Source organism: Aquarana catesbeiana, linkage group LG10, assembly GCF_042186555.1.
Source record: "Aquarana catesbeiana isolate 2022-GZ linkage group LG10, ASM4218655v1, whole genome shotgun sequence".
NCBI lineage: Eukaryota > Metazoa > Chordata > Amphibia > Anura > Ranidae > Aquarana > Aquarana catesbeiana.
In genome coordinates this window covers 4821554-4965732 of record NC_133333.1, presented here as the reverse complement: position 1 = coordinate 4965732, position 144179 = coordinate 4821554, and the positions used below count along the sequence as shown (strand labels likewise).

At 44.1% G+C, this 144179-nt stretch overlaps 1 protein-coding gene across 1 annotated transcript; it reads left to right on the top strand.

Annotated features, from left to right (window-relative positions):
* The first annotated feature begins 38050 nt into the window (after window positions 1-38050).
* On the top strand, window positions 38051-141095 carry PAX7 (paired box 7). Its single transcript, XM_073603758.1, has 6 exons — window positions 38051-38417; window positions 71225-71424; window positions 76666-76831; window positions 79460-79656; window positions 131424-131670; window positions 137002-141095. Exons 1-6 carry the CDS (start codon window positions 38051-38053, stop codon window positions 137115-137117), a joined length of 1293 nt encoding a protein of 430 aa, XP_073459859.1. The 3' UTR covers window positions 137118-141095.
* The last annotated feature ends 3084 nt before the right edge of the window (window positions 141096-144179 follow it).

The following is a 144179-nucleotide window of genomic DNA, read 5'->3' as shown; positions in this document are numbered from 1 at the left end:
TCCAACAGATTAGGAGGAAGATTGTATTTGTTAAGGTCCTCTGAAAGTGACCAGAAAATTTAAGTGAGCACAAGCTATGGTGAAAATTACTTATTTAATAATTCACCCCATAGCGTACATCATGGGCACTCAGGACACATGGTCCAGCCGGGTCTTCTTGTGAGTAATTGGACATTACTATTAGTCTTATATTTGAACCAAAGTAATCTTTAAGGTACCCTCCCATCTCCTGGTCTATTAGGATCCTAGAAAATGTACACATGGTGTACATGTAAAATATTAGTCTTATATTTGAACCAAAGTAGTCTAGTAGTAGTCAACATTTTAATCTGTGTGGCCAGAGGTGTCCCTGGTCTACTAGGATCCTAAAAATGCCCCTGGTGTACATGATGGTCATAGGTGGTTGCCCAGATGCCTCCATCTCCAAGTCCTGATATATTTTGTTGGCCGTGGCATGGAACATCACGGTGCAATCTTTTATTCCTTCAACAGTATGCTTGCTCATATTGAATATTAAAATATTAATCTTAGATTTGAACCAAAGTAGTCTTCATGGTATCCTCCCAGCCACTTAAACATTTTAATCTGTGTGCCCAGAGGTGTCCCTGGTCTACTAAGATCCTAGAAATGCCCTTGGAGTACACAATGGTAATCAGTGGTTGCCCAGGTGCCTCCATCTCCAAGTGCAGGTATCTCCTTGTTGGCTGTGGTATGGAACATCATGGTGGAATCTTTATTCCTTCGACAGCATGATTACTCATATAAAATCTTAAAATATTAGTCTTATATTTGAACCAAAGTAGTCTTTATGGTATCTGCCCAGCCCCGCAACATTTTAATCTGTGTGCCCAAAGGTGTCCCTGGTCTACTAGGTTCCTAGAAACACCCTTGGTGTACACAATGGTAATCGGTGGTTGCCCAGGCGCCTCCATCTCCAAGTCCAGCTATATCCTGTTGGCCGTGGTATGGAACATCATGGTGGAATCTTTTATTCCTTCAACAGTATGCTTACTCATATAAAATATTAAAAAAATAGTCTTAGATTTGAACCAAAGTAGTCTTAATGGTATCCTCCCAGCTCCACATCATTTTAATCTGTGTGCCTAGAGATACCCCTGATCTATTAGGATCCTAGAAACACCTCTGGTGTATGCAATGGTCATCGGTGGTTGCCCAGGTGCCTCCATCTCCAAGCCCAGGTATCTCCTTGTTGGCTGTGGTATGGAACATCATGGTGGAATCTTTATTCCTTCGACAGCACGATTACTCATATAAAATCTTAAAATATTAGTCTTATATTTGAACCAAAGTAGTCTTTACGGTATCTGCCCAGCCTCTCAAAATTTTAATCTGTGTGCCCAAAGGTGTCCCTGGTCTACTAGGATCCTAGAAACGCGGTTGATTTACAGAATGGTAATTGGTGGTTGCCCAGGTGCCTCCATCTCCAAGTCCAGTTATATCCTGTTGGCCGTGGTATGGAACACCCCTGGTGTACGTAATGGTCATCGGTGGTTGCCCAGGTGCCTCCATCTCCAAGTCCAGCTATATCCTGTTGGCCATGGTATGGAACATCATGGTGGAATCTTTTATTCCTTCAACAGTATGCTTACTCATATAAAATATTAAAAAATGAGTCTTAGATTTGGACCAAAGTAGTCTTAATGGTATCCTCACAGCTCCACAACATTTTAATCTGTGTGACCTGGTCTATTAGGATCCTAGAAACACCCCTGGTGTACGCAATGGTCATTGGTGGTTGCCCAGGTGCCTCCATCTCCAAGTCCAGGTATCTCCTTGTTGGCTGTGGTATGGAACATCTTGGTGGAATTTTTTACTCCTTCAACGGTATGCTTGCTCATGTTATATATAAAAATATTAATCTTAGGTTTGAACCAAAGTAGTCTTCATGGTATCCTCCCAGCCCCTCAACATTTTAATCTGTGTACCTAGAGGTGCCCCTGGTCAATTAAGATCCTATAAACACCCCTGTTGTACACAGTAGTCATCGGTGGTTGCCCAGATGCCTCTCCAAGTCCTAGTATCTACTGTTGGCCGTGGTGTGGAACATCATGATGGAATCCTTATTCCTTCAACAGGATGAATACTCATACCCTCATCCTCCGGTGACCTTCCCGTTATGGACAACCTTTTTTTTTTGCAGTGAATTGTCTTTACGTATCTTTTAGTTGGATGGGTTCAGCTTTATAATTGTGAGTAAAAGAAGACGTCCTCAGTTGGGGAAAAAAATAAAGTTTAGTTTTGTGTCTGCTGGCTCTCACTTGGGAAGGAGGGCGATCGTAGGAGTGAGAGAGAGAGAGAGAGAGAGAGAGAGAGGGGCTTTGGTTTAAAGAATTAAATGTTTACCAGCCTGAAATAAGCCCAGTTAAAAAAGAGACATTGAAGAGATGAGACAGGGTACAACTTCAAAGAATTCATCCGGGGCTGGTGGAGGGGAGATTTAGCGACAGTATTGGGAAGTTATTTAGATATTAATAACACATTTTCCTGAGGCGCTAGGATTGCACTTTTTCTTCAAGCTATTTGGCTGGGTGGAATATGGCGCAGTGAAATGTTGGGGAGAGATAACAGAATCAGCTGCCCGGGTCCTGCGACTGCATCATTGCATTAAACTGGGATTAACCTTCTACTTCCCCCCCCCCCCCACACCCCCACCCTCACAGCTATCCAAATTTTTATAGAAAATGTACATGGCAGGATTTGAAATCACATCTTGCGGAGTCCTTACGGCTGGGGGGATACCTGCCTATAGCGCTCATCCTTTCATGTGTGTGTTGTCAGACACAATTGGTGTTTAATGGTAAGACGGTGACCTGTATTAATTTCTACCTTCTATCTCCTTCATTCTGCAATCAGCCTCTGATAGGATTCCCTGCCTGCCTCCCGTCTGATCCCCATTATCACTTAGTAGACTCTTACCAAAATTCTCCCAGCACAGAGGGAGAGAGAGGAGACTTTCCTGACAGATAAAGGGACTCATCCCTCAGTAAAATGACGGGATTGTGGAAGGCACATAAGACGCCGCGGAGGTATTACCGAGGGGGCCGCGTGCCGCAGAGCGCCGTCCGCACATGGGCCTCTCCACACCGCTCCCCGTATTATCGGGTCAGCGCCATTCTTTATCGAATTATTATTTATCATTGTACGGGATTTATATAGCGCCAACCGTTTACGTAGCGCTTTACAACTTGAGGGTAGACAGTACAAATACAATACGCTTTAACCGCTTCAGCCCCCGACCATTTGGCTGGCAAAAGACCAGAGCGTTTTTTTTTTTTTTTTTTTTGCGATTCGGCACTGGGTCGCTTTAACTGACAATTGCGCGGTCGTGCGACGTCGCACCCAAACAAAATCGATGTCCTTTCCCCCCCCCCACAAATAGAACTTTCTTTTGGTGGTATTTGATCACCTCTGCGGTTTTTATTTATAAACAAAATAATAGCGACAATTTTGGGGGAAAAAAACGCATTTTTTTTTTAACTTTTTGCTATAATAAATATCCCCCCAAAAAATATATAAAAAAACATTTTTTTCCCTCAGTTTAGGCCGATACGTATTCTTCTACATATTTTTGGTGAAAGAAAATCGCAATAAGCAATTATTGATGGGCTTGCGCAAAAGTTATAGCGTCTACAAAATAGGGGATAGTTTTATGGCATTTTTATTAGTAATTTCTTTTTTACTAGTAATGGCGGCGATCGGCGATTTTTTTCATGACTGCGACATTATGGCGGACAGATCGGACACTTTTGGCGCTATTTTGGGACCATTCACATTTATACAGCGATCGGTGCGATTAAAAATGCATTGATCACTGTGTAAATGTGACTGGCAGTGAAGGGGTTAACCACTAGGTGGCGCTGTAGGGTTTAAGCGTGTCCTAGGTAGTGATTCTAATAGTGGGGGGGGAGGGGCTAGGTGTGACACGACACTGATCACCGCTCTCGATTACAGGGGGCTGTGATCAGTGTCACTAGGCAGAACAGGGAAATGCTTGTTTACATTAGTTCTTCCTCTCCGTGAGACGATCGCAGGTATCCCCGCGTATATCGAGTCCGCGGGACCCACACTCACGGAGCTAGCAGCAGCGCGCACGCGATGGCACGGCGGCAAATTAAAAGGGACGTACAGGTGCGCCCATGCCATGCCATTCTGTTGACGTATATCTACATGCGGCAGTCGGCAAGCGGTTAATACAGGAGGAATCAGAGGGCCCCACTCCTTGGAGCTTACAATCTAAGAGGGAAGGTCAAGAGATACAAGAGGTAATAACTGTGGGCGATGTGCTGATTATCTAATTATGGAGAATATTCCTACACATTCCATCATTTCCCAGTAAAGAAAAAAAAATAAATAGAACTATAATTAGATAAAACCTTTCTTTAAAAAAAAAAAAAAAGCAGTTGTATACAGTGCCTTGAAAAAGTATTCATACCCCTTGAAATTTCCCACATTGTGTCATGTTACAACCAAAATACGTAAATGTATTTTATTGGTATTTTATCTGATAGACCAACACAAAGTGTCACATAATTGTGAAGTGGAAGGAAAATGATAAATGATACAAATAAATATGTGAAAAGTGTGGGGGAGGGGCATTTGTATGGCGCCCCCTTTACTCTGATACCCCTAACTAAAATCTAGAGGAACCAATTGCCTTCAGAAGTCACCTAATTAGTAAATAGAGTCCATCTGTGTATCATTTAATCTCAGTATAAATACAGCTGTTCTGTGAAGCCCTCAGAGGTTTGTTAGAGAACCTTAGTGAACAAACAGCATCATGAAGGCCAAGGAACACACCGGACAGGTCAGGGATAAAGTTGTGGAGAAGTATAAAGCAGGGTTAGGTTATAAAAAAAATCTCCCAAGCTTTGAACATCTCACGGAGCTCTGTTCAATCCATCACCGGAAAATGGAAAGAATATGGCACAACTGCAAACCTACCAAGACATGGCCGTCCACCTAAACTGACCGGCCGGGCAAGGAGAGCATTCATCAGAGAAGAGCCAAGAGGTCCATGGTAACTCTGGAGGAGCTGCAGAGATCCACAGCTCAGGTGGGAGAATCTGTCCACAGGACAACTATTAGTCGTGTTCTCCACAAATCTGCCCTTTATGGAAGAGTGACAAGAAGAAAGACATTGGTGAAAGAAAGTCATAAGAAGTCCTGTTTGTAGTTTGTGAGAAGCCATGTGGAGGACACAGCAAACATGTGGAAGAAGGTGATCTGGTCAGATGAGACCAAAATTATACTTTATGGCCTAAAAGTAAAACGCTATGTGTGGGGAAAACTAACACTGCACATCACCCTGAACACACCATCCCCACCGTGAAACATGGTGGTGGCAGCATCATGTGGTGGGGATGGTTTTCTTCAGCAGGGACAGGGAAGCTGGTCAGAGTTGATGGGAAGATGGATGGAGACAAATACAGGACAATCTTAGAAGAAAACCTGTTAGAGTCTACAAAAGACTTGAGACCGGGGCGGAGGTTCACCTTCCAGCAGGACAACAACCCGAAACATCCAGCCAGAGCTACAATGGAATGGTTTAGATCAAAGCATATTCATGTGTTAGAATGGCCCAGTCACAGTCCAGACCTAAATCACATCGAGAATCTGTGGCAAGACTTGAAAATTGCTGTTCACAGACGCTCTCCATCCAATCTGACAGAGCTTGAGATATTTTACAAAGAAGAATGGGCAGAAATGTCCTCTCTAGATGTGCAAAGCTGGTAGAGACATCCCCAAAAAGACTTGTAGAGAAAGGGGGTTCTACAAAGTATTGACTCCGGGGGCGCCATACAAATGCCCCTCCCCCCCACACTTTTCACATATTTATTTGTATCATTTATCATTTTCCTTCCACTTCACAATTATGTGACACTTTGTGTTGGTCTATCACATAAAATCCCAATAAAATACATTTATGTTTTTTGGTTGGAACATGAGAAAATGTGGAGAATTTCAAGGGGTATGAATACTTTTCTTTTCTTTTTCACTAAGTTTTATGAATACTTTTTCAAGGCACTGTATATAATGGGAACCTATATATAAGGGATGAGTGAATTGATGTCAAACAATACATATATATGATTTGATTCTGTAACAACAATAAGGCTCCATTCACTCAGGACTTTCAAAAAAGTCTTCCTGGACGTCGGATTGCTGGCAGGAAAACGCTGCTTTAAAAACGCGCTTTTAACAGCGTTTTTTTTAAATGCGTTTACATCCCTACTCTACTCTCCCAACTACTACTCCCTATTCTACACTCTCCCAACTACTACTCCCTACTCTACTCTACCAGCTACTACTCCCTACTCTACTCTACCAACTACTACTCCCTACTCTACCAACTACTACTTCCTACTCTGCTCTACCATCTACTACTCCCTACTCTACTCTACCAACTACTACCTCCTACTCTACTCTCCCAACTACTACTCCCTACGCTACTCTACCAACTACTACTCCCTACTCTACCAACTTCTACTCCCTACTCTACCAACTTCTACTCCCTACTCTATTCTACCAACTACTACTCCCTACTCTACTCTCCCAACTACTACTACCTCCTCTGCTCTACTAACTACTACTCCCTACTCTACTCTACCAACTACTACTCCCTACTCTACTCTCCCAACTACTACTCCCTACTCTACTCTACCAACTACTACTCCCTACTCTACTCTACCAACTGCTGCTACCTACTTTGTTCTACTCTTCCAACTATTACTACCTACTCTGCTCTACCAACTACTACTCATTACTCTTTTCTCCCAACTACTACTACCTACTCTACTCTCTCAACTGCAGATTAATGCTTACATTTTTTGGAGGGGAGGAAGGGTTTTTTTGCGGACACATAATAATCATACATTTTGGGGAGAGGGGGGCACCGTTTGCCCTGGATGCCCGTGTCCCGGCGCTGGTTAGGGCACATTGTTATATTTAGTATTTAGCTTGTCTGGATGGGATTCCTGACTCCTCATAGATGTACAGATCTTAGTAGGAAGAAGAAATCAGGAAATAGCCAGTAAATGATGTCCTGTGACATCCTGCATGCTGCCAGATGATGATTCCAATTAGTGGGCGGTCCGTGCCTCTCTCTATGGTGGGTGTAAATATCAGGCGGGATGTAATGCTGTAATCAGGGAATAATAATAGATATCATTTATTTCAGCTGCCAGCCTTCATCTGTCCTAAATATTCAATGTTTCTTGTAATGCAAACAGAATCCCCCTTGGTGAGCCTCAGTGTGATCCTTATTATATGCAGTGCAGCCGTTCATCTATGGAGCTGGTTGCGGTGTCTCCTGCTTTAAAGTGACACTAAAAATCACATTTTTATCAAATAAAATAAATCTAATTAGAAGTAGAATGTTCCTTCTATCTCTTCTTTTCTTTGTTTTGTCTCTGAAATGCAAGTTTTTTTCTGCTGCTCTCAGACTTTCTGTTCTGGGGTGTCTACGTTCGTTCTCCATGCCCCCCCACCTTATATACCTAGCCCCCCACCTTATATACCTAGCCCCCCCACCTTTATATACCTAGCCCCCCCACCTTATATACCTAGCCCCCCCACCTTTATATACCTAGCCCCCCCACCTTATATACCTAGCCCCCCCACCTTATATACCTAGCCCCCCCACCTTTATATACCTAGCCCCCCCACCTTATATACCTAGCCCCCCCACCTTTATATACCTACCCCCCTTTCCTGCCCACCCCTGAGATGGGCATCTGGAGCACATCATGTGAGCAGAAATACCGCAAACTGCGCCCCCCCCAGATGTATGAGCATTATGTGTCAGCAAAAATCCCCCCCCCCAAAAAAAATTGAACACTAATCTGCATGCTTACCCCAAGCATAAATTCCCCCTCCTCCCAGTACAAATCCACCCCCTGCTGAAATCCCCCCCTCCCAGCACAAATCTTTGACCCCCCGTCCCCTAAACCCCTCAACACAAATGTGCCCCCCCCCAAAAAAAATCACCCCTCCTAGCACAAATCCTCTACCGCTCAAATTTCCCCTTCTAGTACACATCCTCTCCCCCCTCCAAATTCCCCCTCCCAGCACAAATTTCCCCCACCCTTCCTCCTAGCATGAATACCCCCCAATCATCCCTACTGGCGCAACCCCCCCCCCCGAAAAATAAATTGAGGACTAATCTGCATCCTTACCCCTCCCACAGCTCTGCACTCTCTCCTTGTGCATAGTGACTGATCTTGTCTCCACCCCCTCCTGTAGTTTTCTGCAAGTAGCCTGTAGCGGGTGGAGCCTGCTTGGCCCCTCCCACAGCTCTGCTCTCTGCACAGGCCATGTACAGTACATTGATGATGTCACAGCTACTTTTATAAAGTAATATCTGGGTGGATTTATATCCTTTGTGGCTATTGAGGAATATACTGTATTTATATGAATGTTTTTTTGCTGGGAGTTCAGCTTTACATTTGACTTTGGGTGTTTTCATCTGGGGAGGGAAACAGTGATAATCTGTCCTATAAGGGGGATAATCTGTCCTATAGGGTGATAATCTGTCCTATAGAGGGATAATCTGTCCTATAGGGTGATAACCTGTCATATAGGGTGATAATCTGTCCTATAGAGGGATAATCTGTCCATTAGGGTGATAATCTGTCCTATAGGGTGATATTCTGCCCTATAGGGTGATATTCTGTCCTATAGAGTGATAATCTGTCCTATAGGGTGATATTATTTCCTATAGGGTGATATTCTGTCCTATGGAGAGTGATAATCTGTCCTATAGGGTGATAATCTGTCCTGTAGGGTGATAATCTGTCCTATAGATTGATAATCTGTCCTATAGAGGGATAATCTGTCCTATAGGGTGATAACCTGTCCTATAGGATGATAATGTGTCCTATAGGATGATAATCTGTCCTATACAGTGATAATCTGTCCTATAGGGTGATAATCTGTTCTATAGGGTAATAATCTGTCCTATAGAGGGATAATCTGTCCATTAGGGTGATAATCTGTCCTATAGGGTGATAATTTGTTCTATAGGGTGATATTCTGTCCTATAGAGTGATAATCTGTCCTATAGGGTGATATTCTGTCCTATAGGGTGATATTCTGTCCTATAGAGTGATAATCTGTCCTATAGGGTGATAATCTGTCCTATAGATTGATAATCTGTCCTATAGAGGGATAATCTGTCCTATAGGGTGATAACCTGTCCTATAGGGTAATGTGTCATATAGGGTTATAATCTGTCCTATAGAGTGATAATCTGTCCTATAGGGTGATAATCTGTTCTATAGGGTAATATTCTGTCCTATAGAGGGATAATCTGTCCATTAGGGTGATAATCTGTCCTATAGGGTGATAATTTGTTCTATAGGGTGATAATCTGTCTTATAGCGGAATAATCTGTCCTATAGGGTGATAATCTGTCCTATAGGGTGATATTCTGCCCTATAGAGTGATAATCTGTCCTATAGGGTGATATTCTGTCCTATAGGGTGATATTCTGTCCTATAGAGTGATAATCTGTCCTATAGGGGGATAATCTTTTCTAAGGGGGATATTCTGTCCTATAGCGGAATAATCTGTCCTATAGGGTGATAATTTGTTCTATAGGGTGATAATCTGTCCTATAGCGGAATAATCTGTCCTATAGGGTGATATTCTGTCCTATAAAGTGATAATCTGTCCTATAAAGTGATAATCTGTCCTATAGGGTGATATTCTTTCCTATAGGGTGATATTCTGTCCTATAGGGTGATAATCTGTCCTATAGGGTGATATTCTGTCCTATAGGGTGATAATCTGTCCTATAGAGTGATAATCTGTCCTATAGGGGGATAATCTTTCCTAAGGGGGATATTCTGTCCTATAGGGTGATAATCTGTCCTACAGGGGGGTAATATGTCCTATAGGGGGGATAATCTGTCCTATAGGGTTATATTCTGTCCTATAGGGTGATAATCTGTCCTATAGAGTGATAATATGTCCTATAGGGTGATAATCTGTCCTATAGAGTGATAATCTGTCCTACAGGGTGATAATCTGTCCTATAGGGGGGATAATCTGTCCTATAGGGGGATATTCTGACCTATAGGGTGACAATCTGTCATATAGGGGGATAATCTGTCCTATACGGTGATAATCTGTCCTATAGGGTGATATTCTGTCCTATAGGGTGAGAATCTGTCCTATAGAGTGATAATCTGTCCTATAGGGTGATAATCTGTCCTATAGGGGGGAATAATCTGTCCTATAGGGGGATATTCTGTCCTATAGGGGGATAATCTGTCCTATAGGGTGATAATCTGTTCTATAGGGGGATATTCTGTCTTATAGGGGGATAATCTGCCCTATAGGGGGATAATCTGTCCTATAGGGTGATATGAATACACAGATTGGGGGGAAGAACTCTGATCAAAGTGCAGAGTCAGATATAGGTGGTCAGTCTGGGGGGAACAATCTATGACTCGGATCAATCCCAGAACTTCATAGGAAGTCATATCACTGCCAACAATGAGATATTACATCCATGTGATCAATCTATCTATCTAGTAATCATCTATCAATCTCTCTATTATCTTTCTATTGATCTATCTATTGCATATCTATCTATTAATCATCTACCAATCTCTCTACTATCTATCTATTATATATCTATTCTATATCTTCTCTATCTATCTATTAATTATCTATCTATCTATCTATCTATCTATCTATCTATCTATCTATCTATCTATCTATCTATCTATTAATCATCTATCTATCTATCTATCTATTAATTATCTATCTATCTATCTATTATCTATCTATCTATCTATCTATTATCTATCTATCTATCTATCTATCTATCTATCTATCTATCTATCTATCTATCTATCTATCTATCTATCTCTTATCTATCTATTAATCATCGATCTATCTCTCATCTATCTATTATCTATCTATCTATCTATCTATCTATCTATCTATCTATCTATCTATCTATCAATCATCGATCTATCTATCTATCTATCTATCTATCTATCTATCTATCTATCTATCTATCTATCTATCTATCTATCTATTTATCTATTCTTATCTATCTATTAATCATTGATCTATCTATCTATCTATCTATCTATCTATCTATCTATCTATCTATCTATCTATCGATCTATCTATCGATCTATCTATCTATCAATCATCGATCTATCTATCTATCTATCTATCTATCTATCTATCTATCTATCTATCTATCTATCTCTTATCTATCTATTAATCATCAATCTATCTATTATCTATCTATCTATTAATTATCTCTCTATCTATCTATCTATCTATCTATCTATCTATCTATCTATCTATCTATCTATCTATCTCTTATCTATCTATTAATCATCGATCTATCTCTCATCTATCTATTAATTATCTATCTATCTATCTATCTATTAATCATCGATCTATCTATCTATTAATTATCTATCTATCTATCTATCTATCTATCTATCTATCTATCTATCTATCTATCTATCTATCTATCTATCTGTCTATCTCTTATCTATCTATTAATCATCGATCTATCTCTCATCTATCTATTAATTATCTATCTATCTATCTATCTATCTATCTATCTATCTATCTATCTATCTATCTATTAATCATCGATCTATCTATCTATTATCTATCTATCTATCTATCTATCTATCTATCTATCTATCTATCTATCTATCTATTCTTATCTATCTATTAATCATTGATCTATCTATCTATCTATCTATCTATCTATCTATCTATCTATCTATCTATCTATCTATCTATCTATCTATCTATCTATCTATCTATCTCTTATCTATCTATTAATCATCAATCTATCTATTATCTATCTATCTATTAATTATCTATCTATCTATCTATCTATCTATCTATCTATCTATCTATCTATCTATCTATCTGTCTATCTCTCGCTCTCTCTATATATCTCTTATCTATCTATCTCGCTATATATTTTAAACATGTATAGCATTCCTCTGCTTCCCTAGAAATATCTAAGACCGTAAAGTGGTTTTGATATTTTATTTTTTACTTCTTCTGTTGTTCTATTTTCCTTGTATGTGATTGGATATTCTTTATAAAGTGAAGCTTCACCTCAATGACTAATCTCTGAAAAAAATCTCCTATCTATCTATCTATCTATCTATCTATCTATCTATCTATCTATCTATCTATCTATCTATCTATCTATCTATCTATCTATCTATCTATCTATCTATCTATCTCTTATCTATCTATTAATCATCGATCTATCTCTCATCTATCTATTATCTATCTATCTATCTATCTATCTATCTATCTATCTATCTATCTATCTATCTATCTATCTATCTATCTCTCTATCTATCTCAGTGTTGGGGACGGTGTCATTATTTAATGTTCTGAGTGTCCCTTTTGTCTCGTAATAAACTTCCCTTCTCTGGGTTCCCCTTTGAAGTCAGCCTGTCCAGCTTGCAGCACGTTTTCAGGCCATCAATGGACACTTTAGCAATACAAACATCTTAAAGATAAAGTAACCAAACTAGAATGGGACTTTGAATGGGGGGAATAGCTGTCTTACTTTTTGCCATGGAGTGTGCAGCGGGGTCTGCCTAATCCGGCTTTCATTTCCCCGACAAATGCCAAGAATCTGTATCTGTCTCTGAGCCCATCAGGGGCCTGATTACACAACAAAAGCCCCCCATTATCCCCAGAAGCCGAATGGGCGGGGGGCAGGGGGGGCCGCAGTCTATGTGCACAGAGCATCTTCTAACTACTGACTTGTGGAGTCAAGAGCAAACAGTGAAGAAAAGAGCAGCGTTAACCCCTTCACGCCCCTCACACCCCCTTATTACAGGGGGGCGGACATTCCTTTATCTATGTAGACTTATAGACTTCTGATATTAAGTTGAGAAAAATCTCAGAGTGTAAAAACTAAAGCCAGACAAAATTAGGATTTTTTTTCACGAATTCACCTAAATTGTGATTTTTTTTGTTTGTTTTATACTTTATTCTTACTTTCCTGAGGAATTCGGATTTTGGTGTTTTTTTTTTTATAACTTTTGCCATCAGACCACTTGTTTCTAAAAGTTAGATTTTACAGGAAACAATGGAGTTATAAGAGGAAAATAAAATATCAGATTGTGAACTCAACTTGTTTTTTGATTTATGTGACTTCAATGTGTAAAGGCATAATAAATAACAATTATTATTATATTAATAAGGATAAAACATTGGGAAGTTGGAGGAGTTTGAATGTTTTTTACTATAAATTATAATTATTCAATTACAAAATATCAGATTGTGAACTCAACTTGTTTTTTGATTTATGTGACTTCAATGTGTAAAGGCATAAATAATAATCATAATTATTATTATTATATTAATAAGAATAAAACATTGGGAAGTGTGAGGGGTTTGAATTTATTTTACAGAAAATGTATAACCCTCAAAAACTGGTTCTGGCCTGCTCAGTAGATTGTTTAAATACAAATAAAAATAAATAAAAAGATTGTATAGAAAATGAATAAAGAGATTAAAAAAAAAAAATAAATCTGCATTTCTAAATGCACAAAATATCAAAATATAACCAGATACTAATATTTGGAGGTAATAACAGCAGGCATAGGTGTGTGCAGCCTATTGCATTAGGCTGTGCACCCCAAAGCTCAAACACACATGTGTGTATATATTTATGTATATATCTATATCTTTATCTATCTATCTATCTATCTATCTATCTATCTATCTATCTATCTATCTATCTATCTATCTATCTATCTATCTATCTATATGTCTATCTATCTATCTATGGCAATGGATGGTGTCATTAGTTTTTTTATTTTTTTATTATTTTATTTTTGGATTATTTTCTACAATTGTATCTATTATTTTTTACACCCGGCACACCCCCTGCACACCCCCTGCACACGCCTATGACAGCAGGGGTAGCTGATCCAGGGAATATCCGATTGCCTCCTGGGGGATCAGGAAGGAATTTTTTTTACCCCCACTGGAGCAAATTGGATCATGTTTTATTGGGTGTTTTTTTTTTTTATTGTCTTCCTCTGGATCAACTGTGGGTATAGCATTTTGTATAAGGAGGTTTTTTTTTTTGTTTTTTTTTTAACTGGTCAAACTAGAAACTTTTTTTAACCCTAACTGTGTAACAATGTTTAATGCTACTATCGCAAAATATTCTTAAAGGCCGCTGTGAATGTAGATATGGATTTCCAGAATGTAAAGTGTTGTAGCAAATGTCACAACATAAAAACCAGAGAAAATGTTTAGCAGATAGCTATCATATTGTGTTATCTGGAAGATACATTTACATTTTCTACATTTATCTATTCTGATCATCTCTAATTAAATTAATCACAGAATTATATGTAAAGCAAATCTATGACCTGTAGAGTGCAAAAGTCAAAAATACAAAGAAAAAAAACTTTTTCTTATTAATACTTTCCACCAGAACATGCTGTAGAAATCAATGGTTTTGTCATCTGCCTCATGCACACTGGACGCTATAATTACGTTATAAAAACGCCAGTAGCTTTGCAGTGATCTTTTTCAAAGTTTTTCAGCGCTTTTGCAATGGTGTTTTTTTTGCGTTTTTCAGCTTTCTTTTTTTTTAATGGGATCAAACGTAAAGAAAAAGTGTGACGTAGAGCGTTTTTACAGCTGGAAAAACTCCTCTCAGAACCTATTAATTTTAGGGGTTTTTTTACAGCCAAAACCAGTTGAGAACAGCCTCTGTGAGTATGGACACATAGGATAACATGCTGGAGAGTTTATTGACTGTAGAAAAAAAAAACGTCTGAAGCCCAAAACAGCAGCTGTATAAAAAAAGTCCGGTGTGCATTATAGTTAAATAGCTGACACTTTTGCAAAGAGTAGCCAATCGGTTTGCTGGGAACTGCCCTACTGGACCTGTGAATGGATATGGCGGGGGCCCAGAGTGAATTTACTATTATTATAGTGTAACAATAATCTGGACGCTGTACGACTACGGTTCATTCAGTAAAGGAGTGGAGGCTGTTTTGTTGAATAAGTAAAATAAGGTGAAGTTGTGTTCCCATTTAATGCCCAATATTTGCCAAGGAAAATAAAAAAAATGTTAAAAATAAAAAATAAAAAAATAAAAGGACATTGGTTTGCACGAGATTGGATAATTGAAATCAACTCCAATTCTACAAATTGCTTTACGCTAATTACAAAATTGGTGTACATTTTGTAGGTTATACGACAATGCTTGGATGTATAGTAGCTGTGTGCAGGAAATAAATTAATGATTGATCTTTTGATCTTTTGTCATGATTGGACGTTCAGGTTTTTTTTTATTTTTGGAAGGCCAGTTTTGTCGCATAATTGAGGCTAACAGGCTTCATGCTGCTTCACGTGGAACTTGTGACTCATTGTTATTTTACTTTAAACATGCTTTGACTAATATTGTAATAAAGGAGCCATGCAGTGAGTCAGGGGCTGAGCAGTTGGCAGTTAGCGTGTCCAATAATACAATTAAGAACTTGAAATCTTTCACTTTTAATACAAATCTGTATATAGGTGTATATATTTATTTATTTTTAATATACAAAAAAAAAATATATATATATATATACACATGTTTATTTATGTATTTATATTTTGTAATATGTATATAAATTTTAATATATATACTGTATATATAAATTTAAATATTAAAAAAATTATATATAGATATAGATAGATAGATAGGTAGATAGATAGAGAGATATAATGTGTTTATTTATTTTTGTAATATGTATATAAATTTAAAAAAATAATTAAAAAAAAAAAAAATATATATATATATATATATATATATATATATATACCAAACATGAACCAAAAAAAAAAAGAGCGGCACTCACAGGTCTTGAAAGGTGAACGCACGAGGGTGGTTTAATTCAACGTTTCAACGAGGCACAAGCTTGTCTTCCTCAGGATCTTGTGTCTTGTTGAAACGTTGAATCAAACCGCCATCATGCGTTCACCTTTTAAGACCCGTGAGTGCCGCTCTCTTTTTGGTTTATATGCGCTACAGCAGGGGTAGGCAACCTGTGGGGCCCTCCAGCTGTTGCAGAACTACAAGTCCCATCATGCCTCAGACCGGGAGTAACTGCCAGTCTTGCAATGCCTCATGGGAAATGTAGTTCCACAACAGCTGGAGGGCCCCCAGGTTGCCTACCCCTGCGGTACAGTCTTTGCTGTGCACACGGGCCCATTTTTTTATCCTTGATTTGTTTGCGGTGACAACCATTGGATATATACAGTATATACAATATATATATTTATATCACCTCTCAGCACTGTAGCACAAAGAAAAGCCTTGCACTATCTGTCATTATTGAGTGATTTTGATGAGTTGGCTGTGTCTATACAGTGACTTTATAATATCAATAACATAAACATAGAGGGAAAATCAATACATTTCTTTTGCTTCGCCTCTCCCTAATTTATCAATATTTTCCCTCAGATTTATACATCTGAAATGGGTAAATTACAAAGTGGAAAAAAAAAATTGGTAAAAGGCCGACAAGAGTGATAAAAAATATTAGACAAAATTATAAAACATTAAATAGACAGTTTCTTGTCCACAGCAGAAAAATCCTGGTGTTGGTGGACAATGTCATTGGCTTTATAAATTGACAACGTCCACAAAACAGAATTATTTTCCGATGTTTGAAGTATAGTAAAAAAAAAAAAGTGGAGGAATAGCCCAGAGCAGCTCTGTGAATAGGTAAAGCTGTCACAATAGAAAAAAAAAATGGAATGATCTGTTTTATAAATAGGTATTTATTTATTGGTGTATCCACTGGAGACGTGACATTGCCCTGCGCCGACATAGCAGCGTGTTGCATTCATGTCCCAGAAGGTCCATTATTCTGTATTTACATGTTGATGTGACATTGCAGCAGAGATGTAGTCCTGGTCTCTCTGGTGTGGTGGCAGACGAGGAAGCCTGCGGCACAGTCTAAGTGGGTGACGAGAGAATTACAGACTCAATTAAGGAGAGAATCAGTGCTGAGTTAATAGGGGTGGAAGGATGTCAGATGACTAAACCAGTAATATGGGAACGGCGAGAGCGCTATGATAGGGGGGTGACCCGCCGACACATCTCTGCACCATTGTCCCCTTTTCATGATTATATTAGGATATACACTGATATACACTGATATACACTGATATACATTGATATACATTGATATACACTGATATAGATTGATATACATTAATATACATTGATATACATTAATATACATTGATATACACTGATATACATTGATATACACTGATATAGATTGATATACATTGATATACATTGATATACACTGATATAGATTGATATACATTAATATACATTGATATACACTAATATACACTGATATACATTAATATACATTGATATACACTAATATACACTGATATACATTAATATACACTGATATACACTGATATACAATGATATACACTGATATACATTGATATACACTGATATAGATTGATATACATTAATATACATTGATATACACTGATATACATTGATATACATTGATATACACTGATTTACACTGATATACATTGATTTACACTGATATACATTGATATACACTGATATACACTGATATACATTGATTTACACTGATATACATTGATATACACTGATATACACTGATATACACGGATATACACTGATATACATTGATATCGGGTGCAAGTCATAAGAAGACTGGAAATAGCCGGAATCTGTCCCCTAATTTTCCTATACAGGCCGGGCTACACCGTCCCCCAAAATCACAAATGTGGAAGAAGCTGAACTCGCTAAAGAATTACCATTCATGGGGCAGATATACAATATGTGACCATAAATAACATTTTCTTTTATACATACAAATGCCCAATACAATTCATACTTATAGCTGGGGGGGGGGGGGGCATAGAATCATTAAATAATATCAAACATTTAATTTTAAATTGTATTTTTTTTCTTAATTCCTCAACACGTGATTGGATGTTCAAAAGGAAACATAGTAACAAATGGGCTCCTTTAGTTACTTATTCCCAATGAGTGTACAATTTTTATGTGGGTTTGGACGGGGATTTATAGAACCCCAACCTGGGCTTATATGAATCCCCCGTCCAACCCCACTTCTATACCCATCCTGGGCTAACATTAATCCCCAACCTCACCCCCCGGCTTCTATGAACCGCCCTCCAAACCCCACTTCTATACCCATCCTGGACTTATATTTACCTCCCCCCATCTCCATCTCAGGCTTATATTAACCCCTTCCAACTCCCCCAACCCCATCCCAGGCTTATATTAACTCCTCCAACCCCCTCTCTAACCCCAACCCAGGGTTATATGAACCTCCCTCCAACCCCACTACTATACCCATCCTGAGCTTATATTAACCCCCCCCCCCCCATCATCCCAGGCTTTAATTAGCCCCCCATCCCATCTCAGACTTATATTAACCCCCTCCAACCCCCCCAACCCCATTGTGTGCTTATAGTAACCCCCTCTCTGACCCCAACCCAGGGTTATATTAACACCCCTCCAACGCCACCCCAACCCCATCCCGGGTTTATATTAACCCCCAACCCCTTCCCAGGCTTAGATTAACCCCTACAACTCCCTCTCTGACCCCATCCCACACTTATAATAACCGCCCACTTCTAACCCCATCCCGGGCTCATATTAAACCCCCAACCCCTCTAACCCTATTCCAGGCTTATATTAACCCCTCCCAGTCGTATATTAGCCCTTTCCAACCCCATCCCAGGCTTACATTACCCCCCTCTCTAACCCCATTCAGTGAAGCAAGATATGCTCACCTAAGTCCGGGGCAGACACCTTGCAATGACGTCACTGCTGCAGACTCCTCTTCCGAATCCTGAGAGGACCCCGCCACTGGACAGCCAATAGGAAGTGTTCATGGCCCACCGGCAGTGACTTGGACACCCAAAAGAGAGCCATACCTTCTGTAAAGAGAAGAGAAGTCTCAGTAATGGGGTGTTATGTAGGTGAATAAAATGGCATTTTTTGGGGGGGAATGCTGGTGATCAGGTGAGGGGGGATGTCTGGGGCTGGAGATCAGCTTTGAAATGTAAAGTTTACCTGAAAGTTATGTGACATTTGCATTATTTGCCTGTCCAGTGCTTTATTATATACATTATTGAAGATGTCTTATGGACAGCACAGTAGTGTGAACCCAGGATTACTATACAACTGCTGAAATTTCAGGATAAACCCCCCAGACTTTGTATCCTTTTCAAGGATTGAAAGAGCGGGCCAGGAAAGCACAACCACTGTGCTCCAGCACGGGAAGCACAGCATGCATATGCAGGGCTGGTGCAAGGATTTTTGATACCCTAGGCGAAACCTCATATTGCCGCCCCACCCCTTTGCCTCCACCCATGACTCCACCCCCTCTGCCCTGCCCATGTACAACCCACCAATTTAATAAAGTGCCCATCAAATGCAGCCTCACCAGTGCCCATCAAATGCCGCCTCACCAGCTTTCATCAATGCAGCCTCACCAGCGCCCATCAAATGCAGCCTCACCAGCGCCCATCAAATGCAGCCTCACCAGCGCCCATCAAATGCAGCCTCATCAGCGCCCATCAATGCAGCCTTACCAGTGCCCAACAGATGCAGCCTCACCAGCGCCCACCAAATGCAGCCTCACCAGCGCCCATCAAATGCAGCCTCACCAGCGCCCATCAAATGCAGCCTCACCAGCGCCCATCAAATGCAGCCTCACCAACACCATTCAAATGCAGCCTCACCACCGCCCATCAAATGCAGCCTCACCAGCGCCCATCAAATGCAGCCTCACCAGCGCCCATCAAATGCAGCCTCACCAGCGCCCATCAATACAGCCTCACCAACACCCATCAAATGCAGCCTCACCAACACCATTCAAATGCAGCCTCACCAGCGCCCATCAAATGCAGCCTCACCAGCGCCCATCAAATGCAACCTTACCAGCACCCATAAATGCAGCCTCACCAGCACCCATAAATGCAGCCCCACCAGCGCCCACCAAGTGCAGCCTCACCAGTGCCTCACCAACACCCATCAAATGCAGCCTCACCAGCGCCCATCAAATGCAGCCTCACCAACACCCATCAAATGCAGCCTCACCAGCGACCATCAAATGCAGCCTCACCAGCACGCACCCTTCAAATGCAGCCTCACCAGCACCCATAAATGCAGCCTCACCAGCACCCACCAAAATCCAGCCTCACCAGCGCCCATCAAATGCAGCCTTACCAGCGGCGCCCATCAAATGCAGCCTCACCAGCACCCACCAAATGCAGCCTCACCAGCGCCCATCAAATGCAGCCTCACCAACACCTATCAATGCAGCCTCACCAGCACCCACCAAATGCAGCCTCACCAGCACCCACTAAATGCAGCCTCACCAGCACCCACTAAATGCAGCCTCACCAGCACCCACTAAATGCAGCCTCACCAGCACTCATCAATGCAGCCTCACCAACGCCCATCAAATACAGCCTCACCAGCGCCCATCAATGCAGCCTACTAGCGCCCATCAATAAATTTTTGCTTGCTTCCATTCTTTCGGGAGTCGGGACACAGATACAGTCCTCCACCGTTGCTGTGCCTCTGACACTATGTGCGAACGGAGCGGCGGCTGCCTGCTGAAGCTGAGACTTAGTTGCTTGCTGCAGAGAGAAGAGAGTAGGAACCCCAGTGGCCGGGCGCCCTAGGCGGTTGCCTAGTTTGCCTAGTGGTAGCATCGGCCCTGTGCATATGTAATGAACAAATATGGCCGCCCCCCATTTATACTTTTCATTTAAATCTATAGGCAGAGAGGCTTACAAAACAATGGCGCACAGTGAAACAGATTTTTTTTTTGATTAACTTTTTTACCACTCCTATTTACAGATCAATGTTTCAATTTTTTTTTTTTTTTTTTAAGACGTGAATCCGTTTTACTTAAAATGAGTTCAGCGAGAAAAAAAAAAAAAAAAAACGATCGAATCCAGCCGCTAAACCAAACGAAAATGCAAACCTGTCGGTGCTTTTAATAAGTTTTGCTTTAACAAAAAACAGCGGTGCCGCGGCGGGCCGTTTAAACGCCGGGCTGTCAGCCCCTCGGGGGGGGGAAACAATACGGGAACAAGTGAATCACTTCACCCGGCCACTTGTTAAGTAAAACTCTTCAGTGTTCCGGGGGCCCGGGGAGGAATTAAACGGTGGGGAAGGAAAACACAAAAGGGGCCCTCATCCTGACCGCGCGGCGCGGCGCTAAAGAGGTTAACCACCCCTGCGGTAAGAGGGGTCCCTATAAATAGATTTCCCCCTTTCGATTCAAACGTGTCAATTAAATAATCTGCGGGGACGACACATTTTTTTTTTTGTCAAGGTGCAAGCTCGAGCGTTTTTTTTTTTTTTGGAGCGAGGCGCGGAGGGGGGAGGGAAATAATAGACGGTCGGCACCGACGGCAGCCAAATCTCCCAGCGCACAATTCCTCTTGTTAACGCCGCTCGCGGAATTGCCTTTTTGTAAGGCTGATCTGAGCAGGCTTCCCCTGGCTAGAGAATTAATTAAATTAACTGAATCTCCCAATACTTGTAAGACTGCAATAATATCCTCTTCCTTTCAAACAGGCGCTGGCTTGGCCGCATCATCGGCGCGCCGATCTGTCCCGGCCTCTCCCGCTGAGTCTCACCCCGCGCTAAGAATGCCTTTTACAATACCGCTCAATCGCTCCTTTGAAATTTAATGCATCTCCAGCATTATAACCTATATCTGATTTTTTTTTTTCTCTCTCTCCTCTTTCCCAACCTCCAGCCCCCCCCCCCCTTTCTTTTTCCCTCCACCCCCCCCCCCCCCCCGCGCCCCCGCCCCCTTTTCATTCTTTTTGGATGACTGTTCAGAGCAGATTACAGGGATGTGAGTGACAACACTCCTCCCCGAGATTAAATCAGCACAGAAAACAAACCTATACAAAGAGGAGGGCACTTTGCCTCTTAACCTTATTTTTTTTTTTTTGAGCTTTTTTTTTCACCGATTCCGGAGGACATGCGCTCTATGCGTTCGTCCTTTTGTTGCGGTTTCGCCAGAAAAGAGAAAGCACAAGCGTGATTTGTTTTAAAGGTTACAAGAATATCAAAGTAAAAGTGTAAAAAAAACAAAAAAAAAAGATACAGAATATCCTTCTATGGATCTGGAGGTTGAAGATAGAAATAAGTTACAGACGCGGGATAGGATGGTAAAGGGCGAGCGCGACTAAACCGAGAAATACGAAATGTGAACAGAAAGATTAAAGGGTGCTTAATAATACACACTGATACATGAGAGATTACAATTTCATCATTTATTCATTTTACACATTTTTTACATTTTTTAAAATTATTTTTTATTTTTTTTTTTTAATCTCTAGTGTATCAGTGTAAAAGACCCTCCTGGTGTTTTCAGCCAAGGAAGCCGCCATCTTGGCCTCTGTTTGATCTTCACCTGCCATGATGCTGCACATGTGATCAGTTATGACACCAGCCATTGGATTTGGTTTGACAGTTTGGTTGAGAGCACAAGCAAGTATTGAAAAGAAAAAGTTTCCGAAAATGCACTTGCACTTTCAGAAACTTTTTCTTTTTTTTAAAAAAAAATAATAAAGACAAATCTCAGAAAGATTAATGGGACTTTTAAAAGGTGGTTAACACACGGATACACTAGAGATTTAAATGTCACCACTTATTCATTTTACAATTTTTTTTTTTATTATTATTATGTTTTAATCTCTAGTAGTGTATCAGTGTGAAAGTGGAAGTAAACCCCCCTGGCGTTTTCAGCCAAGGAAGCCGCCATCTTGGCCTCTGTTCTTTAAAGTGGAGTTCCACCCACTTTTACAACTCTTCAGCATCCCTCACTAAACTGTGCACTGTAAACGAATTGGATATTTTAAATTTTTTTTTCTCTGCACTTACTGTATATTTGCTGTATTCATTTTTCACTTCCTCCTCCCTGGCCGCGGCCCATCGCATCATTTCCTGTTTGCAATGCCTTCTGGGAAGGGGCGGCAACTTCCTCTAAAACTGCCATTGCTATGGAAACCTGACCTGAAACCTATTACACTGCTTGTGCTGCACTGAGCATGTGCGAGATCTGCAAGGATGAGATCCAGGAAGAAATACAGTCTGGCTTCAGATGCCCACACTTAAGATGGCCACGGCCTGCTGTAAGTTTATAAAATAACAAACTACTGCTATAAACTAACAAAACAGGCCTTAGTTTACAGACTAACTTTACTAGAATACATTAAGCTTGTGTATTATAGGGATATTTTTATTTAAAAAGTATCATTTCGGCCGGAACACCACTTTAACTGACGTGATGCTGCACATGTGATCAGTTATGACACCAGCCATTGGAATTGGTTTGACAGTTTGGTTGAAAGCACAAGCAAATATTGAAAAAAAAAAAGCTTCCGAAAATGTATGGGGGTAAGGCGATCGCCTCAATGATAGATCAATCACCTTACCCCCATGCATTTTCGGAAACTTTTTTTTTCAATTGTTGCCCTTTTTAAAATAATTTTTAAATTTAAATCTCAGAAAGATTAATGGGTCTTTTAAAGGGTCTATATGAAATCTATGGCTTCAATGATAGATCACCTTACCCACATGCATTTTCAGAAACTTTTTTTTTTTTTTTTTTTTTAATTATTACCTTTTTTTACAAAAAAAATTTTAATTAAATCTCAGAAAGATTAATGGGACTTTTAAAGGGTGCTTAACACACGGATACACTAGAGATTTAAATTACATCACTTGTTAATTTTACAAATGTTTTAATTTTTTTAATGATTTCTTATTATTTTTTAATCTCTAGTAGTGTATCAGTGTGAAAGCGGAGTCCCAGCCTATATAAAACTATGGCTTCAATGATAGATCACCTTACCCACATGCATTTTCGGAAACTTTTTTTTTTTCAATTATTACCTTTTTGTAGTCAGTAGGCAATACTCCAGCACAGGAAGCACAGCATGCATATGCAATGAACAAACATGGCTGCCCCCATTTATCCTTATCATTTAAATCTATAAGCGGTGACGAGGCTTACAAAACAATGGCGCACAGTGGAAAAGATTTCGTCCTTTTGTTGCGGTTTCGCCAGAAAAGAGAAAGCACAAGCGCGATTTGTTTTAAAGGTTACAAGAATATCAAAGTAAAAGTGTAACAAAAAAAGATACAGACTATCCTTCTATGGATCTGGAGGTGGATGATAGAAACAAGTTCCAGACGCAGGATTGGATGGTAAAGGGCGAGCGCGACTAAACCGAGAAATACGAAACGTGGACAGAAAGATCAATGGGACTTTTAAAGGGTACTTAACTATACATTGATACACGAGAGATTACAATTTCATCATTTATTCATTTTACAATGTCTCCGCCCCTTTCTGTAGTTTTCTGTATTGGGGGGAGCCTGCTGGGTCCCTCCCACAGCTCTGCTCTCTCTTCTTGTGGCGGGTGACTGGACTTGTCTCCGCCCCCTCCTGCAGATTTTTGTAGTGGGTGGAGCCTGCTGGGCCCCTCCCACAGCTCCGCTCTCTCTCCTTTTGCAGGGGGATTGGTCTTGTCTCCGCCCCCTCTTGTAGTTTTCTATAGTGGGTGGAGCCTTCAGGGCACATCCCACTGCTCTGCTCTCTCCTTGTGCAGGTTGACTGGTCTTGCTCCACCCCCTCCTTCAGTTTTCTGCAATGGGAGGAGCCTTTTGGGCCCCTCCCACAGCTCTGCTCTTTCTCTCCTTGTGCAGGAGGACTGGTCTTGACTCTGCCCCCCTTCTGCAGTTTTCTGCAGGCAGCCTGCAGTGGGTGGAGTCTGTTGGGTCCCTCCCACAGCTCTGATCTCTCGCCTTGTGCAAGGGGACTGGTCTTGTATCCGGTCCCTCCTGTAGTTTTCTATAGAGGGTGGGGCCTGCTGGGTCCTTCCTACTATTTCCCTCTTCCCTTGTGCAAGGGGACTGGTCTTGTCTCCACCCCCTTCTGTAGTTTTTATAGTGGGTGGGGCCTGCTGGGTCCCTCCTACAATTTCCCTCTTCCCTTGTGCAAGGGAACTGGTCTTGTCTCCACCCCCTTCTGTAGTTTTCTATAGTGGGTGGAGCCTTCAGGGAACATCCCACTGCTCTGCTCTCTCCTTGTGCAGGGTGACTGGTCTTGCTCCACCCCCTCCTTCAGTTTTCTATAATGGGAGGAGCCTTCTGGGCCCCTCCCACAGCTCTGCTCTCTCTCTCTCTCTCTCCTTGTGCAGGGTGACTGGTCTTGCTCGACACCCTCCTTTAGTTTTCTGTAATGGGAGGAGCATTATGGGCCCCTCCCACAGCTCTGCTCTCTCTCTCCTTGTGCAGGAGGACTGGTCTTGTCTGCACCCCCTTCTGCAGTTTTCTGCAGGCAGCCTGCAGTGGGTGGAGTCTGTTGGGTCCCTCCCACAGCTCTGTTCTCTCACCTTGTGCAGGGGGACTGGTCTTGTCTCCGCCCCCTCCTGTAGTTTGCTATAGAGGGTGGGCCCTGCTGGGTCCCTCATACAATTCTGCTCTTCTCTTGTGCAAGGGACTGGTCTGGTCTTGTCTCCGTCCCCTCCTGTAGTTTTCTATAGAGGGTGGGGCCTTCTTGGCCCCTCCCACAGCTCCGCTCTCTGCACAGGCTATGTACAGCACAGTGATGATGTCACTGCTACTTTTACAAGGTAATATCACAGTTTTTCAAAGGCATGTGGCACACACAAAGTGGATTTATTTCCTTGTGGGTATTTAAATGAAAGTATTTGTGTCTGGAGTTCAGCCAATGTGCCGGCTCACACCTATGTGCTGCGAATTCGGTGCAGATATAATATGGTTACACGGAGCGAATTTTGATTGCGATTTATTTAAATTGCATTGAGATTTCTGCTTGCATTGTGCAACTTCAATGCGCATTTAGTGCGACTTTGTGAGAGGAGTGGTCACATCTGTGACTTTATTTCTTTATTTAAAAAAAAAAAGTGGCAGTGATGTGAACACTGGACTGCGATTTCAGTCGGGTCTCATAGAAGTCTACGAAGCTGACATTCGCGCCGCAATGAACTCGCACAGGACCCTTTTTCTGAACGCGGAAAAAAATTCGTGCCGCATTTATGTGAACGGCCTTCGCTGGAAATAATGCATTTTTGTAGATGACATGCAAATCGATGCTTTTCGGATCGCATCGGATCTGCATAGAATTCGCATAAGTGTAAACTGGCATTCGACGTTCACATATCTAATAATGAAAAGCAGAGACAGAACCTGAGCAATGGACCTCATCAGACAGGTGACAATCTCTATATTCGGCCTGTGATCGGACCTGTGCACCCCCCCACCCCACCCCCGATCATCTCCCTTCCAGGAAGTGAAACTTCCTTCATTGTTACAATCCCCGAACATCTGGGATCATCTTTTACCTGACTCATGGCTTATGTGACCACCTGGACACCAGAGATTACAGGACACCTTAATTACAGATCAGAGGAAAGGGGGACGGGGGGGGGGGGTTTAGCCGCTGATGGGATTTAACCTGTCTGCAATTGTAGGGAAGGAAAAGTGGATTGAAGTGAAGAAGGGAAGTGACATGTGAAAGTTCTAATTAGCTGCAGATAAGAGTAGAAGGAGGATCGCTCGATTGTTTAGGGATTAACACCTTAGCTAAAGACATAAAGGCCGGACCGGGGCTGATCAGCGCTTGTTGCTGGCCTGGAATGGCGTTACATAGCAGAGCTGGGAGTGCTGATGGCCAGGAATCTGTCAGCACTTTCCTGCGATGGCGTTCAGCGACTCGCGTCCTCATCAACAAGACGCAAATAACATTGTAACAAGGCGGGATGACGTGTTACCTCTCCCCATATACATTATACTATATCTTTATGTATTTATTTTATTTTATTATTTTATTTGAATTATTTTAATAGTTTTTTATTTATTTATTTATTTTATTATTTTATTTGAATTATTTTAATAGTTTTTTTATTCATGTTATTTTATTATTTTATTTATTTTAATAGTTTATTTATTTATTTATTTATTTTTGTATTAATTTTCAAGAGAGATACAAAACAATAGTAAGTATCCAGTACATAATCCATACATTATAATTGTATTTATTTAAGGTACTTACATAGCGCTGTCAATTTATGCAGTGCTTTTACATATACATTGTACATTCACATCAGTCCCTACCCTCAAGGAGCTTACAATCTAATCAATTTATACAGAAGCCAATTAACCTACCAGCATGTCTTTGGAGTGTGGGAGGAAACCGGAGTACCCGGAGGAAACCCACGCAGGCACAGGGAGAACATGCAAACTCCAGTCAGGTAATGTCGTGGTTGGGATTGGAAGCAGTGACCCTTCTTATTGCTAGGCAAGAGTGCTACCCACTACACCACTGTGCTGCCCGCTACGCCACTGTGCCGCCCGCTACACCACTGTGCCAACCGCTATACCACTGTTCCGCTCGCTACACCACTGTGCCGCCTGCTACACCTCTGTGCCGACCGCTATACCACTGTGCCGCTCGCTACACCACTGTGCCGACCGCTATACCACTGTGCCGCTCGCTACACCACTGTGCCGCCTGCTACACCACTGTGCCGACCGCTATACCACTGTGCCGCTTGCTACACCACTGTGCCGACCGCTATACCACTGTGCTGCTCGCTACACCACTGTGCCACCCACTACACCACTGTGCCAACCGCTACACCACTGTGCCGCCTGCTACACCACTGTGCCACCCGCTACACCACTGTGCAGCTCGCTACACCACTGTGCCGACCGCTATACCACTGTGCTGCTCGCTACACCACTGTGCCGCCCGCTACACCACTGTGCTGCCCACTACACCACTGTGCCACCCACTACACCACTGTGCCAACCGCTACACCACTGTGCCGCCCGCTAAATCACTGTGCTGCCCACTACACCACTGTGCTGCCCGCTACACCACTGTGCCGCCCGCTACAACACTGCGCCAACCGCTACACCACTGTGCCGCCCGCTACACCACTATGCCACCCATATAACATACCTCCCAACTTTGTGAGATGGGAATGAGGGACACCAATCAGCAAAAGTATGCAGGCATAGGACACACCCCCTGCCACGCCCCCTTAAAGGAGAATTTTACAAAAAAACAAGATTGATTTAACACACAAGTGCTTTTTTTACCACCACTATTCCTTTATATTGGCCTATGGAATTTACAAATGCAGCAATTTAGAAATTGGATAAAAGGTTTAGTGCTGGGAAACACTTTTTGATAGATAAAAAGTGCATTTTATATACAACTATATAGATCAGAGCAAAATGAGGGACAAATGAGGAGGAATGAGGGACAGAGGGACATTGTTCCAAATCAGGGACAGTCTCTCGAAATCAGGGACAGTTGGGAGCTAGGCATATACATAGCTCCCAACTGTCCCTGATTTGGAGGGACTGTCCCTGATTTGGAACAATGTCCCTCTGTCCCTCATTCCTCCTCATTTGTCCCTCATTTCGGTATGATCTATATAGTTGTATATGAAATGCACTTTTTATCTATTAAAAAGTGTTTCCCAGAGCTAAACCTTTCATCTGATTTCTAAATTGCTGCATTTGCATATTTTAAAAGCCATTATAAAGGAATATTAGTGGTAAAAAAAAGTCCTTGTGGATTTAATTAACCTTTTTTTTGTTAATTCTCCTTTAAGGGGGTGTGGCAGGGGGCGTGTCCTATGCCTACATACGTTTGTTAGTAGATGTCCCTCATTCCCATCTCACAATGTTGGGAGGTGTGTGGATATATAACAACATAAGAAGCAGATCTTAGATTGTAAGCTCTTACGAGCCGGGCCCTCTGATTTCTCTTGTACCCAATTGTATTGTATAACTGTACTGTCTGCCTTTATTTGTTTAAAGCTGTTGGCACTATTTAAATCCTGTACAATAATAATAATAATAATATTAATCTAAGTCCAAGTGAGGACAGACATTTCAGGAATAGATCATAAACATTGGGAGGCAGTTTAGTGGTTCCAAGTGAAGTGATAGAGAATTTATGTTCCTCATAAAAAGAGCGTCTATTTGAATAAATCAATAGGACATGTTACAGTGTATCATTCATAGTGTGGAATACAAGACAGATACATTGAAGATATTAGATGAGTCCATGAAAAGAAACATGACATTAGAAGTATTTGGAATTTGACTTGGAAATGTAGCAAGGAAAATTCTAGGAGGAAAAGATGAAGCAGCATGTGAAAAAGAAGAAGGGGAAGGGAGAAGAAGGGAGGAGAAGAGAGGGGAAGGGAGGCGACGGGAAAGGAAGAGTAGAGGAAGGAAGGAGAAGCATAGGAGAAGGTATGGGAAGGGAGAGGGAGGTTAGGGTGAGGAAGAGAAGGGGAAGGGAGGGGAAGAGTGGGGGAAGAGGAGAGGAAGGGAGGGGAAGAGCAGGGGAAGAGTAGGGGAAGGGAGAGGAAAGATAGGGTAAGGAAGAGGAAGGGTAGGGGAAGAATAGAGGAAGAGTAGGTGAAGGAAGAGGGAGGATAGGATAAAGGTAGGAGAAGGGAGAGGAAGAGAGGGGTAGAATAAGAGAAGAGTAGGGAAAGGGTAGAGGAAGGGTAGGAAAGAGTAGGGGAAGGGGGAAAAAGGGGACGGAAGAGGAAAGGTGGGGGGAGGGAGGGGAAAAGTTGGGTTAGGGGAAGGTAGAGGAATATTAGGGTAGGGAAGAGGAAGGGAAGGGCAGGGGAGGGGAGAGCAAGAGAGGGGAAGAAGAAGGAAAGGAGGGAAAGAGTATTGAAAGGGAAAGGAATGATAAGAGAAGGGAGGGGAAGAAGGCAGAAGGGAAGGGAGGAGTAGGGGAAGGGAGAGGAAGGGGAAAGATTGGGAAAGAGAGAGGAAGGGTAGGGAAAGGGAGGGCAAGGATAGGGGTAGGAAGGGGAAGGATAGGTTACATGCCTTCTCTATATATTTCATCAAGAGTAAAAGCTGATGCAAAATCTGTATATATGTGTTGAGTGGATTCTGTCTGTCTGGATCACCAACTTCTTTTATGTTTACGACAGAGTGGTAGGAAGGCACCATACAATTCAACCTACCTGAATCCATTCATAAATTAAATATAAGTTTTGGGTGCAGCTGAGCTGACCTACGGCAATACATTGGAATTTTTCTTCTGATCACAGTAGATGTAAATCCAGTCATTAAAATCTCATATTAGCTTCAATGTCAATTCCAAATTATTTTAAACTTTTTTAAATGTAAAATAATACCTGGTGATCCTGCAACAAGGTCCAAATTCAGGCATTTCCTGTTATGGGGTGACAGCTCTCTCCCAATTGTGGCTCTCTGTTGTCACCTTGTCGCATGTGCATTGGGGTGACCTGAGGTATGAAGGTGCAGAAATAGGGATGATCTGAGGTGCGAAGGTGCAGGAATCGGGGTGATATGAGGGGTGAAGGTGCAGGAAAATGGATGATCTGAGGGGTGAAGGTGCAGTAATTTGGGTGATATGAGGTTTGAAGGTGCAGGAATTGGGGTGATATAAGGTTTGAAGGTGCAGGAATATGGATGATTTGAGGTTTGCAGGTGCAGGAATTGGGGTGATCTGAGGTTTGAAGGTGCAGGAATTGGGGTGATCTGAGGTTTGAAGGTGCAGGAATTGGGGTGATATAAGGTTTGAAGGTGCAGGAGACTGGATGATCTGAAGGGTGAAGGTGCAGGAATATGGATGATCTAAGGGGTGAAGGTGCAGGAATTGGGGTAATCTGAGGTATGAAGGTGAAGAAGCTGGGTTGATCTGAGCTGTAAAGGTGCAGGGGTTTGAGTGATCTGAGGACACCACACCTAAGGGTGGGTATGCTGCAATAAATTACATTTTTGTTCATGGGTTTAGATACACTTTATAAACGTACCTTGGTAGACAAGTGGTTAAACAACAAGGTAGGCAAGTGGTTTAAGAGCCGGCAAAGGGCTTCCAATAAAAGTGGTTGGGCGGCTCTAGAGCTGGATCACATTTATGGGGCTCTCAGAAGGGCACCCACACCAGTGGCACCCACAGTGGTTTCCGGGCTCACCTGTTCCACCAGGGAGCCTGGGACTGCGGGACACAGCTTCCCCAGTTAAAGCAGGAGGAACATCCATTTTCCAAGCCCTTCTGCAATGCGTGACCCTGGAAGTGATGATGACCCTGGAAGTGATAATGACCCTGGAAGTGATGATGACCCTGGAAGTGATGATGACCCCGGAAGTGATGATGACCCTGGAAGTGATAATGACCCTGGAAGTGATGATGACCCTGGAAGTGATGATGACCCTGGAAGTAATGATGACCCTGGAAGTGATGATGACCCTGGAAGTAATGATGACCCTGGAAGTGATGATGACCCCGGAAGTGATGATGACCCTGGAAGTGATGATGACCCTGGAAGTAATGATGACCCTGGAAGTGATGATGACCCCAGAAGTGATGATGACCCTGGAAGTGATTTTAAAACATGACATGTTCGGTATCTATTTACCAGTGATGGGAGTAAGTCACACATGTGCAAGTCACAAGCAAGTCTCAAGTCTTAACCTTCAAGTCACAAGCAAGTCCCAAGTTACTGTGGCGAAATGCAAGCAAGTCAAGTCGAGTCCCTGCTAGAAGTCAAGCAAGTCAAGTCAAGTCATTTATTTTGGTCAAGTCACAAATTAAGTCAAAATACTGATCTACCCCGAAGCCGGGACTCAGGGGGAGCTTTCTTTTGTGGGGGGGGGCAGCTTTTGCCAAGGCCAAGACACAGCACTGGTGGTGCCAAGTCATTGCAAGTCAAATAGCTCAAGTCAAAGTCAAGTCGCAAGTCATTAGTGACAAGTCAAAGTCAAGTCGAGTCATTTATTTAATTTTGTCAAGCAAGTCGCAAGTCCTCAAACAGATGACTCGAGTCTGACTCGAGTCAAGTCATGTATGTGACTCGAGTCCCCCACCTCTGCTATTTACAAACCCCATCTTTTATATTTAACAAAAAAAAAATGGGTATTATATTGTGATTGCTTCCATTAAAATTAATTTTAGTGTTTTTTTTTCTTCTGAAAATTTGGGTTTGATAAATGACTGTGCAAAGATCGTGCAACATAAAAATAATTGGAACTACCAACATTGCTCTCGGCCTTCATAAAATATATATTTTCTGGGGTTTGCAATAATTTCTAGCAAAAAATGTAGATTTTAACACATGTAAAAATGTATAAAAAAATGACCCCGGTAGGCAAGTGGTTAATGACAGGTTCAGATAAGTAGAGAGACATTACTGTTATAGACATACCCCTGACACGGGGCCTCTGGGTAGGGCCCAGTCAAGCGTTCAATGGCCCCTGGACCAGTCTAGGCTCCCCCGAAGATGCCGTGGCCTTCAGGGAAGCCGGTGACCTTGGCTTCGGTTTTGGTTTTCATACATTTTCTACTTGTTGGAATTGCGACTTCCATCTACCTGATAGAAGCAGAGTCACACTGAGTTCAATGAAGAGCTTTCTTGGTTATCCTTCCCCTGATCTCAGTGGTCCCCTTACCCCACTGGCACTGCTAATATCCAGCCCTCCGGGGTGTGAATATTCCTTCCCTCTGATTGCAAATAGCCGAAAGATTAGCAGCGGCAGCTGCTTGGACTGGGAACAATAGAAAGACCTAGGAAGTAGAGAAATTGAAAAATGAGAACCCCCTAATCAGAGCGGCTCAAAGTTCATCCACTCCGAATCCGAGGCTCAGCGTGACCTCACATTCTGCCTGCAAAGCTGTTTACTTAGATGAAAAAAGCAGAACATTTAATGAAACTCTTTAGGGACGTAAATAGTTTGTACTAATGGCTGCCCTCTCCGAGGCTGACCTTTAGCAAATGCACAACGGGACCAGACCAGACCAATGTACGGGCTGCCTGGAAGCCATAATATCCACCGCCATTTGCTGAATGTAGTCATAATATTGCTGGATAGTTATAATAAGGGACTAAGTATAGAGAAAATGGACATAGATATATGTGTAAATAGGGGCTTGCGATTGGCGAGATAGTGGCGCCAAGACTACAATCCCTGCCCTGCTTCTCTCTTTGCTAGAACAGTGACCCTCCTGCTAAGGCGGTACCCTCCACCACCTTGTGCCCCACTCCATGCCAGGGGCCTCCTCCTGACGTTCCTGCCTGTTGACCTTTATTTCCTTAAGGAAGTAATGTCCACACATAAATGGGGTTATTGCACTTTACTAGTGGTACTTGGAAAATGACAGTCACATTTAGTGGACGTTCCGTGGTAGTCACAGGTGAAAGCATCATGCGGCACTTTAAGTTAGCCATCTTTCCTTAACATCCCCTCTCCAGAGACAATCCTTCCTTTGGGGGATATAAAAATCAATGGCCGGGAATGTCAGGTAGAGGCCTCTGGCATGGAGTGCGCACAAGATGGTGGAGGGTACCATCTAACAAGGAGAGGGACAGAGCTGGGACTTGCCACTGGTAGGGTACTTGGAAAATGATAAACACAGTCACATCACATCAACATACTATCCGGGGTCACTGGACAATACACAGTCAATCACATTTAGTGGACGGCCCGCAGTAGTCACATGTGAAAGCATCATGCAGCACTTTAAGTTAGCCATCTTCCCTTAACAGTCCCTCTCCAGAGACATTCCTTCCTTTGAGATATATAAACGTCACTGGCCGGGAATGTCAGGAGGAGGCCTCTGGCATGGAGTGGGCACAAGATGGTGGAGGGTACCATCTAACAAGGAGAGGAGCAGGGCTGGGACTTACTACTGGTGGTACTTATTGGAAAATAACATAAACAGTCACATCACATCAACATACTATCTGGGGTCACTGGACAGTACACAGCCAATCACATTTAGTGGACGGCCCGCAGTAGCCACATGTGAAAGCATCATGCCGCACTTTAGGTTAGCCATCTTTCCTTAACAGTCCCTCTCCACCCGAGGTCATTAGTACTCACTGGGATAGGATCTCTTCAGTCACCTCCTCCATAGGCACACTTCTTCCATGAATAGCTACACTTAGGGAACTCTTGGCTTGGCCTTAAGGGCCTTTTGCAACCCACCTCCATAAGGCTAAGGAAGTCCACAGCCGGCTCTCCTGGGTGCAGGTCTACTCCCCCCCCCCGACCTTCAGCCATGTTCAGGACCTACATTTGCTGGCTAGATGTGGGGGGTGTTTGGCCCCCATGCTCCAACTGCCCTAGGGCTCCTCCCATCCTGGCTTATATCTGGGCGCTGACTCAACCCATTTCATCAATTCTGGGGGGCTCTTACCTAAAAGGGGCCTAACACCTGATGACACTGCTTTCTGTAACCAGACACTATTCTGGACACAGAGCCACCTAGTGGCAGACTAGCTAATTGCACCAGCCTACGTGCAAACATTCAGGGGATGTGCATGTGCAGCGGGGAGCCATCTGTGGTCCCCTAGGGGGCCGCAGCCAGCTCCCATATCCAAGATGGCGGCACCGGGGACCCCGAAGCAGTAAGAAGATCCAGCTGCGGGAAGACAGCGAAGTTCCTCTTTAAAAGACGGTATTAACCCCCAAATCCTAAGGTGTCAAATTTTTGCAGTTCACCAATCATTAGATGTGGTGGCTGCATTCGTTTTCTTTTTTTTTTTTTTTTTTTTTTTTTTTTTAGGCTTTTCTGCTATCACCTGGTGATCCAGACAGCAACACACCTCCTGTATTAGAGTGTCCCCACTCTGAATGAAAGAGCACAGGAGGCACCTTTTGGACAGCAGCCTTGTCAGTCTAGGGCAGTGATGGCAAACCTAGTTTTGGAACTACATTTCCCATGATGCTCATCTACACTGCAGAGTGCCGGAGCATCATGGGAAATGTAGTTCCAAACCATCTGGGGTGCCGAGGTTCGCCATCACCGGTCTAGGGGAAGGGGAGTGTTAGAGCTACTAGCAGATTTAAATACACTAACAAATGGAACCTGAACTCCAGCTCACGCTATAAGCAGTGAGGGCCGGGTCACACCACATGCAGTCCAGTGCATTTTTTTTTTCTGTATCAAAAATGCATGGAAAGTAGGTTATATGTTAGACATCAAAGAAGTTCTGGACAGCCGCACTCCAAAAAAATTTGCCTTTATTCAATAAGGTGTCATCCAAAATACAGGTCACAGCAAAATGGAACAAAACTTACGCGTTTCGCACTACAAGGAGTGCTTAGTCATAGCTATCAGCTAGTCATAGCTATCAGTTATCAGCTATGACTAAGCACTCCTTGTAGTGCGAAACGCGTAAGCTTTGTTCCATTTTGCTGTGACCTGTATTTTGGATGACACCTTACTGAATAAAGGCAAATATTTTTGGAGTGCGGCTGTCCAGGATTTCTTTGATGTCCAACTGCCATAGGATTGCCAGCACCTGGACTTCTAGACTGAAGGAGATGCCTTTTACCTTGATCTGACCCACCTGGAGCGGTGATACTCTCTCTCTAAAGTAGGTCATATGGTTTCCAATGGCATAGTTCACACTACTGCGTTCTATTTTCCAGGAAAAAAAAGTAGAACATGCTGCATTTTTCCTGCACTGGACTGTCCTGGAACGTACCTAAACGCACCAAAAACGCACTGGAACACACATGTCCTTAATTAAGGTTAAGAAAAAAGAACGGGGGGGACACACTGGAGCGCATCAAAAACGCACATGCAGAAAAGCACCTGGAACACACCCGGACTGCGGTTCTATGGTGTGAACTGACCCTTACAGCAAACAGTTGTGTTCCTTTCGGGATATAGGTTTTTAACATAAATAACTAACAAGCAGATCATTGTAAACACCCCTGTCAGTGGCAAATGGTTTGTCTCAACACTGTTAACGGATACCCTTAGCAGGAGAGGTTGTTCTTTTGAAAAACATCAGACTTACTGGCCAGATCAGAAGGTGAAAATAAAAGAAAGAAAGCATAAAAAAAAAAATGAATGCAGCCTTCACATCTATGAAAGAATAAGCTGCAATGTAAGAAATGTTTGCTTTTGTTTTGTATTTTTATTAATATATTCTTTATTAAAAATGATTTTTAACAAACCATTAAACAACACCGGCTTCACAATCCCTGGCCGAGAAAAAAAAAAAAAAAGTTCCAAAAAGCAAACAAAAAACAGATAAAACAAGAACAAAGAAGGTAACAATACCATAAATAATAACAAATAGTAACAAATATAAATATATATAAAGATGAACTTTTGGGATCACTTAGGTTCCTTCTTCAGGATTTGTCCATTTATAAATATATAAAGCCTGAAGATGGGATCGGAGGGATCCCAGTAGCTTTCACCAGTAATATGTTAAGTGAGCCGATAAATGGCTTCACCGAAACACCAAACTTTCTGCAAGTCATTGATCACTAACGCCACGGTACAATACTCCACTACTGCTATCAGACCTTTGTATTTTGATTAGAGAGGAGATGGAAATGCAATATGAAATACAGGGCCGTCTTTAACAAAGGGGTAAAAGGGGCAGCTGCCCCGGGTCCAGTCATTGTTGTTGGGCCCAATGCGGCTTCCCCTTGAGCCTGAAAATAGTTGATAAGTGGAGTCGGGAGTGCCCAAGGTCCAATCAATATTAAAGACGGCCCTGATAAAATATATAAAACTAACAATAACAGTAAACTTTTTTTGACATTTTGCATTTGCTCAGTGACGGCTGGTGCTCCATGGCTCCAGGGTCGGTCGGTCGGTCAGTTGATCAGTCAAACCAACCCCCTCCCCTCCGTTGCTCGTCCACAACTCCAGTTGTTGCTCTTAAAATGTCTTCATTTTATTGAATAGCCACAGTGAACAAACGCAGATTAAGTCAGTTGATGCGTTTCAGCCTGTAAGGCCTTAGTCATTACCATGGTTATGGTCATGGTTATGACTAAGGCCTTATAGGTAGAAAGGCTGAGTAGAGTAATGTAGAAAAAAATGACCCGCACTCTGGTTGTTGCTCTTAAAATTTCTTAATTTTATTGAATAGCCACAGCGAACAAACGCAGATTATGCCAGTTGACGCGTTTCAGCCTGTAAGGCCTTAGTCATAACCATAACCATGGTTATGACTAAGGCCTTACAGGCTGAAAAGCGTCAACTGACTTATAGGCTGAAACGCATCAACTGGCTTAAACTGTTTGTTCACTGTGGCTAATGAAGAAATTTTAAGAGCAACAACCGGAGTGTGAATCGTTTTTTCTACAGTACATAAATATAGGCCAGCGGTACAAACGGTGCCGTGTTTACTTTCATTAACAAAAAAAGGTGCATGATGTCCCTTGAGCACGAAGATTTCTCCAGATTCTCTGAATCTTTGGATGATGTTATGTACTGTAGATCATTGGTTCTCAACCCTGTCCTCAAGTACCCCCAACAGGCCATGTTTGCAGGTTTTCCTTTATCTTGCACAGTTGCTTTAAATCAGAGTCAATTGCTTGGTATTTTGAACCGCTATTTTATCTAAGAGAAATTCCCAAAACATGGCCTGTTGGGGCTACTTGAGGACAGGGTTGAGAACCACTGCTGTAGATGATGATATATTTAAAGTCTTTAAGTCTTTGCAATTTTACGTTAAGAAACATTATTTTGAAAAATTGTCTATTTTCAGCTGTAGGTTTTTCACAGATTGGTGAGCCTCTGACCACCTTTACTTTTGAGACAGTCTGACTCTCTAAGATGCTCTTTTTAATACCCATACGGTCGCCATTTTATTCTCTAGGGTCTCTGCTAAAATATATATATATATATATATATATATATATATATATATATATATATATATATATATATATATATATATATATAATGTTTGGGAGTTCTAAGTAATTTTGCTAGCAAAAAAATACTGATTTTAACTTGTAAGCAACAAGTGTCAGAAAAAGGCTTAGGCAGGAATGGGTTTAATGACTTCTTAATAAATAGGATTGGTTTTATCAAATACTGCACTATGAGAGCTATTTTGGAGAAATTGGAGGCTTATGGTGCTGGAGAAAGAACTGGAGGCTTATGGTGATGGAGAAGGAACTGGAAGCTTATGGTGCTGGAGAAGGAACTGGAGGCTTATGGTGCTGGAGAAGGAACTGGAAGCTTATGATGCTGGAGAAGGAACTGGAGGCTTATGGTGCTGGAGAAGGAACTGGAGGCTTATGGTGCTGGAGAAGGAACTGGAAGCTTATGGTGCTGGAGAAGGAACTGGAGGCTTATGGTCCTGGAGAAGGAACCGGAGGCTTATGGTGATGGAGAAGGAACTGGAAGCTTATGGTGCTGGAGAAGGAACTGGAGGCTTATGGTGCTGGAGAAGGAACTGGAGGCTTATGGTGCTAGAGAAGGAATTGGATGCTTATGGTGCTGGAGAAGGAACTGGAGGCTTATGGTGCTGGAGAAGGAACTGGAAGCTTATGGTGCATAGAGTGGTGATAGATCTGGTGAAACCAAGAGCAGTGGCCCTGATTTAAAGGGCAAGGTGCATTTAGACCTTACTGCAAAGTGGGTGAAATCTATAGGTAAGCAGCTTGTGTGGAAGGTGGGGGAGCGTGGCACTGGTGGTGATTTATTATTATAAGCCGTATTTTCACGATGAAGAAATAACTCATTGGGACTCTTACCGTTACTAGTAATAACACAGACATTTATGTTGTGGTTTGTTTATAGAATAAAATAAAGGACTAATACCAGTAGAAATCACAATTTTGTTAAATAAGTTGCACTGCACCTTTTTTTTTTTTATGTTTCTCTTTTCTATTGTGAATAAAGTATGGTTTTATAAGATTTGCAAATCGTTGCATTCTATAGATTTTACAAAGCGCCCAAACCTCTTTTTTGAATTGGGGTTGCATCTTTCTATCTATCTATGTAGAAGTTAACAATCCTTTGAAGAACTCGGCTGCACAAAGGCCGTCGTCTCTGCAACAATTAAAGCAAAAAATCCATTGTCCCATCAAGATGGACTGAAAATGTCCTTTTTTTTTATCTATCTTACTTTGAAAAGATGGAAGGTTTTTTTTTTTTTTTTTTTTGGTTGGATGTACGGGAGCCCCCGCCTTTTTTTTTAAACACTCCCGTCAGTTGTTTTTTTTTTCTTTTTTTTCTTTTCTCAGTCCTTATAAATGAGAACATCACCTATTCAAGCGGATTGATGAACTCGACCAAAAAGTTTATTAAGAGAGAGAGGAGACAAAGGCTGTAAAGGGCTCAGGCAACTGCGGGCCAGTTTATAAACTCGGTGCCATTGTCCCTTTAAGGCGGATGCATGAATAGCCCTGAATGGCCTTCTTTTAGAGTGACAAGATCAAGCTAGACAACAGTATGTTAAAAGGAGGGCTGTCTTCTCTGTTGCAGCCAAAGATTTGTCCGTTTTTCGGGGGTCTGCATTAATGTACATCTGCAGTGGGTGGAATAAATAGGGAGGATTTGTGTCTGTAGAGCCCTGTGCTGCCAACAACCTGATTTCTTACACCATATGCCACAAATGGAAGTTCTTTATCAATCCAACGACATCCAGAGGTTCACGAGTAATCTCCAAAACCATAAAATAACAGGTCGGTGGTAAATACTGTAGCCCTCAACCAGTGGGATCATTGGGCTTAAGACAAGGATTCAAATGCAAGGTGCCATAACCAAGAAGTAGATCTTTTATCTTTAACGTAAATTCCAATCTGACCGGCTGCTATGGTATTGTTGCTCTTTGTAAAAATAGAAATCCCAATAGTTACAAGTGATGCTCTCAAATTTGAGTAACGCTTACAATTATCAGACCATTTCTGAACCCTCCAGAGTGGATACCAACGAGTCTCTGGCGTTGGGTAATAAAAGTCATGGTTGTAGGGAAATACTTCTGTGAGCTGACCCAATTGTCTCGTTTGCTATGGAACATAAGAAAGGGTAAAAGAATGGTGAGTGCATCACAGCAGGCCTTGCCGTTTAACTGAGTTCTGGGAGGGTGGACTCTTGGTGGACTTGTGGTGGCTTGCTCCACGGCAGTCCACCACCCATGATTTTCTTTGCTATTGAACATAGGAAAGAGTCAAAATATGGTGAGTGCATCACAGCAGGTCTTGCTGCTTAACCGAGTACTTGGAGGGTGGACTCTTGGTGGACTTGTGTTGTCTTGCTCCACTGTAGTTCACCACCTATTGTTTCCTTTGCTATGAAACATAGGAAAGGGTCAAAGTATGGTGAGTGCTTCACAGTAGGTCTTGAGGCTTAACAGAGTTCTTGGAGGGTGGACTCTTGGTAGACTTAAGCTCTTGTTCCACTGTAGTCCACCATTGTTTTCTTTGCTTTGAAACATAGGAAATGGTCAAAGCATGGTGAGTGCATCACAGCAGGTCTTACCACTTAGCTGAGTTCTTTGAGGTTGGACACTTGGTGGACTTATGCTTTTGCTCCACTGTAGTCTGCTATTCATTGTTTACTTTGCTATGGAACAAGGAAAGGGTCAAAGTATGGTAAGTGTTTTCACAGCAGGTCTTGCTGCTTATCTGAGTTCTTTAAGGATGGACTCTTGGTGGACTTGAGCTCCACTGAAATCCACCATCCATTGTTTCCTTTGCTATGGAACATAGGTTCAAAGTATGTGCATCACAGCAGGACTTGCCGCTTAGCTGAGTTCTTTGAGGGTGGACTCTTTGGTGGACTCTGGGTGGACTTGAGCTCTTGCTCCACTGTAGTCCACCATCAAAATAGCGGGCTGCACACTAAAGACGATCAACTCCCACCAAGGTTTATAGCAATGTCAGCACACCGCTCAATCCCCAGGGCTGTCCTGGTAGATGTTAATGTGATGGTGGTAGAACTTAATGTGATGCAATGTCACAAAGTACAAGAGAAGGATTACAGAAAACAGGGGGGAAAGTGCTAAAGATTTTTTTTTTTCTTTAATCACAATTCACTTTGTTCTGGTGAATGCCGAGCATCTAAGGTTGGCCATGCGCGGCTGATACTTACAAAGTTTGCAGCAGACTCAAGCCTCGCTGTCAGCAATTGGGTCATGTAGGGTTTACCATCAGAGATCACTGTACTCTTGAGAGCCTTTGATGCACAAATTGCTCAGAAATACGGGGATGGAGATGTGAACGAACATGGACAGGTGTCAGTGGCAGATCTGCTTGTTTACGGCATTCTTAAAGCCATCATACACAAATACCCCCCCTATGATTATCGATTATCCCCTGATAACAGCTCTATCAGTGGCAGTGCCGGGACAAGGTCACCTAGAGCCCTAGAGCCCCCCCCCTCCAAGATGTATGAGCATTACGTATCAGCAAAAATCCCCCCCCAAAAAATGGGCACTGATCTGCATGATTACCCTCTAAGCATAAATCCCCCCACCTCCCAGTAAAAATCTGCCCCCCCCTGCACAAATCCAGCCTCCCAGCACAAATCTCTGCCCCCTCCACTCCCCAAATCCCCCCAACACAAATGCACCCCCCAAAAAAATCACCCTCTCCTAGCACAAATCCTCCACATGTCAAATTTACCCTTTGAGTACACATCATCTCCCCCCTACTCCAAATCCCCCCCCCCCAGCACAAACACCCCCCCAGTCATCCCTACTAGCACAAATCCCCTGCTGCCCCCCCAAAAAAATCTCCTCCTAGCACAAATCCCCCCCCCCACCCTATCACCTCTTCTAGCACAAGCCCCCCAAATCGACCCTCCTAGCACAAATCCTGTTCTCCCATCACCCTCCCAACACAATTCCCCCTGAATCACCACTCCTAGCACACACACCCCCACATTTCCCCTCCTAGAACAATTCATACCCCCCTGCTGCCCCTCAAATAACTCCTCCCAACACAAATCCCCTCCCTCCTCAATGCCCTTGCGGTGCTCCCCTACCTCACATGATACCACAGTGCCTAGGGCAGCCGCCCCTCCTACCCACCCCTTTGTGTGGAGGAAAATGCCTTGTTGGTATCAGAGGTCAGAGGAGAATGGGCAGACTGGTTCCAGATGATAGAAAGGCAACAGTAACTCCAATCACCACTCGTTACATTAAAGGTATGCAGAATATCATCTCTGAACACACAACACATCCAACCTTGAAGCAGATGGGCTACAGCAGCAGAAGACCACACTGGGTGCCACTCCTGTCAGCTAAGAACAGGAAACTGAGGCTACAATTGGCACAGGATCACCAAAATTGGACAATAGAAGATTGGAAAAAAACGTTGCCTGGTCTGATGAGTCTGCACCTAATAAAGGGGGTCCAACCCGCTACTAGCAAGATGGACCTAATAAAGGGGATACAACCCGCTATTAGCAAGGTGGACCTAATAAAGGGGGTCCAACCCGCTACTAGCAAGGTGGACCCAATAAAGGGGGTCCAATCTGCTACTAGCAAGGTGGACCTAATAAAGGGTGTCCAACCCACTAGTAGCAAGGTGGACCTAATAAAGGGGGTCCAACCCGCTACTAGCAAGGTGGCCCTAATAAAGGGGGTCCCACCAGCTACTAGCAAGGTGGACCTAATAAAGGGGGTCCAATCCGCTACTAGCAAGGTGGCCCTAATAAAGGGGGTCCAACCCGCTACTAGCAAGATGTACCTAATAAAAGGGGTCCAACCCGTTCCTTGCAAGGTGGACCTAATAAAGGGGGTTCAACCCGCTACTACGGTAGCAAGGTGGACCTAATGAAGTGGCCGGTGAGTGTAGATGGCCACGTTGTTCCATATTGGAAAGGAGTCGTCTAGAATTCGGTTGGACGGATATAATAGACATTGCCGACAGATGAAGGCCAGTCTGCTCAGGGTGACACATTCTGCTGGAGATAAGTGATTACCACGAGCTAGACGGCTTCATGTAAGGCTAATGGATGACAATCTGTTACACACAAAGGGTTAATGCGATGCCTTCACTTCTATCCTGTGTGATTTAAAGGCCAGATGCCCTGGTGGGAGTATGGAGGGGTTGGGTAGGAGGTCAAGTGGTAATCAAAAAAAGCAAAAACAAAACAGAAAAAGAAGTCCAGGCCTCCTCCCCCTGCTGAATAGAACAGTTGCCATTTCACGGCTCAGTGAGCGTCTAACTCCCTCCAGGGTTCTCCCTGACTTGTGACCTCTGCAGTCACTACTTAGCACTTTCAAAGGATGCAGGAGCCCCAGAGGGGTGACCTGGGCAGGAATCGCCTCCCAAACCTGCATCAAGATGGGAAGCAAATAGGAGAGGGATAGGAAAACGTCTTATAGAGGGAACATAGAGATCAGAAACTCTGAGAACTTTCTATAAAGTGAGCCTGCGATGGGTGCAAAGTTCAGGAGACATCGGGGAACGCCCGGCCCCCCGCCCGGCCCCCCGCCTGGGCAGATTTAATGTTACACCTGATCCTACAAAACACATAAACCTCAAGACATGGCTCTTATGTACAAATCAGATGGGATTCTTCTTTTTTTACTACCAAGACAGTGAAAGGATGCAACTTTGACCTCAGATTCTTCTGGTACTAATCCAGACTGATTTACTTTTTAATGTAAAGAAAAAAGAATATAGGAGAGGGAATATATTATTAAGTATATATCCATTATAGATATGAATTATACGTATATTACATATAGTGAGAATGTTAAAAGATAACTAAATTCAAGAATAACATTTTAAGATATTTGAAATTTACCAGTCCTTGAATGTGGAGGCTGCATTCGTTTTCATTTTTAGCAAATACAGAAAATACTTGTTGATCCTGCCCAGAGGTCTCCAAACTGCTTCTGTTTATCTGGCCCCTAGGGCATCATACCTCCCACTGACACCAACAATGGGGCACCATTCCTCCCACTAACACCAACAATGGGGCACCATTCCTCCCACTGACACCAACAATGGGGCACTATTCCTGCCACTGACACCAATGATGGGGTAAGATTCCTCCCAGACATCAATGATAAGACACTATTCCTCCCAAGGACATCAATGATGGGGCACTATTCCTCCCACTGACACTAACAATGGGGCACCATTCCTCCCACTGACACTAACAATGGGGCACCATTCCTCCCACTGACACCAACAATGGGACACCATTCCTCCCACTGACACCAATGATTGGGTATGATTCCTCCCACAGACAACAATGATGGGGCACCATTACTCCCACTGACACCAATGATTGGGCACTATTCCTCCCACTGACACCAATGATGCAGAACTATTACTTCTGCTGATACCACTGATGGGGTACTATTCCTCCCACTGACACCAATGATGGGACACTATTCCCAGAGGATGGGAGAGACCCTGGAGAAGTTTTTATTTATTTTATTTCAGGTACTTATATAGCGCCGTCAATTTACGCAGCGCTTTACATATACATTCACATCAGTCCCTACACCCTCAAGGAGCTTACAATCTAAGGTCCCTAACTCACATTCATACATACTAGGGCCAATTTAGACAGGATCCAATAACCTACCAGGATGTCTTTGGAGTGTGGGAGGAAACCGGAGTACCCGGAGGAAACCCACGCAGGCACAGGGAGAACATGCAAACTCCAGGCAGGTAGTGTCGTGGTCAGGATTTGAACCAGCGACCCTTCTTACTGCTAGGTGAGAGTGCTACCCACTACACCACTGTGCCGCCCTGTTCTTGAGGCAAGCATTAGAGGAGGTGACAAGGTAGTTAGAGAGAAGGAGGTCTTGGGAGGAGCGGAGAAGATGGTTTGGTTGGTATTTTAAAATGAGTTTGGTGATGCAGCTTGGGGTAGAGTTGGGGATAGCTTTATACATTGTTGTTAGCATTTTATTTGTTGGCTGAATGGAGTCCAGTGGAGGGATTGACAGAGAGGGGTGGAGGACACTGAATGGAAGCCTATGGAGGGATTGACAGAGAGGGGTGGAGGACACTGAATGGAAGCCAATGGAGGGATTGACAGAGAGGGGTGGAGGACACTGAAGGAGGGATTGACAGAGAGGGGTGGAGGACACTGAATGGAGGTCAATGGAGGGATTGACAGAGAGGGGTGGAGGACACTGAATGGAAGCCAATGGAGGGATTGGCAAAGAGGGGTGGAGGACACTGAATGGAAGCCAATAGAGGGATTGACAGAGAGGGGTGGAGGGCACTGAATGGAGGTCAATGTAGAGGTTGGCAGAGAGGGGTGGAGGACACCAAATGGAAGCCAATGAAGATATTGGCAGAGAAGGGTGGAAGACACTGAATGGAAGATAATAGAGCGATTGGCAGAGAGAGGTGGAGGGCACTGAATGGAGGTCAATGGAGGGGTTGGCAGAGAGGGGTGGAGTACACTGAAAGGAAACCAATGGAGGGATAGGCAGAGAATGGTGGAGGATACTGAATGGAAGTCAATGGAGGGATTGGCAGAGGGGGGTGGAGGGCACTGAATGGAAACCAGTGGAGGGATAGGCAGAGAATGGTGGGGGACACTGAACGTTCATGATGGAGTGAAGTAGGATAGCCTATGTAAAGGTAAGCCAGTGAGGAGGGAGCTGCAATAGTACAACATTAAAAATGGCTGAAAATATACGCCAATTTGTAAAAAATGTATGACGTAAAAAAAAAAAAAAAAAAATGATTGTGCTACCAGCATGATAAATGCTATAAGGCATACAGCCATGTAAGATTTGGAACAATAGATATGTTTAATATGAGATATTCTGGGCAGTGCTAATGTATCATTGTATTGTTGTATTATAATAATAATAATGTATCATTTTATCGTTGTATAATAATAATAATATTGTATCTTTGTATCGTTGTATTATAATAATAATGTATCATTGTATCGTTGTTGTATTATAATAATAATAATGTATCATTGTATCGCTGTATAATAATAATAATAATGTATCTTTGTATCGTAGTATTATAATAATAATGTATCATTGTATCGTTGTTGTATTATAATAATAATAATGTATCATTTTATTGTTGTATAATAATAATGTATCATTGTATCGTATAATAATAATAATGTATCGTTGTATCGCTGTATAATAATAATAATGTATCATTTTATCGTTGTATAATTAAAATATTGTATCGTTGTACCATTGTGTGGTTACAATACGAAATCTCCAGTGTGTAGTAGAATTTTGTAGCTTTTTAAATGACTGTATGAAAGATTCTCAGTTACATAATAGGACGTTATGTAGGGGTGACTGGGCTCTCCTAGGACCAATAATATACTTCCTCCCCCTTCTATATACGGCCTCCTCCCTGGTGTTCTGCTGATGTTATCAGACCACAGCTTCTGGTTTTTCACTCATAACAAATCACTTTGTAGATCACTTGACCTGACGGGTCCTAATGAGGCCAGGTCTATCCTCCAAGGTGCATGTGTTAACACTGACAGGGGTGTCACATAGTTCTCCTGAAAGGAAAAACACTTGCAGTCATACAGATGAATGACACCATGTTTATGTAAGAACATATGAGCGCTGTCCAGGGGTGGTAATATGGGGGGGTGGAAATATGGCTCACTCTAACCAAGACCGATATTGCAGAAGTTACATTTATAGTTTTCTTTGGGGACTAGGACATACCACCCAACTGTCCCTGATTTTGAAGGACTGTCCATATTTTGGAGCCAAATGTCTCTGTCCCTAATGTTCATCTTCCTGGTCTGAGGTATAGACCTTTACAAAAAAATACTATAATGATGTATTTATAAAAAAAATAAATGTTATTCATCCTGCAAAACTGCATGTACATTCATTCTGTAAGAACGGGGAAAACTTTGAATCTTACTAGGCTATTTACTCTCCAGGTTGAATGTTATTCAGTCACAAAGAATACAGTGGATCAGGAAAATACTGCACAGTGGCCACTAGATGGAGCTGACGATCATAATAAATACGTTTCTTTTTTCCTGTGATCATCGGTTCCATCTAGTGGCCATAATCTAGTATTTCCTTATTCTTTCTACATTTTATAAGTGAATAGCATTTGATCTAGAGAGAAAATAGTCTAATAACATTTGATTTTGCCCCCGTTGAAACAGGACAAAAGCACATATACTTTCACCGGATGAATAGCTAAGCAATTTAAAATATATATATATACCCCAAGATTCCCCCATATACAGATAAAGGAGGCTGTGATAATTCGAGGGCTGCATGGGGTCGCATATGGACTCTTGTCCATTCTTCCCATAAGTAATAATCGGCAGTTGCTTGTCTCCTGTTGAAGTCTGGGGACATCTACATACACGTCTGTAGCTCTTTATCATCCAGTTTAGGATTACGACACCATTTTAGTAAATCACTCCTCTAGGTTGACTGATATGTAAAAAAAAAAAAAAAAAAAAAAGGAGAAAGAAGAGAAAAATTCCTCAGGGACAGATGAGACGATGTACTAACCTGACCTTCCGCTCCAACCAGAGCTTCAGAGACCCTCAGAGCACATGTTCTCCATAAGAGGGAATGAGGATGTCAGCCCGGGCAAATATCATGGGAAGAGTCTAAATATAGAGAACTGACCAGTATATAACCTTTCTGACCATCCCCCGTCAAAGGAGACTGAATGACACCTGAATTGTGACAGCAGCTCTCAGGTCAATACTTATGGGACTGAGCTTCTGTACTCCCTAACCCACTTGTAGGAGCTTCTACGCTCCCTAACCCACTTCTAAAAGCTTCTGTACTCCGTAACCCACTTCTAGGAGCTTCTGTACTCCCTAACCCACTTCTACGAGCTTCTATACTCCATAACCCACTTCTAGGATATTCTGTACTCCCTAACCCACTTCTAGGAGCTTCTGTACTCCCTAACCCACTTCTAGGATATTCTGTACTCCCTAACCCACTTCTAGGAGCTTCTGTACTCCCTAACCCACTTCTAGGATATTCTGTACTCCCTAACCCACTTCTAGGAGCTTCTGTACTCCCTAACCCACTTCTAGGATATTCTGTACTCCCTAACCCACTTCTAGGAGCTTCTATACTCCCTAACCCACTTCTAGGATATTCTGTACTCCCTAACCCACTTCTAGGAGCTTCTACACTCCCTAACCCACTTCTGTGAGCTTATATACTCCCCAATCCACTTATATGAGCTTCTATACTCCCTAACCCACTTCTAGGAACTTCTGTATTCCCTAACCCACTTCTAGGAGCTTCTACATTTCCTAACCCACTTCTAGGAGTTTCTGTATTCCCTAACCCACTTCTAGGACCCACTTCCCTACCCCACTTCTAGGAGCTTCTACACTACCTAACCTACTTCTATGAGCTTCTGTATTCCATAACCCACTTCAAGGACCCACTTCATCATCCTTAACCCACTTCTATGAGGTTCTATACCCCTTAACACACTTCTATGAGCTTCTATGTATACTTCTTAACCCACTTCTATGAGCTTCTATACTCCCTAAACCACTAACAGGAGCTTCTATAGTTCCTTACCCACTTCTGTGAGCTTCTGTAGTTCCATCCCCACTTCTAGGAGCTTCTATACTCCCTAGACCACTTCTATGGGCTTCCTATGAGCTTGCATGCCTCCATACCCACTTCTATGAGCTTCTATACCCCTTAACCCACTTCTATGAGCGTCTATAATCCCCTACCCTTAATGCAAAAGAAAGAAATAGCAGTTTGGACAGCAACCCCAATGCTGACGGCAGGCCAAACCACCAATAGGAAAATTACCCATGATGCAAAGTCTTCTATAGAAAGGCATCTCTATAGATTCTCCCCAAATTAAGGATGCAGAACAATTCACTGGAACTGATGAGAGTATTTCGGAGACGGTGTTCAGATTGTGTACATCGTTCAGCCCGTCACATGATTGCGCTGCCTATGGTGAATCATAAGGCTTGTTTCTTGGTGAGAGTCTAGATTGTGTATTGACCGAGCTTCGTGATGTGTGAAACCAAATCTAATGAAGGTCAGATTGGAGGGGCATGACACGCGTTGTAAAAGACAAGGCGGTTTTACGAATAACGTTGACATTTGACGTCGCTGTGTCTCCACACAACTATAATATTCTAATGCCTGTTAATAGGTAAGTGTACCCGTCATTCATACGAACTGACTTGACCAAGAAACATTCTGTCAATTCAAAACTGTGACATTCATCCTTAAATGAAGCGGCCTGTGTCTCATGCCGCAGTGATGTCATTTTCTGAGAATTTTTTTGTCAATTATTTTAAAAACCTTGACAAGAATAGCAATTCCCACCTATTCATTACAGATTCATATGTGCAGATTTCCCCAAAAGTCTGCGCTAAGATACAAGCCAGATTTTAGGCATCCCCCACAACAAAAATCTCATTTTTGGTGGGATACTCCCAAAGGGGTAATTACGTCTAAAAGGGACGCAAAAAAGTGCAGTAGTGAATTAATAATGAAAAAGTCATTCGCATTCAGATTCACTTTGCACATTGATACAACCAAACAAGCGTCTTTTTCTTCAGAGTAGCAACAAATTTTATTAAAACTCCTGCAATGTACATAGATCACCCAAAGAAGAGTGTTTTTTTTTTACCAATAAAAGTGGAGTTACTCTTTAATTCACTTCCACCGCACTGGGTAATCTCCCAAATCATTTTGTAAAAGAAATCCATAAGATTCATTTTAACTCACTTGAATCCCTGATCACATGACGTGCCGGGTTCCGAGTCTTCTGCAGAGTGGGAGGGTTCTTCTTCAAGGTCCCCCTGTCACTGCCTATTGATGTGGACCCTTCCCATTGCCTATCCTTGTTGGGGTCCTCGCAGGTCCTGAAGGCCCCATTCATGTAGGATGATGTCGGGAAGGAGACCAGCAAGAACAGTCGGTGGTGGATCTTGGCTGCAGTGGGGGATCACTAGTCATCAGTTTTGGAAGAAGTGCTGCTGTGGATCATGTGGTGGCAGACTTTGCGGGAAAATAGGCTAACCCACTTGAGCTTCTATATTCCCTAGTCCACCTATATAAGCTTCTATACTTCCATACCTACTACTATGAGCTTCTATACTTTCATACCTAATACTATGAGCTTCTATACTCCCTAACCCACTTTCTATAGTTTCTATATATTTGTACCCACTTCTATGAGCTTCTGAATCTTTGTACCCACTACTATGAGTTTCTATACTACCTAGCCCACTTCTATGAGCTTTTATACTCCCTAGCCCACCTATATGAGCTTCTATACTTCCATAGCCACTACTATGAGCTTCTATACTCCCTAACCCACTTCTATGAGCTTCAATGTCTTTGTACCCACTTCTATGAGCTTCTATACTCCCTAGCCAACTTCTATGAGCTTCTATACCTCCATACCCACTTCTATGAGCTTTTATACTTCCATACCCACTTTTATGAGCTTCTATATCTTTGTACCCACTACTATGAGTTTCTTTACCCCCTAACCCACTTCTAATAGCTTCAATATCTTTGTACCCAATTCTATGAGTTTCTATACTCCCTAACCCACTTCTATGAGCTCCTATACCTCCATACCTATTTCTATGAGCTTCTATACTTCCATACCCACTTCTGTGAGCTTCTATATCTTTGTACCCACTACTACGAGTTTCTTTACTCCCTAACCCACTTCTATGAGCTTCCTTATCTTCGTACCCACTTCTATGAGCTTCTATACTCCCTAGCCCACCTATATGAGCTTCTATACTTCCATACCCACTACTATGACCTTCTATACTCTCTAGCCCACCTATATGAGCTTCTATACTTCCATACCCACTACTATGAGCTTCTATACTCCGTAACCCTCTTCTATGAGCTTCTTTACCTCCAAACCCATTTCTATGAGCTTCTATACTTCCATACCCACTTCTATGAGTGTCTATACTCTGTAACCAATCCTATGGATCTGTAATCCCTAACCCATGTCTATGAGCTTCTATACTCCCTAACCAATTTCTATGAGCTTCTATACTCCCTAACCCATGTCTATGAGCATCTATGCGCCCTAACTCATGTCTGAGCTTCTATACTCCCAAACCAATTCTATGAGCATCTATGCTCGCTATCCCATGTATATGAGCTTCTACTGTATGCCCCCTAACCCATTTCTGTGAGCTTCTATACTCCCAAACCCACCCACTCCCTAACCAGTGGTAGACCTTGGTTGCATTGGTGGATCATCAGTCATCACTTTTGGAAGAGGTGCTGAGGTGGATCATGTAATGGCAGACTCAGGAAGATAGGCTACAGAGCCCGTGGTGTTTCTCATCATTAGGGGAAGAATAGACTTCCTATTTGTCAGCCAGGCAGACGTTGGTAGAGTTATGGTGACATGTAAGCAGTAAGCGGCGTCTGCTTATGTAATGAACACATCTGGCGTTACACATAATCCAACAGAACTACAAACTATAAACAGAAACAGTTATTTAAACTGTAAGCCATGTTGATAAAATGCTTTACATTAAGTTGGCCTATCAGGTTTGGAAAATTCACTCCCAGTAACACTGTGAAGTGCTCTGTGGATTCTTGCTGCAGTGATTTACATAGAGCCGAAATCAGGAGGCAGCGGTTGCTTTAGCAGCTCTGTGGTTGCTTTCACTTGTTTCCTGTATTTGCTTTAAAAAAGGAAGTCAATTTATCAAAGAGCAGGAAGCCTAATAACCCCACAGATCTAGATTATCTATAGCTTCTCAGAGAAGGATACATTGTATCTAAAGTGTCCTTCTTGGGAACAGGTCATGGCGAGTTCCTTAACAAGCCTACATTTAATTAAGAGGGAACCCAGGCATGTCATTTAATTGTTTTGTCATGTAGACGGTTGAGGTGGTGTAAATTTAACGGACTGCAGGAGGTAGAAAAAACCATCAGGACTGTCAGGACTATCAGCAGATGTTTGTTTAGGCGGAAGCCGTCTGCGGATAGGATGCTCGGAGATCGGCACGGGCCAGCATTTGTTTGCAATTTATAAAATGTACCTGATTCGGCCCTTCCACTTTTATTTACTGGAGCCGGTCCATTTCTCTCGCAGGCATATGGCCTCTCGTGCCGTGCAATGTTCTCAGCAAACTGGAGAGTAGAACCTGAGTCTGGGCCGGCAGCCAGCAGTCTGGGAGAAGCGGGGGGGGTCACAACCCTTTGCCCTCTCCTCACCACTGCAACTCTTCAGGTTACCACTTATGGAAAACGAATCGCTTCTATTAAAAACAGGAATTTTCCATTGCACTTCTGAATTTTGCCGATAGCTTATTCTAATCAAGTTTTTTTTTTTTTGTTCCTCCTTTTTTTTTTTATTCTTTACAAACTTGTGACATCGTTGAGGAAATGGGGAATTTCAAAACGGAAATAATTAGGTTAGTCATCAATACATTTTATTAAATATTTACTGACAGTTTCGATGGTTGAGAAACCTTAAAGAATCAGACCTAGCTCAGGATGTTTGTAGCTTGTTGGTCTGATGTCTATGGGATTCAGAGATATTGTTCTAGCAGAGACGGGAGGTGGGAAAAGTAACATTGCGGACATTTCAAGCATCAATTAGAAAGAACTAAGTTATGGAACATAGGTGTGCTCAGTCTATTGCATTAAAGCAGGGATATTCAATTAGCGGACCTCCAGCTGTTGCAAAACTACAAGTCCCATCATGCCTCTGTTATTGGGTGTCATGCTTGTGGCTGTCAGAGTCTTGCTATGCCTCATGGGACTTGTAGTTCTGCAACAGCTGGAAGTCCGCTAATTGCATATCCCTGCATTAGAGTGTGCACCCCTAAAGCCCAAACACACATGTGTGTCTAATTATATATAGCCCTGGCACATTGATCTCGCTGCCAGCACAGTGAAAAAGAAACGCGTAAGGACTTGTCTTATGGCAGAGCTGGTAGGAGGTAGATCTTTCCCATTTTCCCACCGACACACAGGGTGTGCCCAGGCACATGTAACCACCCTGTCTTGGTCCCATTTTATGTAGGAAAGTGGCCACCCTGTCTTGGCCCCCCTCTATGTAGGAACGTAACCCCCTGTCCTGGTCCCACTGTGTGCAGGAACATAGCCACCCTGTCTAGATTCCACTGTATGTAGGAACATATCCACTCCACCTACCTTGATCCCACTGTATGTAGGAATGTTGCCACCCTCTCTTGGTCCTACTGTATGTAGGAATGTAGCCACCCTGCCTTGATCCCACTGTATGTAGGAACATAGCCAGCCCGCCTAGATTCCACTGTATGTAGGAATGGTGCCACCTTCTCTTGGTCCCACTGTATGTAGGAATGTAGCCACCCCACCTTGATCCCACTGTATTTAGGAATGTAGCCACCCTGCCTTGGTCCCACTGTATGCAGAAATGTAGCTGCCGTGCCTCGGTTCCACTGTGTATAGGATTCGGACTAGGGACTATGTAGTCCCTAGTCCATCTCAGGAGAAAGCAAGAGAGGGTGGCTACAGTCCTACATACAGTAAGACCATGTAGAGCGAACGTAGCCACCTTCTAACAGGAAGTTGGATAAAAGCAGCAAAAACAAAGAAATTTGGTGGACTGGAGGAGGTTGAGAACAATAGAAGAGAATTTTTGGAGCTAAGAAGGACATACTTGAATAGATTCTATTCTTTTTAAACCAGAGTTTATCATCACTTTAACCATCTTCTCACACTTGTTAGGAGAACCTAAGGACTCGGCGCAGACTTGCTGATAAAAATTAAATCTGTAGGTGGCCTATCCTGTAACAGATTTTACCTCAATAATCAACGAATAGGGAAGCAATTTGCAGTGTAGAGGGAAGCACCTATACGAAATATGATGAAAACATTATGGTGCAGTAAATATTGTGAAAGTCGATTTATAACGATTGCTTTCAGGTAAACTGTGTAATAAATTAAGACGTGTATTAATGGAAAATCCTTTGCACATATAACAGAACATTTCCATGCTAATTGAAAATGTGATGCTTTGTCATCCATCTCTTGTTAACCCACACATGACCCGATTATAGCAGCCTGAAAATTTGGTTGCAGGACTAGGAACAAGGCCAACATTGGACGGGGAAGGTCTCAGACGATGTGCCAATGTAACTTAAATTGCATTGAGCCCATTACAGCGAAGCTTTGTCACCCTGGAGTGCAGGTGGCCCCCGGTTGCTGTCGTCTTGGCACCCCTAACGGTTTTGGCCATCACGGGCACATCATACAAACTCTGCCAGGGTTCTTTTTTTTTTTCTACGTCTTGGCCAACTGTGACTGGTAGACTGCCTGGGAGTGTTAGCTTGACACAATGTGTAACAGTAATTAAGAAATAAAGCCTCCTGCCCCGGCTTCACAGTAATCAATGCGCTAAGTAACTTCCATGGTCCAATGCTTCAAAAATCACCATTAGCCTACGCCACTTACGGCCAGAAAATTTCTTATTTTCTGCTTTTTATCGTCCACGGACGGGGGGAATCTCCACTTCGCAGTATTTATACATCTGCACTTGCAACGATGACAATAAACTTGTTCCGAGAGTGTTACGAATCAGAAATTTGTCCCATTTTCTCCACCACCTTCCAGTGTGCGTTTGGCTGCCTGGTTTGAGGTTTCGGTGGCCAAAACAAAAAAAAAAATATTACCGGGAGGAGAGGACGGAGGGGCGGAGAGCTGTGTGGACAGTCGTCACAATAAAACACTTCATATATATACTTGGGAGTTCTGTGTAGCTGCTCCTATCTGGGAAGATGTTATCTTTCGAGGCCCTTTTTCAAAAGATCTTCTGCAAACATCTACACATCTACAGTCTGAGGCTTTGGCCTCACCCCATCTCCTGTACATATACGTATATATATATATATATATATATATATATATATATGTACAATATATTCATCATTTTTGTGTATAGAATAGACCGATTCTACTGAGAAAGTAGAACGATTCATATCAGCCCAAGGGAGCAAAAATCGAATGTGCCTTCAGACTTGTAAATTTAGGGCTTCAGTTTTGGGTGGCAACCCAAAAGAAGATGCAGAAGAACCTAGAAAAAAGGAGGCAGGGCTGGACCAAGACATTGCGCTTCCTGGGTCCAAGAATGAAATGCTGCCCCACCCCTACCCCCCAAAAAATTACGCCCACCAAAAGGCCCCAACATCCATTATTTTATATTATGATAATTAAAACTAAAATTACATTTATCAGGAAGTCAGATTTACATGCAACAGCACCTTATCTATATGCAAAATTATATGACATACCATTATGTTCAATTCCAAAGGGTGGGCTAGGGCAGTATATAGACAGGCTAGGGTAGTAAATGGGTACACTAGTATAGTATATGGACAGGCTAGGGTAGTATATAGACAGGCTAGGGTAGTATATGGACAGGCTAGGGTAGTATATGGACAGGTTAAGGCAGTATAGGGGCAGGCTGGGGTAGTATATAGACAGGCTAGGGTAGTATATAGACAGGCTAGGGTAGTATAGGGGCAGGCTAGCGTAGTATATCATGGGCAGACTAGAGTAGTATATGGGCACGCTAGGGTAGTATATGGACAGGCTAGGGTAGTATATGAACAGGCTAGGGTAGTATATGGACAGGATAAGGCAGTATAGGGGCAGGCTGGGGTAGTATATAGACAGGCTAGGGTAGTATATAGACAGGCTAGGGTAGTATAGGGGCAGGCTAGCGTAGTATATCATGGGCAGACTAGAGTAGTTTATGGGTACGCTAGGGTAGTATATGGACAGGCTAGGGTAGTATATGAACAGGCTAGGGTAGTATATGGACAGGTTAAGGCAGTATAGGGGCAGGCTGGGGTAGTATATGGACAGGCTAGGGTAGTAAATGGACATGCTAGGGTAGTATATAGACAGGCTAGGGTAGTATATAGACAGTCTAGGGTAGTATATAGACAGTCTAGGGTAGTATATAGACAGACTAGAGTGGTATATAGACAGGCTAGGGTAGTATAGGGGCAATCTAGGGTAGTATATAATTGACAGGCTAGGGTAGTAAATGGACACGTTAGGGTAGTATATGGACAGGCTAGGGTAGTATATGGACAGGCTAGGGTCGTATATGGACAGGCTAGGGTAGTATATGGGCAGGCTAGGGTCGTATATGGACAGGCTAGGGTAGTATATGGGCAGGTGGAGCAGCCTGGGGGGCAGTTGTCATCATCATGACACACAAAACTGCTGGAAAAAAAATCTTGATTGTCAGATTGCTGGGTAAATAAAAGAGAAGGATAGGTGGCCGTGGTTCAATTTTCTGCCCTTTCAAAGTGCTGTCTGATTCCAATGGACCCACTGGGACCCATTGTAGGGCCGGCCGTGACATTAGGATATATATATATATATATATACTAAATACAGATGTTGTCCCTGGTGGGAGCTGAATCCACTACCTCGGCGCTGCTAGGCCTAAGGGTTTCTTATATCTTTGCAGTGGTCAACTTTTTGCTCCTGGCCCCAGGTCTGCACATACGCCATAGCTGAGCTGTGTTAGAGGATTGCCCAATGCGTAGGGATAAGCATGCTCATGCTGCAGCTGACTAGGTAGGTCTTACATACATATACCGGTGAGGCGAGAGAGGTCAGATGAAGGACGGAAATTACAGAACCTAATACTACGTCTAGAACTGCTCATCCAGCCCCACAGGGGGTTGAGGGATCTCCAATAACATGGTTCTTAACCCTGTGGAGCTCCACTTCATTCTATAAAATCTTCCCAAGACCTGGAAGAGAAGGAGGAGAAGATGTCACGGAGGAGAATTGTGGGGTTTTTTTTCCAGGCAGGAGTTCAGCGGTGAACAGAAAAACCTCCTGCAGTGTCCCTTACCTGAGGATATCAGGACCATCTGCAATGTTGTACAAGGAATTTGATAGAGAAAGTCCATTCTACACTTTTGGGGGAATATATAGACTTTTCGTGTAAAAAATAGACCAGCTTAAATCTAACCAAAGTGTGCTGATGTCTTAACCTTGTTTGCATGTTTAATAAAGTGGGGTTGTAGCTTATATTTTATTATTTATTGAAGGTATTTATATAGTGCTGACACTTTGTTTTTGTTTTTTTAAACCATATACTTTTTTATTGATTTTTTTTTTTTTTTCACTTTACAACAACAATATTACATACAAAACATTCCCACTGAACATTTAAAAATTTGCATTAACATCAGAACACTAAACGCAAAACAAACAAACAAAAAATAAACAAATAAAAAGATAAAAAAAATAAAAATAACAAAAAAAGATAATCTCCTCATATACTGCCGAGAATTTACACAGCGCTTTACATGTATATTGTACATTCCCATCAGTCCCCACCCTCAAGGAGCTTACATTTGGAGCGTGGGATTAAACCCAAACAAGCAGAACATGCAAACTTCAGGTAGGTAGTGATAGTGGTTAGGATTCAAACTAACAACCCTGGTGCCATCAGGTGGAAGAGCTAACCACTTAGCCACTGGGCTGCCCATAATATAAAAAAAATAAATAAATAAAATCCAAAAATGTTACTAATATCCGCAACAGGCTCATTGGCCTAAACTGTTGCCAATATGTTTTAAGTTTTTTTTTTTTTTTTCAAAAGATTTCTACTTTTTTTTATATATGCTGCAACTAGACATGTGCAATTTGCTTGGTTCCGAATTAATTTTTTTAATGAATTTTCAACAAATTTGTTAATTCGGAAACATCCGAATTGACGAAGACCCGTTTAACAAATTTTTCTGAATATTCGTAAATTCGAAAATTCGTCAATTCAAAAATTTCGGAAATTCGAAAATCTGAAAACCCGAAAATCTGAAATAATAACAAACTATTAAATTATAGGTATTGGAATTTCCTTTCAAATGTGGCTGTTAGTGAACGTAACGAATTCGTAAAATCATAATTTCAAAAATTCGAAGATTCAAAAATTTGAAGATTCGTATATTCGAAAATCTGAAAATTCAAAAATACGAAAATAAGAAAGAAAATCTGAAAATTAGAAACAACGAAAATACAAAATTCTAAATAACAACTAACTAATAATAAATAATTATTAAATTATAGGTATTGGAATTTCCTTTCAAATTTGGCTGTTAGTGAGCGTAACGAATTTTTAAAATCATAATTTTGAAAATTCGATAATTCGAAAATTTGAAAATTCGGAAATTCGGAAATCTGAAAATGTGAAAATACAAAAATAAGAAAGAAAATCTGAAAATTAGAAAGAACGAAAATCTGAAAATTCTAAATAACAACTAACTAACTAACTAACTAACTAACTAACTAACTAACTAACTAACTAATAATAACTAACCAATTAATTATAGGTATTGGAATTTCCTTTCAAATTTGGCTGTTATTGAACGTAACGAATGCGAAATAATGAATACCGTTATCAAATTAATAATAATGGAATAATGGAACTTAACAAATTTAATAATAATAAATAACAATAATAATAATAAAAAACTTTTTATTATTATTATTTATTATTAATTCGATCCGTTCCATTTGTTTAGATGCGACAGTTGTTATTTCGGATAATTCATAACTTCGGATAAATTCGCATTTGTTATGTTCACTAACAGCCAAATTTGAAAGCAAATTCCATGACCCATAATTTAATAGTTAGTTATTATTAGTTAGTTGGTTATTATTTAGAATTTTCGGATTTTCGTTTTTTCAAATTTTAGGATTTTCTTTCTTAATTTAGTATTTTCAGAATTTTCGGATTTTCGAATTTACAAATTGCGATCATAATGAATGATCCGGGGAAAAAAAACAAAAAAACTAACAAATGTTTCGGCAGTGCACATGTCTAGCTGCAAACCCCTCTGGATATATATATATATATATATCGAATATTTGTTTCCTAAACACAAGCCACATCACCACATTTAAAGATAAATAAATGTAATAAATAAACTGCGTGAAATATACACTCCAGAAATAAAGATGCCATGAGAAAGTGAGGGCCCCAAAATAAGCCCCTCCACATACAGGTATCACCCTACAATATACAATATAGCTGATACGATTGTGGTTGATGACAGACACATCTCCTATAGATGAATTGAGAAGGCTACAAAGGGAGAGGAGAACAATCATAGACTAAATAATATCTGCAAAAAAATATTATTTCCTTTTATTTCCACTTTTAGTTGAAAATGTTTAATAAGTTTTCTAATAACTCAGATTTTGAAAGTGAAATTAAATCAAGCAAAAAAAAACAAAAAACTTTTGGACTTGGGGCTGGGCCGAGGTGTAGACAGAAGAAGTGGCCACCTTGGGGGGCTTCATTAGGAGTTTGGCGAAAACAGAGTAGGACCTGTAAACCATGGTTGCCGCTGAGGTGGTTCAAAGCTCATTGTGGTGGGGGGGGGGGGGGGGGGGGCTTTTTTGCCTTGGGTGTAAAGGGCCTTGTCCCGGGACCCCTTGAACTTTTACATTTAGGCAAACGGCATTAAACAAAGTGCCGTTGCCTATGAGTAAACAGACAGAAGTTCGATGATTCACTGATATGACTACACCAGCCATAGAAAAGTTAGACCTGACAAAATGCCCCCCCATCATCCTGCAGCTGATGCATTAACCCTTTAAGTGCTCAGCACCGCTCCAAGCTTCTCCGTCCCTATCTGTCCTCCATAGCACTTGTGTCTGGCGGGTGAAGGGCACCAACCCCCCTATGGTTCGGAAGCGGCTCATTAGTGTCGACCCCTAACAGCACTGAAAGGGTAAAAACACAACAACTGCGGCGCTCCTGAAAATGATCATTAGCCCCTCACCCTGGTCCCAGCGCCCCCCAACCCCCCTCCTTTCCTCCCAGAGGTTTTAATATGCAAGGAGTAGTGTTCACACGTCTGGGTGTATTGATATCACATTGCCCCGTTCAGGGCTGTCACTGGGACATTCAGCGTGTAATGGCCCCCTAAGGTGCAGCCTTTGCCGGCTCTCAAAGATCGGCCACAAAAACTGCTCAGAGTTTCACGCAAGGTGACACAATAAAAGGCATCTCACGGCGTCGGACATGCTTCAGAAAAGGCTAAAGATGCCCAGCTCCCTCCCCAAGTTCCTGTCACTCATTGCCTCCTGATGGCCGCCACCATTCATACCCTAAGTGAAGGCCAGCATAAAGAGCTAGAATCAGCAGAACAGGCCAGGTACAACACTCACTATGGTTATATATCATGAGGATTCTTCCAGGAGCAATACAGATCATAGGATATTATAGAGAAAGAACTTGGGTTATGCATTGTGGAGATGCCTCCAAGAACAATTCAGACCATAGGATATAGAGGAAGAATTTAGGTTATGTATCATAGGAATGCCTCGAGGAGCAATACAGACCATAGGATGTAGAGGAAGAACTTGTGTTATGTATCATGGGAATGCCTCCAAGAGCAATACACAAACCATAGGATATAGAGAAAGAACTTGGGTTATGCATCATGGAGATGCCTCCAAGAACAATTTAGACCATAGGATATAGAGGAAGGACTTGGGTTATGCATCATGGAGATGCCTCCAAGAACAATTCAAACCATAGGATATAGAGGAAGAACTTAGGTTATGTATCATGGAGATGCCTCCAAGGAGCAATACACAAACCATAGGATGTAGAGGAAGAACTTGGGTTATGCATCATGGAGATGCCTCCAAGAACAATTCAGACCATAGGATATAGAGGAAGAACTTAGGTCATGTATCATGGGAATGCCTCCAAGGAGCAATACACAGACCATAGGATGTAGAGGAAGAACTTGGGTTATGCATCATGGAGATGCCTCCAAGAACAATTCAGACTATAGGATATAGAGGAAGAACTTAGGTTATGCATCATGGGGATGCTTCCAGGAGCAACCATAGTATACAATAGGATATTATAGAGGAAGAACTTAGGTTATTCATTATAAGGATGCTTCCAGGCACAATACAGACCATAGGATATAGAGGAAGAACTTAGGTTATGCATCATGGAGATGCCTCCAAGAACAATTCAGACCATAGGATATAGAGGAAGAACTTAGGTTATGCATCATGGGGATGCTTCCAGGAGCAACCATAGTATACAATAGGATATTATAGAGGAAGAACTTAGGTTATTCATTATAAGGATGCTTCCAGGCACAATACAGACCATAGGATATAGAGGAAGAACACTAACCACTAGTCCACATATTCGTATCCTATGATGCCCAGGATGTTGGGATATAAGGTGCATTTTCCTGCTGTGTACTCAGCTGACTATCCAAAGTAATATGGCTTATTCATACACGTGATATATAGATACATAGTGAAATAGATACATAGTTACATAGATGCATAGGGGTTTATTTACTAAAGCTGGAGAGTGCAAAATCAGGCTCACTTCTGCATAGAAACCAATCAGATTCCAGGTTTTATTGCCAAAGATTAATAGGAACAAGCTGAGGTTAGAGACGCTGATTGGCTGCCATGCACAGTTGCACCAGATTCTGTGTGCTCCAGCTTTAATAAATCTACCCCATAGTTACATAGATACATATTCACATTTTGTTGCTATGCAGCCTGAAATGAAGACAGACACATTTTTTTTTGTATTTACTAAGTGCAGCTTATAACATCCAAGTGAAAGATATAGCACCAACATTTTAAGAAAAAAAATAAAAATAAATTCTAAAACAGAATCACTGAGTTGGAAAAAAAGATCCCCCCCCCCCCCCTTGTGTCTGTATTTTGTGGATCCACCTTTTGCTTTAATTCCTGTCTGTTGGGATTTGTCTCTACCAACTTAGCACATCTAGACTTTGCAATATTCACCCGCTCTTCTTTGCAGAACTGCTCAAGTTCAGTTACATTTGATGGTGACCTTTGGGAACTGCAGTCTTCAAGTCATTCCACAGATTTTCAATGGGGTTTAAGTCTGGGCTCTGATTAGGCCATGCAAGGACATTCACCACCTTCTCCTAAAACCACTGTGTGCTCATTGGTGGGCATTCCTGCCTTCTCCTAAAACCACTGTGTGCTCATTGGTGGACATTCCTGCCTTCTGCCCCAACCACTGTGTGCTCATTGTTGCTGTGTGCTTTGGCTCATTGTCATGTTGGAAGGTTAACTTTCTTCCCATTGACAACCCTCTTACCAGCAGAGTGCAGCAGATTTTCTTCAAGCATTTTATGGTATTTTGCCCCATCCATTTTTCCTTCTATCCTGACAAGTGCTCCAGTCCCTGCTGCAGAGAAACACCCCCATACCAGGATATTATTACCCCTATAACAGGATATTACCACCTCCAAACCAGGATTTTACCACCCCCATAACAGGATATTACCCCTCCATAACAGGATAGTACCCCCAATTTGATGGTATTTTGCCCCATCCATTTTTCCTTCTATCCTGACAAGTGCTCCAGTCCCTGCTGCAGAGAAACACCCCCATACCAGGAAATTACCACCCCTATAACGGCATATTACCAACCCCCATAACAGGAACTTACCCCCTCCATAACAGGATATAACCCCCCTCCCCCATAAGAGGATATTACCCTCTCCATAACAGGATATTACCACCCCATAACAGGATCTTACCTCCCATAACAGCATATTACCCCCCCATAACAGGATATTACCCCCTCCATAACAGGATATAACCCCTCTCCCCCATGAGAGGATATTACCCTCTCCATAACAGGATATTACCACCCCATAACAGGATATTACCGTCTCCATAACAGGATATTACCCCCCCATAACAGGATATTACCCCCTCCATGCTTTACTGTAGGAATGGTGTTATTTGGATGGATTTCCGCCAGACATATTGTTTGGTGTTGAGGCCACATTATTCCATTTTAGTCTCATCTGACCAGAACACCTTTCTCCATGTGGCCTCAGAATCTTCAAAGTGCGTTTTGGCAACGCTCAGTGGTGACTGCATGTGGTCTTTCTTGAGCAGCGGCTTTCTTTTCTTGCACCCCTTTCCTCCAATACAAGCCATATTTGTGGAGGATTTGTGATATTGGTGTCACATGCACACAATGACCACTCTTTGTCAGGGTAGCTGTTGGTCTCTTGGTGGCCCCTCTGACCACTTTCCTCCTGGCTCCTCCATTCAGTTTGGAGCAACGTCCCGATCCAGGGAGGGTCTATGTTGTACCAAATACCTTCCACTTCTTAATAATAGACTTCACTTCGGTTCTAGGCATTGATAAAGCCTTTTATTTATTTTTTTGTATCCGTCTCCTGGCTTGTGCCTGTCCACAACTTTATCCCGGAGATCCCGGTGGCAGCGTCTTGCCACCCATTGATTGTTAGCTTCAGTTGCACTACCAGGGACTGAAATGCTCCAGGAAAGCTCTTTTCATGCTGAGCTAATCAAAATGACCGCAGCTGATCACAGTAGGAGAGTCAGATAGCTTTGTGTGCCATTGAGAAGGTGAATAGCTACATCTGATTGCGTTTACAAGTCGTTTTTAGGAGGAGGTGATGGAGTTTTAATCCAGGGACTTTAACTATGAGATTCTCTGAAATGAGGGGCAGTTGAGTCGTTGACGGTGGCAGGCGCTCACTCGGGGCGCACGGGTGCCGCCTCCCCAATCCAATGCGCCTGGCCCCTAATCTACATTCCAGGGAGCAGGATGCATGGATTCCAATGGGTTTTTTTTTTTTTTTGGAAGCACGTTATTGGAGCCTGAGGCTCTAATTGGCCTCAAAAAAAGGGTGAGCCTGAGGGGCGCAGTGCACTAAACCTTACCGACTAAGACCGGGATGCCATTAAAGTTCATGTGCAGGTAAAGGCAGGCACAGAGCGGGGGGCTCGGACGTTACGTCACCACGCACGCCGTTGTGTAACATTAGCGAAAATAAAATTCGCTAACGTCTTCCTGTTTCTCCTCCCGGCCCAATCGTTTCTCAGGACCCGCTTCCTGATTGGGTCCTAAGACCCCATTGGCCCGGATTCCAGGACTCCTGATTGGCCGGGAGAAGACCGCCGGGACTCTGGGCTGGGACTTGGGGAGAGAGATGCAGGGATAAAGGTAAGTGTGGGGCTGGCGGGCAAGTGAAGTGGCAATCGACGGGGGGGTGGGGGGGTGGGTGGTGCTAGGGTAGCGGCGACCGATCGAGCGACGAGGGGGGGGGTGGGCGGGGCTGAGAGTGCGTTTCTGGTGGTGGTCAGATGGCTGGCCGGCTGGCTGGGTGGGGGCCGCCCCCCCCAAGGAATTTGAGCACCAGCCGCCACTGGTCATTGACTGCGGTTTTAAAATGCATCCATGAAAAAAAACAAAAAAACGTTATACTCTCCAATATATTTGTGAAGCGAGACTCTGGGATCTCCTAATGGAGGATAGCCGTTTGTGATGTGGTCGGGCCGGGAATGAAAATTTTATTGCAGACACAGGGAGCGATGATAGACTCGGCCAACGCTGGAAACACAATCTGCGGAAAGCTCCCTGTGGTTTAGAGCCGGGATTTTGGGGTCTGTAGATAATAACATAGAAAGTGTTCTTCATCTGCTGTGATTTCAGAGCGAGCGTTTCCAGAGATCTCACCCCGCGTTCCCCTCCGATTGTTATCACTCTTCTCTATTAGAGTCTTATAATTGCAGACATATTCCAGGTCCGGCTCCAAAAAAACACGACGCAGCCTCTAGATGGAGGAACGCGGCTCTTGTCACTAGAAATGACGCTTTAACCCTTTCGCTGCCGCAACACACGCTTTAAAAAAAAAATTTTAGGCCTGAAGATTACTCAAACCCCCCCCCCCCTAAACATTATACACTTTGTGAAAGCAGACACCCTGGAGAATGAAATACTGGTCATTCTGGATTTTTATGTCACATTAAATATATATTAAAGTTAATTTTAGGGCATACAAATGTGTTACCCAATTTTTTTTTTTGGTGAAACATAAAAGATGAGGTTGCACCAAGTAAATAGATACCCAACATGTTAAGCTTTAAAATTATGTGCACCCATGAAACGATGACAAACTTTGATACCGTAAATTTCATAGGTGACGTTTTTAAAGCCCCTGCAGGTCATCAGTTTAATGTTAATAAGGGGCCTAGAATTGATGCTCTGCAGCCATATGGGACATATGTAGCCAAATCAACATTTTTCGGGAGTAGGTGCCTCCGATATGTAAAGATGGGGTGGGGCTCAAAAATTTATTTTGTCGGGGGGATAGTTTAAGTGCTTGGGTGTAACTTTCATTTGGAATGAAAGCCAGCCAAATGTCATGGTATGCTGACGCCCTAAGAGTTCTGGAACTAAGGGGCCAAGCCCAGCCCCTAAATAGCAACCCCCACACCATAATCCCCCCCTCCACCAAATGGTTTGGACCAGTGCACAAAGCAAGGTCAATAAAGACATGAATGAGCAAGTTTGGGGTGGAGGAACTTAGCTGGCCTGCACAGAGTCCTGACCTCAACCCCGTAGAACACCTTTGGGATGAATTAGAGCGAGGAGACTGCGAGCCAGGCCTTCTCTTCCAACTTCAGTGCCTGACCACACAAATGCACTTCTGGAGGAATGGTCAAAACATTCTCATAGACACCCTCCTAAACCTTGTGGACAGCCTTCCCAGAAGAGTTGTAGCTGCAAAGGGTGGAGCCAACTCAATACTGAACCCTACGGATTCAGACTGGGATGCCATTAAAATTCATGTGTGTGTAAAGGCAGGCACAGAGCGTGGGGGGGGGCTTGGACATTCCTAAACCTTGTGGACGGCCTTCCCAGAAGAGGTGAAGCTGTTATAGCTTCAAAGGGTGGGCCACCTCAATATTGAACCCTACGGACTAAGACTGGGATGCCATTAAAGTTCATGTGTGTGTAAAGGCAGGCACAGAGCAGGGGGCTTGGACACTCCTAAACCTTGTGGACGGCCTTCCCAGAAGAGGTGAAGCTGTTATAGCTTCAAAGGGTGGGCCAACTCAATATTGAACCCTCCGGACTAAGACTGGGATGCCATTAAAGTTCATGTGTGTGTAAAGGCAGACACAGAGCGGGGGCTTGGACATTCCTAAACCTTGTGGACGGCCTTCCCAGAAGAGGTGAAGCTGTTATAGCTTCAAAGGGTGGGCCAACTCAATATTGAACCCTACGGATTCAGACTGGGAGGCCATTAAAGTTCATGCATGTAAAGGCAAGCGTCCCAATACTTTTGGTAATATAGTGTGGATGCTCAATGCATGTACTCAATGATAATACCTTATAGTTCCCGCCTGAAGTAGGCTTAATGGACTTTATATTCTAAGGCTTTAGACTCTCAGATCGAAGCGTTGCGCCAAAGCCTTTCAATCACCACCTTCAGAGAATAATCCGACCCTAAGAGCTGGCACTCTAATTGGACATCAAACACTTAAGCTGTCCACCCCATTATGTATTCTTTCTGATATCCGTCCACATAATGAGCTGATCAGAAATTTCGTTTTCTACGGGCTTTTCACCCCCGCCATGCCAATGTGAAGAGTATCAGATGAAAATCCCCATTGCAATGAATATAAAGCCAGATTTCACTCATGAATGAGGCCGGCGCGGTGCCGCTGCAAAGGATCATGGGAGGGACAGAACCTGGATTGCGCTTTGACATCCACAACCTAAAAGGTCTCTTGTGTCACAGTTGGCTGGTTTAGCTTTAGTTAAAAAAAAAAAGAAAGAAAAGAAATAAGCCCGATCCCGTATTCCCCCCTCCTGAAATATTGCTTTGCGGCTTCTCTAACTCCAGCTGAGCTGTAAATCACTTTTCATTTTCCGAACCCCGCTCCCCGGCCTGTTTGGTATTCAGGGGCACTCCGCCGGCCCAGAGTGTCATTCTGCTTGGGCCAAACGCCTTGATTAAAACACATATCAGATATTACTGGCTTTATTTTCCTTCCATTGCCGCACGCCATGGATTCTACACTACATTAAATGGTAATAAAGTGGATGGCGGTGGGGGGGGGAGGAGGGGGGGGTGGAGAATACAGAGAGCGACCACGGTGTACCTTCATAATGGTGCGACAGCCTACAATGGCGTTTCACCGCCATCGCTGGACCCCTCTGTTCGTGTCGTCTGGTGACCGAATTCAGAAAAAATGTTATTTATTAGCCAGAAAGCTGCAGCAATCTGTTTCCAGCTGTTTCCAGGGTTCGGGGGTCTCCGTGCCCGGGATTTTGATGTTTTGTGGCAACGCTCCTCGAACTCTCGTCCCCATCCCCCCTCCCCCCATCAGACCTGTCATAACTGTAAGGAAAGAGCAGCTGGGAATCCAGATAGTTGTGTTTCTTTTCTTACAAAGTGAGGCCGCGGGGAGATTAAGAGTGGCTGTAGTCTGTCTGCCAGCTCTCTCCATTATATTAATGATATCCACCAAAGGTCTCCGTTATGGGCTTCCTGCGTTCCTCCAGCTGTCCGGGAACTACAAGTCCCAGGTCTCAACAGCTGGAGAGGCCAAATGTTGTCCCAAAACTCTCATCATTTAGCCTTTCCTAATGGGAATCCTTATTATTTATTTATTTTTTAACAAATTTTATTTTGAGGAAATACAAGGATCCAATAATTATCCACATCAGCCACAGAGGCTTTAGAACATGTCTATAGCACACAATTCATATTAATCCATTGTAATTTCAAGTATTTTTTTTAGATAGATGTGTGAATGTGACCAGCTGGCCTCTATCTCATACCAAAACATGCTTATATCCATATACATAGTTACATAGATTGTAAACTTGAATAAAGATCTGCAATTCCCTATAATTGAGGTCCTCCTTCCCCCATAACCAAGGTTCTCCATGCCCCATACCAAGAGTGTTCCATACCCCATAACTGAGGTTCCCCATTCCCTATAACTGAGATCCTCCATCCCCCATAACTAAGGTCCTCCATCCCCCATAACTGAGGTCCTCCATCCCCCATAACGGAGGTCATCCATCCCCCATAACTCCATCCCCCATAACTGAGCTCCTCCATCCCCCATAACTGAGCTCCCCATTCCCCCTTAATTAAGGTCCTCCATTCCCTAGTACTAAGCTCCTCCATCCCTCATAACTGAGGTCCTCCATCCCCATAACTAAGATCCGTCATTCCCTATAATTGAGGTCCTCCTTCCCCCATATCCAAGGTTCTCCAACCCCCATAGCAGATGTCCTCCATCCCCCATAACTGAGGTCCTCCATTCCCTATAACTGAGGTCCTCCATCCCCCATAACTGAGATCCTCCTATTCCCCATAACTGAGCTGCTCCATACCTTGTAACTGAGCTCCTCCATCCCCCATAACTGAGGGCCTTCATTCCCCATAACTGAGCTCCCCCATTCCCTAAAAGAGGTCCTCTATTCCCTCATAACTAAGATCCGCCATTCCCTATAATTGAGGTCCTCCTTCCCCCATATCCAAGGTTCTCCATCCCCCATAACAGATGTCCTCCATCCCCCCATAACTGAGGTCCTCTATTCCCTATAACTGAGGTCTTCCATCCCCCATTAATGAGGTCCTCCATCCCCCATAACTCCATCCCCCATAACGGAGGTCATCCATCCCCCATAACTCCATCCCCCATAACTGAGCTCCTCCATCACCCATAACTGAGCTCCCCATTCCCCCTTAATTAAGGTCCTCCATTCCCTAGTTCTAAGCTCCTCCATCCCTCATAACTGAGGTCCTCCATTGCCATAACTAAGATCCGCCATTCCCTATAATTGAGGTCCTCCTTCCCCCATATCCAAGGTTCTCCATCCCCCCAAAACAGATGTCCGCCATCCCTCATAACTGAGGTTCTCCAATCCCTATAACTGAGGTACTCCATCCCCCATAACTGAGGTACTCCATCCCCCATAACTGAGGTCCTCCAACCCCCATAACTGAGATCCTCCTATTCCCCATAACTGAGCTGCTCCATACCTCGTAACTGAGCTCCTCCATCCCCCATAACTGAGGTCCTTCATTCCTTAAAAGAGGACCTCTATTTCCTCATAACTAAGATCCGCCATTCTCTATAATTGAGGTCCTCCTTCCCCCATATCCAAGGTTCTCCATCCCCCATAACAGATGTCCTCCATCCCCCATAACTGAGGTCCTCTATTCCCTATAACTAAGGTCCTCCATCCCCCCATAACTGAGGTCCTCTATCCCCCATATCTAAGGTCCTCCATCCCCCATAACCAAATTCCTCCATCACCCACAACTGAGCTCTTCCAACCCTCATAACTGAGCTCCTACACCCCCCATAACTGAGGTCCTCCATAACTGAACTCCTCCATCCTCCATAACTAAACTCCTCCATCCCCCAAATTTGAGGTCCTCCAGCACCCTTTTTAGCTTTGCTACCCTTCTATGGACTCTCGCCAGTTCAAGCACATCCTTCCTGAGACTTGTTGGCCAGAACTGAACCCTATGCTTAAGATTTACATTTTCTAAAGTGATAAAATGTAACACTTTAACAGTTTTGTCTCACTTTCTGAAGCTACGAGGGCAGCAAATAATAATACTTTCTCCTAAACCTGACACTCAGAACTATTTATTTTCTGCATTCACCTTACTTAAAGATTATTTTTGGGGTCAATGGGATGCAGGATGTGTCTGTGCTCGCCCCTAACTGCTATCCTGCTATCTGATTCTATTTTTGTACATTTTTCTTTCCAAAAGTGTGTAAATGCTGAATACGTACTAGCTCTGGTTCCGTCATTTCAGATACAGTGAAGCTGTACTGCTTTACTATCACAAAAAAAAAAACACAACGAGTATGTGGCCCTGGCAGGAGGACTGCAGGCCCTATCAGAAGTATTGAGATGTATGGTAAAAATGGCCTTTAATTAAAACCAGTAAAGCATTTACAAATATCTAAAAAAAAAAATAAAAACAAGAACCAAGTGAAGATTTTTCCACCTCGAGGTCCCATTACACGTCACGTCTTTGTGTTCTATTCAGATGGGCAGACCGGCAAATTCCTGCAGACACACATTTCGATTAAAAAGTCGGCTGACCTGAGAGGGACAAGGTCATCTCCCTACTCCAGCTAAGAGGATTAACTAAAATTACTGAGCAGCAAATATACGGACAAGGTGGGCACATTTCCAGAGATTATCTGGATAGGTGTACACGGCTCCAAGCTGGAAGTGTTAATAGTTCTGAGCTGGAGGCTGTTAATTGCATCATTATGGAGTAATCAGGATGAAAGCCTCCCCTGTACATTGAGTATAGAGCTCATTTCATCCAAAGATCTGGCTATGGGGGCGGCGAGGGGGAATCAGCGAAGCTACACATTCCAATCAAATTTTTTCTCTTCAGTTAAAGGGGATTGATGGTAAAAATATAAATTTCCATATTTCATATTTGTTTTCTAAAATCTTAGAGCTTATTGGCTCTTTAAAGCTAGGAGAGCTACAAACATGCAAATGATCTGTTCTACTGAGACCAAATAACACTTCGAGATAACTGGTGGTCAGTGGAAGGGGGTCGGAGTCTGTGTCTGTGCCCACCTCCAGGGCCGGGACAAGGGGCGGGCAGGAGGGGCGGCTTCCCCCCGGGTACAGCAAACTCATGTGAGGGAGGCACCTGAATTTCCACCACTGTAGCATTTTAGGTTTTTAAGTATTAGGGAGGGAGGGGGAAATTGTACTAAAGACACGGGGGGGGGGGGGATTTGACAGAGGTGTTTCACAGGCTTTAACAAGGTGATTTGTGCTGGGGGGGAGGATTCATGCTGTCTACTTAGGTGGCGCTCGCCCACAGCAGTGCCGCAGTTGGAGAGGAAGTCAAGAGGAACGTGGTTCCTCTATGGTTTCCTGATTGGATGCTGCTTCCCCATGTGACCCTGGTGGCCATCTTGGGTCAGGCAGAACCTATTTAGGGCCCTGGCTCCCCAGGCTTGACGTGCATTTGCAAGTGGGTAGAGTAGGGACAGGTACTCCGTCTGTTAAGGGACAGAATTAGTGGAACAGAAAGGGTCCGAGTGAGGAGGGAAAGCATAGGGATTGCAACTTCTCTGGAGGCCACATTCCGCCCCTCCTAAAAGTTGCTGTCAGTTCGGCTGGAACCTGCTCTCTACACGCTATTGGAATCCGTGAGTGTTCCCGGTTCGGTTGTCTTCCCCCCAGGTTTACTGCGAACTGGTTTTGCATTGCTTCAATATAAGTTCCTGCATCATACTTGGACTGTGTGCGTTATTACTACTGCACTGCGCTGCACCACACCTACAAGCTGAAGTTAGAAGCTGATTGGTTGCCATGCATTCAGATTTTGTCTGCTCCAGTTTTGATGTATTCCCTTCTTAGTCTTTCTACCTGTGATTTACCTGACATTAATGTGTTAAGAAGTTTTTTCTTTTACCATCTATAGAAGAAAAACACTTTTTATTGTTTTTTTTTTTTTATTAGGGAATCGTCTGGACGAGGGATCAGATGTGGAATCAGAACCAGATCTTCCACTGAAAAGAAAGCAGCGACGTAGTCGTACAACCTTTACAGCAGAACAGCTAGAGGAGCTGGAGAAGGCTTTTGAGAGGACACATTATCCAGATATATACACCCGGGAGGAACTGGCACAGAGGACCAAGCTGACTGAGGCCAGAGTGCAGGTAGGACGAGGACCTTTACTGTGTATTTGTATCCACGCTTAATTATTCATTGTCAGACCACTACATCTTATCAGCCTTTGGATGTAGTCACAGATGCCAGTCCACTTTCCTAAGTTCAAGCTTGCTCAAATTAACCAAACAAACAAGGTTGCAGGTTCAGATTCTGGAAATTAGGGATATCTGATAGGAATAATCTTTGTGGTAGAGTGAGAAGCTACCACTAGCTACTATTAAATACCTCCTGGGAGGCTCACCAAAGAGCTGTATAAGAAACTGGGAGAATAACCTGGGGCACATCCAGCATGGTGAAGGTGCTGTATCTCCCAGATGGCCTGGGAGCATCATGAAGTACCCAAGGAATAGATGGAGGGTAGGAATGGGCAAAGGGAATTCTGAACTGACCCCATCTAGGGTTCTGTGTTTCCCAAAGGACCTCAGAACATCATGAAGTACCCCAGGAATAGATGGAGCATAGGAATGGGCAAAGGCAAGTCTGAACTGACCCCATCTACGGGTGCTGTATCTCGTAGACTGCCCTGGAACATCAAGAAGTACCTCAAGAATAGATGGATCTTAGTAATAGGCAAAGGGAAGTCTGAACTGACCCCATCTAGGGTGTTGTACCTCCCAGATGGCATGGGAACATCATGAAGTACCCCAGGAATAGATGGATCATAGAAATGGGCAAAGGGAAGTCTGAACTGACACCATCACGGGTGCTGTATCTCGCAGACTGCCTGGGACCATCATGAAGTACCCCAGGAATAGATGGATCTTAGTACCTCAGGAATAGATGGATCTTAGTAATAGGCAGAGGGAAGTCTGAACTGACCCCATCTAGGGTGCTGTACCTCCCAGATGGCATGGGAACATCATGAAGTACCCCAGGAATAGATGGATCATAGAAATGGGCAAAGGGAAGTCTGAACTGATTCCATCTAGGATGCTGTACCTCCCAGATGACCTGAGAACATCATGAATAGATGAAGCACGGAATGTGCAAAGGGAGATCTGAACTGATCACATCTAGTGTGCTGTACCTCCCAGATGGCCTGGGAACATCATGAAGTACCCCAGGAATAGATGGAGCGTAGGAACAGAAAAGGGAAATCTGGACTGACTGATTCAGCTTGCTTCCCCCAAAACTCATTCAGATAATGGGTCAAGTTAAATATTTATTTCTTTAACATTGTGCCATAAAATTCAACATCCCCTTACAGAATACATAGACCATTCTAATTGATCCCCACCCAAGTGGAGTTTATATTCTGAAATCCTCACTACAGTTGCACATACGCACACACATACACACACATTGCCTACCAAAAGGACATCCAAGAGCACACAATCATTGAATCATTAATAGCAATGGGACTCGGTATCCCAGCACTGCCAGTTTGCCCAGCAGCTTAACCTTCCAAAGGGACATCCAATACCACTCAAACAGTGATAGGAATGGGACCAAAGATTCCAGCACTGACAGTTTGCTCAGCAGTTTAACCTACCAAATGGATATCCAAGACCATGCACTCAGGGATAGGAATAGGACCCGGTATCCCAGCACTGCTAGTATGCCCAGCAGCTTAACCTACCATAAGGATATCCAAGACCACACACTCAGTGATAGGAATAGGACCCGGTATCCCAGCACTGCTAGTATGCCCAGCAGCTTAACCTACCATAAGGATATCCAAGACCACGCACTTAGTGAAAGGAATAGGACCCGGTATCCCAGCACTCCTAGTATGCCCAGCAGCTTAACCTACCATAAGGACATCCAAGACCACGCACTCAGTGATAGGAAAATGACCCGGTATCCCAGCACTGCCAGTTTGCCCAGCAGCTTAACCTTACAAAGGGACAACCAATACCATGCAATCAGTGGTAAGAACAGGACCCAGGATCCCAGCACTGCAAGGCAACAGGTATTAACAACTTAGCCACCCTGCTTAGACACCAGTATTATAGTACTTCCAAGGTCTTCACCACTTCACAGATCTACAGAAAGGAACAATCAGACTTTATGAAAAGCCATCAGCTAAGTGTAGTCATATACAGCATCGCAACAAATTAGATATGGTATATGAAAAGGCAGAGCCTGCACTGGTTGCTATGGTTTACTGCAAGCCTGAGCTCCTGCCCTGCAGAGTCAAGTCAAGTTCATACGGTCAGCAATAGTTGCGAAACAAAAGGGACCCGGACAAGCTCACAAAGAATGTGGGAGGACATAGTAAACTACTTGAGAGCAAAGTGCCAGACACAGCTGTACCGGATCCCTTGGTGACTTTTACTGTAAATACTCACAGGTGCATACAGATTGCCATCTCGGCAGCCCAGCAATGGGCCGGCCTCACTTGTGGGAACTCTCTGACAATCACTGTGTTTGACAGCGCAACGTCAGGTCAGATATGTGTACAAAGATCCAAAGGATCAAGGGTGTGAACAGATTTGTGGATATAATAGGGTCTCCAGAGGCTGCAGCTTGGGCAGGGGGTACAGTGAAATTTAGATACAAGCACTTATCCCCTGACAGCCGTCCTGGCATTAGGTTACAGGTCCAGGGAGGGGGGCTGGTAAAAACACATCTATAAAACAGGGCACAGTGCAATAATAAAGTATCCACAGGCTTCAAACCAGCACAGCTAAGGAACAATGCTAGATAAAAACGAGTAATACTTAATACAAGAGCTTTCTATAAAATTGGTGCAGATGTAGAGTGAGGCAATAGAATGACTTCTTGGGGGGGAGGTTAGCATATCATATGAGTTCACCAATACTCTTGCCAGAATTGGTGAAGACCACCATGGTGCACAAGTTACATTGAGGGGTTTATAAAGTGAAATCATCCTTAAATCCCAAGCACCCACTCAGCTGAGATGTGGGCTGCTGGGATTCTGGGAAGAGTGCCTTCCATAGTTTTATTCCACATGAGCAGATTACTCCAGGGCTCTGGCAGCTTGTGCCGTAAACCTGCCAGTGTTCCTACAGCAGCTGTTTGGCGCATTCCTCTTCCATTCCTCACGCTAACATCCTGGCAGCTGACGAATGTTCCCACCAGGTCTCAGTGACCACCCCACCGCATCGGCCTTGCTCAGATGGAGCACAGAGAGCACAACCTTAGAATTAATGGCATAGCACCTGAGCCTCATATGTGTTCCCACCAGGTCTCAGTGACCACCCCACCGCATCGTCCTTGCTTAAACAAAGCACAGAGTAGTAGTACAACCTTAGAATTAATGGCATGGCACCTGGGCCTCATGCATGCTCCCACTAGGTCTCAGTGACCACCCCATTGCATCGTCCTTGCTCAGATGGAGCACAGAGAGTACAACTTATAGAATTCATGGCATGGCACCTGAGCCTCATAAGTGTTCCCACCAGGTCTCAGAGACGTCCCCGCCACATCGTCCTTGCTTAGACAAAGCACAGAGAGTACAACCTTAGGATTATTGGCATGGCACCTTAGCCTCATACGTATTCCCACCAGGTCTCAGTGACCACCCCACTGCATCGAGCACAGAGAGCACAACTTACAAAAATAATGGTATGGCACCTGAGCCTTATACGTGTTCCCACCAGGTCTCAATGACCACCCCACTGCATTATCCTTACTCAGATGGAGCACAGAGAGTACAACTTAAAGAATTCATGGCATGGCACCTGACCTGAGCCTTGTAAGTGTTTCCACCAGGTCTCAGTGACCACCCCACATCACCGTCCTTACTCAGACGCAGCACAGAGAGTACAACTCACAGAATTAATGGCATAGCATCTGAGCCTCATACATGTTCTCACCAGGTCTCAGTGACCACCCCACCGCATCGTCCTTGCTGACACAGAGCACAGACAGTACAATCTACAGAATTAATGGCATGGCATCTGAGCCCCATAAGTGTTCCCACCAGGTCTCAGTGACCAATCCACTGCATCGTCCTTGCTCAGACAAAGCACAGACAGTTCAACCTACAGAATTATTGGCATGGCACCAGAGCCTCATAAGTGTTCACAGATAATCAGAGTTGACAGAATGTTTAAAGCTGAACTCCAGGTAGATATACAATGATGTATTTTTAAAACATAAGCAGTGTAGGTACCTGAATGCAAACCTGGTATCAATCTCCTGTACAGTAGAACTCAGAGTGGGAGAGGAAGAACCATCACAAGGAACCAATCAGTTGATGTGCTGACAAAGGTAATGCTCATAGCAGGAGAGAGCAGAGTGACCAAGGAATCAGCTCATCACCACCATGCCACTTCTGGTTCACTGTTCAGTCACAGACTGGAGGTGGGTCCACGACAGCCTGGGCTCAGAAGAAGTGGGTTGAATGATGTTGACCATTATTCAACCAAGAAAAATGAGGACATCTAGTGGCAGGAAAAAAGAGTACTGAGTGGGACATCTCCAGATGGAAGGTGACTATTGCAGCAGAAGTTGCTTTTTTTATCTAGCTATTTATTTCATTAATGACTGGAGTTCTGCTTAATGTTCTCATTTTGTTCACAGACATTTATTGGCATACCATAGACAGCTCTATCATACAACATATTGGTTGGCAGCCCCGATTTGCCACCAGCTACTGCCAAGGGCGCCTCCCCCCTTCTTCCTGGGGTAGGGTACGCACACACCTGAAGTAGGGGAAATTCCACCATATTGTGACTTACACTCTCCAGGCCTGTAGCCAACCGCCATTCTCACATTCTCTTGACCTGAGGCCCACCTTCACCAATAAAGGAATGTCTACACAGATGGCTTTTCAATGATTTACTGGTCAATGTCATATTCAACAACTTGGCAAAACAACTTCTTATTTTACGATTAGTAGTTCAAAACACATCGGTGCCACCAGCTTGAACTCTACAAAAAACAGCCATCTTCCCATATACTTTTGTATGACTCCCCCTACAGTGGATCCTCACATGGAGTCTTTCTCTTGGCCTAGACCCAGGAGACCATCTACTCTCCGGGCTACAAATCTACATGGTGTAAGTCAGGGCTGGGCTGTTCTCATCCCTTTCTGCCCAGGTCTCCACCCACACCAGAGTATAAAAAAGGCCCAAACTCCACCCACAACTACATTAAGGGGAGGGGTCTCCCTTAAAGGTGTACTAACACCTGCTTAAACGGCTCCATAAAATTAGAAGAATCACTATCCACCTTACACACATCCAATCAATGTTTCCCACTTTGTAAAACATGTGTGCACTAGCATTTCAGTAAAATCCTATCTCTTTCCCATTCAGGTCTGGTTCAGTAACCGAAGAGCGCGGTGGCGTAAGCAGGCAGGAGCCAATCAGCTTGCGGCATTTAACCACTTGTTGCCAGGAGGGTTTCCTCCCACAGGGATGCCAGGGCTGCCACCCTATCAGCTGCCAGATACATCATATCCAGGGGCCAGCCTCTCTCAAGGTCAGAACCTCTGTCTGTATTATTAGTGAATAGGTGAACTATCTATGCCGGTGTGATTGCATTGGTTTAGAGGTTGTCTATTTTCTTTAAACTATTGTAAAGAGGGTGGTGTGTACCCCAACATAAGCAGCATAACCCTCCTACATACAGGGAGCAACTGCTACCCTATGGTGGGTGTGGGGGGGGATGGGTAGGGGTTGCTCTAATAATTCTTAAAGATGTAATAGAATATGAACCGATTGTCAAAAACCATACTGCCTGGTAACCAAACCCCCCGCCCCATCTTTGCTATAAGAGGTGTTGTCTTGGGAGCCAGTTTGTTATTTCTTTTGAAATACCGGCTATTTTATTTTAGTATTAAAAAAAAAAGCCATGTAGCACCTCATTATGTGAGCAATCACACGTGTGAGTGAAATTCAATAACCTAGAAATTATTTTTAATGGGAGTATCCCTTTAAGACATATGGTCGGTGTGAGCAAGAACACCATGTACTGGCCCTTTCTCAGGCCTGAACCCCACTGATCGACTATCCTCCAGAGAATGTTTTGGCTGCATTAGGTAGCAATCTTTTTATGTCTGTTTTTCTACCTTGAGGTCAGAGGTTTTTTTGCTGTTAACAATATTATGCAACATTATCACCTGCAATATGTTCTGAATATTATGCTCAATAAACTTTGTTCTTGATTAAAAAAAAAAAAAACAATATTATGCAACAAAATTAAAGCTTAACATATGCATACACTAAATGTCCAAAAGTTTGTGAACACCTGACCATCACAACTATGTGAGCTTGTTGGACACCCCATTCCAAAAGCATTGGCATTACTCCTCTGGGAAGACTTTCCATTTGGATTTTGGAGTGTCTTTGGGAACATGTGCCCATTTGTGAGGTCAGGTACTGATGTTTGGGGAAGAAGACCTGACTTAGCAGGGTTAAGGTCAGGGCTCTATCCAGGACACTTGTGTTCCTCCACACCAAACTGGTCAAACCATGTCTTAACGAGACTAGGGGTGTGGCTGTGTTCACCTGACCATCACACCTCTATGAGCTTCCAAAACCATTGCCACTAAAATAGAGTTGCTCCCCCCTCCACCACCCCCATTGGCCATTAATATGGAATTGCTGACCCTTATGTGGCCATTAATATGGAGTTGTTCTCCTAACCTGGTTATAACATCCTCCACTCCTTTAGGAAGTCTTTCCACAGGATTTTGAAAGGTGTTTGTTAGAATTTGTGCCCATTGGTAAGGTCAGTACTGGATGAGAAGACCTGGCTCACATGTTGGGCCTCATGTTGGGCACCAAAAAAAAAGGACCTGATTCACAATCCGCTTTCCAATTTATCACAAATGTGTTTAGTAGGGTTGAGGTCAGGGCTCTGTGCAGGACACTCGAGTTCATGCACACCAAACTGGTCACACCTTATATTATGTGTTCACTAGGGATGAGGTCAGGGCTCGGTGCAGGACACTTGAGTTCCTCCACACCAAACTGATCACACCTTATATTATGTGTTCAGTAGGGATGAGGTCAGGGCTCTGTGTAGGACACTTGAGTTACTCCACACCAAACTGGTCACCCCTTATGTGTTCAGTAGGGATGAGGTCAGAGTTCTGTGCAGGAGACTCGAGTTCCTCCACACCAAATTGGTCACACCATGTGTTTATGGAGATGTTGGTTGAAATGACCTGACTCATTCTCATTCATTCCAAAGGTATTAAGTGGGGTTGAGGTCAGGGCTCTGTGTAGGACACTTGAGTTCCTCCACAGCAAACTTGTCAAACCATGTCTTTACAGACCATGTGTGGCTGTGTGCACCTAACCATCACACCTCTATGGGCTTGTACATCATCCCATTCCAAAACCATGGCCTTTAAAATGGAATTGCACCGCACCCATGGCCATTAATATGGAGCTGTTCCCCAAACGTGGTTTTAACATGCTCCACCCTTTTAGGAAGGCTTTTGTGGGAGTTTGTGCCCATTTGTGAGGTCAGTACCGAATGGGAAGACTTGGCTCACATGTTGGGCCCCACGTTGAGCACCACAAAAAAGGCCATGGCTCACAATCAGCATTCCGGTTCATCCCAATGGTTTTCAGTGGGGTAGAAGTCAGGACTCTGTGCAGAACACTCGAGATCCTCCACACCAAACTGGTCACACCATGTCTTTATGGAGATGTTGGTTTTGAAGACCTGTCTCATTCTCATTCATCCAAAAGGTGATCAGTAGGGTTGAGGTTAGGGCTCTAAGCAGGACACTCGAGTTCCTCCACACCAAACTGGTCACACCATGTCTTTATGGAGCTGGTCCAAAATGGTCAACCCATGTCTTTATGGAGCTGGCTTTGTAGACAGGGACACAGTCATGCTCTTGTCACGAGGTTGGAAGAGTATTATAATCTAAAATGTCTGCTGTAGTATTATAAACAGTACCTGTGACTGGAAACACCTGAACTGAAAGGGGGTCCACATACTTTTGGCCATGTAGCAGTTGTGATAGTCAGATATTGTGTATGTTGTATCAGCGATTAGCATCTCTGTATATTGACAATAAAGATGTGTCATGTATATGCATTATCCAGATGCTATTTCCTACTGTACCTGAGCACCTCCTTGTTTTTGTAGATGTTGGGAGCACAGTACACAGACCCCAGCCTCTTCCCCCCTCTTCCATGCACCAAGGGGGTCTATCAGCTGCAACCGCAGACACTGGCACAGCATACGGAGCCAGGCACAGCTTCTCCTCTTACTCCGACAGCTTCATGAACCCTGGCGGACCAACCAACCACATGAATCAGGTCAGCAACGGCCTCTCCCCCCAGGTAGGCAGCACTGGCACTTCATCCTTCACACGTTATAACTGGTCCATAGGCCAATGTTTGATTTGTAAGAAATTATAATATTCTATTTTATTGGTTGTCAAAGTGGAACTAAACCCATCGATTAAACAGTTTCAAGAAACAGTTGCATTCCTGGCACGTCCCCCAACCTTGGTTGTGCTCTCAACCAAACTGTCAAACCATTCAGTGGCTAGTGTCATAACTGATCACATGTGCAGCACCATGGCTGTTGAAGATCAAACAGGAGCCAAGATGGCGGCTTCCTTGGATGAAAACGATAGAAGGGTTTAGTTCTGCTTTAAATATCATAGTAATGGCTATTGGATAAAGCTAACTTTGATTTGATTAAAGAAGAATTCCAGACATGATATATTTTTTTACATGTATATACCATACCTGGCCCGGTCCCCTCAAAGCTGGAAATCACTGAAGTAGACATCTCACCAATACTTCATTGATATTCACTTGCTTTTGGATCCCATGATGAGCGGCCAGCCTGATGCACTGTAAATACTGGAGGTCGGCCATTCGATGCAGGCACCATTTAGAGGATGCTTTGCATTTATTTGAAGGAATGCAAAGTGTTCCCTGATTGGACAGGGTGGGAGTGTGCGATGTCACCCCGCCAACCTCTCTACCTTGTCCAGTCAGAGAATGCTTTGCATGCATTCAGGAAATGTAAAGCATTCTCTGAATGGCACCTACGCCAAGCGGCCAACCACCTGTATTCACAATGCACCAGGCCGGCCACGCAACACGAGACCACGAAAGCAAGTTGAGTTCACTGGAGTAGCAGTATAGTAGCGGTGTAGTAGCAGTTTCTATACAGTGATATTCAGCTTCCAGGGGCATCAGCCCGGTATGGTACATAGAGTACATAGCTACATTGGTCCAAGCGCTGGGTATTACAGGCTCAAGTGTCATTCAGTATTTAGGAATGTCAGCAGGACACCAGACTCTTGCACAACCCAATCTGTTTACAGTGGTTTTACAAAGACGTATAGAGATCAAAGAGAACTGATTATCATTGGGTTTATGCAAGATTCCAAACATGCTGATAACATGCACTGGCTTCCAGCTCCTAGGTGGCCAACATGAAGTTGTCCATGTTTCTCTTAACTGCAGGACTTATGTTATGTGATACTGCTATGAACATTTAGGAGACAACAGACTCAATATACTAAGCCAGCCTTCCTCAACCAGGGTTCTTCAACAGGTTTCTAGAGGTTCTTTGAGCAGTTTCTGCCTCTCAGAAGAGTAACCATTGACCCCAATGATCTTTTTAGCTACTTGTAAGGGGGAGATCTTCCCAATGACCACCAATGTAAGGAGCATTCTTCTAAGTGGCCATTACACTAATGTACCGTGAACTTTTGATATAGAAATTATTATTTCCTGAGCCTGGAAACTTATTTCAATGGTTCCTCCATGCTAAACAAGGTTGAGAAAGGCTGGTCTAAGCTATAACACTCTGTACAGGCTGTAACGTCAATCTCTTGTATCTATTGAACAACAAAATTCAATAAAAATACCAACATTCAAATTTTCAGTAGCCTATAGGACTGTGAACTGCAATATCATTTTTGGGGTGTTTAGTTATCCTTTAAAAACTAAATGAGGAAAGACGGATGTATTCAACCAAAAAAACGGCATCTTGACTTGTCTGCTCCGAGGACTTGCCTCCTTCTCTGCTGCAGGGAGACGAATGGGACTTTTTTTTTTTTCCTTATTTTTCTGGCTGTGATATCCAATATCTCGTTAACATGATCTAGAATGACATGCCTTTAATCTAGTGTTGTTAATTGCCAGCACTGCGTGGGATCAGATCGGCCACACGGGAGGGATGGGGGGGTTAAATCTTACCATTCAACGTCAGGATTTTTCTCCTTCGGCTGCACAAGAGACCAGGACACGAGTCTCCGGGATCTGTGTGCAACGCAGGATCAATTGGGAGATGTAGTCCTGTTAACATAAAGACAATCATTACCGATAATGGTCTATAGGTCCTCCCCAAACCCAAAACCAATAACTATACACCAACCAGCCATAACTTTAGGAGCACCCACCTAATCTTGTGTAGGTCTCCCTCTCCTGACCCATCCAGGCATGGACTCCCCTAGACCTCTGAAGGTAGGCTGTGGTATCTGGCACCAAGCTGTCAGTAGCAGATCCTTTAAGTCCTGTAAGTTTGGAGGTGAGGCCTCCATGGATCGGACTTGTTTTTCCAGCACATCCCACAGGTGCTCGATTGGATTGAGATCTGGGGAAACTGGAGGCCTCATTGTCGTTGTTGTGTTCCTCAAACCATTCTTGGGCTCACCAGACCAGGCCACCTTCTTCCATTGCTCCATGTTCCAGTTCTGATCTTCACATGTTTATTGGAGGGGTTTTTGGCTGTGGACACGGGTCAGCATGGGCCCCCTGACCGGTCTGTGGCTACACAGCCCCATACACAACAAACTGCAAATCACATGCTCGTCCTACACTGCACTTTTTATATGGGTTGTGTACAAGGGTGACTGGGGTGCTTTAAAATATATTATTTAATTATTTTTATTTATATTTTTTTATATCTTTTTTTTTAACTTTATTGGTGTCACAGCGGACTAACAAGCCACCTATATGATAGCATGGCCAGCAGTGCTGGGACAAGGTCATCCAGCATCCAGTGCAAGAATGCCAAACTGCACCCCTAATTCCTTTAGGGTTAGGGCACCCCCCCATCCCTGCAATAAACCATTGCACCCAAGGAAGCCACCCCCTCCTGCCCACCCCTTGTCCCGGCCCTGATGGCCAGGTCCTCTTTATGAAGACATCAGGGGTCTGTTAGACCCCAACAAAGAGAGGGCGCACTGACGTAGAACATTACCATACTACAGTTTATAAAGATAAAGATAACTAGTGATAGACTCACAACTGCATAACATGTTTAGGCGTTATCGCAAGTTGCAAATGTGACCGCCTCCAGGTCCACAATGCTCAACTAATGGCATGGAAAGACCTCAAAGCGTCCAAAATGCCTTACGCATTTCGAGGGTCAAGCTTTCTTCCTCAAAGCCAAAAGTGTGGATAATTGAACACCAGCTTTTATATCTGAAGACCCCCCTATTAGATCTATTAGGCCCCTCCCCATGTCTTTCTTGCACTCCAATGCAGCTATTCAAGCACAGATTGTGCTTGAATAGCTGCTTCCTCAGTTACACTAGCTGAGGAAGTTCGTTCTGCTTTACCGGGGAAGCCATTTGTCTGGAAGCAACAGAAGAGCCCCAGAACCGCCGGCTTTGAGAGCCCCATAGAAGCCAGCTCTAGAGTCGCCCAATCAATTTTATCGGAAAGCCCTTCGCTGACTCCTAATGTAATATAGTTATCGGATATAATCAGTGAATTGGATAATAACTATTAGTTCTATAGTTGTACCGTATCTTACAAAAGTAAGTACACCCCTCACTCACATTTGTGTAAATCTTTTCTTCTATCTTTTCATGTGACAACACTGAAGAAATGACACTTGTCTACAATGTAAAGTAGTGAGTGTACAGCTTGTATAACAGTGTAAATTTACTGTCCCCTCAAAATAACTCAACACACGGCCATTAATGTCTAAACCGCTGGCAACAAAAGTCAGTACACCCCTAAGTGAAAATGTCCAAATTGAGCCCAAAGTGTCAATATTTTGTGTGGCTGCCATTATTTTCCAGCACTGCCTTAACCCTCTTGGGCATGGAGGTCACCAGAGCTTCACAGGTTGTCACTGGAGTCCTCTTCCCCTCCTCCATGATGACATCACGAAGCTGGTGGATGTTAGAGACCTTGCGCTCCTCCACCTTCCGTTTGAGGATGTCCCACAGATGATCAATAGGGTTTAGGTCTGGAGACATGCTTGGCGAGTCCATCACCTTTACCCTCAGCTTCTTTAGCAAGGCAGTGGTGGTCTTGGAGGTGTGTTTGGGGTGGTTATCATGTTGGAATACTGCCCTGCGGCCCAGTCTCTGAAGGGAGGGGATCATGCTCTGCTTCAGTATATCACAGTACATGTTGGCATTCATGGTTCCCTCAATGATCTGTAGCCCCCCAGTGCCGGCAGCACTCATGCAGCCCCAGGCCATGACACTCCCACCACCATGCTTGACTGTAGACAAGACACACTTGTCTTTGTCCTCCTCACCTGGTTGCCCCCACACACGCTTGTCACCATCTGAACCAAATACGTTTATCTTGGTCTCATCAGACCACAGGACATGGTTCCAGTAATCCGTGTCCTTAGTCTGCTTGTCTTCAGCAAACTGTTTGCGGGCTTTCTTGTGCATCATCTTTAGAAGAGGCTTCCTTCTGGGATGACAGCCATGCAGACCAATTTGATGCAGTGTGCGGCGTATGGTCTGAGCACTGACTGGCTGACCCCCCACCCCTACAACCTCTGCAGCAATGCTGGCAGCACTCATACGTCTATTTCCCAAAGACAACCTCTGGATATGACGCTGAGCACGTGACCTCAACTTCTTTGGTGGACCATGGCGAGGCCTGTTCTGAGTGAACCTGTCCTGTTATACCGCTGTATGGTCTTGGCCACCATGCTGCAGCTCAGTTTCAGGGTCTTGGCAATCTTCTTATAGCCTAGGCCATCTTTATGTAGAGCAACAATTCTTTTTTTCAGATCCTCAGAGAGTTCTTTGCCATGAGGTGCCATGTTAAACTTCCAGTGACCAGTATGAGAGAGTGAGAGCGATAACACCAAATTTAACACACCTGTTCCCCATTCACACCTGAGACCTTGTAACACTAACGAGTCACATGACACCGGGGAGGAAAAATGGCTAATTGGGCCCAATTTGGACATTTTCACTTAGGGGTATACTGACTTTTGTTGCCAGTGGTTTAGACATTAATGGCTGTGTGTGTGAGGGGTGTACTTACTTTTGTGAGATACTGCAAATAGGAGAAGGTTGGGGCCCCCCCGGGAATTGTAGGAAAGCGTCCCCATAGGATTGTGACCCTGTAACCTTCTTTAATTTCAGTTACGGGGTGTCAATTTTATGGGGCCACTGTCCTATTCTTCCCGGGGGGGGGGGCCCCAACCTTCTCCTCTGAATTCTTTACAACTCTGATAATCCCCAATTTCATTTTCCGAAAGGTTTTTTTTTTTTTTTAATGGACGTGCGGCAAACATGCAGATGTGCTCGGGCGGCTCGTTCTGAGGCTGATCCGAGGGAAAACGTCCTAATCTTCCAGCCCTTGTGATGGACGGTATCCCGGCCCCTCGGAGCCGACTTGTCAAAACAGAGAGCTGCCGCGGTGATAAAGGGGGCTTAATCCGCTCATACGTTAAGCCCAAACGTGTCCTGTATATATTCTGACATTCTGTGCAACTCCCACAACCAGATCTTACGTCTGTAGTGCCCGCATTAAACACGAATATAATTGTCATTAAATAGCGGAAAGGGCGTAGTCCGGTAACGGTGGAAAATCTGCATGACTATGTTGGATTTCTTTTTTTAGGTGGGCATTTTTTTGCACGGCGTTTCCTATACGTTACGGCTGCGGCGGTCCCCAGAAATTCCCGGCCGCGTGCTCGGCAGGCCTCACATATCCCTCTTTCTTTCACACCCCTCGCTCTTTTCTCTTCGCAGGCGCTCTGCTTATAATAAGCATTTAAAATGAGGCTTGCTGGGCACGGGAGGGGAACTGCAAGGGATGTTAAATACTACAAAATTAGAAAAAAAAAAAAAAAAAACTGATGCAAATCATTGGTAAAGAGAAAATTATGTGCAATTACCCGGCGATATTGGGCAGCTCGGCCCACCCTCGACCAACAAGATCTCATTAACAAGCAGAAAATAAGATTGAAATGGTGTGTAAAAGAGCTGAAAAATGAATTTCAATGCTGCATTTGTCCACAATTACCCCCTCGTTCACACATATTTTATTGCAATTTTTTTATTCTTCTTAATCTTTCCATCCCTCAAAGCAGATTGGCGACATCCTAGCATTACAGAGGCTGAGGGAGCGAGCATTAAGGATTTTCTCCTCTCTGAAAGTGAGTCCTGCTCCTTGCCGGCTGCTGTGCGAGGATAACAGAGCCGGCTCAGCCGGAGACGATAGGGTGGTGGTGGGGGGGGGGTGTTACTGGGCCTCCGATTGGTCGGAGGGTGATAAGAGTGGAAGGCGATATCTTCTCCTCTGTAATGAAACAGGCCTTACCATACTCGGCCACCACTAAGGCGGGCCGAGGAGTGCAAAGGGTTAAGTCGTTTTCGTTTTTGCCGTGCACCAGTAAGCACATCATCGCCGGCTCCAGTGCCAATATTCATAGCGATTGGGAGCGCACAGATAAGCCTTTCATGGGGTCCATGTCCATCCCACACCTCAATAACTTTGAAAATGTGGAGGCTGCTTTATTGCAGAGTTTTGGCATTGAGATACATATATGTGATTTACCTGCCAAGATTTACATACCTGTGCCATGCAATGTAACCAGAGGACGTCACCGGCACTGCCATTGACAGCCTGCAACATGTTGTGTCCTCCCCATTTCCAGGGTACTCACAGGGCTGACAACGCAGAACACCACCCGTGACATCCTCCCGGTGTCTTCTCTACTCCTCTGTCAGGACCTCTTTTTTCAGCCCCAATCGCCTGAAATATGTTAGGATAGATAACGCATTAGCAGCTAATGTAGAAAAGTAGTCAAGCTAAGTGACTGCAACAGATGATTACCAAAAATTGTTCAGATCATCCAAAGTCAAGTGGATACTTTACTTCCTCTATGACTTCCTCTATACTTTGTCTATACTCCATTTATGACTTCCTCCACTACTTCCTCTATACTCCATCTATGACTTCCTCCACTACTTCCTCTATACTTCCTCTATACTCCATCTATGACTTCCTCCACTACTTCTTCTATACTTCCTCTATACTTCCTCTATTACTTCCTTTATACTTCCTCTGTACTCCATCTACGACTTCCTCCACTACTTCCTCTATACTTCCTCTATACTCCATCTATGACTTCCTCCACTACTTCCTCTACACTTCCTCTATACTCCATCTATGACTTCCTCCACTACTTCCTTTGTACTTCCTCTATACTCCATCTATGACTTCCTCTATTACTTCCTTTATACTTCCTCTATACTCCATCTATGACTTCCTCCACTACTTCCTCTATACTCCATCTATGACTTCCTCTATACTTCATCTATACTCCATCTATGACTTCCTCTATTACTTCCTTTATACTTATTCTAAACTCCATCTATGACTTCCTCTATTACTTCCTTTATACTTCCTCTATACTCCATCTATGACTTCCTCGATGACTTCCTTTATACTTCTTCTATACTCCATCTATGACTTCCTCTATTATTCCTTTATACTTCCTCTATACTCTATCTATGACTTCCTCTATGACTTCCTCTATACTCCATCTATGACTTCCTCTATTACTTCCCCTATACTCCATCTATGACTTCCTCTATTACTTCCTTTATACTTCCTCTATACTCCATCTATGACTTCCTCTATTACTTCTTTTATACTTTCTCTATACTCCATCCATGACTTCCTCTATTACTTCCTTTATACTTCTTCTATACTCCATCTATGACTTCCTCTATTACTTCCTTTATACTTCCTCTATAATCCATCTATGACTTCCTCTATTACTTTCTTTATACTTCTTCTATACTCCATCTATGACTTTCTCTATGACTTCCTCTATTACTTCCTTTATACTTCTTCTATACTCTATCTATGACTTCCTATATTACTTCATTTATACCTCCTCTATACTCCATCTATGACTTCCTCTATTACTTCCTTTATACTTCCTCTATACTCCATCTATGACTTCCTCTATTACTTTCTTCATACTTCTTCTATACTCCATCTTTGACTTCCTCTATTACTTCCTGTATGGCTCTTCTATACTCCATCTATGACTTCCTCCACTACTTCCTCAATCCTTCCTTTATAGCTCCTCTATACTCCCGCTATGACTTCCTATATTATTTTTTCTATACATCCTTTATGGCTCCTCTATACTCCCTCTATGACTGCCTCTGTACTTCCTTTAGGACTTCCTCCATTCTGCCTTTATGACTTCGTCAATACTTTTTCTATACTTCCTTTATGATTTCCTCTCTAACTTTCTCTGTGTTTGCCTCTAAACTTGTTCTATACTCCCTCTATGACTTTCACTATACTTTATAGCTCCTCTATACTCACTCTATGACTTCCTTTATACTTTCTCTATTCTCCCTCTATGACTTCCCCTATACTTCCTTTATGACTTCCCCATACTGCCTTCATGACTTCCTCAATACTTTTTCTATACTTCCTTTGTAGTTCCTCTATAATCCCTCCATTACTTCCTCTATACTTCCTTTATACCTCTTCTATACTTCCTCTATTTCCCTCTATGACTTCCTCCACTACTTCCTCTATACTTCCGTTATTGTTGCTCTATACTCTCTCTATGACTTCCTCTATAGTTCCACTTTACTTCCTCTATGACTTCCTCTATACTTTCTCTTTATTCCCTCTATTACTTTCACTATACTCCCTTTATAGTTCCTCTAGACTTCCTCTATACCCTCTTTATAGTTCCTCTATACTTCCTTGGTACTCCCTTTATAGTTCCTCTATACTTCCTCTATACTCCCTCTATGACTTCCTCCATAACTTCTATACTTTCTTTATGACATTTTCTATAACTTCTTCTATACTTTCTCTATACTGCCTCTATACTTCCACTATGGCTTCCTCTCTACTTTCCTAATATTCCCTCTATGATTTCCTCCATTATTTCCTCTATACTTCCTTTATAGTTCCTCTATATTTTTTATATTCTCCCTCTATGACTTTTTCCATTCTTTCCTCCATACTTCCTTTGTTGTTCCTCTATGACTTAAACAACAACTCCCTCTATGACCTTCTCCATTACTGTCTCTTTACCTCCTTTATAGTTCCCTTATACTTCCTCTATGACTTCCTCTACACTCCCCTTATACTTCCTCTATGACATCCTCTATACTTCCCTTATACTTCCTCTATTACTTCCTCTATACTTCCCTTATACTTCCTCTATTACTTCCTCTATACTTCCCTTATACTTCCTCTATGACTTCCTCTACACTCCCCTTATACTTCCTCTATGACATCCTCTATACTTCCCTTATACTTCCTCTATTACTTCCTCTATACTTCCCTTATACTTCCTCTATTACTTCCTCTATACTTCCCTTATACCTCCTCTATGACATCCTCTACACTTCCCTTATACCTCCTCTATGACATCCTCTATACTTCCCTTATACTTCCTCTATGACATCCTCTATACTTTCCTTATACTTCCTCTATGACTTCCTCTACATGTCCCTTATACTTCCTCTATGACTTCCTCTACACGTCCCTTATACTTCCTCTATGACTTTCTCTACACGTCCCTTATACTTCCTCTATGAAATCCTCTACACTTCCCTTATACTTCCTCTATAACTTTACAACAAAGCAGGACCTAGATTGCTAAAAGTCAGTGTGTGGATGAGAAGTAAGCTTTGTGCATTCAGATATGTATTTATAATTAACTGACATTTATTAATCATGAATCTCGCTGTGTATGCTCCCCGCGGATTTCCAGGCACTTCTGGATTGTAAAAGGTTTAAGCCATAATACTCCAGTGATATGCACTTTATGGCAGTTTTATTAACACTGCAGCAAAGAGAGGTAGAAATGTTGCCCACAGCAACCGTAGCCCCGTGCTGGGGGGGGGGGGGGGGGGTGGGTGCCAGCAGCCTCCTTCTGCTTTCCTGTATTAGTCCTGTGTGATGGCGATACGGTGACTGTGAAGTTCTCTGAACTGATTACGATTGATTCTACATGTATGGAAAATACGTTCTCTGAAACATCTGATGCTTAACTGCAAGTTGAAAACCCGATACCTTATATTCAGAATGGGCTATACATGTATTTTCAGAATGGGCCGCACATGTATTTTCTGAATGGGCTGTACATGTATTTTCAGAATGGGCTGTACATGTACTTTTAGAATGGACCGTACATTTATTTTCAGAATGGGCTGTATATGTATTTTTAGAATGGGCTGTACATGTATTTTCAGAATGGGCTGTACATGTATGTTCAGAATGGGCCGCACATGTATTTTCTGAATGGGCCGTACATGTATTTTCAGAATGGGCCGTACACGTATTTTCAGAATGGACCATACATGTATTTTCAGAATGGGCTGTACATGTATTTTTAGAATGGACAGCACATGTATTTTCAGAATGGGCTGTACATGTAATTTTAGAATGGACCATAAATGTATTTTCAGAATGGACCATACATGTATTTTCAGAATGGGCTGTACATGTATTTTTAGAATGGACAGCACATGTATTTTCAGAATGGGCTGTACATGTAATTTTAGAATGGACCATAAATGTATTTTCAGAATGGACCGTACATGTATTTTTAGAATGGACCATACATGTATTTTTAGAATAGACCGTACATGTATTTTTAGAATAGATCGTACACATATTTTCAGAATGGACCGTACATGTAGGAGGCAGAGAAACAGGAGTACATCGAACTTCCCAGTGAAGAGCTGTGTGTGTGTTGCTGTGGTAGGGGGAGGGGGTCAGCGTGAGATGTTTGAAACAGTGAAGAGCTGTGTGTGTGTTGGGGTTTTCAGCAGGAGACAGAGAAACAGCAGTACATGAGTCTTCCCAGTGAAGATCTGTGCATGTTCTGTGTGTGTGTGTGTGTGTGTGTGTGTGGGGGGGGGGGGGGGTCAGCAGGAGGCAGAGAAACAGCAGGACACAGATCTTCCCAGTGAATAGCTGTGTGTGTGTGTTGCTGTGGTTGGTGGGGGTCAGCAGGAGACAGAGAAACAGCAGTACACGGATCTTCCCAGTGAAGAGCTGCGTGTGTGTGTTGCTGTGGTTGGTGGGGGTCAGCAGGAGACAGAGAAACAGCAGTACACGGATCTTCCCAGTGAAGAGCTGTGTGTATATGGTGTAGGCAGGAGGCAGAGAGACAGCAGTACACTGATCTAGCCAGTGAAGAGCTGTGCAGGGGGGGAGGGATGGGTCAGCAGAAAACTGACCACTGGAGTACAGGCAGGCTGTGCTCCCAATGAGACCGCAAAGAAGCAAACTGACTACACTGGGATGGATGAGCTTCCATGCCTAGTGTGGTCAGTGTGAAATAGGAAAGCAGAGGGACTGGCAGGATCACCAGGTATTTTGCACAAATGAATTTATGTAAAGAGAAAAGGATACTTCAGGATACATTTTGATACAAATACACGGTAACACGGACACGTATGAGGAATATGAAATGTAGTTTATTATCTGGCACTCGTCTCCGATGTTTTATTGCCGGTTTCCAGCCTCAGCACTCACATGGCAATGAAGAATCCAGCGTCCCGGGCAGTGAGGAGCCACCTGCTGCCGTCACTCAGGGTATTAGGAGAATTCCTTCACACATGAGAAAACAGAAAAGCTTTCTCTTCGGAGGCCGGGATGGGATTTTTTTCATCCCCAGAGATGGCAGATTCCAGGCTGGTCTTGTCGCTCACCCCTAGAAAGTGCAGACACACAAAACAAGCAATCTTTTCTTTTTTTTTAACTGTTTCCAGGGTCTTCAGTAGAAATATTATCCATTTTTAGTTCCTGCAAACCATGGAGTGTCAGCGGGCGAGCAGCATCGTCACCAGGGGCACACCTGACCTGCATGCGTGGCTACAAACAGAGCTGTCCTAGGGGCCCCTTCACACCGCCGCTTCAGCTTGTATAAGAGCAATGTGGACAGCCACTTTAATCAAGCTGCTAGCAGGCTACAAGAAGGGCTGAAGCCTGCTAGCAGCTTGCCTAAGCACTTCAGTACTATAGGACGTCCATAGGTTGAAATGGTTATACCGGAAGGGTGTCTGCACCTGCAGGCATCATCCTGGTATCAAAATTTGCAGCCGGGGATTTCCTCCAAGGCAGAAGTGATCTTAGTGGCAGTGACGGCCCCGTCCATAAGGGGCGCAGGGGCGCCGCCCCCCGCCCCCCCCCCCCCCCCACTAATTCATGGGCCCGGCCCCTAATCTACATGCAGGGCGCCGGACACATGGATTCCAATGGGGTTTCTTTTTTTCTTTGGAAGCACGTGATTAGAGCCTGAGGCTCTAGGGTTCTCCAGGGGACTCCAAACTTTCGAAACAAAGGGCAAGTTTTACTGTGCTTCAGACTTTAGGGGGGCCGGACTGTGGCCATCAGAAGTACAAAATTATTCCAGCATCAGTGGGAGTAAACAATCCCCCATCATTGGTCTCAGTAGGAGGAATTGCGCCCCATTAATGGCGCTATTGGGAGGAATTTTGCTCCATCATTGGTGTCATTGGGACCCATTGTGGGCATCATTGGGAGGAATTGTGACCCATCATTGGTGTCATTGGGACCTATTGTTGGCATAATTGGGAGGAATTGTCACCCATCATTGGTGTCATTGGGACCCATCATTGGCGTCATTGGGACCCATTGTTGGCATCATTGGGAGGAATTGTCACCCATCATTGGTGTCATTGGGACCCATTGTTGGCATCATTGGGAGGAGCTGTGCCCCATCATTGGTGTCATTGGGACCCATTGTTGGCATTATTGAGAGGAATTGTGACCCATCATTGGTGTCATTGGGACCCATTGTTGGCATCAATAGGAGGAACTGTGCCCCATCATTGGTGTCAATGGGACCCATTGTTGGCATTATTGGGAGGAATTTTGACCCATCATTGGCATCATTGGGACCCATTGTTGGCATCATTGGGAGGAATTGTGACCCATCATTGGTGTCAATGGGACCTATTGCTGGTATCATTGGGAGGAATTGTCACCCATCATTGGTGTCATTGGGACCCATCATTGGCGTCATTGGGACCCATTGTTGGCATCATTGGGAGGAATTGTCACCCATTATTGGTGTCATTGGGACCTATTGTTGGCATTATTGAGAGGAATTGTGACCCATCGTTGGTGTCATTGGGACCCATTGTTGGCATCATTGGGAGGAGCTGTGCCCCATCATTGGTGTCATTGGGACCCATTGTTGGCATTATTGAGAGGAATTGTGACCCATCATTGGTGTCATTGGGACCCATTGTTGGCATCAATAGGAGGAACTGTGCCCCATCATTGGTGTCAATGGGACCCATTGTTGGCATTATTGGGAGGAATTTTGACCCATCATTGGCATCATTGGGACCCATTGTTGGCATCATTGGGAGGAATTGTGACCCATCATTGGTGTCAATGGGACCTATTGCTGGTATCATTGGGAGGAACTGTGCCCCATCGTTGATGTGATTGGTAGGAACTGTGCCCTTCATGGGTGTCAGTGAATAAAATAGTGCCCAAGGGCCGGATAAAAGCAAGCAAAGGGCCACATCTGGCCCCAGGGCCACAATTTGGAGTACACTGGTCTAATTGACTAAAAAAAAGGGTGGACTCGGGGGGCCCTGAACGCACCCAGTTGTGTGACACAATGACCCGATTGGCCAGGGAGTCTTAGGAGAAGAAAGGTCTGATCACCCGGGGGGAAAAGCTCCGGCTCTTCCTTTGGCTGGAGCGAGGAGCAGCAGCTCTACCCCTCGATCCTTGTCATCTCCTAAGGTAAGGCCGCCTTCCCGTCCGTCTCCTGCATGGGGGGGGGGGGTTTATTTGCCACCCCCCCACAAAATATTGAGCACTATCCGCCACTGCCACTCGGCCATACCTGCGGGTGCCTTTCCTGGGCTCTCCCTTCTGATAGCAGAGACCGGCGGCAAGACCCAGAGAGACAAGAACTGGCGTTGTTCTCTGTGACTCTGGAAACTGGAAAGTTTTGAGGATTTAATTTGTGGCTTGGCTACACCCCCGCTCTCACTGGTTCTCCTGTATGGGGTCCAGGGCCAGCAGGGGGCCCAGGCAACAGGGTGAATCGGATGTAGAAGGGATGGTGATTGATGCAGCAGGGGGGCAATTACTGGAACTGATCCCGTGTATGGCTCTCTCTGCAGCAGCTGAAAGCCGGCTTCTTCTCCTCCCCCCCCCCCCCGACTTTCAGCTGCTGCAGAGAGAGCCATACAGGGGATCAGATTTATTTGACCCCCTGCCACACTGATCACCCTCCCTGTGCCCCCCTACCCCCTGCAGTCAGTGGGCCCACTCCATTAGGGGCGCAGGGGCACTGCCCACCCTAACCCATGCGCCCGGCCCCTAATCTATATGCAGGGTGCTTGACGCATGGATGAGGCTCTAATTGGCTTCAAAAAAGGTGGGCATGGAGTCCGTCCACTTGTGTGACAATAGCAAATTAATATTCACTATTGTCTTCCTGCTTCTCCTCCTGGCCAATCAGGAAGCCGCTCCTAGGACCCGATTGGCCGAGTGGAGAAGCGATTGTATTCGGGAGAAGAAGCAGGGGGGGGAAGCCGCCCAGGAGGAGACGCAGGGGGAAGCCACCGAAGCTGCCTGTGACCTGAATGGGGTAAGTGAGGGGCTGGTGGGCGGACAGGCGAGCAAGAAGAGGGGGGGGGGTTGTTGGGCAAGCGACCAAGTGGAGGGGGAGTCGGGTGGTTTGTTTGCTGCCCCCCCCCAAAAAAATGGGGAACCAACCGCCTGCAGTACTGCTAGCTTCCTCTTCTCCTTCCCTGCAGGCACACAATGGGATCCTTCAGGGTGGAGAGTGGGGGAAGGGTCTGGTAAATATGTTATATTTACCAGCCCCTTCTTTTTCTGATTGAACACAATGAGTGATCGATATCAATCTCACTCACAGTGTTCATTCATAACTGAAGCATAATAAACTCTGTTTATTTGGGGTGGGGGGCTGTCAGATAGGTTGTATGGGGCCCTGTGGTTTCTAACAGCAGCGCTGGGGGCATGCAGGGATGCTGATAGAAATCATGAGGCCCTGTACAGCCTACCTGATGGGGCTCCACCCCTGGCCCCACCCCTGGCCCCTCCCCAGACCCCGCCTGATTTTTTTTTTTTTCACCCATGCCGCCAATGCCGTAATGTGCTGCAGACAGTGCCACCCATCCTGCTAATGCCAAAACGCATGTGCTGCCTGCAGAGACAGTGCCACCCATGCTGCCAATGACATTATGCCATTGGTGGCATGGGTGGCACTGTCTCTGCAGCACACTACGGCTTTGGCGGCATGGGTGGCACTGTCTGCAGCACATTATGGCATTGTAAAAAATAAATCTCACTTGTAGACAAACCTGCACTTTGTTGCCCATAACCTGCCCACTTATGGCCCATAACGCATGTGCTACCTGCAGACAGTGCCACCCATGCTCCCAATGCCATAATGTATAGATGCTGGCTGCTGCAGTACTAGTAGATCTTGAACCCCCCCGGGGGTGGGGGGAGGTGGCTGGAGGATTTTGTTTTTAACATTAATTTATTAATTAGCTATCTGTTCAGTTTGCCTGGGCCTCCCTGCTGGCCGGGCCCGGTACAATAGGGCCAGTTGTACTGGCCTATTAGCGGCCCTGGGGGTATGTATTAAAGGGGGGGGGGGGGGGCGGTATGCTACACATAGAAGGCTTTTTACCTAAAAAAAAAAAACCTTGAGCCTTTAGAACAGATTTAATTTGACATTTTTCCACCATCTTCTTCCAGTGAATCTTTCCAGTGTGCGTGTTTTAATTAGCAGTAGTCGACTCACCACCAGAGAATATTTGGTGAAAGTCACATTCACCGCCTGAAAATTGTAACAAATTCTCTGCCCAATCGGTATGTCAGCTAAGCAACAGGACAGATAAATATGTTCTACAATGTTTGATTATTCCGATCCTCCGTTCCATTTATCCCCATTCAGACCCCGCACCGGCCCGGCAGTTCATGGCGCATTCTCGTCACCACCAGCAGAAAAAGTCGTAACGGCGAAGGCCAAGATTTCAGCTATTTAGCTAAGGAGCCAGCGAAAAGTTTTGAGGATCTGAGTCCCCAGAGTGTTGGGCCTATTCATTCCCATTTCCCGTTATCTGTTCCCTTGCGCATCCCCCTGTTCCCTCCCTCCAACCCTATCACTTTCTCTCTCTCCTATTTGATGTGGAGCACAGCCTCTGTGTCGCTTGCTTCTTCTGAACCGAAGGGATCAGTAGCGTCAGCACAGCTCCGCTCTCTCCTTTGATCCATGTCCTGAGGCCGGCTTGACAGCAAAGCAGCATGGAGACAAAATGATTCAGCCAAAGTGATTCCTGACAACTGTCTCCCAGAGATAAGGGAGCCTCTTTCTTCCTGGGATTTTTTTTTTTTTTTTTTTTTTATTTAATACCTCCTCTCCGTTTCCATATGAAGGAGAGTCACTTTAAACTAGAGGCAGCAGCCAAGGCATGTTGTGTGAGGATGATACACTGGAGTTGGTTTTTCTCTAAGCTCACCATCCTCATATCAATCCGAAAACCCTGTAAATAAAAGGCCTATAGGGAGAGGCGTAGGTTCCTTGTATGCTGCCACTTTGTAAAGGTAATAATTATTACAATAATTGTGTGGAGCCGGCCCTCCATGTAAAGGGCCCAGGCCCCCATCAGTTCAACAGGGGGCCAGGTGAGAAAGGGGACTCTTTATATACTTTTGGATAATCCAATGGGCCCTGTCTCCAAGCAATTAATCAAAAGTCCCCCAGGCCCCATCAGTTCAACAGGGGGCCAGGATCATAAAGTGTACTCCTTAAATACCTTTGGGTAATCCAATGGGCCCTGGCTCCCAGCAATTAATCATAAGTCCCCCCGGGCCCCCATCAGTTCAGCAGCAGGGGCCAGGGACTAAGAGGGGGCTACTTAAGTAGAGGAGTAGAGCTCACCAGCCCCATGAATCCGAAACAATGTAAATAAAGGCCTATAGGGAGAGGCGTAGGTTCCTTGTATGCTGCCACTTTGTGAAGGTAATAATTATTACAGGCAGGGCAACCAATAATGGGGTAGAGCCGGCCCTCCTGTAAAGGGCCCAGACCCCATCAGTTCAAGAGGGGGCCAGGTGAGAAAGGGGAACTCTTTATATACCTTTGGGTAATCCAATGGGCCCTGGCTCCAAGCAATTATTTTAAAAGTCCCCCAGGCCCCATCAGTTCAGCAGCTGGGGCCAGGGACTAGGAGGGGGCTACTTAAGTAGAGGAGTAGAGCTCACCAGCCTCATGAATCCGAAACCCTGAAAAATAAAGGCTTATAGGGAGAGGCGTAGGCTCCTTGTATGCTGTCACTTTGTGAAGGTAATAATTATTACAGGCAGGGCCACCAATAATGGGGTAGGTCCTGTAAAGGGCCCAGACCCCATCAGTTCAACAGGGGGCCAGGATCAGAAAGTGTACTCCTTAAATACCTTTGGGTAATCCAAAGGGCCCTGGCTCCCAGCAATTAACCAAAAGTTCCCCAGACCCCATCAGTTCATCAGCAGGGGCCGGGGACTAAGAGGGGATTATTTAAGTAGAGTGGCTCACCAGCCTCATGAATCCGAAACCCCTGTAAAATAAAGGCCTATAGGGAGAGGCTTAGGCTCCTTGTATGCTGCCACTTTGTGAAGGTAATAATTATTACAGGCAGGGCCTGGCCGATAAGGAGGTTATGCTTGCCCCAGCAGGGCACCAGGGGGCAGGGAGGGCACTCTTTAAATACCTTTGGGCGCATACACAGTGATCCCTCGGGCCGTGGCTCCCAGGATTTACCAAAAAGTTCCCCTGGACCCATAAGACCCACAGTAAGGGCCGAGGACAGAGGGCACTCTTTCAATACCTTTGGGTGCATGCACAGTACCCCCATGGGCTGTGGCTTCCAAAAAAATCAACCAAAAGTTCCCCCGGGCCCCATCAATTCAACAGCATGGACTAAGAGTGAGAAAGGACTATTTACTCATTTTTTTAGGCGGAGTAATCCTACGTGCCACGGCTCCCGACAGTAGTTATTATTAAATAAGTAAATAAATAAATAAAAATAAATAAATAATAAAAATTTCATGAATTTTTACTTTTCAACTGCCACTTTGTGAAAGTAATAATTATTACAGGCAGGGCCACCAATCATTGGGTAGAGCCGGTCCTCCTGTTAAGGCCCCGAACCTCATCAGTTCAACAGGGGGCCGGGATCAGAAAGTGTACTCCTTAAATACCTTTGCTTAATACAATGGGCCCCGGCTCCCAGCAATTAACCAAAAGTTCCCCCTCAGTTTAGCAGCAGGGGCCGGGGAGTAAAAGGGGACTATTTAAGTACAGCTGGTTTATCTAAGCTCACCAGTCTCAATTATCCAAACCCCTGTAAGCAAAGGCCTATAGGGAGAGGCATGGGCTCCTTGCACAGTTTGTGAAGGTAATAATTATTACAGGCAGGGCCACCAATAAGGAGGAAGATCCAGCCCTCCTGCACCGGGCCCCGCCAGTTTAGAAGGGGGGAGGAAGGGGACTCATTCAATATCTTTGTGCGCATGCATAGTATTACCATGGGCCATAGCTCCCAACAATCAACCAAACGTTCCCTGGGCTCCATCAGTTCAGCAGCAGGGGCCGGGGACAAAGAGGGGACAATTCACTACATTTTTCAGGTGGAGTAATCCTCTGTGCCGAGGCTCCCGACATTTCAATTCATTTGATTTAATACATTTTCATAAATTTTTTTAAGGAGAGGTCCCTTGTGCACTTCCACTTTGTGAAAGTAGTAATTACTATAGGCAGAGCTGCTGATAAGGGGGTGGAGCCAGTCCTCCTGTAACGGGGCCCAGGCCCCATCAGTTTAGCAGGGGGGCAGAAAGGGGAGTCATTAAATATCTTTGTGCGCAGGCATAGTATTCCTATAGGCCGTGGCTTCCAGCAATCCACTAAAGGTTCCCCGGGGCCCTATCGGTTCAGCAGCTGCCCCCCGGGATTGAAGGCGGACTATTTAAGTAGAGTTGGTTTCTCCAAGCTCATGAATGAGAAACCCCTGTAAGTAAAGGCCTATAGGGAGAGGCATTGGTTCCTCGTACACGGCCACTTGGTGAAGGTAATAATTATTACAGGTAGGGCCGTGAATAACGAGATAGAGCCGGCCCTCCTGTTCAGGGCCCGAGCCCCATCAGTTCAGCAGAGGGGGGCCGAAAGAACACTCATTAAATATCTTTGTGCGCCTGCACAGTAGCCCCCTGGGCTGTGTCTCTCAGCAATCAACCAAAAGTTTTCTGGGCCCCAATCAGGTCGGCAGCAGGGGCCAGGGACAGAGAGGGGACTATTTACTCATTTTTGAGGGGAAGTAATCCTCTGTGCCGAGGCTCCCAACATGCTGGGAGATTACACCTGAATGAATTTTTCTTTAATTGCTGGGACAGGATGCCCTGTCAGGTAGGCCTGAACACATTTCTGTGTATATAATGGGTTCAATCTTTTCTAATGACTCAGACCATCCCCTGTATATTACTGATGTAATAATATAATTACAAGGATAAGTACATTTTATTTTCAAGTAACTGCCACTTAAAAAACACAACAATCTCAGATTCCAATGAACACCGCCCTCCAGTGGCCAAATTGGGATGCAAACGCTTAAAGGCATTGTAGACCTTCCTATCTTGACCCAACTAACCCCCCAACTAACCTCTACCAGAGTGTGATGAGATCCCAGTCAAGGGTGCTGAGACGTTCCTGACACCGGTTTGGCTCCACTGGTTCAGATACTTCCAGAGAAGATGTTACTAGTGGTGTTGATGTTTCCAGGGAGGGAGCCCTGGAACAGAAAAGGCCCTGTGACTTCTATATGAAATATCAACAGCAGGGTTTCTCAACCGGGGGGGGGGGGGGGGGTTTCCATGGAACCCTAGGGTTCCTCCAGAGGTTAATAAAATCTATAAGTTGCGCTTACAAAGTGAGCACCCAAAATAAAAATGACATTAAAGTGAGTGGTGGGCTAACTAGTCTAGACTAAAATAAAGTCACTTAGCGAACAAATGAACATTGGATAAACAAAAAAGAAGAAAGAAAGTCCATGAGCAGTTTGAAAAAAGATCACTGATGGGGGAGGCAAGTCCACTGAGGGGAGCGATTATCCAGGAGTCAGACACCTTCACCGAAGATAGGAGCAGGAGGAGAGATGAAGAGGAATCCCCAGCGGGTCACAATTGATAAGTAAATGCCCTTACCGGAAACGGTGGACCCCCTAAATAGCGAAGTCTAAATCGCAAGCAGATATGGCCCTCTGCGTGGGCTAGGTAGAACTCCTCTTACTTCGTAGCCTCTCGTCCCCCTGATGATCCAAGACGAAAGGGACACTTCCGTTCGGAATTAAAAACAAATGTAGCCCTCAGCATGGGCTAGATGGAACTCCTCTTGCTTCGTAGTCTCACGTCCCCAAGATGATCTGAGGCTAATTTCTGATCAGAACTCACACTCTTTGGCCCGAAGAGCCGCGAGTGTGAAGAAAGAGGCAAAAGAAATGACAATAGTGTGATATCGTAAAAAAAGAACGTTTATTGCTAAGAGTAAAAGACACAAACGCAGAGGGGTTGCCAGGGGTTCCTTGAGCAATGAGCAGTTTCTGCCGCTCAAATAAGTTCTCACTGACACCATGGATCTTTTTAGCTATCTGTAAGGGGGTAATTCTTCCTAATAACCACAAATGTAATGAAATTCTTCCCACAGACCATCACAGTAATGTATCATGAGTTGTAGATATAGTCATTATTAGCAGAGGGTTCCCTGAGACCTGAAAGTTATTTCAAAGGTTCCCCCATGTTGAAAAGGTTGAGAAATATGTGTCCACCAGAAAAGTCCCAAGGACTTACAAAGTTGTTTTTTTCACTGTGTACTGTTCTGGTGGGTTCAGTTGTCCAAGTAGCATGAGTTTTTCATTCCTGAGGTTAACTGCCTAAAGACGGCTTGTTCAACTACTCATTAAACACCAGGAGTACAATATATGCTAACAGCAAGGTGTCTCCATGTGAACCAGATTTAGAAAACTAGAGCTGTCGTTCCAGGCTCCCACACCTCGATCCCACCCGGTGACTCGCACTGAAGGGTGCTGGCTGGGAAAAGCTTATCCCGGCTTAGTACCCTGGATCCAGCAAGAAAAATAGCCCAACTGCTGCACACCAGCAAACCTGACTCAGCCCAGCTCCGTCCAGGCCATGCCCATGATGGGTTTATTCCTCCGCCCCCTTTGGGCCTAATCGTGGAGGTGTCAGGGCTGTGCTCAGCCCTTCCTTCTGTGAGCTGGCCACTCAGCTGTCGGCTAATTGCCAGCTCCTATCTCTCAACCAGTCAACCACTATAAGGATAACTGCTTTGCCCTGGGAGTTGGGTAACTCCACAATGAAATCCATAGACAGGTGGGTCCAGGGCCTCGCACCATTGGGTATGGGTTGTAGGAGGCCCACTGGAAGAGACTGCGGGTGATACGCAGAGGAAAAAGCAAGCTGAATTCCCAACTGTGCACAAAAGGCTCGCCAGAACCGCTTAGGTTTCCGTTGGTTATTGGTTATCCTTGGTTACAGAGGCACAACCCCTCTTTTGATTGGCTCCGTGCTGAGGTTCTCTCCACAGGTACTCAGCTGTTGAGAGATGGGAGCTGGCAATTAGCCGACAGCTGAGCGGCCAGCTCAGAGAAGGAAGGGCTGAGCCCAGTCCTGACAGGAGGTCCATGATTAAGGCCCCATGAGCAGAACGAAATGCGTCGGAAGCGTGGCCTGGATGGAGCTGGGCTGAAACTTCTTTTCCTAAGTGATTGTCGAGTTTGTTGGTGTGCGGCATTTGAGCAATTTTTCTTGCTGAAACGAGTGTCTCCATATTTAAAGGCAGATAAGAAAAAGCACTGCTCTAATGCATATACTTCACCAACCGGCTTCAATAACTGCTACTAGGTGCAGGCCCACTAAAGGTTCCTTGGCTCAACTGTCCAACTCAGAATGTAGGAATGTAGGATAAGACAGATAACAAAAAGCACTGCAGTAATGCCTCTGTATATTTCACTGGCTCCAATAACTGCTACCAGGTGCAGGTCCACCACAAGAGCTTGTTTGGCTCGATTGTCCAACTCAGAGATTATTATACAATTGTAACCGCACTCTGTTGATGTGAACCAGTAGTAAGAGTTTGTAAGCTGGCTTCAGCTCAATCTCCTCCCATCAGACATGCCCTTTTAATGCATTTCACCCAAACAGGGCTTAATCATAGAGGCCAGTGTCTCCATATGTTGTATTCCTAGTCTACAGAAAGCAGTTAAACAAGAAATCTGAAAGTAGCCAACTATAAGGATGAAAAATCCATGGTGTGATGCTACTGGGACAACTGAACCTACCAGAACAGCATGTAAGAAGGGGTTAGTACCCCTTTATGGGAAACTCCACCCTTGGGTTTGTATTATGGGTTTGTCTAGTAGTTTATCCCTTACCTGGGTCAGAAGAGCTAGAACGAGAGGTTGATGGGAAGAGATAGCCTGCAGAACATCACTATGTTGGTTATAGTCCTAGTGTAGACAGAGTACACCCGTCGGGATAGGCCCTATTGGCCAACCTATCTAAGGGAACCTACAGCTTAGGAAAGTGGTAGTGCTGGTCGGCATCCTTGTGTTGCAAATTAGTTTGGACTGTACAGAAACATTATCCTTGGGTTGAAAGAGGGATAGGTGAACTTGTGTAATGGGGCAAACTATGCACTCTGTTCATGTTACTGTAAAAGGTTGAAAAGGCTAACTGTGTAGACCACTAGTCTCCAAACTGCAGCCCAAAGGGCCAGATGTAGCCCTTTGCTTGCTTCAATCTGGCCCTTGGGGCACTATTGTCATCCACTGATACCAACAATGGGACATAATTCCCCCACTGACACCAATGAAGGGGCAGAATTCCTCCCAATGACACCAACAATGGGGCACGATTTCTCCCAATGACACCAACAATTGCACCCAATAACACCAATGGTGGGGTGAAATTCCTCCCATTGACACCAATGATGGGGCACAATTCCTCCCAATGACACCCACGATGGGGCACAATTCCTCCCACTAACTCCAACAATGGGGTACTGTTCCTCCCACGAACATCAACTTTGGGGTGCTATTCCTCCCACTGACACAAAAGATGGGGCATCGTTTATTCCCACGGATGTCAGGACTTTTTCTACTTCCAATGGCCACAGTCCGGCACCCCCTTAAATCTGAAGGACAGTAAACTGGCCCTTTGTTTAGAAAGTTTCAAGACCCCTGATGAAGATATTTCTTTATTTCTGGAGGTGGGCCTCTGGCCTGGGAACATGTTAGTTAGAAGACGGAATCCCCCATTCTGCAGGTGTATGGTGCCCTATCTCGTTCCTGTTGCAAGAGGAAGATGGGAGGCACCCTTGGCTAACAATCATACTGGGAAAGTCTATATTTTGCATGAATTCTTTCATTTCCTTATATATGGTGGGAACCCGTAATGTCCAAACAAAAAAAAGTCATTGGCGTCTTCTTATGTGCGATGCTTTCAATAATTACACATCCTCAAATAAGGATTCAAGCAAGAGGCTTAAAATTTGACTATACCCCCCGATTACATGTTCTTTGACTGCTTAAATTGGGAAGTATCTCAAACAGGTCTTCAGTCCAATTTAGCCCACACGTCTCTCTGAGTTTACAGGACACTCATTTTACTGAATGAGATGAATGTTTATTAATTGTTAGATTTTTTTCCCATCTATAAAAAGCCAAAAAATTGGAGTCCACCAGTCCAGGATAATGTAAGAAACATCTCCATGCAGACAAGTTGGTGTCCTGAAGCTTTGGAGAGGTGAAGGGTCGTTGTAGTGGAGTGTTTTCACTTAGTTCCAGATGCCAGGGTGACAGGTGGGAGCCAGTGATAAATTCAGCTACCCCGGCCTTGTGTAGGACATAAGAGCCATCCAAGATTCACTGATTTTCCCAAGAACTAAATACACCCGAATGCAATATTAAGCCTTCAGACTCTCACAGATTGTGGATTTGTAGAGAGAGAGAGACATCATATAGGACAGATACCCTGGGAGCGTCTCTCCTGCACTGGATCATATCTACAGCTTGTAAACTCCACTTCTCATGGGGGGAGGCGTGAGGATTTTAACTACCACATAAATTCATTGCAAGTCCGGGATTACTGGGGATTGCCGTATTCTACACACAAAACTCGAAAGAAAGGTGTCCTTACTGGCATAAGAATAGGGTAAAATAGTCCTGAAATGCATTGGAATCCATTCAACCACCTCCATACTGCCATACTGTAAAAAAAAAAAAAAAATAAGAGAGGTGGGTGTGTTATTTATATTGGACAGCTCAAATCAAAATCACCATGTACAGAGTCAGTCAAAGGGGTTCTTTACCTTGTAATCGTTGTGAATCAATCACAGCCACCACAAGTGTAAACATATAATAGGGGGACCTCTGATGTGAAGGAGGGGAATCTCATGTGATGTGGGAACCTCTAATGTAAAGGGGGAGCTGATGTGATTGGGGAACTTTTCATGTGAAGGTGGGCTGTATGTGATGGGGGACCTCACATGTCATGGGGGGGACATCTAATGTGAAGGGGCTTCTGATGTGATGGAGGACCTCTGATGTGAAGGGGAGCTTCTGATGTGAAGGGGGTTCTCTGATGTGAAGGGGAGCTTCTGATGGGATGGAGGACCTCTGATGTGGGACCGTTAATGTGAAGGGAGGACTCTCATGTGATGGGGAACTTTCATGTATAGGGGGGTTCGATGTGATGGGGGACCTCTCATGTGATGGTAGGACCCCTGATATGAATGAGGGCTTTGGTGTGATAAAGGGACCTTTTTATGTGAAGTGGGGTTCGATGTGATGGGGGAACTCTCACCTGATGTGGGACCTCTGATATGAAGGGGGCTTTGATGTGATGATGGGACCTTTCATATGAAGGGGGGGTTCCATGTGATGGGGGACCTCTAATGTGATGTTGGGACCTCTGATGTAAAGGGGTTTCTGATGTGATGGAGGACCTTTCATATGAAGGGGGGCTTCTAATGTAATAGAGGACCTCTGACGTGATGAAGGATCTCTGATGTGATGGAGGACCTCTGATGTGATGGAGGACCGCTGATTTGATGGAAGACCTCTTATGTGAAGGGAGACCTCTGATGTGATGGAGAACCTCTGATGTGAAGGGGGACCTCTGATGTGATGGAGGACCTCTGATGTGATGGAGGACCACTGATGTGATGGAAGACCTCTTATGTGAAGGGGGACCTCTGATGTGATGGAGAACCTCTGATGTGAAGGGGGACCTCTGATGTGATGGAGGACAGCTGATGTGATGGAGAACCTCTGATGTGAAGGGGGACCTCTGATGTGATGGAGAACCTCTGATGTGATGAGGGACTTCTGATGTGAAAGGGGGCTCTCATGTGATGAGGGACCTCTGTTTTGAAGAGGGGCTTCTGATGTAAAGGGTTTCCTCTGACGTGATGAGGGGACCTCTGATGTGATGGAGGACCGCTGATATGATGGAAGACCTCTTATGTGAAGGGGGACCTCTGATGTTATGGAGGACAGCTGATGTGATGGAGAACCTCTGATGTGAAGGGGGACCTCTGATGTGAAGGGGGACCTCTGATGTGATGGAGAACCTCTGATGTGATGAGGGACCTCAGTTTTGAAGAGAGCTTCTGATGTAAAGGGTTACCTCTGACGTGATGAGGGGACCTCTGATGTAAAGAGGGGCTTCTGAGGTGAACTTAATTTCATCAAGGCAGTTGTGTGCATCATCCCAGGCTCTGGTTTCCTATTGATAGGTAACATTTATGTTTTTCTACGTTTCAGACTGGGGGGGCCTCCTGATTTTGCAGATTTTTAAATGGTGCCGCAGCTGGAAAAGGTTGAGAAATGCTAATCTGTGCAACCATGTTCTGGTCCATTCAGCACATGATTGGCTTCCTGTTTCTGGACCAGATGCTGATAGTATTAGGATAACATCGTTCTTATAAAGAGTAGCCTCTTGTTTTTGCCTCCATTACACCATTAGGTCACTTGGTGAACCCAAATTCCAATTCTGCTCCATTTCATCCTAAAAAATCAGATCCCCAAAATATTAAGATTACCGATTGGGCTTACTATTGTCCCCCATTCGAGCCTGTTGTTTCACGCGAGGTGGGGGGATGGTAGTACTTACCTCTGTTCATCTTCTTGGCACTGAAGGGGTTTTTTGTCTGTATTAAGCTCATCACTTCCTCAAGTTTATTAACTGCGCCTTATCAACTGGCAGCATCTCTCATCTCCAGTACTTGGGGTAAAAGAAAGGAAATAGGAAACTAAATAAAAGTGTTTCTTGTTGTTATCAGGAGGAGGAATCAGCACCGGGCTCAGAGAAGAGCGAGTGTGTGCCGCGGCTGATGTATTTACCCTTCTGTGTTTGTTATGTGGCAGGAGCCAGGGGCGGAATTCTGCTAATTTTCGATCTGCTTTTATCCAAGCTCCTTCTCACCGGCGGCTCTCGGCTCAGATAAGGGGATTAGTTAGCAAGCCGAACAAGAAGGTGTTTGACAAGGAGGGAGCTAGAAGGAAGATATTTGTTTCCCAAATAATGGAGCCATGTTTGTATGTCAATGTACACCCAGGATCCTCTTGTTCAGAGGCAGAGGAAGCCTGCAGGTCCCATCCCTTCTAGGAAGGTACACAAGCCAGAAGGTCAATGCCAAGCCAAAAACACTCATAGAGCACCGGGGGAATAAGCTCTTTACTGAAAAGTGCGCAATCCGCAAGAGTCGAGTTATGTAACCGAAGATAAAGCCGCAGACGTAGACGAAGGTGGCCTGTGGGGGTACGAATGTTGCTTTGTGCGCTTTGTTATAACCGTCCTACTGGGACTTTTAGTTCCGTAACAGATGGCGAGCAACAGGTAGCAGATTTCCTCTCTGTTCTGGATAAATTCCTCTACTGGCTGTCCGGTTGAAGATATCCCACACAGATGGAGGGATTTAGATTCTGACCTGAGCTTATCCTGACATCCGTAGAGTGGAGACCAAAAAAAAAAAACCTGGTGCCATAAGAGCTACCAAACCAAGAGCATAACATAAGATGGGCACAAAACCTCGGTTATCGTGGTCTGGCAGTTATGTACCCCTCCGGGCAGTGCCAGATCAAGGTCCTCTAACACAGCGTTTCTTAACCTTTTTTCTCTTTAAAAGTATGCAAAATCTTGAGTCCCCCCCAGTCTAAAAAACATAAACGTTTCTTATCAAAGGGATACCTGAGCCTGGGACAATGCACACAAACCCCTGGATAAAATGAACTTCACATCAGAAGCCCCCTTTCACATCAGGGGTTCTTCCATCACATCAGAAGCCCCCTTTCACATCAGGGGTTCTTCCATCACATCAGAAGCCCCCTTTCACATCAGGGGTTCTTCCATCACATCAGAAGCCCCCTTTCACACCAGAGGTTCTCCCATCACATCAGAGGCCCCCTTCTCATCAGAGGTCCCCCATCATGTCATAGGTCCCCGCTTCACATCAGAGGCTTCCCCATCACATCAGAGGTTCCCCATCATGTCAGAGTTCCCCTCTATCACATCAGAGATCCCCCATCATGTCATAGGTCCCCGCTTCACATCAGAAGCCCCCTTTCACACCAGAGGTTCTCCCATCACATCAGAGGCCCCCTTCACATCAGAGGCTCCCCATCATGTCATAGGTCCCCGCTTCACATCAGATGCTCCCCCACCACATCAGAGGTTCCCCACCATGTCAGAGTTCCCCTCTATCACATCAGAGGTCCCCCATCTTGTCATAGGTCCCCGTTTCACATCAGAGGTTCTTCCATCACATCAAAGGCCCCCTATACATAAAATCATGTCAGAGTTCCCCCCTTCACATCAGAGGTCTCCTTTCATGTCAGAGGTCCCTATCACATTACAGTCTTCCTTTCACATCAGAGGTTCTTCCATCACATCCAAGACCCCTTATCATGTCAGAGTCTCCCCTTCACATGAAATGTTCTTCCATCACATCCAAGGCCCCTATACATCAGAGGTTCCCCATCATGTCAGAGTTCCCCCTATCACATCAGAGGTCCCCCATCATGTCATAGGTCTTTCCTTCACATCAGAGGTTCTTCCATCACATCAGAGGCCCGCATACATAAGAGGTTCCCCATCATGACAGAGTTCCCTCCTATCACATCAGAGATCTCCTAGAATATCAGAGGCCCCTATCACATTAGAGTCTTCCTTTCACATCAGAGGGTCTTCCGTCACATCAGAGGTCCAACATCACATCAGAGGTTCCCCATCACATCAGAGTCTCCCTTCATGTCAAAGGTCCCCATGACATCAGAGGGGCACCTACACGTCAGAGTTCTCCCGGCAGGATCACTGTCCTGGGTGTGGCAGAGATGCATAATAAGGTGTTTACCTGGGGTTATTTAAATCAAGAAGTACCTTATCTTTAAAGAACTTGAATGTGACCTGGTATCAGCCTCTTGCAGTTCCCCAACAGCAGGGCTGGCATGTGAGTTGAAGAAGCAGCACAAGGAGCCAATCAGTTCATGTACTAACAAGAAGCACAATGACAGGAGGAGAGAGCAGAGTGAGAGAGAGAGATGTGTTAATCACTGTGCTTCTTGTCCTGTCATTGTCAGGGTGGGTCTACCACAGCCTGGGCTCAGAGGAAGTGGGTCAAATAATGCTGACCATCAGACTGAGGAAATCTAGCTGCAGAAAAAAATTACTGCAGGGAAATCTCTGGATTGAGGCTGTATTTTGCATCAAAATCTAGTTTAATTTTATTTTTTAATGGGCTATTTATTGTTATCTTCTTTTCGGCTGCTTTACCGGTTGCTATGGGTTACTGCAATACGCCTAACTATACCAGCATCTTACTTAATGCAGCCTGTTACGTTTGTTTTTTTCAAAGCACAAATATGGCTGTCTTCTAGAACACGAAAACAGATTTCCCCACCAATGGCAGAAGTTCTTAGGTTAAAAAGCTTGTCAATATTATTTTTTTCTACAGTATTGAGTTATGAATTTTCTAAATTAAATTAAATTAAAATAAATTAAAAAAAGAGGATAAAAACAACCTTCTATCTCTGTTTTGAGAAGGAAATATATCACAATGGATACATGCCGGCAGATCGGGTCTTAAAATCCTAATTTCGTCTTATCTTTTGTAACAGAACATGCAGCAGATTTCTCCAAAATAAATAAATAAAAGGTACAAAGTGTCTCTTTTTCTGTTCCCTCTGCATCAGATAAGTGAGATTTTAGGAGTGCTTTGCTCTGTACATTTTTATGAGCAATATAAAATCTTGGAGGTGTTTTTTGCTGACGTGCAGAATTTTCTCTGGAATGCAAACTAGTCAGAAAAAAAAAGGGACTTTATCCCGAGTGTGGGCTCGGAGGAAGAGAACGTTGGCAAGGCCTGCAGTGGAAGGGTTAATCTGTTCCCCCAATGTGCAAAGACTAAACACCAAAGTGAACCAGAAAAGAGCACCTAGGGTGTTTCATATGATCCCCTCTCGAAAAAGGAAGGACCTTTCCCTGACTCTCTGGGGTGCAAGGCTCTGACAGGGGCAAGGAACTGTGGTCCACCAAGCCAAAAAGACCTGGTGGACCCTTCTCTTTGTGGTCAGCCGACCACCGGGTACTAGGTTAGGGGCTCTCCCAAAGAAGGACCCCCAAGGCAGGGGAGGAATGACCCTGAGGGCCACACATCCTCTCCCTAGACTTCAGGGTAGGCCCGCAGATCCACACCCTACAATCCAGTGAGTAAAAAAGGGACACGAAAAAAGTGAATGGAATGTATCCCGAGTGTGGTCTTGGAGGAAGAGAATGCAGTGGAAGTGTTAATCCATTCCCCCCATGCACAAAAACTAAAAACCAAAGTGAACCAAAAAAGTGCACCTAGGGTGTGTCATAAGGTCTCCTTCCGAAGAGGAAGGACCCTTCCCTGACCCTTTGGGGTGCAAGGCTTGGACCTACACCCTATTAATCAGAGGTGAGTAAAGTACCATGTGCTGCGCAAAAAGTGCAGAACATACAAAGATTAAAAAGAGGATGAGGGTAAAAAATAAATGCTTCAGTGCCAAAGTGCTATACAATGGCTGGCCTTCCAGCCGATGTAAAAGGTCCTCCAGTCTCAGCCAAAAGGCCTGGCCCAAGAGGTAGGTGTAGACAAAAGTGTGCCATGATTGGTGTGACCAAGGTGCCATCTTAAAAATGTAGTTACCGGTATTTTCCCCTATAGTGAACATTTCTGGCACCCCTGAACTGCCACTCCAGGGGCACGAGCACCAGACGAATGCAACACTATCCCTACCAGAAAGGCTGTCACAATCAGGGGTCAGGCTCAGAGACCAGTAGCTATAGCAGTTGAAAGATTCCCACCAACCAGGAGGATAAGAACATAAGCAGATCACCCTGGTGGATGAGGCAGGCTCACCCAAGGTGCGGGGTCTAAGCATTTGCCGATTTTTACTAGAGCTCCTGATGGTGGAAATGGGTTTTGCTGCATGTACGTACCAGGTGGCGACCCTCAAGATTGCCCCACCAGGAGGTGAGCAAGCCGGGGTACAGTAGCAGATATAGCAGCTGGGATCAAGCAGAAGCGTAGTCAGTAAACAAGCCAAAGGTCAGTAACAAATGGTTGCAGGATGGGATCAAGAAGAAGCGTAGTCAAGGAACAAGCCAAAGGTCAGTAACAAGTGATAGTGAAGATACGGATGGCAACAGGAGCAAAAGGAGCAAATAGGGTTGCCACCTCATCCCTTTAAATTTTAATTACACAGGTTTTGTGGCTGATTAAGGTGGTAATTAAACTCACTTGGTGCCTTATCTGCATTTAATTAGCCTCAGAACCCGAGTAATTCAAAGGTGTTCGGGTTTAAAGGGATGAGGTGGCAACTCTAGGAGCAAGATATTGTTTGGAGAAGAGTACAATAATCTGGCAAACAGGAAGTGCAAAGGCATGGCTTAAATAGGAAGTTCATGGGAGGAGCAAAAGGTTCAAGGTTTACCAGAAACAAGATAGAAAGTACATTTGTCCAAGGATTCAGGCAAGGAGCTGTCCAGCATCTCAGGTGGCTCAGCAAAAAGATCTACTGCCAAATGCAGTAGAGGTCATGGGTTCAGATGCTGATCCTGACAAAGGCACTAGGGACAAGCCTGGCAAACCAGGGCAGATTCTTCCACAAGACGTGGTTTTATTGGACTCAGTTTAACTTCTCTGAGAGATACCAGGAGCTTCTCACATCCAGTCCTGTGCAAGCAGAAATGTGAGGCCTTTCGGATCTGAACCTGCAACCTCTTGGATGTCTGGCTGTGGCCCTTCATATTTTACCCGGGAGGAAAAAGAGTCCTCCACTGTATCCACTTTACATCAGGAATTGCTAACCAGTGCCCCCAACTGGGAAAGGGAACTGGCGTTCTGTTCTCGAAAACTGATAAGAATAGATACTGCCCTTGATCTTAGTCAAAAGACTGAGGGTTAATCCATTCCCTCTAGCGTACCCCAGAACGATGGTGCAGGGGAGCAGTACTGTATATCTATGCAGAGGGCAGTCTCATCTGGTCGGGGGAATGGAGAGCACGGCTCCAGCTGAGAGCCACTTCACTATTTATTTACATGTAATTACTGCTAGGAGGTGCAGATATTAACACTGTCAAGAGTAATTTGGCCTGACATTCCCTCTTCCCTCCTCCTCCGCCGTCCATCTGATATGTCTCACAGTTTATGCAGCCGCTCTCTTCCCTGCTCATGCTACAAACTGACAAATGCTTGCTGCAACAGAATGCCTGTATGAAATGTACCACCATTTATTTTTGATGCGATAAGCTGCGATATACCATTATCCGTTGCAGAGTAGTGGCAGCTAAAGTTTAGGGCCGTCATAGCATTGAAAAGGATCATCAAACAGGATGACGGGAAAGGTAAAGTTGTCAGATCCGGTGTTGATCTCGTATCTGCAGGTACCAAACAGCAACCGTCAGGGGTATCGAGCAATGGGATAGGTGAGAAAGCCTGCCCTGGTCACAATGTTTAACCCCTGATAGGCCAGAATCCTTAGTGTCCTCTCTTCTTCTCCTGATCCTCTAATCCATTGATTCTCAACCAGGGTTCCTCCAGAGGTTGGTAGGGGTTCCTTCAGCTTTGGGCAATTTCTGCCTCTCAGATAAGTTCCCACTCACACCATTGATCTTTTTAGCTATCTGTAAGGAGGTTATTCTTCCCAATGACCACAATTGTAAGGACCATTCTTCCCACTGACCATCACACTAATGAATCACGAGTTGTAGATTCCTAATTTTTAGCAGGGGTTCCCCCAGACCGGAGAACTATTTCAAGGGTTCCTCTGTGTTGAAAAGGTTGAGAAAGGCTGCTCTAATCTTTCCTTTGTTCTTAAATAAACCTTCAAACTTGCCAGGTTTTATCACAACTTAAAATTCTCAACCATGAACTGTATTTAAACCCAAAAACATAAAGGTGATATACTGCAGAGTTTGCTATAAAATAAGTTAAAGAGAAACTTCCCTATCAATCTAAAACTAAATTCCATCTATCTAATATATATTCCTGTATGCAATGTAAAAAAAAAAAAACGTACTGGGCCATTGAGCCCAGCCTTGACTTCCTTACAGCCAAAGCTTTCCTTGTGCTGGTTTACTGCACCACCTTCTTAAAAATTCCCATTCCTGTTGTTTTCTGGTTCTCGCACATGTGCAGACACGCCGCAGGTCTCTGCCAGGTAATCAGGAAATGACAGAGATCTGCGGTGTGTCTGCACATGTGCAGGATGGAAATGATGTGATACTGCATCCTACTGAAACATTGCCTCCTGGAATGTGACATGGACATCCCAGTAGGTCAATGGGTTGCCGATTTATATCTCGCTCACCTAGGCGGCAATCAAAAAAGGCAAAAAAAAACATAAAAAATAAAAAAGTCCATGGGTGAAGGTCATTGTTTCCTCAATTAACAGGTCTGTGATCTCTCACAGACCAAGGAAATCCCAGTGGAGTAAGTTTTCTGGCTCTGCAACAGTAAAGCTCAACACTTGTCCTTGTTCTTCAACTGTACATTGAAATTTCTGAGGTTAAATATCTGTATCATGTTCCACTTATTAATCATTTATGCAGCTGTTCTCCTCTTCTATGTACTGTTGGAAACCTTGGAGGACAAGAGTTGGGTCCTGCTCCGTAAGAAATCCATAGAACTTCTGTGAGTGAAGGATTCAGGTATAACGTTGCGCTCTCCATCTCGTCCAGTCAAAAAATGCTTTGCATTCATTGAGAAAATTCCCTGAAGAGCACCCATGTTGGGCAGCTGACCTCCTGTCTTCTCAACGCAGCAGGGCAGCCGCTAGGCACAGAACTTGGAAGTTAGTGGAGATCACCGGAGTAATGATGTTTCTAGGGTTCCTCCAGAGGTTGCTAGGGGTCCTTTGAGCAATTTTTGCCTCTCAGAAAAGTTCCCGAAGACACCATTGATATTTTTAGCTATCTGTAAGGGGCTAATTCTTCCCAATGACCACAAGTGTGAGGAGCATTCTTCCCACTGACCATCACACTAATGTATCATGAGTTGTAGATATGGTAATTTTTGGCAAGGGTTTCCAGAAAGTTATTTCAAGGGTTCTCCGTACTGAAAAGGTTTACAAAGACTGTTCTAGATGGATAACACAAGTATGCAGTATCCATACCTGGAATTTGTGTCCAGAGGGACTCCTATAGTATGGCACCACATCCTATAGAATCATACCACTGAAGACATATTTAATAAAATGTATTTTTAGGTGCCCAAAGAATCACAGACTAATAATTAAAAATTAAATATATATTAAAAAAAAATCAAAAATTTAAAAATCCAAAAATATACTTATACAATGACTACAATATAATTTATATATTTTTGAAAGATTCGTTTGTCAACCTTTGGGCACCGTAAAAGTCCATTTTATTAAATATGTCTTTAATGGTATGATTCTGCAGACCTCAGACCAGATATGGCCCAGCATCGAAAGTGGCCGTCTTACATTTGAAGTTAGCATTTTACCACTTCGGTGATCACTGCTGAGTCTGGGTGGGGCCAGTAGTCAGTTTTCCATCATCTGGAATTTTCTGGCCTCTGACACTATGAAGAAATCTACACAAATGTCAAAACGTAACCACTGAGGATTTAAAAGGTTGAGGTATCGGAGTCACCAGTAGGCATCGATGGTTCTTTTATTGGGTGATTTGGTCTAATGAGTTGGAGCATGCCGAGTGTAGAAGAGCAGGCAATATTCTATTTGTAAAAAAGGAAAGGCTTGTGTTTGCTGTGATCAGATCAGACATTCTAATCAGAAGTGAACTATGGAAATGAAGCATACTGGAGTAGAGCTGGATGAGGGGGGAGGAATGAAGCAGCAGGCCTTCTAAATTAAATTAGGGCAAATAGAGATAGATGGACAGACGGAGTCGGGGGAGAGGAAGGTTAATGGAACTGGCACATTTCAGCAGAATGTGGACTTAACGTCTTGTGAGATGTGACAGCTTGTTTTCTTGGGTGTTAATGGGCCCTCACTGTCCCCACCTTGTCACTGCCCAGTTTCTGTCACTGCCAATCTGTGTCCTAATCTACCTCCATTAGCCCAGAGACACCCTCCCTCCCGGTGGCCAGCTTCATCCTTCTCACTGTTATAAGACGATGGTCTCTTCTACCTGAGGGGCTGCAATGCTTGGCTGTGAAGAATGTCTGCAAGGATCTAGAGTTCTTGGCAATGTTCTTCTACTAATGCACAATGTTATAGTGAGGCCAAAGTGACCTCCAATGCCTATCGTTAGACCACAGAAACACAGTTGTCAACCTGAACTACATTCAACTGGCTTTTCCATCACAAAAACAAGATCTGGACAATTGACTAACATTGGCAGCACCAGGCCAAGGATAAGGTAGAAGAGGCAGCCACCTTGAGCCCTACAGAAGGTTGCTGAAGTAGTTTACAGCTTATGAAGGAGGATGGGTTGCATACTTTGGCTTTTTCCCAAAGTTGCATACTTTGGATGATAGAGGAACCTTGTCCCAGCACCCACCAATGATTTATGTATTTAAATATTTATATGGAAAAGATGTTGGTAGGTCTGACCTAGCGGTAATTCTTGTTATGGACAAATGATTGAAATTGCTCGACAACTGCCTGTGTGTGTTTCCACAGAGCTTGACCAGATAGATCTATTACAGAGATTGCACAGAACCCTGAGGGGTAGGCAGAAGAGGAGCTGCAGACTATGCTTGGTGGAAGGGGTTGATCTTCAGTCTTATTGCATTGGGTGCTAAAGGACCTTTTCATGGCACTGCTGGAATACCTTGTTGCCTGCTCATGGTCTTCTCCTCCACTCCTGATATTTTGGCGCAGCAGAATGGTCAGGTCATTGGCAGGATCATTAGGTCATGACTTGTTCAGTACTTGCAGCATTTTTAAAGAGACATAACAAGGGGAAATGTATGCGTGTTGCAGAGCTGTGCTGAATGTTGTTTTTAGACTATGCCTACACGTAGGCTATACGTGGAAGCAAAGGTTACTGAATGAGAACCAGATAAAAACTGGAACAAGTGTTAAGCCAGGGTCAGCAGAGGAGGCCAACCTTCAGCAAAAGAAGATGTAAAAAGGGCTGGACCTGCAACCTATGCCACTGAAGTAGTTCATAGTCAATGGGCGGGGGGCACTTTGGCCATTTGCCTTGGGTAATAACAGACCTCCAACCCATCATTTCATGTTAATATTATTTTAGGGTTAGGATACATTTTAAAGCAAGCATTTTGCGTATAGCAGAGGTCTCCAAACTTTCTATGGCTGGGTTCACACTATTGCGCATGACAGGAGAGTGTAACCGGCTCTCAAAAGAGCCGGTTCACACATCTCCGGGGCGGCTGCGGAGCGCACTGCAGAAAAGTCCTGCGCGTCTTTGGCTTTGTTTCAGGTCCGAATTCAGCCAAAAATTCGGACCTAATTCAGACCTGAAACGGTGAGCGGGGACACACCGGACCCCCTGCTGCGAGCCACGCCAAACATAGTGTGAACCCAGCCTAAACAAAGGGCCATTTTACTGTTCTTCACACTTTAGGGGGGCCGGATTGTAGCCGTTGGGGGGACAAAATATCCTGGATTAAGTAGGAATAAAGAATGCCCCAGGCTTTGTGGTCAGTGGGAGTAAACAAATTACATAGCGCCTTTGGTCAGTAGAAAGAATAGTGCCTCATCGTTGATATCATGTTGGGGGAATAGTGCCCCATTGTTGGTTTCATTGGCAGGAATTGTGCCCCACTCTTGGTGTCAGTGGGAAGAAAAGTGCCCCAAAGGCCAGATAAAGCAAAGGGGCAAAAGGCAAGGGCAAGCAAAGGGCCATTTTTGGCCCGTGGGCTGCAGTTTGAAGCAAACTGGCACATTAGCAACTATTCAGATACAAAGTATCATTGTCCCAGTATAGGTCAACCTTTCTTAGCCTTTTCTTCTCCAGGGGAACCCTAGAAAGAGTGTTCTTATCTTGAGGGAACTCTTGCTAGAATTCAATTCATTGGTGGTCACTGGTCAGTGGAATAAAATGTCCCTCTTACAGTGGTGGTCAGAAATCCCCCTTTACTAATAACTTGAGCCCTACAGGTCAACCTTTCTTAGCCTTTTCTTCTCCAGGGGAACCCTAGAAAGAATGTTCTTATCTTAAGGGAACTCTTGCTAGAATTCAATTCATTGGTGGTCACTGGTCAGTGGAATAAAATGTCCCTCTTACAGTGGTGGTCAGAAATCCCCCTTTACTAATAACTAAAAAGATCACCGGAGTCATTCCACTGGTGGTGTTTGTTGTGGAACTATGAAGACACCATCAAATAGGGGGTCAACTCAGTGAACCCCTAGCAACCTCTGGAGGAACCCTAGGGCTCCATGGATCTCTGGTTGAGAACGGCAGGGTTAGATAAATGTAAATTTTGCTAAAAGCAACAGCCCCGTTTTTTTTTTTCTTTTTTTCTCTTGCTTCAGTTTCCAAGTTTAAAATGGCGTACCTCCAGATTGCAACGCATCTCTGGTGGCACCAAAAGCTGTTCCATGCATATGCAATATTCCTATTTCCATTCTTTAGACATGCACAGCCCGCTCACACATTCACGGTTCACTTTTGGAGTCTGGTCCAATCATTGTCCACCCCCCCCAGTATTTCATGGCACAGATAAACACCTGACACAAAGAGACGGCTGAATAGGTGTTGTCATCTGCTCGCTGTCCTTCATCACACAAAGAGGCAACATCTTCTCTGCTAAGTGAGGCTGGGAACGTAATTACAATCAGCCATTTGCAGCGTGAAAACGCTCTAATTAAATTTATGCAGTCATTCTCTCTAAATAGTCATATCTTTCAAACAATCAGTCGGCCTCCTCGCTCACAACCCCCCCCCCCCCCCCCCCATCTTCGCTCTCTGCTTCTTCTTCTCCCCCCCCTTCTGTTTTCCCCACTTTATTTGTTTTCTCCTAATTTTCCTGCTCAATTTCCTATTTCTGCTTCAATTCTTATCTACAGACTTCTCATCTGAAGGGAAAATAAGGAGTTGACGTTTGAGGGTGGAGATCAGTTACAGATGTTGTTGTGGATTAGCTTACATCTGGATATAATGGTGTAGTGTGCCCACTGGGTGGATGGCCGGGGAGGCCGCTTCCACCAGAACACTTGGTAATGGGGTGGGGGTGAGGACACTCATTCCCAAAAATGGATCAAATCGCTTGAAAATCCCAACAATCACATCCTGTCCTGTGATAGCCGAGACTTGCCACCATCTCATTCTAACTTTTAGTTTAGACATGAATCTGAAATAATTCCAAATTGTTTTATCTGCTATGTTTGGAACCTCAATGGAAACAAGAAAAAAACAAGGTGGGATCAGGAACCACTTTTCCCACCAATGGCACCTCTGCTTTGATTGTGGATTACACCTTTGTATTGCCCATTTTCTAGATCCAAGCTCATCGCCACTTTACCAAAACCCCCACTTCCTATTATTTTTAAATAATGTTATAATACTTATTTTTAATGCTATTATATTATTATTATAATATTATTTTAAAAATGTGAAAATAATATAATATTAATAATATTTATATTAGTATAAAATATCAGAGACACAAAGTGACGCCGATCCCAGGGCTCAGTCTATATAAAGGTTAACTGCACTCTAGCCGCTATTATAAAACAATAGAATATTAAAAAAATATGCCTGGATTAAATTTAAAAAATGTATTAAAATATATTATCTTAATATTATTTTTAATAACTTTAATATTAATAGTATTATAAAATTTATTGTAGTTAGAATATATTATAATTTAGTATTATTATAATATTGTTTTAAAAAATGTTAAAATAATATAATATTAATAATATTTATATATTTAGAATATATTATCTTAATATTATTTTTAATAACTTTAATATTAATAGTATTATAATATTATTATATTTAGAATATATTATAATTTAGTATTATTATAATGTTTTAAAAACGCTAAAATAATATAATATTAATAATATTTATGTATTTAGAATATATTATCTTAATATTATTTTTAATAACTGTAGTGAGCCGTGTTGACTCTACTGTAAAGCCCAGGCTGACATGGTGAGGCATTCCCCAGGGGGCGGGTCCATGACAAGCAAAGTTCACAGGAAATGGGTTGAATGGCACTGGCTGTTATTCATCCCTGCAGAGGAGCGCCATCTAGTGGATTTTTTGCTTTTGGTGCCAGATGGCAACGAAAGCTGTTTTTTAAATTGTAACCACTTAGGCCCAGTTCACACTTGTGCGACATTGCATGTAATTTTTAATTCAAAATACTTATGTACATGGGAGGAGTCTGTGATACTTATGTACATAGGAGGAGTCTGTGATACTTATGTACATGGGAGGAGTCTGTGATACTTGTGTACATGGGAGGAGCCTGTGATACTTGTGTACATGGGAGGAGCCTGTGATACTTGTGTACATGGGAGGAGCCTGTGATACTTGTGTACATGGGAGGAGTCTGTGATACTTGTGTACATGGGAGGAGCCTGTGATACTTGTGTACATGGGAGGAGCCTGTGATACTTGTGTACATGGGAGGAGACTGTGATACCTGTGTACATGGGAGGAGCCTGTGATACTTATGTGCATGGGAGGAGTCTGTGATACTTATGTGCATGGGAGGAGCCTGTGATACTTATGTGCATGGGAGGAGTCTGTGATAGTTATGTGCATGGGAGGAGCCTGTGATACTTATGTACATGGGAGGAGTCTGTGATACTTATGTAATCTATTTTGGAATAATTCTGTAACATAACAAAATGTGGAAAAAGTGAAGTACTGTGAATGCTTTCAGGATGTACTGTAGGAGGGGGGGGGGTTGCACTCAGAATTACACACTAGTAGATTTTTTTTAGAAATATTTCAATTTAAGAGCATTCGTTCGATTTTTCTAATCATTAATGGGGTCAAAATAGATGTTCATTTTCGACCACAGCAATATAAAAAAATTAGAAGGAACTGGATAAAAAAAAAATAAAAAAATTATGACCCAATATCTGCTTCATGTATGACTCTTTTTTTTAAAATTTGCCAAACCCAAGAAAATTTTTGAAAAAAGCAGAGCCCCCCCCCCCCCCCCCCCCCGAGATGAGAACCCGCATCCTTTCATGACATACAGATAAGCCGGTAGAGAGAGAATTTTAAAAATCTATTAGATACAATAAAATAGAATCAGGAAAAGGAGGAACCACAAGCAATGTGACAATGTGAAGGGCATATCTTCAGTTAGGGTTGGGTTGGACCCTGAAATAATAGCAGTCACTGCAGACACTAGAGTGGATAATAAGTGTATCACATGCATTAAGTTGAATGAATTGGGGGGAAGCAATCAGAAAGGTCGCAATCTTCTGGAAACGAATCTGAGCGTTATCTCTCTCCTGAGCTCTAATATCTGCGGTTGACCCCTCTGGTGGTGTAGACCGGGCCCAGGGAGCGATGCTAAGCCCGGCTCACAGATAGAAGGGGCCTGTGATTGATCAGAGAGGCAGTGGCGGTGTGCTGATATACTGAGCTGGAGAAAAGAACGCCCTGGGCTGGGATGTGTCACTCCAAGAACTCTTTGTGTTGGAGCTCTTTCACATTTATCGAACCTTCCACCAGAAAGGAGGCGAGAGGGGGGGGCAGTTCTAAAGATCTCAGGAAATCTTGTTTTGAAGCATTAAGTCAGTGTGAACTCTCCATTACCAAGACCCTGAGGGCAAACAAAAGATGGAGGGGAGGGCTACCTGCTTAGCTGGCAGAGGGTGATGGAAAGGTGAAGAGAGGCGACTGGACTGGATGCAGAAGGAACCGTTATCGATCTGGACGTGTAATGATGTGGAGCCATTTGAAACTTTGTGCGAAAACTTTTTTGTTGCTTGAGTACTTTGAGTAGTCGCTTTGTGTTTGTTGTCTGCGGACGCAGGATCACCCCGGGAATGTAACGCTAAGCATGGAGGACAAAGGAGTTGTGTGGCATGCCGATTCTCTGCCTTCGTCCAGATCATGCGTGGTGCCTGTTTTGAGTCATGGGCTCCAAGAAAAAGTCCAGAGGCATCCAGGCAACCCAATTTAAGACGTAGTTTATCAATGGAAGCCTTCATGGTTCTTTCAGTACAGGCTTCCTCTTAAAGCGTCCCTGATGCAAAAATAAAATAGCTGAAAATTAGTTCTCTGTAAAAGAAGAGAGTGAATATTTTCTGGTAAAGAGGAATTGTCCACTTAAGCCTGCTGAGAAATTACAAACCTTGGACTTGATCTTCACAGTCCCCATTGCGATTCGTGATTCCTCATGTCCTCTGGCAGTGTTAATCGCCTGTGTCTATCACTGGGCTCAGTGGTTTCTTCTACCTTCTGAAAGTGTCAATCTCCTGTGCCCCCACTGCACTTAGTGGTTCCTGCCACCTTTTAGGAGTGTCAGTCTCCTGTGTCCACCGCTTGGCTCAGTGGTTCTTTCCACCCTCTGGGAGTGTTGATCTCCTGTGCCCCCACTGCACTCTTTAGTTCCTCCGACCTTCAGGGAGTGTCAGTTACCTGTGTCCATCGCCTGACTCAGTGGGTCCTTCCACCTTCTGGAAGTGTTGCTCTCCTGTGCCCTTACTGCACTCAGTGGTTCCTTCCACTTTCTGGGAGTGTTGGTCTCCTTTGCTTCCACTGCACTCAGTGGTTCCTGCTATTATTCGGGAGAGCTGATTTGCTGTGTCCACCACTGAGCTCAGCGGTTTCTTCCACACTCTGGTATTGTTGACCTCTTGTGCCCCCACTGCACTCAGTGGTTCCTCCAACCTTCTGGGGTTGTTGATCTCCTATGCCCCCCACTGCACTCAGTGGTTCCTCCAACCCTCTGGGATTGTTGATTCTCCTGTGCCCCCACTTCACTCAGTGGTTCCTCACACCTTCTGGGTGTGTCAATCTCCTGTGTTCACTGCTGGGCTCAGTGGTCCTCCCACCTTATAGAAGTTTCGATCTCCTGTGCCCCCACTGCACTCAGTGGTTCCTCCAACCTTCTGGGATTGTTGATCTCCTGTGCCCCCCACCCTCAGTGGTTCCTCCCAACTTCTTAAAGTGTCAATCTCCTGTGCCCCCCCTGCACTTAGTGGTTCCTCCCACCTTTTGGGAGTGTCAGTCTCCTGTGTCCACCGCTTAGCTCAGTGGTTCTTTCCACCCTCTGAGAGTGTTGATCTCCTGTGCCCTCACTGCACTCATTGGTTCCTCCAACCTTCAGGGAGTGTCAATTTCCTGTGTCCATCGCCTGACTCGGTCCTTCCACCTTCTGGGAGGGTCGATTTCCTGTGCCCTTACTGCACTCAGAGGTTCCTCCCACTTTCTGGGAGTGTTGGTCTCCTTTGCTTCCACTGCACTCAGTGGTTCCTACTACCATGTGGGAGAGATGATCTCCTGTGTCCACCACTGGGCTCAGCGGTTTCTTCCACACTCTGGTATTGTTGACCTCTTGTGCCCCCACTGCACTCAGTGGTTCCTCACACCTTCTGGGTGTGTCAATCTCCTGTGTTCACTGCTGGGCTCAGTGGTTCCTCCCACCTTCTGGAAGTTTCGATCTCCTGTGCCCCCACTGCACTTAGTGGTTCCTCCAACCTTCCGGGATTGTTGATCTACTGTGCCCCCCACTGCCCTCAGTGGTTCCTCCCAACTCCTTAAAGTGTCAATCTCCTGTGCCCCCACTGCACTTAGTGGTTCCTCCCACCTTTTAGCAGTGTCAGTCTCCTGTGTCCACCGCTTGGCTCAGTAGTTCCTTCCACCCCTTGGGAGTGTTAATCTCCTGTGCCCTCACCGCAATCATTGGTTCCTCCAACATTCAGGGAGTGTCCATCTCCTGTGTTCCCCTCCTGGCTCAGTGGGTCCTTCCACCTTCTGGGAGGGTCAATTACCCGTGTCCACAACTGGTCTCAGTGGTTCCTTCCACCTTCTGAAAGAGTGGATCTTTTTTGTTCTCTTCAACAAAGTGGCATTGGTAGGTGGGCAATGATAAAGCTGAGTATTTACTCTCTCTATTTACAGGGAACAAATTATTTACAATAGGTGGTGGTGGGGTATATAACACTCACCTCAGTAATCATGTCCCACCAATATAAACCCCCCCCCCCCCCACATCCCTTCCCTCAAAGCTGTGAATTACCTCAGCAGGGTAGGCTGCAACTCCTGCCCTAGGCGTCCCCCTCTCTTGAAGCACCCAAGGCGACTGCCTCTTCTGCCCCTACCCCTCAGCCTGGTCCTGGGTGTTAGGAATTCCCCATAGTAGACTGTAGCTGACCGGCTCGTACAGTGCACTTCACAGAAACCTCAACCTCTAGCACAATGCAAAGACATCTACAGAGCCTCTGTATTAAGATGGCCATACTCTGCTCGAATTCAAGCTATGGGTGGCACTGTCGGCACTACCTGGCTTGACAAAATCTGATTTTTCAATTCAACCGGGTGGAACATTGTTGGCCATACGGTAATGGCATCCAACCAGATATGGGTAACTGTGGGTACCATTGGTTGCTGAATAGAAATGCCATCGGGGGATAATTCCTTTATCTGGGCTATTTAACGTGGTTGGGTGGGGAATTGATTGATCTAAAGGTGATTGGTTAGCTTTAAGCCAACAAAAGTGTTGATAAAGATTAATGAAAGGAATCCAAAATATTTAAAAGTATGAGAATTCCAACATAGTATAGAAATGTAGAGTTTTATTTTTTTAGAAAGCATTTTGGCTCGCTTTAAAGAAAAAAAAACACAAATGGAATCCATGCGTCCTGCACCCTGCATGTAGATCAGGGGGCTGGACGCATGGATGGGGGGGGGTGGGGGGTGGCGCCCCTAATGGACGGGCCACCACTGATTTTATAGGTGTCATTCTTAACCCCAAAGAAAGTGAATACTCTGGTTAATTTAGAACACAAAGTTAATTTTATTCATTTACAAAAATTCCTTAGACATGTCTATATCCATAAAACATTTCAGTGCAGTTTCATATTGCATGTAAGAGGCTCCCTAAGAAAGGTGCTCATTCTGCTAAGCCATAGCCCATAGGTATGCATATAAAAAATCGATGTTCAATGTACATATTAGTATAACAACTGTATTTAGGCCAGACTGCAAAAAACAATTAGGAGCTGGTCTCTACGTGTTTCGCCATGAATTGGCTTCCTCAGGAGAGCATACATATAACCAAGATCTACATAGGAAAGATGCCCCAGGTGGTCTGAGATCATAGAATGGGCACGTAGGAAAAAACGCTGATAGGAACGGCAGTGCAAAACACTGTTGCAATGGATAAAGATTATATAAGAAAGTATTTTCATAAGTAAAACATCCTCCCTCGAAGGCCAAAAGCCAAGCAGAGCAGAGTATACGTGCAATCAGCCGTTTTTACTACGTGCCCATTCCATGCTCTGAGACCACCTGGGGCATCTTTCCTATGTGGATTTAGTGTCAACAGATCTTGGTTATATGCATGGTCAACTGAGGAAGCCAATTAAGGGTGAAATGCGTAGAGCCTGGCACCTAGTTGTTTTGCAGTCTGGCCTAAATATAGTTATTATAGTATATTTACATTGAACATCATTTTTTTATGTATACCTATGGGCTTTGGCTTAGCAGAATGGGTGCCTTTTTTTTGGGAGCCTCCTACATGTTATATGTAACTGCACTGAAATGTTTTTATGGATATAGATATGTATATCTATTTTTGTAACTTAATAACATTAACTTAGTATTTTAAATCAACCGAGTATTTACTTACTTGGGGTTAGGAATGGCACCTCCTTTTTCCTTATTTTTGCTCTTCTCATACAGTATCTCACAAAAGTAAGTACACCCCTCACTCACATTTGTGTAAATATTTTCTTCTATCTTTTCATGTGACAACACTGAAGAAATGACACTTGTCTACAATGTAAAGTAGTGAGTGTACAGCTTGTATAAGAGTGTAAATTTGCTGTCCCCTCAAAATAACTCAACACACAGCCATTAATGTCTAAACCGCTGGCAACAAAAGTCAGTACAACCCTAAGTGAAAATATCCAAATTCGGCCCAAAGTGTAAATATTGTGTGTGGCCACCATTATTTTCCAGCACTGCCTTAACCCTCTTGGGCATGGAGGTCACCAGAGCTTCACAGGTTGTCACTGGAGTCCTCTTCCCCTCCTCCATGACGACATCACGAAGCTGGTGGATGTTAGAGACCTTGCGCTTCTCTTCTGTTTGAGGATGTCCCACAGATGATCAATAGGGTTTAGGTCTGGAGACATGCTTGGCCAGTCCATCACCTTTACCCTCAGCTTCTTTAGCAAGGCAGTGGTGGTCTTGGAGGTGTGTTTGGGGTGGTTATCATGTTGGAATACTGTCCTGCGGTCCAGTCTCTGAAGGGAGGGGATCATGCTTTGCTTCAGTATGTCACAGTACATGTTGGCATTCATGGTTCCCTCAATAATCTGTAGCCCCCCAGTGCCGGCAGCACTCATGCAGCCCCAGACCATGACACTCCCACCACCATGCTTGACTGTAGGCAAGACACACTTGAGTCAGATCGGTCCCCGCTTGGGCTCGGGGCTAATAATACATTTGTGAATGCCCGAGACCCGGGGCTTTTTGGGGGCCCACTCGGGGCTCCAGCCCCCCTTAGCCCCCCCTCCAGACGCCACTGGGTTTAGACATTAATGGCTGTGTGTTGAGTTATTTTGAGGGGACAGCAAATTTACACTGTTATACAAGCTGTACACTCACTACTTTACATTGTAGCAAAGTGTCATTTCTTTAATGTTGTCACACGAAAAGATAGAATAAAATACTTACAAAAATGTGAAGGGTGTACTTACTTTTGTGAGATACTGTATGTTTATGGATGTGGTGCCACGTCAGTGGATTGTGCTCTGCGTTTTTCTGAATGTCTTATCATTGTCGCAGGCGGCTAATTAACGGAGAGGCTAATGAACATTACTGCCTTCATAGTCGGGAAATGACATTTTCAACGTATAAATAATCACGTCTCAAGGATTTCCTTTTTTGTATGTTTGAATATCCATAATAAATTCCACAGCAGATGCTTTAAACATATAAAAAAAAAAAAAATATGTAAGTGATTTCAAAGCTGCCATCGTCTCCGAAGAATGTAATAAAAAATAAAAAATTGGAGCTAAAATTTGCAAAACACAAAGAATAACAGTGTACAAGAAAGTGTTATTTCCTGTAAAGTTGGCTTCTAATCTCCTAACATGCTTGCATGCGGCGGATCCCATATCCCAGAGATAATATAAGGTTCCTGTCCATATTGTATACGGTAGATGGCCTTTCATCCCTATCTCCTACTTTCATGTAGTTTCCTCCGCAGCTCAATTTCTCTTCCTCCTGCGGCCCAAGAAGTTGGAAGAGCTGATGGTCTCGAGATGGGGGATCCTAATTGCACTTGAACGTCTAAAGCTGACTCGGTTTATCATAAAGGGTGCAGATTTGCCTGGCTGGAGCCTCCGTGGACACAGACCCTCAGGCCCTGCTCAGAAATAGAGGGAATTAATTACATTTTTTTTTTTAACTCCTCTTCTTTTAAAGTACGGAGAGGATGATGAAACCTCCTGAGGGGAAAGAGTGTCGGCGGAGGGAAGAAAGAGTGAATGTGAAGAGAGATACAGAGGAAGGGGGCAGTGAAAGGACATTTCCCGGTGTCAAGGAGAACACGTGTCCCAGACTACCAACCAACTGACCTCGGGTCAAGGTTGAGAAGAGGGCCTATGTTCTGCCGAGCCGGGCTAGGCAATGGTTACACCGATACACAAGGGGGGGGGGGGGGGTGTGGTATCTGTTTCTGTGCTGCTGTGGCATGCGGTATTCAATTCCATCCAAATACATTATTCCATAAATTTAGAACATAACGGGGAATTAAACAAATAGTCATTGCATTATGCCCCATTTCCAGTCGGGTTCCTTTAACGCTTTCAAGTTTATGCCACAAAGCACAGCAAAACGTAATGATGATGATGTGAAAAGTATAATAACCCAAAATGTTAAAGTAACCATAATGTTTAATTAGTACACCTTAAGTCAGGTCCGGGACAAGGAGTGGGCAGCAGGGACGGCCTCCCTGGGCACTGTGGTGTCATGCATGGGGGGGGGGGGCACCACACCACAAGAAGATTGGGGAGGAGGGGATTTGTTTTGGGAGGAGGGAATTTGGGGGTTGGCAGGAGGGTGGTCTGCCCTGGGTTCTGTGGTAACATGTGAGATGGGGGTCATCTTAAGGAGATTGGGGGAGGGGATTTGTGTTGGGACGGTAAATTTGAGGGGTGGTTGGGGTAAGAATTGTTCTAGAAGGAGAAATTTGGGGGGGGGGGGGTGCTAGGAGTGGTTATTTAGGGGGATTTGTGTTGAAAGGGGAGTGAAGGAAGAGGATTAATGCATGGAGGGATGGAGGGGGTATTTGGAGGGTTTGTGCTATAAGAAGTGATAGGAAGGGAATTTTTTTTTGGGGGGGGGGGGGGTTTGTGCTAGCAGGGTAAATCGGGGGGGTATTCGTTCTAGGAGGGGAAATTTTTGCTGGGAGGGGGATTTGCAGTGGGGCGGGGGGGGGGGGGAGGTGTAATCAGATGGGAAAATTTAGGGGTATAGGATTGTGCTAAGAGGGGTGATTTTGTTTGGGGGTGGGGAGGAACAAAGATTTGTGATTGGGGGGGGAGTGGGATTTCAGCAGGGGGTAAATTTATGCTTAGGGGGTAAGCATGCAGATTAGTGCTCAATTTTTATTTATTTTTTGGGGGGGGGATTTTTGCTGACACATTCGGGGAAGGGGAGGGGAGCAGGGGAGTGGCACAGTTTGGCACGTTCGCCGTGGGCTCTAGATGACCTTGTCCTGGCACTACCTCAAGTAGACCAAAGTCAATGATGGAGGTTTAGAGGTGCCTACAGAAAAAAAAAAAAGATTACTCACCAAATGGAAGAGGTTAAGTCAAATCTGGCAAAAATCTTTGGTCTACAAGCCCTTCCTGACAATGGTTGGGGAAAACCACCTGGTCAGGTTGGACTCTCTTGAATGTTTCCATTTCCCCCCACCCCCCCTTACCCCAATATTGCCAAGAGCATACCACTTTCTAGTCCATACCTGCAAGCTTGCCCATTTGTTTGCAGAATGGTCTTGAAAGACCGTTCATTGGCCAGATTGAGCGTACTTGTCTAGCCACCATCGAATGCAGCCTTTCTCAACCTTTTTATTCCAGGGGAACCCTTTAAATAGTTTATAAAGAGGGAAATGTCTCCTTCTTCATGTTTCTGTAGTCAAGCACCTGGCCACACATGAGAAAAATTTTAAGCATGTCACTATATGCAAGCACAGTTTTTTAAAGGTAAAAAAGTCAGCTGCGAATGCACTAACCATGATGTCACCTGCTAAAAAAAAATTGTTGGGGGTCAGTGTGGGAAGGCCCCTTACAACATTGGTCAAGGGGAAGAACGACCCCCCTTAAAATAGTGGTCAGAATGTCACCCTTCTAGACAGGTAAAAAGACAATGGGCGTCATGCTGCTAGCTTTACCAAGTGGCATTGGCTCTGGAACTATGCAGGCACCATCAGATGGGGGGGGGGGGGGGGGGGCTAATTCGCCACAGCTCAAGGAACCCTTGGCAACCTCTGGAGGAATCCTATGTTTTCACCAAACCCTGGTTGAGAAAGACTGGGCTAAACTATCAGGTTTAGACTTCCCAGTTCAGACAGTAAAAACTGTGATGCCCTCCATCATTTGTGGTCAGTGTAGCAGTGACTCCTTAAATTGGTGTTTGATGGCAAGTTGACCCTTGCATTGGTGGTCAACATAAGTAGGAGTTCAATCCACCATTGCTCAGAGCTCAAGGAACCCCTAGCAACCTCTGGAGGAACCCTAGGCTTTCACCAGAACCCTGTTTGAGAAACACTGGGCTACACTATCAGGCTTAGACTCCCCCAAGCCAGACAGTAAAAACTTGTGATCGGTGTAGAAGTGACCCCTTACATTGGTGTTTAATAGAAAGTTGACCCTTGCATTGGTGGTCAATGTAGGTAGGAGGCCAGTCCACCGTTGCTCAGAGTTCAAGGAACTTCTGGAAGAACCCTAGGGATCCCCGGAACCCTGGTTGAGAATGGCTGATCTAATGAGTCTAGGTAGGTAGCTGAGCTATTTTTGGACTGTGGGACAATCAGATTTGGGTGACTGGGTGGACATGATTGTACAAGAAGATTATTGACTTATAAGTAGGCTGGCCATAAATGGTGGTAAGTCTCCTATCACTGCCTGCATTTCAGGAGCTCAACAGTCTGCTACAGCCCTTGCAACTGCAGTGAAGCAAAGGTTCCCTTTTCTCTACGGAAAACAGTTGACCCCCCAATGATGTAGACATTTTCCAGCATGTTGGAATCTTTTTCCGTGCAAGGACAATCACTTCTAAAGCTTGATCTTTGCAACTGACCCTGAAATTGGTTGCAGTACTTGCTAAATAGTGACAAATATGGCCACACTTAGTCATGTGTAGGTCCTAAAAAAAAAAAAAATACAATGCAATTGCTGAAACAATCATTTTCATGAGTCCATCGTTACAGTATGTAACCATGCATTGCAGCAAGTCAGCATCTTAGGACCGGTCTCCATGTCCGGCCTCAGGAGTAGTTGACCCTTGACAGGCCTTTTGTTGGCTGAGCTTGATTGGTTGATAATAGACATTGCGCTGAGCACACTGCTGTTTGGGTTTATTGATTAAACCTTTTTTTGGTGAAAAAACAAAGCAAGAACTCACCCAAAAGTAAAAAAAAAAAACAAAACAAAAAAACCCCAAAAACTTAACAGCTCAACTGCCACTTCTAAATGGATTTAGCAGGCTCACAATCACTAATGTGTAGATGCAGATCACTGAGCGGGCGTCACCCTCCACCATCATCGTCTAATTTGGGTTGGAATGTCTTTAGAGGAGTCAAAATTTGCCAAAAAAAAAAAAAAAAAAAGCGGTCAGCTTAATGCTGACTGTGAAGCCGCCAGGCAGCGGAGAGGTTAATGTGAAGAGGCTGTGACTGATTTGGGGCAGCGGTGCAGAGAGAGTAGGAAGGGGTGACAGAAAGAGGGGAAGGGGGAAGGGAGGGAAAAGCTGCCACTCAACTGGACTGACAGGCCCCTGATATCCCTGCAGATAAAGTCTTACAGATGTCGCTCGGCAATTGATTTTTGGTTAGTGATGGCAAAATACTAAGAAGAAGTAATACATTATAGAGGCGAGGTAAAGGGGGGGGGGGGGGGGCAGGGGATTATAGTGGCCCTTCCTCTAGACCCCAGCTTCAAACACTTCTAGAAATCATATTAACCTGTTTGCAGAGGAACAGCCGCCTCCTCCTCCTCGGCCCCGTCTGCTGCGGAACCGCTCAGCGAAGTGCATGGGGTAGGGTAGAGGGGTCAGGAGGATGGATCGCCTGCAAGAGGGGTCATGGTCAGGACAACGCATAGGTCTATGTATAGATGGGGGACACCTTGGACACGCCAACTTTACGTAGAAAAATCTCCGTCACTCTGCAGCAATTGTTTCTTTCAATAAGTTTTTATTCAAAGTTTTAATTTTTTTTAGCGGACATTGAAAAAAACATTGCATAGAAAACAATCCAGTGCATAGTCAATGGGGAATGCATGGCTATAAAAAAAAAAAAAAATACAAAAATAAATAAAACAAGCAGCGCTACAAACATAAAGTGCCATATATAAGACAGAATATCATAAATAAAACATGTGACCATATTAGGAAAGGGGAATATTTCCCATACATCCCCATGTGGGCAATTTATGGGGGATGGGGATTTAAGGGTGCCCAAGAAAAATAGAATAGAATTGCTCAAAAATACACCATATAAAATCAATACATTTTATTTATACAAAACCTTAAAAACAGAAAAAGGTATATATTCTCTAAAAAAAAAAAAAAAAACATATTATGTTTCATATATCGATATACAGTACATTCATCCACATGGGGGGATCGACGTGTTTCGCCCAAGGTAAGGGCTTCTTCAGGATCCACTTTTCAATATTTTTAAAGCTTACAACAAATGCCAAGGAGCTTAAACCAAATATGTTTACATTTCAGTGTGTCTGCATACTATATTATGTTTCATACATCGATATACAGCACATTCATCCACATGGGGGGGATGAGTCCCAGTAGGTTTATGAATCGACGTGTTTCGCCCAAGGTAAGGGCTTCTTCAGGATCCACTTTTCAATATTTTTAAAGCTTACAACAAATGCCAAGGAGCTTGAACCAAATATAGTATGCAGACACACTGAAATGTAAACATATTATGTTTCATACATCGATATACAGCACATTCATCCACATGGGGGGGATGAGTCCCAGTAGGTTTATGAATCAACGTGTTTCGCCCAAGGTAAGGGCTTCTTCAGGATCCACTTTTCAATATTTTTAAAGCTTACAACAAATGCCAAGGAGCGTAAACCAAATATAGTATGCAGACACACTGAAATGTACTCAGATCTATATAGACAATAATGTTGTGTATATCAATGATGAATCAAGGTAGCTGCTCTCAAAATACCGGCCATCAAATGAATGAAACAAAGAAGGACAAGAAATTAGGAAAGGGGAATATTTCCCATAAATCCCCAACTTATGGGGGATGGGGATTTTTGTGTGCCCCAGAAAAATAGAATTACTCAAAAATACACCATATAAAATCAATACATTTTATTCATACAAAACCTTAAAAACAGAAAAGGTATATATTTTCTAAAAACCATATTATGTTTCATACATTGATATACAGTACATTCATCCACATGGGGGATGAGTCCCAGAAGGTTTATAGATTGACATGTTTCACCCAAGGTAAGGGCTTCTTCAGGATCCACTTTTCAATATTTTTAAAGCTTACAACAAATGCCAAGGTGTGTAAACCAAATATAGTATGCAGACACACTGAAATGTACTCAGATCTAAATAGACAATAATGTTGTGTATATCAATGATGAATCAAGGTAGTTACTCTCAAATACCAGCCATAGAATGAATGAGACGAAAAGGGACAAGAGAAATCAGAGAAAACTAAAATCCCCATCTCCCATAAATTTTTTTTTTTTTTTTTTGCTAATTTTTTTTCCCCCAAGAAAGTGGAGTTACCCTTTAAAGGAAAATGTGTTACTTGGTATAACTCAGTATCCTGCTGTTACTGCAAACTTAAATCTGGCATTTGAACATACGTACTCTTCTCATTACAGGTTATGAGCATTCTAAGCAGTCCCAATGGAATGCCCCCCCAGAGCCAGTCGGATTTTTCCATCTCCCCTCTACATAGCGGTCTGGAGACCACCAATTCCCTGTCGGCGAGCTGCAGCCAGCGCAGCGATTCCATCAAGTCTGTGGACAGCCTCCCCACATCTCAGTCCTACTGCGCCCCGACTTACAGCACGACGGGATACAGCATGGACCCCGTGGCAAGCTACCAGTATGGACAATATGGACAATGTAAGTACTGATCCACAGTAGTATATCAGGGCTAAGAAAACCCCAGGAGGTAGGTTACTGGGGGTCACCTACAACACACCACGTATGCAACAATGTACTAAAAAGAATTGTTAGAATGTCCAATGGGAAGTAGACTATAATGGAGAGACTATTCCGGCATGGTGCATACTGTCACTCCTTAGCTGAGAGGTTGTTCACAAGACTTGGATTCAGTCGCATACATAATCACTACGAAAGGGTCCGATTCAAAATCCACAGCACCGCTCCAAACCTACACCCATAATGCCCATGGGCCATCCCGGCGCCGGTTCTTGTAGCCCTTAGACATGTGCTATTTGTTCCATTACAAATTCGTTTAACAAATTTCGACAAATATTTGGAAATTCGGAAATTATTTCAGATAATTCGTAACTTCGGATAAATTCATATTCGTTATCTTCACTAACAGCCAAATTTGAAAGGAAATTCCAATACCTATAATTTAATAGTTAGTTATTATCAGTTAGTCTTTTGAATTTTTGAAAAATCTGTAAGAATGTTCCTTACATTGGTGATCAGTGAGAAGAATGTTCCTTACATTGGTGATCAGTGAGAAGAATGTCCCTTACATTGGTGATCAGTGAGAAGAATGTTCCTTACATTGGTGATCAGTGAGAAGAATGTCCCTTACATTGGTGATCAGTGAGAAGAATGTTCTTTACATTGGTGATCAGTGAGAAGAATGTTCCTTACATTGGTGATCAGTGAGAAGAATGTCCCTTACATTGGTGATCAGTGAGAAGAATGTCCCTTACATTGGTGATCAGTGGGAAGAATGTTCCTTACATTGGTGATCAGTGAGAAGAATGTTCCTTACATTGGTGATCAGTGAGAAGAATGTTCCTTACATTGGTGATCAGTGAGAAGAATGTTCCTTACATTGGTGATCAGTGAGAAGAATGTTCCTTACATTGGTGATCAGTGGGAAGAATGTTCCTTACATTGGTGATCAGTGGGAAGAATGTTCCTTACATTGGTGATCAGTGAGAAGAATGTTCCTTACATTGGTGATCAGTGAGAAGAATGTTCCTTACATTGGTGATCAGTGAGAAGAATGTCCCTTACATTGGTGATCAGTGAGAAGAATATTCCTTACATTGGTGATCAGTGGGAAGAATGTTCCTTACATTGGTGATCAGTGAGAAGAATGTTCCTTACATTGGTGATCAGTGAGAAGAATGTTCCTTACATTGGTGATCAGTGAGAAGAATGTTCCTTACATTGGTGATCAGTGAGAAGAATGTTCCTTACATTGGTGATCAGTGGGAAGAATGTTCCTTACATTGGTGATCAGTGAGAAGAATGTTCCTTACATTGGTGATCAGTGAGAAGAATGTTCCTTACATTGGTGATCAGTGAGAAGAATGTTCCTTACATTGGTGATCAGTGAGAAGAATGTTCCTTACATTGGTGGTCAGTGGGAAGAATGTTCCTTACATTGGTGATCAGTGGGAAGAATGTTCCTTACATTGGTGATCAAATGCCAGCCCCCCCCCACACACACACACACTTTTCACATATTTATTTGTATCATTTATCATTTTCCTTCCACTTCACAATTATGTGACACTTTGTGTTGGTCTATCACATAAAATCACAATAAAATACATTTACGTTTTTGGTTGTAACATGACATGAAATGTGGGAAATTTCAAGGGGTGTGAATACTTTTTCTAGGCACTGTAGAGATACATGAGAGTAGGTGTGTAAATTGGGGCAGGCTGGTAGGGGCCCCAGTGCATACCTTGCCCGGGGCCCATAATGAAAACGGCCCTGACTGCGGGTGGGTTCCATGCCGTGTATCCATTACACAGGTGTGTTCTCTGTGCTGAGCTGTGATTTGCCATTACCAAATCCCTTCTCCTATCCAAATAGCCTACAGCCACTCCAACTCACAGTGTCACCGGCTCACCTCCATAACACCCAGCCAGTTCTTCAGCCTCAATGAGAAGCATGTGTTTCATGCCAGAGAGGGGTCCTATGCTCCTCAGCTGACCTTTCCCCCACCTCCAGCATGTTAGGGGCACACCTGCAATCAATAGTCACAATCCACGTCCACCTCGGGTGTTCTCCATCCACCCCTCTCAGCTCCACTCAATGCAGACAGAAGGGATGAGAAGTACATGGAGGATGTACAGAGACTGGGGAGTAGATTTCAGGAGCCTCTGCCAGCTATTGCAAGGCACTGAACCCATGTAGGGGGGTTACATTTCACTGCCAGTGACCACCAATGAGAGGGGGGCTTAAAGTCCACTGCCAGTGACCACCAATGAGAGGGGGGCTTAAATTCCACTGCCAGTGACCACCAATGAGAGGGGGGCTTATATTCCACTTCCAGTGACCACCAATGAGAGGGGGGCTTAAATTCCACTGCCAGTGACCACCAATGAGAGGGGGGCTTATATTCCACTGCCAGTGACCACCAATGAAAGGGGGTTAATAGTACTAACCCTAGTGTTGGGGGCTATTGCTGCATTCACTAACACCAATGCTGGGGGTTATAATTGCATTCACTGACACCAAAGCTGGGGGTTATTATTGGATCCACTGATACCATTGTTGGGGGTTATTATTGCATCTCTCACACCTCCCAACATTTTGAGATGGGAATGAGGGACACCTACCTGCAAGTGTATGTAGGCACAGGACACGCCTCCCCCCCCAACACACCCCCTTAAAGGAGAATTAACACAAAAAAAAAGGTTAAATCCACAAGGACTTTTTTTTACCATCACTATACCTTTATATTGGCTTTTAAAATGTACAAATGCAGCAATTTAGAATTTGGACGAAAGGTTTAGCACTGCAAAATACCTTTTGAAAGATAAAAAGTGCATTTTATATACAACCCTATAGATCAGAGCAAAATGAAGGATGAATGAGGGGGAAAGAGAGACAGAGGGACATTGCTCCAAATCAGGGACAGTCCCTCAAAATCAGGGACAGTTGGGAGCTATGCATCTCCTGACACTAGTGCTGGGGGTTATTACATCCACTGACACCAATGCTAGGCATTATATATTGCATGCACTGACACCAATGCTAGGCATTATATATTGCATGCACTGACACCAATGCTAGGCATTATATATTGCATGCACTGACACCAATGCTAGGCATTATATATTGCATGCACTAACACCAATGCTAGGCATTATATATTGCATGCACTGACACCAGTGCTGGGGGTTATTTTATTGTACTCCAACTTCCTTAATGCGCATTGCAATACGCTGCAAAAAAAAAAAAAAAAAAATGCAGCGGGACCAACATTTTTGTTGTTGTTGATGTGCGTAAATTTGCCGCTATTGTGTAGCCCTCTGGGGGCTGCACTTGAGACCCTCTATTGTTTTTAAGTTGACTACAGCGGCTGAACAGAACTACAAACCATTTACTGGCAGCGATTCCTCAGCTGACCAGATCCATGGACTGCGTCGGGTACTTGGCAGAGACGCTCTTCATTCTGATGCCCACATTGATGGGACACAGAAGCGTGAAGAGAACCGTAATGGATATGACAACTCTAATAAGAGTCTTGTCTGGACAAGTCCTCCCCCAGGACTGCCGGCGCTGACATGCCACTGGCGCCTCACATTTCTTTACTTATTGGCAGTAACTTCTATATCAGTATTAATTTAATTTGGGACATTAACAGAGGGAGGAAAAAAGCTTCTGTGTTCTATGGAACGCTCTGAGCCACTCTGCTGATGTGTGTGCATGTCGGTGACAACAGGCAACTATTATACATGTACTGTATGTCATCTACACCCTCCATGTACAGCCTTTATGTACATCCTCCATCTACAGCCTCCATGTACAGCCTCCATCTACAGCCTCCATCTACATCCTCCATGTACATCCTAAATCTACAGCCTCCATCTACAGCCTCCATCTACAGCCTCCATCTACATCCTCCATGTACAGCCTCCATCTACAGCCTCCATGTACAGCCTCCATATACATCCACCATCTACATCCTTCATCTACATCCTCCATGTACAGCACCACATACATCCTCCATACGCACAGCCAATAAAACACGCAGTTAAAGGATAAGTGAGTTGAAAAAAAAAAAAGCTAACGGTTACGTTTCTCATCATACTCAGTTAATTCAAGGCTGGCGGCCCTAGCAGGACAGTCCTAATGCATGGGCCCCAGGTGCATGGGGTCCTCATGATAGTTTTGCATTACATCATACTTGCCAACTGTCCCGGATTTGCTGGGACAGTCACATTTTTTCCTAAGCTGTCCCAGGAGGGCCTGTACTGAGCCCTCCTGATGTCAGTATTGTGCCCTTCTATCTCCCCCTGTACCGTGCCCTTCTGCATTCCCGCCTACTGTGCTCTGCCTCCCCCTCCCCTATTGTGCCCTTCTGCCTCCCCCCTACTGTGCCCTTCTGCCTTCCCCCCCTACTGTGCCCTTCTGCCTCCCCCCTACTGTGCCCTTCTGCCTCCCCCCCTACTGTGCCCTTCTGCCTCCCCCCTACTGTGCCCTTTTGCCTCCCCCCTACTGTGCCCTTCTGCCTCCCCCCCTACTGTGCCCTTCTGCCTCCCCCCTACTGTGCCCTTTTGCCTTCCCCCCTACTGTGCCCTTCTGCCTCCCCCCTACTGTGCCCTTCTGCCTCCCCCCCTACTGTGCCCTTCTGCCTCCCCCCTACTGTGCCCTTTTGCCTTCCCCCCTACTGTGCCCTTCTGCCTCCCCCCTACTGTGCCCTTCTGCCTCCCCCTCCCCTACTGTGCCCTTCTGCCTCCCCCCTACTGTGCCCTTCTGCCTCCCCCCCCTACTGTGCCCTTCTGCCTCCCCCCCCTACTGTGCCCTTCTGCCTCCCCCCTACTGTGCCCTTCTGCCTCCCCCCTACTGTGCCCTTCTGCCTCCCCCCTCCCCTACTGTGTCCTTCTGCCTCCATCCCTACTGTGCCCTTCTGCCTTCCCCCTACTGTGTCCTTCTGCCTCCCCCCTCCCCTACTGTACCCTTCTGCCTCCCCCACCCCCCCCTTCTCTTATTGTTTAAAATCGATTAAAAGTACTAATAAATATATGTTTAATCCTATCAACTATTTATACTTTAATTCTTGAGAGTAGGTGCGTAAATTGGGGCAAGCTGGTAGGGGCCCAGTTCATTACTTTGCCCAGTGGCCCATGATGCTATTAGGATGACCCTGGGCCCTAGAGTAATCATTTTTATACAGCAAATGCCTTCAGTGCAACTATAGAAGAATGAGTACAAAAAAAAAAAACTTGTATTGGTAGTTTACTTTTTCCTTGCTAATTTATTGTTGGATTTGTTTTTCAGCTGCTGTCGATTATTTGGCTAAAAACGTCAGCCTGTCCACACAGCGCCGCATGAAGCTCGGCGAACACTCGGCTGTCTTGGGCCTGTTACCTGTTGAGACCGGACAAGCGTACTGAAGGGTCCCCCCCTCCGCCCCCGATAGCGACCCGCGCCAGAGGGCTGTTTTTGTTTGCCTCCCACTAAACATACGTGCCCATTCACTGCCGTCATCCTCTGGGACTCTTCAATAAAGCCGATCCTACGCATTCAACCTTGCCATGCTCACAGCCAGAGACGCGCTGGCACCTGATCCTTGAAAGGCGCGGTGCCATGGTTTTTTTTTTTTTTCTTTGGTAGGAGCCAGCATGCGCAGAAGATTTATCAAACCACATTAAGCCTTTTCACCTAGCCGATGAAAACAGCAAGCGGTACAAACGCCGGTCGGGGATTGGCAGCGCAATTTGGGCTGTGAAATGGACAAAGTAACGCCACATCCAAATCTGCCATCGTGCCAAGCCTAGGAGGTGGAACATTTAATGGCAGATCTAGAGGAAAAAAAAAAAAAAAAGGCTTCGTTATATTTTAATTTGAACTGATAACCGGAAATTCATTCCATACTTTATGTTGTGTAATGTGCAACGTTCCCATCATCAGGAATTGTGGAGCAATGACTGACTAAATAATGACTTGGTGGAGTATATCCGAAAACGGGACCACGCTTAACTACCGGGACTTAGAATAATTTTCACAAACTTTATTTTAAAGGACAATTCTGTTAAGAAAAAAAAAAGTATGAATTGGAAGGATACCCAGATCGGACTGAAAATATTGTAGCCAAGATTAGATATTCAGAGATGACGGACAATAGAGGAGGCGCTCACTTTTCTCCATAAAAGGGCTGAAATGTCCCTAATAGCTACTTGAAATACTTAAACCATGTGTATGACTTACCTTCTACATGGAATTCTTTTAAGAAATATTGTAAAACAAAATGACTTATTTCTCAAGTTAAGCAAAAAAAATAATAATAATAATAATCCACATCACACCTATGCATTATCTAGAATACACTATATGGACAAAGGTTTATAGACACATGGCCATCACACCGACTTCATGGTCATCGTCAAAAGTATCAGGTGTTTCTAGTGAAGGGTTCTGTTAATGCTACAACATGCAGAGACATTTTGGGCAATTATGCCATTTTAACAGTTTGGTGAAGACCCTTTTCTGTTCCACCATGACTGTGCCCCCCCTCCCCCCCTCCCCCTGTGTAAAAAGCCAGCTTCCTAAGGACATGGTTTGACCAGTTTGGTGTGGAGGAACTTTAGTGTCCTGGCCTCAACCCTACTGAACACCTTTGGGATGAATTAGAATGCTGATTGTGAGCCAGGTCTTGTTTTTTGGTGCCCAATGTGGGGTCCAACGTGTAAGCCAGGGCTTTTTTTTTTTTTGGCGCCCAATGTGGGGCCCAACATGTGAGCAAGGTCCTCTCATCCAGCATTAGTACTTGACCTCACAAATGGGTACACATTTCCACAAACGCCTTTCAAAACCCTATGGAAAGCCTTCCCAAAAGAATGGAGCTTGTTATAGCCACATTAGGGAAAAAACTCCATATTAATGGCCATTGGTGGGACAGCAATTCAATATTGATGGCCATGGGGAGGGGCTCAATTTAATGACCATGGTTTTATAAGGGGATGACATACAGCCTACAGCTGTGGGGATTACTTGGAACCATCCAGCATCAGTACCTGGGGCATAAATTCCCATAGACACTCCAAAATCTTGTGAAAAGTCTTCCCAGTCCCAGAAGAGTGGAGGAAGTTATGGCCATAAAGGGTGTCCAAGTCTAAAAATACATGGTTTGACCAGTTGGGTGTGGAGGAACTCGAGTGTCCTGACCTCAACCGCACCTTTGGAATTAATTGGAATTCTGATTGTGAGCCCGGTGTTTTCATCCAACATTAGCACCAGACTTCACAAATGGGCACACATTCCTATAGACACCCTCCAAAATCTTAGGGAAAGCTTTCCCAGAAAAGTGGAGGATGTTATATCCACAAAGGGGGTCCAAATGCATAAAGATATGGTTTGACCAGTTGGGAGTGGAGGAACAGGAGTGTCCTGACCTCAACTTTACTGAACACCTTTGGGATGAGTTGGAACGCTGATGGTATCTTCAACATCAGTACCTGACTTCACAAATGGGCACAAACTCCCACGGACACTCCAAAATCTTGTGGAAAGTCCTTCCAGAAGAGTGGAGGATGTAATAGCAACAAAAGAGCACAACTTCATATTAATGGCCTTGGGAGGAAGGGAGCCACTCCATATTGGACATGCTTTCTGAATAGATGCCCAACACTCTGATACAGGTGTGATTGAAGGAGAAACTCAAGTGTCCTGCACAGAGACCTGACCTCAACCCTACTGAACACCTTTGGGATGAATTGGAACGCTAATGGTGAGGCAGGTCTTCTCACCAAGGTCTTCTCATCCAATTGGGCACAAATTCCCACAAACCCCCTCCAAAATCTTGGGGAAAGCTTTCCCAGAAAAGTAGAGGATGTAATAGCCACAAAGAGGCCCAAGTCAATAAAAACATGGATTGACCAGTTGGGTGTGGAGGAACACAAGTGTCTTGCCCTTATTTGTACTGAACACCTATAGGATGAATTGGAACGCCAATGGTGAGCCAGGTCTTCTCATCCAGTACCCAACCTCACAAACGGGTACAAATTCCCACAACCACCCTCCAAAATCTTATGGAAAGTTTTTCCATTACAGTGGAGGATGTTATAGAAGGGGGCAACACCAAAATAATGGCCATGGTTCTCAAATAGTATGTCCAACAAACTCATAGAGGTGTGATGGTCAGAAGTCCACAAACTTCTGGTCCTATAGCATATATACTGGGGGCCACTTCAAAGATAATTCTAGAAATGTTCCTAACGCATCTGCTCTTCTCATTTTCATCCTTTAATTTCTTCACATTCCACATTTAAGGCTTTGGGATATTTCCCTGTCGTTTCCAGAGATCTCTAAAACCTTTAGTGCTCCTCACAGGGCATTCCGTTGCAAAGCTCAAGACAAAAAATGAACCTTGTGGACCAAGATTACAATCCCAACATATCATTCCATAGAGACAGTCTTGAAGGGTCTACATAAAGGCCGGGACAACACAGCTTAGCCGGAAATGTATATAGCATAATCATTCCAATGTTGAAGCCCATTCAAAGTTTTCTGTGAATATTTTCACAATGAAATGTATAGTAATGTCGATGTATATGAATTATGTGAAGTCTTCAAAAAATTTATATATTATGTCCTGAGAGAAAAAAAAATATTGCTATAGGGGAATGGTGGTGATTATTAGGGGGGGTCTAAGGGCATGGGTCTTCTAAAGTTACAAGCGCTTCACATTTTGAAAATACCTAATTTACAATGGACTCCCATTGATCACATGCTATGGGGTTCGATTCTCTTCCACGCAGCTGTTTGGAGGATAAGAAGAGGAGAACCTTGTGAAGAAGAAGGAGACATTCTATGCCCAGGAGATGTCATCACTTAATGCACATACCGGACATTTGATTTTTTTTTTTTAATACATATATTTCTACAAAGTGGACATTTGTGGGATTCACGGCTCACAGACTACAGGGAGCATCTGAAAGGGGGGGGGGGTGCTTGCGGCATCCCTCTTATCTATGTATATGAAATGCTTTTAACCCCCAAATCTAATCCCACCAACCAGGTTCCCCTTTATCTAGCACTAGATAGCATTCCATTAAAAAAAAAAAAAAAAAAATTTGACTGTCACTTCTGTGTCTGACTCCCATGTCGCTCCAAGTGTGCGCGTAAGTGTGTACATATATATGTATATATATGTGCATACGTATATATAATCCCACTATAATTTATTCAACTATATTAAGTAGTAGAGTAGTTATGATAAACCTGTACTTGTTTTATCCTTGTCCCTGCTGAAAGACGTCTGCAGCCCGCGTAAGACCTCCATGGCAGCGGCGGGGTTGACTACCTGCGCCTGTGTATGTTTCTTTGTGTACCTCAGGCATTGCTGTTATGCATTAAAAGAGATGGAACCTTGACTGATCTCCTTGATTTCTGCCTGTCTTCACAACACGGTGTGCTGATTTCCTATTGTTCATATTCTATGTATTGATTCCTAGTTCTAGCAAACAGGAGAGAGAAACTCCAAAATCTGGAGTTGCCACCAGAATGGGAACAGGGGAAAAATCTTCCAGTCTTTGTGAAATAATCAGTTCTTACCTGTGGGTGGCGCTGGCTCCTGATACCACCATTGACACAAATGATTTTCCAGAATATTCTCCACTGGGGACCACAATCCCACTGACACCAATGACTTGGGGGGCTATTCTTTCCTAGGGGCTATTATCCTACTGATATCAATGATTTGGGGCTTATTTTTCCCATGAAGGCCACAATCCCAATGACACCAATTATTTGGGGGCTATTCTTCCCTGGAGCCACTATCCCACTGATATTAATGATTTGGAGGGCTAGTCTCCCCTGGCTGCCACTATCACACCGAAAAAAACACTGAATTCCATGGGGTCCAATTATCCCTTAGAAGCCAATGATTTGGGAGCTATTCTCCCGTGGAGGCCACAATCCCAATGAAACCCATAATTTTGGAGCTATTCTTCCCTGGGGAGGATTATTCCTCCCCAGGGCCACTATCCCACGGATACCAATGATTTGGAGGGCTAGTCTCCCCTGGTGGTTAATATCACACTGACTACTCTGAGTTGGGGATTCTTCCTTGAGGTCCACTATCCCATAGACCCCAATGGTTTGGGAGCTATTCTCCCATGGGGTCACTATCCCACTGACACAGATAATTTACAGAGCTATTTTCCCCTGGGGACCACTGTTTTACTGAAACCAAAGAACTGGGTTGATTTTCCTCCTGGGGGCCTGTATCCCACTGATGCCATTGATTTGGAGGGCTATTTTCCCCTGGGGACCACTTTCACACTGACACCAGTAAATTGAGGATTCTTCCTTTCAAGCTACTATCTCACAGATACCAATGATTTGATGGCTATTCTCCGAGGGAGGCCACAATCCCACTGACACCAATGACTTGGGCGCTATTCTCCCCTGGGGGCCACTATCCCAATGCTATCAATAATTTAGGGGCTATTCTCCCTGGGGACCCTTATCCCACTGACACCAATGAAGTAAGGGGCTACTCTCCCCTGGGGGCCATTATACCACTGACCCAATTAATTAAAGTGCTATTCTTCCCTAAACGACAAATAGCTATTCTCCCTTGGGGGCCAGTATCCCACTGACAGCATTGAATTAAAGAGCTATTCTCCCCAGAGGGCCAGTATCCCACTAAAACCAAACAGTTGGGGGCTATTCTCCCCTGGGGACCAATATCCTATGGGACACCAAATATTTGAGGGGTTACTTTCCATGGAGGGGCCTGTATCCCACTGACACCAATGAATTGAAGAGCTATTGTCCCACGGGGGCCCCTATCCCACTGACTCCAATGATTTGTAAAGCTATTCTTCCCTGGGGGGCACTATCCCACTGACACCAAAGGATTGGAGAGCCAATTACCACCAGGGGCCATTATCCCATAGACCCCAATGGTTTGGGAGCTACTCTCCCCGGGGGGCCACTATCCCACTGACACCAATGATTTGAAGAGTTATTCTCCCCTGGGGGACACTATCCCACTGACACCAAAGGATTGGAGAGTCAATTACCACCAGGGGCCATTATCCCATAGACCCCAATGGTTTGGGAGCTACTCTCCCCTGGGGGCCACTATCCCACTGACACCAATGAATTGAAGAGCTATTGTCCCACAGGGGCCCCTATCTCACTGACTCCAATGATTTGAAGAGCTATTCTCCCCTGGGGGACACTATCCCACTATCCCCATTTACCGCTAGGGGCCATTATCCCATAGACCCCGATGGTTTTGGAGCTACTCTCCCCTGGGGGCCACTATCCCACTGACACCAATGAGTTGAGGGGTTGTTCTCCCCTGGGGGGCTACTATCGCACCAACATCAAAGAACTTAGGGCTATTCAATGGAACACAGGTGGAGTTTTGACCATTTCTTCTCTATCCAAAAAAAAAATTGCTTTAGGTACACCTTAAAGTGTAACTCTGGGTACTTGCATTAACACAGCAGATTTTGGTTTTTCTGAGTCTATATGAAATAGTTTTATTATCGTTCATCCTGCCAGTAGATCCGCCATTTTCCAATTCCTGTAACAGGGTGACAACACGGTTCCTCCTGCAGTGGAATAATATGGCAGGGTGGTCATCTGGTGGGCAGGGTAAGTCCTAAGTGGGTGCTAAGTGAAAGACACACAGATGAAAGTCCACTGACACCGAACAATTCTTAGCAGATAGAACAGCAATGTTGTTGTTTTTTAGAAAAAAAAAAAAAGATTTAAATATGAATGAATAAAAAAATCTGGTATTACGCACCCCCCCCCCCAAACCCCCCCCCCCCCCCCCGATAGTGTATTATGGTTTGTCCAAACCCCTGTAACTGTCACTTTCGCTGGACAGGAAGTGAAAAAAATATATTTTCCGTTTTTTCGTCAGATTAGGTGACCCGTCAGAGTGTGTAACTGAAGTGACCTTTTTCGTCGCCGCCATCTTGCTACACCCCACACCCGCCCACAGTAAGAATACAGTGAGAAGGTGGCAAGCGGACATCTTGTTACACCCACTGGAGTTTTGCATCTCACACTTTTTTTTAAACAGTAAACTGAGTTTATATATAGTGAAATACAGTACTTAGAACTCCGTCTGAGTGTTTAGATGTTGAATTTTAAAAGCAGTGGTCTTCTGTCCGATTAGCAAACCTGTGGGATGAGCAGACTTGTCGCTGCTTTTAAAATTCAACATCTAAACAGTCAGACGGATTGGGGGTACATGGATGGAATAATGGTGCTGGGGGATATCAAGGGTGTATGGGGAAAAACAATGCTGAGAGGGGATCTGGGGTGTATAGAGGGTAGTAAGGCTTGGGGTATCTTGGGTGGCTATAGTGCTAGAGGTATCAGGGATGTAGAGAGGCCACAGTGTAGGGGTATCAGGGATGTAGTGGGGTCGCAATACAAGGGGTATCTTATGGTATATGGTAACAGTGCTGGGGGGATATCTAGGGTGT

Excerpts from the sequence above, each read along its gene's own strand:
- PAX7 (XM_073603758.1), top strand. The coding sequence starts at position 38,051 with ATGGTGCTGGAGAAAGAACTGGAGGCTTATGGTGATGGAGAAGGAACT. Across the intron at positions 71,425-76,665 it reads TGACTGAGGCCAGAGTGCAG|GTCTGGTTCAGTAACCGAAG; the intron begins GTAGGACGAGGA and ends TTTCCCATTCAG. Across the intron at positions 79,657-131,423 it reads GCAACGGCCTCTCCCCCCAG|GTTATGAGCATTCTAAGCAG; the intron begins GTAGGCAGCACT and ends TTCTCATTACAG.